Below are 144,179 nucleotides of genomic sequence, written 5' to 3'. Positions count from 1 at the left end.
AGTCCACAATGTCCTCACTTCCAGTGGAATGCTGAAGCATCCTGCTGGTTCCACCTTGCCGCCAGGTCATATCCTCGTGTCCAGCGGTGGCCAGTTGATCATGGCTAGCACTGGATCGGGTATCAATGGCGTGATGGCTCCACCTCCGCCGAAGATCATTTCCAACTCGAGCTCCATGCCGCCGTTGTCGGTCTCGCCGATGGTCACCAGTGTGACTGGTGCCGTCAGCCAGGTTATTCCAGCGGTGGGCGTGGCTCAGCAGGTGATTGGGCAGCCCACGGTCTTGGTGAACACCATTCAGACTCCTGTACTTATCCAGCCGGGCGTGATGACGATGGACAGCATAGGCCAGAACGTGCAGATCCCTCATCTGACGGTTGCGACCGGCAACGTGATCCAGAACGCGCAATCGATCATCGACGCTAATCAGGACGTCGCGAGGAACGTGAACGCGAACCAGGGAATGGTGAATCGGCAGCCAGCGCTGCTGTCTCCGGAATCGATGAGCAAGAAGAAGGCGTACAAGAAGCGAAAGACGAACCCGCAAACGGTGGCCTCCATGCTGCACATCGCCTCGTCCCAGCAGAACGCCGGCATGCTGATGCAGTCGCAGTCGAATTTCGCCCAGCAGAACTTCCAGACACAGAGCATAGGAGGTCCCATGCTGCAAGCGCTGACCATCGTCCCGGGGAAAGGCGGGGCGCCCGCGCAGCTGGTCATGAACGGCCAGGCTGGCACGACGTCGGCGCAGTTCAACGCCCAGCAGATCATCACGAATCCCCAACCGGCCCAGCAAATCAATCTTCTCCAGCCAGTGAACTTGTTGAACGGAGCGGCCGGCATGGTGCAGAACTTCCCCACCATACAGCAGTTCATCGTTCCCGGCATCGGCAGCATGGTCATGTCCGCTGACGGGACTGCGACTCTTCTGCAGGACACTGGCAACATTGGCATGCAGTTGCAGATACAGAACGTGAACGGCCAGAACGTGTTGACTCCGGTGCAGAGTCACGGCGGAATCTTCAATCCGAGTCAGAGCATCTTGGCAGCGGGCCCTGCCGGGATGGTGATCCGCGCACCGCAGGCGACAGGTGGCAAAATTATCCAGCAGCACAGTCCAGGCGCACAATTTCTCTCGCCCAACAGCGGCCAGTTCCTGGTCAACGGCACCACATCGTTTGGGAACCAGCTGAGCCCGATCGTAGCGAACGTCAGCCCGAATCAGCAGGTGACATTCAACGCCTCGCAAGTCAGGCCGTCGAACATGCAAGGCCAACAGGAGTTCATACAGATGAACGGGCAGACCTTGATGGTGCCATGCGGCACCGCGCAGAACATTGCCGTTTCCTCAGCCTCGAACCAACAGAACACTACGTTCGTTCAGCAGAACACCACGATAGTGCAACAGCAAACCACCATGGTGTCCAACAATCAGATACCGAACTTTCAATCTGCAGCTTCTAACGGGACGACCGTTGACCCTTCTATGAACATCGACCACAACCAGTCGTACATACTGAGCTCCGGTATGATTCAGGGGAAGGCGCCCACCTCGCCGAAGAGCAGCGTGAACTCGCCGTCAGCGGAACAGAATGTTGAACAGCAACAGTATGTTCTTGCCACCAGCAGCACGACCGTTGTCGAGAAGACTGCGCAACAGAGCGATCAACATAGTCCGCTGATGGCGAGACATTCTGTGTCTACGCAAACGGCTGGGAACCAAGCGAACATGGCGCAGTCAGCGATGATGAGGCAAGGATCGCCTCCGGACACCACGACGCACAGTCCAGGGAACAGCCAGAGGTCCAACAGCCCTGCCGTGGACACGACGACGCACGGAGCGGCTTCGCCAGCACCGCCGATCACTGCTAGACATCATTCGTCATCTACGGTAATGCTTTGAATTGGTTTTGAAAGATCTGTATCTTGGTATTCGATCTATTAGAACCTAAGAATCTTGAACTATCCTTAACAGCTGATGTTGGGCTGCACTTTGAAGGTGCTTCTTTGTAACGAAGGGATCTTGTAATATTACTTTGAGCATTGATGTCTGTTTGCAGCCGATGGTTCATTGCGTGTCGAGCAGCGAACCGGACTCGGGGGACGTGCCGGTGGCGTCTGAAGACTGGAGGATTCAGGGTATCACTACGAAGGAAATAACGCTTAGCCAACCGGGTCTCCACGGGAAGACATACGTGGAGTCGACGGTGACTACTGGGATCCAGGTTGGTACCCATGTAGAACAGGTCAACCGTCATCTAACTCTAACAGACATGCACCAGCCAGCCGATACGACACACCCTGAAAACACATACGCTGACTCACAGGAGCATATGGACACATCATCACCAAATCATTCCATATATTCAGACACAATGGAGCACTCCCCCGTGGTGGAAGATCAGCTGACCGTCAGTCAGAAAGACGTGACGGATGTCTCTTACACAGAGATGGACGTCAGCGCGTTGCCGGTTGTAGGTCACGGCCACTATCAGCCGATCCTTTATCATAGCCAGCAATACGTTCCCAACGCGAACGTTTATCGACAGCAAACTTTAGTGCCAGACCACGCGCATTATACCATGCTACCTCAGACGAAATTCGACGACAAGCGTTGCGTCGACCCGGGCCAAATTGACTCGCAGGTCGTACAGCATATCGTAGACCAAGACGTCAACAACGCGCACACTTCGGAAGATAAGTCGCTGGACGAGCAAACCGTCGGCGTCTCTTACTGTCCCGAGAACGATAACTATCAAAAATTTGTAAGCGTCGGCATCGCCACGCCACCCGGCCTCTATCCACACTTGTACAATTATAGGTCTGATCCTAATGGCATTGCTGTCGTTAATTACTCGCCCAGTAAACAGGCCTATATAAACCCATACATTTACAATCCGTTCGTGTATGCGCAAGAGGTCGACGACGGCGAGGAGACCGACTCGTCGTCGGATGATTAGACGTAATATCTCTCTTTTTTCGTTACGGGTTCGATTTAATTGATTCGTTCATCTTGTACATTTTAAATTTCTCGACTTTTGAGTGGCATTACAAAGGCCCGCCGTGGGCAAATCACATACGCAACGCGTTTTTAATCGAATATACAAATATTATTAAGTTTGTAATTAGTTTGTATTTAACGTTATCGACTCTTTCGCTTGCTGAACAAGTTTTGTGGGGGTCTCGCGGTACTCCTTCTAGCGTTATTATTTAAAATGTACATTGCAATAATGTAACATGTATGCTCGTCCGTGTGTTGAAAACGAGATGCTAACGAAGAAACGAAAAGAACAAAAAAAGAAAAAAAAACAAAAAACATAATCGTATAGAAAAATCATCATGATTCTTTATAATATGGCAAACAGAGGACTAAATAAATTTTTGCTAAGCAATATATCTTTCTGTTTGAAAGTCGTCTGGTATTACATTATTCCTAAACGATTGGCAAAAGAATACCTTGAGATGAGCATGCGTAATCAGAGTTTGGATTTCGTCTATCTTGGTACCACTTCTCGTTTTGCATGCCGCGAAGAATGACGATTTGATCGTGAACAATGTCGGCTCGACTATCGGTTGCGTGAGGAACATCGGCTTTGTGGTACTGCCTCGAACAATGATCATTATCTTTATATAGGCTTGATGGAACTATCAGGCTTTATAACGGTCAGTCAGAGGAAAGTCTACATACACCTTGTTAGTTTCCAATTTTTTTAATTGGTAGAGTAGCACAAGATTTCTCTTCCATTCAATTATTGCAGATTATTTATAGATTATTTATTTACATATATATATATATATATATATATATATATATATATATTATATATATAATTTATATATATATATATATAATATTTTATATTACATATATTATATATTTATATAATTATCTATTTCAGTAGAGATTGTTAAAAAAGCTATACATCATAGAAAATTATTATTGCATATCTTCTGTTTCTATTGCAGGAAATATCCTGGTTAACAAAATGAATTTTTTCTCAGTTTCAATCTTCAAACAACATGCTATTGAAAGTTAAATGTGCATATCATTTCCTAGGATCTCTTTTCTTTGACTTGAAATTGAAATTTGAAGTAGGAAAACATTCAAGATCATTGTCATTAATAAACTGCAGATCTCTATGCATTTATGGCATGTACAGTTTTTTTAAATGCTAGAAAATTTGTAAATTAATAACTGACTGCTTTCTGATGTTTTTCTGTTGAATGATAAAAATGCTTTTAAAGGAAATTTTTAGATTCGCTTCTTTATTCGAGCATATGTTACAATAGAAATTGTACGAAGTTTAAATAAATTCAGTATTGTCATTATCATAAATAGACCGCGGATTTTTTACGTCAACAATGGATCAGTGAAATACAGTTTAACTGTCATGCTTAAATCATTGCCATTGCCAAATGGTTGCAATTGAGATGTTGTCATTACTAAGTTCTTGCGAAGGTGCATGTAGATTCGATTGACCGTACATAAACACTGTAACGGAGCTCAAATTGTAATTCAGTGAAAGAACACATTATATCGTCTCAAACAAATCCAAATTAGTTTCGCACGTAAAATTGTTTCAAACAGATAGAGTTAGTTCTACACGTAAAATTTTACAAACAAATTGTTTTAAAGTTGAGCCAAAATTTCTATGAACAGAAAATTTCGAAGTTGTATAAATTTAATTATGTTTGGGGCACCGATTGCTCGAGTGTCCTCACGCAGGGTCGAAAGAACGATGAGGATCTCGTTGGAGGAAAAGAGAGAGGGGTTTTTGTAAATCGACGGAGAAACGATTTGGCGGTCGTATTAGATTGAATTGAATATTAGCATGCGACTGGTAGGCTTGTGCCTGAGTTGATCGAGTTGTATTTGACAGATCTATACGACAGAGACGTTGAAGCAGACGGAAGGTGTGGTGAGCACAGTGAGGTGCGAGGGCAGGGAACATGCCCTCGGCCGCGGAATCAAACGAAAACTGGACTCCATCCATTCCATGCATTCTACCCTGCATGAAGACCAAGATGGTCAGTATTGTATGGTATTCTTAGACGTTTAACGTGCATTAGTCGCATAAGTAGCTCTAGACGTCAAACGACAGAAACGAATACTACCGAACAAAATTCACAGAATCGCTTACTATAGATAAACCAATCACTATTCGAACTATTTGGGAACTGCATCCAATTCAAATTGTCGTGTTAATGTATCTCGGACCAAAAGCAATGCGAGACAGAAAGAAAAAGCACATCAGCTTTCATACCAGAGAATTCACGAAAAATCTCGCATTGCTGCTGGTCACCGTTTGGTACGTATGGAATGTCGTCATTAAGAGTGCTTCTGGCTCTAGCACAGATCGTTAGAATAGCAATACTCGAGGGAAACACGTTGCTATTCACTAATTCCCCTATTGTTTCCGTAAATTGTCGAAGCATGTACGTCAGCTCGTTAATTTAAGTTCGCGTGCGTCTGCATGGTTATTCTTTGTTTTCATTTGCTGCATGTACAGAAAACTGGCACACGGTTGCGTATTATACTGCTTGCTGCATGCCGATTGCTTTGGTTTATGCTTTTTACATGACGCGGAGTTACGTAAAACCGAGGATTTCTGCGCGTACGTTCAGTTTCGAAACACTTTCGGATGGTACAATGTGCCCAGAGATTGAAAGAGTAGAACGTACGTTTGAAAAGCAACTCTCGAGTGTCTAGAATGAGTCGCCAAGATACTTTTACATTCAGCTCTTTCATTGTCACTTTACATAAGGGAGTAGTCAATTAATATTCAGACTGCATTAAGTTCACGTGGTCCAACGTTTTTGATATTTTATTAGACAGGAAAATAATTTGTTTCTTTTTATATGCTGTATTAGATTAATACAGACTGTAATAAATCAATGCAGGCTGTATTAGATTAAGACAGATCGTATTCAATTAATACAAACTGTATCAAATTAAGACAGAGTGTAGTGAATTAAGATATACTGTAATCAATTAATACAGTCTAAAGTTTGTAATATTTCAGTGCACAGGAAAATCGTTCAGAAACATTTAAAAAATTTACCGTTGAAATGCCAAGGAAAGCAGTCTTACGATTAAAATGGATTTATACGAAAAGTTAAAAAAAAACGACTCAGTTATAACCATTAAAGGTTTATCGGTTAATGTTACATTGATATTTGCAATGTCGCTAAATTGTTTCTCAATCTGTAAATTATAAAATGCTACTCCTTTATCTAAGATTATCCTGGAAAATCTGAATGTACAAATGCCTCTGATCCGCTGTATCTCACATTCTCAAAGAGTTCCTCTTTCTCGGCAACCAAAAGAACTCTCGACTGAATCAGAGAATAGTCGTACGATCGCTATGATTGCTCTCGCGCTAGAAACGAAAAGAAAAAGAAAAGAAAAAAAAACGAGACACCGTGTCGAAGACCTATTACTAGCTATTTTCGACGAGGTGCTCGAGGCAGGTAAGTGATGTCAGTAACCATTCTAAACGTTTTCCGTTGAGTGAACCAAAAGAGGAGACTCGATGCTTGTTACGCAGCAGTAACGGCGCCGTTAACGACACACATAATCGCAAATGGCAAATAATTCCCAGGGAGGATTTGTTGCGTTTTTGTTTTTTTTTTCTACTAATTGGCTGTCAGGTTTGTTAATCTCATCGTCCACACACACGCAGTTGTCATTGAGAGAACGAGTGCGAGAGTGAGAGAGGGGGCTTCGCAAAGTCATCATCCGATCATTTTCGGCGCGGGTGTGGCTCACCGGTTTATTTAACGGGGGAGCCTCCAGTAAACCGTCAAAATAAGTATAATTTTCGGCGATTTTTTTTTGGATCGTGAAACATTGATGAAATAACCTTTCGTAACATAATCTTTTCATACATATTCTTTGGCATTTCGAGATATATAGATTTTGTTTACGTTACATTTTATCGACGTTTACTGAAATAATCAATCTTGTTCTTCCGGTCGATGCTGTTGATCGACGTGCAGTCTAGCATTTTTTTCCTTCGATCTAGAGCAAAGTATAAAACGGAGTCTTTTTCAATGTAGAACTAAGCAGGAACGTCATATTAATTATTGAAACTACGTTTACCGCATAATTAAAATAAAAATGTTACGCAAAAATCGCTCCTTCATTTTCAGAGCCGCGTATCGGCATACTTCTTTAATTTTTCTGAATAGGATTTAGGTTCACGAGATGCGTAATTTTATTATGAAAAGAACTCAGTCTTTTATTTTGTTTTGGATCAAAGAAAAAAGATGCTGGACTGCACCAGATCAACAAAGGATTCGTGGAGAACGAGATTTATTAATCCAGTAAACGCCGATAAAAAACATAACGAAAGAAAAACATACGTATCTTGAAATGTCAAAGAACGTTTGTCGGAAATGTCGAAAATTTTCATCGATGTATTACGTACTAAAAAAAAGAATTGTCGAAAACAAGGATAATTTTCACGGTTTACTCGCGAGCTCCTCCCTTAACGCGGCATTTCTTGTACATATGATCACCCTCACACGTTTTTCCCCCCCTCACCGTGTCGCATGTGCATAATCTTGGGGAGGGATCGTTGTTCCTCTCGTCCTGGGTGCGGCGAACCCGGCACGACTCGAGTCGCGCGATAATTTGTCGCGTAAATCTGCGACTTTATTGCCGTCCCGTAATTTCGCGGTTCGAAACGAGTGTCCGGAATTTACGTCCCTCGCGGTTACCACGCGAATCCGTCGAAGCGACGTGAAATTATGATCCCCGTCGTTTACGACCGTGTTCTACGTGTGTATATTTATATCGCCGGGAAACCGACGGAAATCGAATTTATTTATTTCGCGCGATCGCGCCGCGAGAAATCGACGGGGCTCGAAAAAAAGAAAGAAAGAAAGAAACAACCGGAGGCATTGCATGTGCTCGACTCATCCGATATTTCATTTTGCCACTGATCTCGCCTACCACCATTTGAATGATGCTACTAATCATTTATTTAACGAGCACACGCGCGAGCAAGAAGCACAGTTGGAGAACGTACGGTGTTCGGTCACAAGGTGACGAGACCCTGCTGCTAAGTGTTCGATCGAAACTTCTCGAAGAGACGTGTCGTGGTAAAAGGTTGCACAAGATTTGCAACCACTGAACAGAAGAGCAAGATCCAGAACATAGAACGTTCTTTTTGGAATATTTTTGTATGCTGTAACGCGCGCCATTTTTTAACAGTCGCGTTAAGAAAGCTTCGCTTGAGTACACTATGTTCTTCAGGTCTGATTCATTATCTGTCGAAATTTTGGATAGTAATATTTGTTTTGTGACATTCTGTGTGTCGAACAAATTAGAGAATTGTTTAACGATGAAGTCTTCTTTTGTTTTTATCGAATATCTAACAATTGCGGATTTTATGCAATTTGTATAAAAACGATTATGTCAGAAACGACATTGTAAAGTCATCGGAAATTTCTTGCAATTATTAACACGTTCCGTGCCGAGCTTTTTTTACTCGAATCTTCACACTTTGATATTTTACTAAAACTTGATGTATTACGTGCAATTATTAATTCTCGTACACATAACAAAGTAACAAAAACTTATCAACGCCCATTCTTGCGGTGGAAATTGATTCTTCGGTTCTAAATTTCTTGTAAACAATTTGTTCAGTTCACTAAGTAAACATGCAAGCGTGTACCATCGATGGTACACGTGGCGCGGAACGTGTTAATAAAAAAAGAGGCAAGATATTTTTATCTGACTTAAGTCTCTTACAATCAATTTAGATCATATTTTGCATGAAATTCCGCAATGTAATAATAACGTACGATACTCTAATGTGAAATATTTTTGAGAATTGTGATTAAGAATTGCGGCATTTTTAGTTCAATCTTGAATGAAGAAAGACGCAACGAGAAATTTTGTCGAGGAACTGATTCGATTTGGAATCAATATTGTTATAGTTGTCTGTCTAATTGCTTAATTTATTCGATCGAATACTTATTGCGAGGGGAAGTAGTTAAACCATGAATAGAACTGTTTTAAGGACCGTTCCATTCGTAAAGCACGCACCAACAGCATACAGCATTTCGTTGTTATGCGTTGCACCTATTGGCCAAAGTTAACACACAATTTCATAGCTGGCGGAGACTCGTGGGATCGTGTCGTAAATGAATGCACAATTAAATCTTTCTGATTAAAATCGAGTTGCCTGACACAATTGTTATAGCGATTCAAAAGGAAAGTGACACTTTCTGTCATCAAGTTCAACAGATCTTGCAAATTGACTGAAATTTCTGATTGCAAAGTTTAAATGTCAAACTTAAATACAGAGAGAATATTAAATTAAACGATTTTATAGTTAATCTAGTTTATATGTCGGAGAAGAAACATACTTGCAATGTTACTACTGGTACTAATTGACTATGAGTTGTGCATTAAGCTCACATTGGTCTATTTTGTATTATAAAAGAAGAATTTAGTAAAACCTTTTCTTTACTGCTGCAATAATTGTCAAACAATAAATATGAAATCTATTATTTGACTAAGAATGGTAAGTTCAGCGACGAAAAGATCTCAATGTAACATATGTGATCCAAAAAACAGTGTACCATTATAGAACATAATTGTGCCATTACGAAAAATTGTAGGTAGACTGTGAATTTTATGCATTTACAATAAAAGTAGTTACTTGAAATACAGAAACAATAGAAACATTTTACAGATACTGTCGCATCATTTTCAGATTATTAAAACTATTAACAGAAGTAATATATTTCCATTCAAGCTCTTGTTTTTCACAATTATTGCAGACAATTTTGCACATACGCTTACCGACAAAAGTTAAGAGACTTTACATATCGTTTACATTTGAAATTTTAATAAATATTCGTCAAATTAAAAGTACATATTATAGCAAAGCTAAATACATGCTGCAAAACTAAATAACACGTTCTTTATGTTGCAATACTGTTTTACTTAGTGCATTCGGCAAATGAAAAAATAATGAAACTTAGGAGAATACAAAAATAAAATGAAAATACAAACATAAAATAAAGGTAGAAAATAAAGAAATGAAATAAAAATAAAATGAAAAGAAAAAATACAAAAATGAAAATGAAAAGAGAAAATACGAAAATGAAAATAAAATTGAGAAATTAAAAACTCATAAGAATATGAAATTAACATTTTCGTTGACACAATACAACTTCTTGTGCTACGTTAAGAAGGTTCATTACACCCAGTAATATGCGTCTGTGTTTCTTAACTTTTGTCGATAATAGTAAATCCGCAGTCAAATTATAAAACACAGTCGAAGAGAACATTGTACCATTGCAAGCACGACATCATCGCGTAACGAACACAAAATTCGTAAGACAGATAAGATTCGAGTTCGACAGCACGATCTCGCGAGCCCGTTCGAGTTCACGCTGAGCAAAGCCACGTTTCGGGCCTTAGTAAACGAGTTCGATGAAATCGAAAGAAAATCTGGTGTGTTGTTTGGACCGTTTAGTAACCAAGGCGAAATCAGAGGAGAAGAGCCAGAGGAAACTGGAAGTGGGTGAGCTAGTGTGGGGCGCCGCAAGAGGAAGTCCGGCGTGGCCGGGCAAGGTCGAGTCTTTAGGCCCCCCGGGGTCTATGACAGTCTGTGTCCGTTGGTACGGGGGCGGGGGCGGTCGGAGCCAGGTCGAGGTCAAGGCTCTCAAGTCCCTCTCCGAAGGCCTCGAAGCGCACCACCGTGCGCGAAAAAAGTTTAGGAAGTGAGTCGCACCACCTCGATTCCCGGATTAACCTGACGAACACGAGTTCTCGATGCCGCGCAGTGCGGTGAAACAACGAAGATCTGTCAAAATCGAAGAACTTCTCATAGAAATCGGATAAAGCGATGCTGGTTTATTTTTTAACGTTAAAGCTGCGATGTTGCGAAATAAGGGAAAAATAGAGAGAATGTAATATGGACATTTTTTAACCTTGATAATTTAAGTTGAACTTGAAATGTTCTAAATTGTGATTTATCCAGCAGCGTGTACAATTAGACTTTTTTGTGGCATATTATATTTATACATCATTATATTATATACATTATATTATATTATATATATTATAATTATACATTATATTATATTATATATATTATAATTATACATTATATTATATTATATACATCATTTCCCGTAAATTTTCACACATTGATTTCGAATCCGGTCGCAAAATTGATCTACCACTTCAGGATTTTGAAAAAAAAAACAGATTCAAGTAAAAAAACGAAATCGTGATTTTCTCGTTGAAATGATTTGATAACCCACTGTGTTTTTTTTCTTTTTGAAATCCTGAACCGGTAGATAAATTTTGCGACGGCATTTGCAATCAGCGTGTCAAAATCTACGGAAAACGATGTACAATATAACACGTCCTAAAAAGTCTAACTTTACATGGTGAAAATCACGGTTTAGGATATTTCAAGTTTAACTTTAATGTTCAAGGTTAAAAAATGTTCACACTACATCGTCTGTATTTTTCCCTTATTCGACATTTCGGCTTTAAAACCATCGCTCTATCTCATTCCTATCAAAAGTTCTTTGATTTTGACACAACTTCGTCATTTCACCCCACTGTGTGCCACCTAGGGGTGATACGCACTTTGGGACAAGCGATAGTAATTAGCAGCTAATTACGAACATCTGAATTTGGTGTGGTAGACCTTGACAGTTGACCCTTTCGCTATATGTATATTAGGCAGAACTGGACACATTTGAAATGACGTTATTTGAAATATCATTTCGAGCAACGTGTTATTTTATCTCATAGTACATTCATGCCTTTGATCCTATCTGAAATAACATTATCTGAAACATTATTTCAAATAACATGTTATTTTATTTCATAATTATTTGAAATAATCATTTGGTTACTATATTTACAAGTTTTCAGTGTCTACTAAGAATGCATAAATATTTGCAATTTTCTGATAACTAGACTATTTACGCATCGATTAGATCAGTTTAATAAAAAAGTATGCGTCTGCTTCTGATTGAATTTGTTATTAGAGAAAAATAAATTTATTTATTATTAAATTTAACACACACACATCACTAGTTTGCATAGACTTCGATTCAATTATAGAAGAGAATTAAAAACATTGATGTAAAAATTACGTGAACAGTCTAATTGTATTGCATAAATTATAGTCACAGCGAAAGGGTTGTAATTGAAAGTAATAAAAAAAAAACAGATTTAAGTTCATAAGGTCATAGCGATTAAGCTAGACACGTGAATGCGTGATACACTATTAAAAATATGAATTTATTTCGCATTTTACTGTCGCTTGTCCACCGGCCGTAAGTTTTTCCAAAAACTCGAGAAAACTGAAATTGATAAATGTTTTACAAAAATTTGATTCAGGATGATCAAATCAGTTCTCTTCGTATGAATCAGTTTTGTACAGCATTTGGTAACAAACCAGCAGCCAATGATATCGAGTCTCTGTTACATTTAAGAAACGCCTCGCGTAGCTGCGATTTTGTCGATCCTGCGAGCAATTTCGACTTTTCCAACAATGCTTTTTTCCAAACAATTCTTCCGGAAGCCTTTTATTGAAAGACGCTTTTATCCTAATTCTATAATCGCAGTTGCGCGTCTCGGGCGCGTTTTAATCTTACACTCTATATTAGATATGCGCAATTCTTTTATTCTGCTTAGTATTGCTGTTTTTATATAGAGCTATTATTCTGTCTTTAGTAACATATATATGTTCTTCGTAGTATAATATTCGTAGAAAGTATTACAACATGGAATTTCATGGGCATCGGCTAAATAATCGTTCGATGCGGATCAATGTACACAAGTGTGGACCAAGAAATGATCAAAATTGTCCTTTTTTTATAGTCGACCGATTGAACAACAAATGCATTTGCTAATTATTCGTTCCATTATTTTAAAAATTATAATGCACCGAAATTGATAAGGATAAATAATCAATAAATAATCAATTTCCATATTAGTTCTACGCGACTATTATTGGAATGAATTGGTGTTTTCCCTGAAAAATAAGATTTTCAAAGATTAATCAATGACAAAAATGAGAATTTTATGCTGTACATTGGAACTTCCGGTTGTGTGCAATCGATCAAGGAACGTTTAAGAGATTCGACAATGACTCAATGCAGATTACCTACAATGACTGCACATTGTTATGCAAGTATACATTTTTTTTGCAATAACTCATGCAATATCGAAAAATCGGGACACGTATCTCCTGTATTATTTCCAACAAATTCAAAATGAAACCGTAACCTTATTAATCCTCGTCTGTTCTCTTTTTTTAAATCAAAATATTACTGAAAAGAAAGAAATTTCAATTGAATGAATTCCTTCTTCAGGAGTGAAAAATTGTGTTAGTTTGGGGTTTAAAGGGACTTGTTTAAATTAGCTTAATTGCAATATTAATATACTAGCTAATAAATATTAATACTAGATAATAAATAACTAAATTATAAATGCTATTGATTTATACAGTTTTATAACAACGACAAGATTTATATAAACTTGGAACGATTTTTATTTATAATACAGTTTTTGCACTAAATATTGTTCTTTTGTAAATCGTGTTCTCCTTTTTACACTTTAAATTAGTTCTTGCGTAAATGATATTCAGATTTTTGCAAACCAAATGGCCACGTTTGCAGGTTTCATTTATACTTTCGCAAATTTAATTATCCCTTTCTCAGTTTTATTCGAACTTTGCATATCAAATTAATCCTAAGACTCGGTATAAAATCATGTAAAAACATTAGACATTATTAATTTTCATTAACTTTCATTAATCTTCATTGATCTTCAATGATTTTTTATAAAACTTCATTCAATTTTGCAATGCGATATGAATTTTATTACAAGTAATTGCGAATTTGTGAATTTAATTTGTAAGAGGATGAATTTCATTTGCAAAAGGATGAATTTTATTTGCGAGAAGACATATTTTCGATAATCAGTAACACTTTATAAATAATTGTTGAAGATTAATGAAGATGAATTATTTTGTAGCAACTGTACAAATTCATATTTTTAAAAATTGTATATAAAAAACGATCAATTTTGACTTAATTCTTTGGAATGGATTAATTCTATTCACAAAAAAGATGAATACGATCTATAAAAGAATCAATAAAGTGCAAAAAGGTGATTATAATCTACAGAAAGATTAATTTGAAGTGCACAATCTGCGCATACATTAATAAAAAAAATTTTCAAGAAATCTCTCTCAAAAAGATTGTTATCATATCAAAAACTGTAAAAGAAAAAACCAGGAGATTCCGACTAATTCGGTACTTCCAGTGTTAAACTCCGATCAAGCAGAGACAGATGACGATTAAAACCCCATCAATCTCACTACCACAGCCTAACCAAATACAGTAATTCCTCCCTAATTCGCGTTCAGATTGCGCACAAAAACGGACAATTTGGAAAGAGGAGACATGATTATTCGAGTCTCGCGTCTCATTTTTATAGTTGTTGACAATCGGTAACTATAAAAACGAGCCACAAGGCTCTCTTCCGAAATTGTCCATTTTTGTGCGCAATTAGGGAGAAATTACCGCAATCCACTCAACAACTGAACAGTCCAGAAACGTTTCCGTGTCTCCCGAAAACGGCGGGATTCTCGAACAAGCACAAAACCGATTCAGTGCCGACGTTCCTTGACCCTAACTGGTTAGCCAAGTAGTTGCGTATCGCATCCTAGATGTATCACAGCTTCGCCGTAACCCGCTAAGACCGTTTCCCCCCTCTGGATCTTCCTGTCGACTAACGCCACGATTTTCTCGTGTCCCCGGTTTCTTCTTCTAGAAGTCGTAAATTGAATATGCAGCTGGAAAATGCCATACAGGAGGCAATGACCGAGCTGGACAAGGTGCCAGAGTCGAGCAAGGACAAGAAGACCGGCGGCAGCAAGTCCTGCAGGATGCTGAAGGGTCCCGACAGCGGCGGCGGTTCGAGGTCCGAGGGCAAGAAGTCGTCGAAGAAGCCCGCGGGGACCTTGAACCCTGTCACCACGGAGCAGAAGCAGTGTCGATGACCCCGAAGCCTGTCTACCTAGGCGACGTCCAACCTTGCGATCGACGCGCGTCGAGAACAGGTGTCGGAGCCGCGGCTCCGCGGACGAACACCTTGCGTTCGTAGCATCTGTGATCCGAGATCGAACGGTCGTTCCGCCTTCTTTTCGCTACCGACCGATCGCCGCGCGTCTTACCCGACGTGAACTCGCGGGAATTTTTATAAAAATTAGCTGTGTCAGGGGCGCGCGTCAGGTGCGAGAAGCGGCGCAGAAACGAGGCTCTGCTCGCCGCGAGAGCCAACCAAAAAGGCACTTCCAGTATTAGACGTAGCGGAACGATTATTTCGGAGACGATTGTTAGAGCGATGGCGAGTTTATTCTATCGAACGGTTCGTGTACATTCATTTCTCCTGTACATAAAAGTCAACGAAAATTAACCAGCGTGAAAAGCAGATTTTCGTAGCGGTAGACGGTCTCGATCGGCGGAGGATGAGAGAGAGACGTTAAATCGGGAGGAGGATTTTCGATTCGCGGAAAGAAGACATTCCTCGGTGTACGATAAACACATTAATTACTCCAATTCATCTGCTACGTAGCCTGTACAGTTAGAGCGGAAACCATTTTTCCTATTCGGTGTTCGAGACAGAGCTCGACTCCCCCGCTGAATTTAATCATCCACTGGTAAGCGTATTTAACGGTCGAGAGGCAGGCGGAGTTCGAGTCGGTTAGATTCTTCATTTGTTGAGAAGATTTTGAAAATGTTTACTTGACGCGTTTCTGAAACGAAATTGTTGCATTGTCGTTGCGTGCAGGACACCGGTGCACGAAAATTGCGCTTGCTTTGGGGGACGAGAGGGGAGAAGCTTCTTAGAGGTCCGATCTAGAGATCCCCGTGGTAAATTACACGGGACGATTGCGCGCAGGAGTTATCGTTATTTGTTCTCCGATGAAACTGCTTCGACGTTGGAAATCGTCGCGAGTTGATCGAGATCCCAGATCGTTGAAGTTGCCGGTCATTTCTTTGGACAGTGAAGATTATCGAGCAAACAGTGCCTTCAAAAATTCAACGAATTTTGGTTAATTCATTTCAAATGCAAAAAGGTTACTTCCTGAAGAAGCAGAGGAAAGTTGAAGATCGTGATTCAATGAACGATTGTCAAAGTGGTAGATCATTTCTTTCGACAGTGAAGATTATTAGGCAAACAGTACCTTCAAAAATTTATCGAATTTTGGCTAATTAATTTCAAATGCAAAAAGGTTACTTCCTGAAGAAGCAGAGGAAAGTTGAAGATCGTGATTCAATGAACGATTGTCAAAGTGGTAGATCATTTCTTTCGACAGTGAAGATTATTAGGCAAACAGTACCTTCAAAAATTTACCGAATTTTGGCTAATTAATTTCAAATGCAAAATATTACTTTCTGAAGAAGTAGAGGAAAATTGAAGATCGTGATTCAATGAACGATTGTCAAAGTGGTAGAGCATTTCTTTGGGCACTGAAGATTATTCACCAGAAAGTACCGTCGAAAGTTCATCAAGTTTGGTTTTTGTCTGAAGAGATAGAAGGAACTCTAAACCGTGATCACAGAGATAATTGTCAAAATGATCTTTATACATCGATGATTATTAACCAAAAAAGATACGATTGTTAACTGAAAATGAAATGTTTTGGTCCGAAGAAAGAGGGAGAACTCGTAGATCGTGATCCCAGAAAAGATCGTCAAAATCGGCGATCGTTTTACGTTTACTGAAGAGATTATTAACTAAACAATATCTCTAAAAAAAAACGGGGTGTTTTTGTCAATTAATTTCAGAAGTTTAGCTTTTCTCCCTAAAAAGATAGAGGAAAAATGTAGCTCGTGATCTAAGAAACAATTGCGAAAGTGATCGATTATTTCTGCGCGCACTATAGATGATTAACAGAACAATATCTTCAAAAATTAAGGGAATTATGTTTCGTTAATTTCAAATGCGGCACGTGTTTCGTAGGAAGAAAATTTGCCGATAGCGATGCGAGCAACGATTGTCAAAGTGGCCAGTCATTTTGAAAACTGCAGATTACGGGTCATTATCCTAAAAAATTCGCCGAATTAATTAATGTCACACCTCGCGCTGAGTATGGCAATCTCCGACAGTTTCCTCGAGGGCAAATAACTATTCTCCTGCGCAAAGGACAAAGATCAAGGGAAGTTTCTTCTCCTCGAGAAAGAAGGGAGCGTAGAAGTGTCTGTTAACGAGTTTCTGTTGAGCGTAGTTATAGCGAACGAAGGCGTACTTACATCGCGAGACCGTGCGAGGCGTCTCGAGTGTTGCATGAACGTTCACGGCGCCGAGAGCCGTGTAAGAAAAGAAGACGCCGGGGCGTTTGTATCTCGAGGAATATCAAATAAGGCGTCCCATTATCGAAAACACAGTTTCCACGCGCGCGACCATGAGTTTCCGTTCGAAATCGACGCAGTTTAATCATCACGAGGATATAGTATCCGCCACGGGGAAGAAAAGAGTGAAGCAGAAGAGAGAGAGAGAGAAAGAGAGAGAGAGAGAGAGAGAGAGAGAGAGAAACCGACCGAGCGCAGGTAGTTTTTAAAAACGATATTTTTGCGAACGAATCAACGTCACTGTACCTACACAGAGAAATACTATTCTCAATCAATCATTTTTTAGATGGCTATACAGAAATATACAAGGTGTAATTCTTTTACCGGGACGTCATCGTGTTGGATCGCGAATATTAAATAGTCTCGACACGTTGGGAGATCCTTTTTAAACACGGCCGGCGTTTTTTGAACCCGCGTTCAACCGACTTTTGTAAAACGTTATTCCTTAGACGATAAAAAAAGATTTAAAAAAAGGAAGAAGACGAAGAAGAAAAGTAATAACTAAATAACGATATAGCGTATCGATGCCGCGGACGCGAATCCGAGGGAATTTTGTACATAAAGACAGGCCAGATTGATTCAGAATTGGAAGTCTCTGCGAGGTGTCTTGTCCGGGTTTCGATCGACACACGTTGGATCCACTTTCAACGAGATATGGGGCTTTCGGGTAGCTTCAAGTAACTTTTCTTTAGAAAAACGATCAGAAAACCGCGAAAAAAAAATAAGTAGACCAGGCGTGGGCGACGGCAACGTAATCAAGGCAAACGATGGAGAAGCGAAGAAAACTACAGTAACGCTCGGATAACAATCAGAAATTTCGATATTCGCCGGTAGAAAAGCGACGAGTCTGCTGTAACAAGAATCGCAAGAGTTATCTGAGAATCGATGTATTTGTAGCGACCGCTCGATAAGCGTCCGAGGTCGGGGCTCTGGCGTCCCGAAGCCTCGCCTCTCCGCTGGACGACCAATCGCGCGCGCCCTCCCCACCCCGCCGTGACTCCAAGAGAGCGGCAAGCGCGTGCGTGCGAGCGAGAGGCGGCCCCCGATCGTCCCGCAGAGCCCGGAATCTTATCGAACGATCGTCGCGTGGCAAGCGAAATAGCACGATTCCGATCGCACCAGTGCCCCATGCCTGGGTATAGACCGTCGAAGGAGATCCGCGAGAGATCGAGAATGCAGCTCCGCCTTGTTCAGGTGATCTCGCTACGATCAGGAGAGAGGAGTAGCTCATCCTTATTTTTTTATCGAAGGAAAAACATTCAAAACGACACAACACCATCGTCGCACAACTTTAGCCCCAAGAGACACGAGAAAATGTTCCTTTGCATGCACCACGCATAAAAACATGTACAAAATGAAAAACTTACAGAGTAAATCTTTAAAAGTTAGTAGTATGTAACGAACACGCGCTGGGTGATCGCTGGTGATCCCGGGGAAAGCTTTCTCAATCGATACGTTGCTTTTATCATCGATCGTCGTTTGCGTTTTCACACCGGACAAATCGCTCACTGTTCCCCGCGGGTCCGAACCGGGGCCTCGGGAAGCAATGTATTCAACGACGAAGCTTTTCAGTAGGTCCGAAACACACCACACACTCTAGACAGACAATAAAAGAACTTGCAAGTATCAAAAGTAAATAAATTCTCGAGGAGGATCGCGCGAATCCATTCGTTGTGTAGCGTTGCTCGCTCGGGGAGGGGGGGAGAAGCGGTCCGAGCTGTATTCGTCAATTTACGCGCCGCCGGGCTGCCCGTTGCTGCGCGGAACACGCTTCCGGAGATCTCCCGAATAAAAAGAGTCATTCATAATACCCCGCGTCGAATATCAAAAGAGCACAGTGGACCAACGTCACTTTCGGTGCACCGCCGTTTCGCCAAGACGGGAGAGCCCGCGAAATCCTCGGTTCTGTCTATAATTAGCTTTGTTACTTAATTAAGTCACCCGTCGGGGATCTCCGCGACAGTTTCGAATAATCCCGGGAGGGGCGCAGAGTCCGACGGAACAACATAGCCATTCGGATGATCGAACGTGAAATTCTAAATGCAAGGACCACTATACTATTTACGGTTTCATTCGCAGCAACGCGCGAAACCCGGCGACGGTGACTCGCATAAACCGTGGCTTTCCGGGACGCTTTCAGTTCCGCGATTCACGCGCCTCTCATTCAACGACTCCACACATCAAAGCAAATCAAAAGAGCTCGGGAGAAGAACGGACGTGTCGACGGGTCTCTCCTCGTACACTTTATAGGCGAAAAATTTCCAAAATGGTCTTTTGCTGCTGCTGCTGCTGCTGCTGCAAAGAAAGAAAAAGAAAAAAAAGAAACGAGCAACGCCCGTTGTTTAGATTCCGTAGATTTCCGTTTCAAATCAGTGTGGCGAAAGAGACATATCACCATGTGCACGGCGATTTCCGAACCGAGCCATTTCGGTGTCGAACAGAACAACAGAAACGAGATGAACACACACGATTTTCGAAGATTCTAGGTGTCGAGGCTCGTGCGAAAACGGCTGGCATCGCTGTATACAAAATGGGACCGTTTAAAGATAAGACAATTAATTTTATCGCTCGATTCCTTCGCGGGGGCGACTCTACCGGTCGTCCGAGTTTCGCGTGTGATCCATGGATCCGTGGATCGATCACGCGGCGGGAGGGAAAAGCTTTTTTTCTCCTTTCTCCGCGGCGCGTCGATGCGTCGAGAGATGATGATGATTCGTGAAACAGTAAAGACTTACCTCAGTAATCTAATGTACGCAAGAATCAAACGAGAGTACGTATATATACATGTAGCGCTGACGTCCTTTGTATATTTTCCGTATTGTACATAACTATAAATACGCCTTAACGATAATTATTGCTGTACGATAACCGTCGACGTGCGCGTTATTTAATATTTATGCGAATATCTTTGGGCCGAGGCACGCCGCCTGACCACAACAACAACAAAAAAACAAGAAGAAAAGAAAAGAACCGGCCGCGAATTCGCGGAAAAGCGACGCCTGTCGAACTATAATCCTTAATCCTAATCTTATCGATTCCCTGTTTACTTTTAATCGCGGGAGGAGACTCGCCGCGAACGCCGACGTTTTAAAACAACGCGTCGCCTCCCGCGTTCTCGCGCGCGCGCATTATAAACCGTGCGCAGATTTTCAAACTATTTATTCGTATCGGTCTCTTTTTAACGGCGTGGCGGGTTTGCGTTCGAATAAATCAATTGTTCGATTCCGGAATATATATATATATATATATATATATATACATCGTGGTTGTCCGTCGACGAGCGTTGCTTTTTTGCAGGATTACGGGTCGACGAGTTTCACGGAGAATTGCGTGCACGATAATATTGTCTGCTATCTCGAACCGTAAAGAGGCCTATGTTAAGTCGGCATGTTTGTGCGCATCGTTTGTTCAATTTCCTTTGCGACGGAGAGCACGGCGGATTTTAGCAGCAACGAGACGACGATGATGACGATGATGATATGAATAGTTGACGCGTTTGGCCGAGGGCTGCGATTAGTAATCACGGGGGATAAAAGAAATCTTTCTGGAGGGCTATTGTACCGATAGTTATTCGAGGTGTGTGACTGAGAAAGCACGAGTTTCTTCGGCAAATATTTATTACTATTATTATTTATCGAAATGGGAAAAATATGTAGTTATATTTAACGGAGCGTTTCGTTCGCTTGTTATGTTTTGAGAGAGATATAAATTGAAATTGTGCGCGAGGCGACTTTTGCTCTTTGTCGCGAGATGTACAGCGAGAGAGAGAGAGAGAGAGTACGAGAAAGAGAGAGAGAGTATGAGAAAGAGAGCGAGTATGCGAGAAAGAGAGTAAGAATGCGAATGCGAGAAAAAAAGAGTGCGAATGCAAGAAAGAGAGTAAGAATGCGAATGCGAGAAAGAGAGTAAGAATGCGAATGCGAGAAAGAGAGTAAGAGTGCGAGAAAGAAAGTGAGAGTGCGAGAGAGAGTGAGTTTAAGAGAGAGAGAGAGAGAGAGAGTGCACATGCATGTATGCGAATGAGAGAGCGCGAGAAAGCAGAAACAAGAGTGAGGGAGAACGAGAACCAGACGAGAGGGAAGAAAGATGCAAAAATATGAAAAAATGCAAATTCCGGCGGACGAACATAGTTTTTAAGAGGCACCAAAAATGAAAACTGATTAACTCCGTAAGAGACAAAACGATTCAACCGTGATCACTGTGAAGTACCGAGTCAAACAAATTTAGGAAACAGCGACCGAATATGCACTTTTTGGTGTGCGATATGGATATTTGATGCAGATAAAAATAGCTATACATAATTATTACATCAACTGTCAGTGGTATTACAATAAGAGATGATAATTTTATATTTACAAGATAGAGAGAATCGTTGAATCTAAATGAGTGTAATATACGTCTGTATTATGAAAAAAGAACCCACACATATACCATACGCATACTCTCACAGATACCACCCACCCCCCCACCGCCCATTTTTCTGTGTCCTACACCACCATTTTCTTCACCCGCCACCCTGTCCCCCCCCCCCATCACCCTCATGAAATTCCGAGTTAGAACGAAAAAAACTAGAAAAGCTAGCTTATTTAATATTTGGCATAATATTCGTGGTATATATATAATATATTATATTATATTATATTGTATTGATAGATATATAATATCATATATTATATATATCTAAACAACTATAAATATGATTATAAATATGAATATAAATAAAAAGTATAAATACAAGATATAAATATATATATAAATATAAATAAATATATCTATATATATATATATAGACACACGAACATAGACACACACACATATACAGAGACACGTACACACACGCACGCCCACACACACGTACACACGAGAGATAGAGCATAAAGTAAACAAAAAAAATGAAATAGGCTCGGACGGCAATATTTGCATGGCCGAGGAAAAGTATGAAGCTATGTGATCCACTACTACTAGTAGCTTTTAGCTGTAAAGACTTATACTTTATTTTGTAAATTTTGTTTATACAATGTTTGATCGTTCACGCATAATACTATTGTATGTGAAAATAAGTTAATAAATCATTAACATGTGAAGTTACTTGATGTGGTATCCCGTTTTTAACACCTTCTTTTATAACTGTGTGCTACGTATGTTTAAAAATGTTCAGATGACAATCTTACGCTGATGATAGATTAACTTCATTTCAAATTAAAAGCACTGTGTAGGAATGAAAAATTAATAATTCATGACTTCTTATTCAATTATTCTGCAGCAATAACAATTCCATTTGTAAATCTATGATATATCTTGTATTTCCTTGACATTATTAATGAATAGATAGTGATTAAGATTTTTGTACTAAAGCATTGTAATAGAACAACGCACATTGTAATTATTGATTTCTATTGTACAATAAGAACACGAAAATCGTGATTAACAATGTCTCTAATGATTCAATATTATTTATGTAAAAGTTGTGCAGAAATACTTTTTTAAAAATTGCATCTACTCTCTTGATAAAGTGGCGACATCTCTTGCTGAAGCGTGGTACTAAATACTCTATGGCCTTTCATGGTAATCTATAATTTTGCAAAATTCACCGTAACTGGTTTTGCATATGATATTATTCACGTAATCTTAAGTATCTCTCATCCAATACCATTGTCTACAATCTATACTGTTTGAAACAGAAGGAAATTAATATTTAGGCGATTAATAATAGAGGCGAATTTTTATGTACCCTAGTTCTATACCAAGTGTTTCTTCTTAAGTAATATAATTAAGTGTCAGACCCTCAGACAACAAATTAGCATTGCATGCAATGTCTGTACGAATCCTAAGTCTGTGGTATTAATAATAAGAAGATATTTATAAGAGTGACTGCAACTATTTATGCAAAATAAAAATTGTTCCAGTAAATTCTATGTTACAGAAATAAATCGAAAATGTAATTCTTTCTTTAACATTTTGAATTATGCTGATCATAATGTAATAATGTCTTTAAGCTTGTCTAATAGCTTTTCAGTTTCGTATTCCGCCTATCAATTTTTGTCACGAACGTATAAAATCCACAGTCTATATGAATAAAAGTAATATAAATGAATCTAATAGCAGACTATAGATGAAATGCTCTATTTCCTTGCAATTATAATTAATCCAATAACGAATATTGATAAATACAGGTAAATACGTTCACAATTTCAAACGTTACGAGCTTTGCCTCTTCAAGAACGCCCTGATGTATAAACTAAAGTGACATAGAGAGGAATGCCATTTTAAGTGCTATACCAGAGACAATTGTGTCCAAGTAGTGAACTATTATCCTGGACTACTTTGGCTAATGAACCAATGAGAGTTCGATCATGTGACAAGCGAAACCATTCCGATGTTGCAACGGAAACTATTCTTAACTTGAATGGCCGGCAAAGAGTTTTTATAAAGTTAAGAATCAATAGCAATCGAATTCAAAACTTTGTAACTGTCAAATGCTGAAAAAGGTAGAAATTACTTTTATGGAAATTTCAATAACATTTCTGTAATGTTGTGTAATCGTAGAGGCACGAAGATAGAAATAACTATGTATTGATTACAGAGTATGAGCTCAGAAATGGTATCTACATGTTCCATTGAAAATCAGCCGAGAGGCATAAGATAGGTACACGAGGAAGTTGTAGTGACCTTTCGTGTCCTTAAAACATCAGTTTCCTACTGACTGTGAAGTCGACGACGTGAGATTCTACTGATATTTCCGTAGCTTATAAAATTTTCTCCTGTTAAATCCGTGTTTGACTTTAACAACTGGAAAAAGGTAACGACAAACCTAAATTTCATACTTTCGATTACGAAATTACAAGCATTGCGATCTAATTGTTTGACACATAACTAACAACGTTTTAACAATTCAAATATCTCGATGACCGTTGTCTGACATGTATTGAAAATGTTTATTTCTATACGTGAATTATCGATTTCATACATGATCAGTTTGCACGTAATGTTGCCGTACGAAGTGGTAAACATTTATGTATGTGTACTTTCGTTAAAAACCTGTACACGTATGTAGGATATTTTATGAATTTGACCTTGAACAGAATACACTTGTGTAAGGAGCTGTCGCAGGCATAATGCCGTCTTCAGGATTGGTCTAAAATGTTTCATAATTTAATGAGACATATATTGTATTCTATATAAGATTTACGTTCAATATATTCTTCTTTCTTATTTGTTTAAATTAAGATTTTAAATATTGTGTTTTTTTGTTACTAGTACAATAATTTGTTGTCATCACGTTTACATAATTTTACCGTTTTGAGAAGTTTGAATTAATGAAACTGTTCTACTAAATTATTAGTTATTCTCTAGTTCTTCGATTGATTTTACGTATTTTATTTTTTAAGAACAGTCTATATTTTGGAGTAAAGGATATAACCTCTTTACACATGAAGATTTCCAAACTAAATTATGTTATAGGTAGTATCTTATATATTCTACATCATTAATCAGATATGCAATTACTTGCGAACTTTATTACTCCAAAATTTTGCATACAATAATATGTTGGGTATGAATTAATTAAAATAATCAAAGTGTGAAACACAATGAAACAATTGTTACTCTTACATATTGTGTCACTGTATTATTCTCATTTTTTCTTTATATATTTATCACAGTATTAGCGTAACAGCATTAAACTCTGTTTTATGTAGTGACTTATTTGCAATGAGAACAACTAGAGCAAGATAATTACCTATTTTGGATAATTCATTATTTTTGAAAACGACAGCATTTGTACTTATGATAAACAGGAAGATGCTCTGTTTATAATACTCAGAAACATGAAGAAAGTTTATTGGTATTATAAGATATATTGCCGTAAGAAGCAATGTATTTTATGTAGAGTTACCAGAAATATGACAATTAAGATACAAGGACAAGGACATAAATTGTCGTACAATAAAATTAGTAATATGGTACCACACGATAGTTGGTAATTAAAGCTTGCCGGAACATCTCTGACTTTTTAACACTTGCTAAATGTAATACATATATGACTTCTGAACTGCCGTATTGAAGCAAGACTTTGACGTCACTTCTAATTTATACGATTACATAATAGTTCATGTCAACGATCACTTTGTTTTCATATCTTCCATTTATCCTCATACTGCTCAATAAAATTGACTTAACATTAATGACATTAAGACAGCAGAGAAAAAAATCATCTGGATATCCGCGATAGAACGTAATCTTTATAATGCTGTTCTCGCATGGTGATCTTATCGCTATGCGGTATTTATAAAGTTATTAATAAATAATCCTTCAAATTATCTTTTCAACTCAGCTCAATTTTTATATTTTTATTTTTATTATACACGTATTTTATCGGTAAATTGTACACGCCTCTTTAGTATAAATAAAGTGCGGTATTCACCACCCATAATCGCTTTTTTTCGGTCGAATTAATTTTAGACGTTCTGCAAATACTTCAAAGTATCAGTTTCGTTAAAATAATGCTATCAAAAAATTTGAGATTTCATAGAAAATTTAGTTCAATTTAATTTATCAATAGTAAAATTGAATAAATCAAACGATGTTATTATAAAATTAAATTTACTTGTACCACAGAAGTAAAAATTAAAAGTTTTGTCATTCAGGACATGAAGAGACACAAAATGGTCACGATCGCCATCTTTTTCTTCCTAAGAAAGGAGACACTGATCAATAATGTAATAATGTAATCGAAATATCGTATCATTATCTCCATTGGTTGTTATACTTATTATAACTTTACGTAATTAGTTCTGTTATTTATTTCGTCTATATGTTCGGTAATGAAATATCTCGGATGTTAAGAATTTCATTGAGATGAATCGGATGAAGATTCATTTCTTAATAGATAATAATTTATATTATTTATAAAAAATGAACAAATGAAGAGAAGTCACGGGGAAATCTTAATTTTCTCGGATGAGTAACAAGAAATCTTCGATTTTTATGGACATTTTTCTAAGATCCAAGGCGAAAGTCAAATTTATATAATCCCCTATAAATTTATATATTCCCTTCTATTTTACGAATTTTCAAGTGCCATAAAAGCATGAAGATCCGCAATCGACCAATCACTATAAAAATGTCGTAAATTTATATACATAACGATCCGAGTTACGTTTATTTAGCGACAGAAATATCTAATTAGTGTAACATAAATAAAATTTTTAATTTCTAATGTTCACTTAGACTATTTTTGATAATTACCATAAATCCTTGTCTGAATCATTTTAGTCAAAGATTATGTTATGACGCAACGAACGTCGAATGGCGAACCTAAGTTCATTTGAATACCTTTCTGCTACTCATTCGACATACAATTATGACTTCAGTGACAAAATCTGAATAGTTCCCTTGGAACTCAATAGTGAAATATCCTAATCGTTCTAATAATCTCTTTTAAACGAATACCCAATCGAAATACATTGCATTTTTATTTGCACGCACCAAACAATTAATTTAACACTTTTACTGATACCGTTTCCTTGATTCTATTTTTATTTCTGATACTTATTGATCGTTTATTTTAAATACAGGCGACTCCCGCGTATCACGACACGTGACGGGGGAGGGGACGTTGCGATCAAGCAAGCATATTTGTTTTGTCGAAACGATGAATGGAAAGTTTATTAGAATGTCGAATCTGAAAGAAGATTATTGTCCTTGATTTGTAAGGTCTTTGAGATTTATTCACCCTTTATTTTACCTTTGCATCGATAAATCGAATTAATTCCCACGTGAACTAACTAGAACGTGGTTTTAATCGAGACACTCTTTTGATTAATGCGAATTTCTTTTCGTATTTTCATTTTATAAGGTGCAGAATACGAGAGAAAATATGCAAAGTACAAATGATTCAGATTATGTTTGTGAATTTTACTTTCCCAAAATGCTAATATTTAATGTAAAGAGTTTTAAATATTCCCCTTTCGACTATACACGTGTAAAACATGTATAAACTTCAGAGTATAATAGTATACATATAATGCATAAACATTATCTCTGTCGTTTAATATTTCTTTTACATGAGAATGTATTTTTAACACCAGAAAAACGTCCATATCATAAAATCTACGTTGCGGATCTTGCTCGAAATGAAATATGTTATAGTACAAGCAAAATTAGGGAGGGTTTAAGTCATCAAATTTCGTTCGTAAAATACGAAGCTTCGAATTTTGCAATAATCTTGCCTATCGCTCGTTAGGGACAGACTGAGCTTATGAATTTTTATCTCAGAAACTGCTTGTCTGATCGAGTTGATTCTTCTTTCCCTCTAATCTACAAGGATCGGCCTATTGTAATAACGTTTTTCTAATTGAAAAAAGATTATTCCATAGTCCCCGAAATTATAAACAAATTCTAATTTCCTGAACTTCCTTCTTTAGATTCAATACTTCTACTTTTTGGGACTCTGCCTATAAGATAAGCGCCCTGAAACAACATTTCTTTCAGATTGTAGATTATTAATTATAGATAATAGTTGATAATACCATATTAATACACGCGTGCATCACATGCGCGGCTTATCTGGGCCATAATTTAATGAGCAATTTACGAAATGATACCACGATCATGCTGGGAGTGTTCAGCATCGACTCTATCTAAATCTCTCCGACCCAGACCGATAGTGTCATTCTATCCGACGATTATTTCATTGTGAGTGCACGCCTGAATCAGCACTCCATAACATGCAGACCCCATACAATCGACCACCCACGCATCTCTCCTTGCAACGTTACTTTAAAACAATAGAAAATTATTAGTAGAACTGAATTGCATTTTCCCCAGTCTAAACTTCAAAAGACTCGCGCAACGTGTCTCACCTAATAAATACGCGAGTGTATAATATGATGTAGCAATTCGGTGTAGCAATTCCTCGAACCGGAAGTGACACAGGCGTTACTACGGGAGATTGTAGATTGTCGTTGGAAATACATCAGTGGTTTCGAAATCTTCCTGAGAAGATTACATTACATTTACTAGTTATGATATTATATCTCATATGTTATGCCATTATATATTATTGTTATTATATATTACATTATTAGATTGCAGATTTTATGCCCTTCTGATAAAAATGAGTAGAAGAAATTTGGATCAGTGGAAGGATTCGAAGGATTTAAAAATGATGCATTATTCACAATTTACGTAGAGATTGTTGAACAAAGGAAGAAATTTCAAGCTACTGCTTTTTACAATTGATATGGATCATTTTTATCTTGCATAAAAATCTGCAGTCTAGCAATTCTTGTCATTCGACTTTGCATACATAATATAAGGTGACTGGAACTTTGTTACTTGAACCGGGACCATTGCAACTATCGTATGCAGATGTGTAGAATGATAGTGATAGTCCAGATTACACCGCCGACTTCCGCAGGTCTTGTGGCGAGTCCTGAAAATATTTCTATGTCAAAATCTTGACGATTTTAACTTTAATTAGATACTAACAGCACGAAGTATTGTTGGAGCTCTGAATTGTAATTTCGATACAACCTGATGTGTATGAACTTGATTATTATAGATGAAATGATGGTAGAGGCTGGTGAAGTTGTTTTGTGATGTTTCTAACAGACAGCACAGATAGCGTTGAATTTTCTCAATTATTTACTGAAACACAAAATATGTCTAATTAGTATGTATGAATTGGTATGCTTCATTGTTTCAAAATTAAGAGAGGAGTTTAACACTAGAATTATTGGGTCCTAAACGCAAATAAATATATTGTTTTATGGCGATCACAAGATTTACTCTAATTTCATAGGGTCCTTTGTTGTAATAAATAAAAATAATAATAGAAGAGGTGTATGAAAAAAAATTTCTCAAAGAAACATTTTTTAAATTTCGATATCTGTAACAGAAAAAGTCAAAAACTATTTTGACTGGTTTGACAGTGTTTCAGATTTAAACAAAATATTATTACCGGATTATGGATATTATTCATTTGTGATAAAAAGTATAGATGCAACTTAAGGCAGTAGATCTGAAGAATATGAGAACAAATGTATTAGCTTCAATTTAACTTTATAAAAAATAAATTTCTATTTGGTTTCTTGCAATTGATGCGAACAGTGTATAATTTGCACAACTTAATTGTTACAATAAGTCAGATTCTCCAGGTCAAAAGAAGAAAAAAATCAACACAGTAGACCAAATAATTTCTGAAATAAAAACTCGCAAGCTCAGTCTTATAGGCATTATTTTCGACTGATAAATAAGTTAACCCTTTGTGATAAGTATTTCTTACTATTATAAGGATATCTGTTTTTCAAATTATGTATCGAAGACCCGAAATGGAGAGGACTATAGAGAGACTATAATATCCCGATCTTTTATTATGTACATATTTAAATGATGTTCGCAACTTCTGGAATAAAATTTTATACAGATTTTGCACTCTAAATTCATTCCTTTCGAAAATCATATTCACCTTTTTTCAAATTGTGTGTTCAATTTTTCCGAAATTATATTGAATTTTTTCCAGATTAAATTCACCTTTCCAGAAATCAAAATTGGTTGACCCTAATTTGATTTTTAAATTTAATATGCAAATTTAAAAATTGTTTTACATATGAATTTATATATCTACAAAATAATACAAATTCCATTGCAAATACTTAATCTTCGTTAATCTCTAATGATTATTCACAAAGCGTCGTTCAATTTTGTTCAATTTAATATGAATTTTACAACAAATAACTAGAAATAAGTAAATTTAATTTACAAAGAAGCGAATTTCATTTGCAAGTAAATGCATAAGATCTGCAAAAGATTTGATTCGATTTGCAAAACTGATATAAAAAAGGATTAATCCAGAGTGGAAAAATGTGAACATGATAATTTGGAGTTCAAAAAGGTGAATACGTGAACGAATACTGTGTCAATGAGAGGAATTTAAAAGTACGAGCGATTCAAACTGTGTTAAACACAGAACAATTTTAGCAGTGTTAAACACATTTCGGGCAGTAATACGCGAACGAAGGTAGGGATTGATGTTTGACCCTGATACGTCCGTTCTAGCGACACGGTGTTTTCGTACTTAATGAGAGCTTCGGAATAGAATGTGCCCGTACAAATTTTGGCAGACCTGCTGCACGCATTGGTATCACCATCATCGTCGTGTATCACGTCCATCGAACGTCTTCAATTCCCCTCTCTACTTCCGCACGTCGCGATACATCCGTTGCTTGTCCGATAAGCAGTATGCACTCGGTGTGCAGACGAATGCAGCCAGACGTAGCCGCGGTACCATCGAAACCGTATTGCCACTAATTCCTGTCTCCTATTTATTTGCGCAGCCCGCCAAAATGGTCTGGATTACCGCCGACGATAAGGTACTATCCTCACCATTCAGTTAGTAAGCGAGTTTTTAGTTTTGCAGTGATTAATGCTCTATCGATCTGTGTGTTAATTGCCACGTGTGTCCAGTGAACCAAGTTCCGTTCGACATTGTGACACCGCGGGCAACCCATGAGATCCTGACGCGCACCCTCGCGAACCATGGAAAACGATTGTCTCAGCTTGGACTCCGAAAGACAGTGAACGCAATGTTCTTCGTGGTCTCTTTGCGTACATAACTTGACAAACGTATAGCATCGTGAAACTCGGAATTGCGATAAGTTCGACGAGGTTTTTATCTTGTTTGGAACACAATGGAACTTTCGATACAGCGAACGAGCTTTTCAAGATTTCACCTTTTAGAAATCTGAGAAATTTGCATCGACTATTAACGTAACAAGATTATATTATAATTATATCTGTGCAAGAATACAGATCGCTTTTATTCAATGAAATACTCTCTTATCTCGCACCAAACGTGAAGTTTTCGCATCGATTGCAACGATCGGCAGTCACAATTCTACCGGCATTTCATTCAATTGTTAGCCGAAATGCTCTGTTGTTCAAGCGTGCAGCGAAACTGCATCAAAATGTGAGAAGAGTCTGCAAACGTTTTCCATGGCTAGTCCCATCGATCAGGATCGATCTCAAGTCACATTTCGCTTGCGTAGCTTATTTTACTAATCATTACATTTTCTTTTTATCGCACTTTAATTCGTGTTAATTGAACTGTGCCACAATCGGTAAGTAACGTTCGGTTCGCTCGAACCAGGATTGTACATATCACGGTGCAGATATTCCGGCTTATTTTTTTTAGTGTTCGCACAGTTGTTTTGTAGTTTCGATTTTTGAACCGTGTTCCATTTGATTTTCAACCGTCGAACGTTCTACGCTTCACTGTGACTTTTTTGTTGTTGTTGTGCAATGAGCTCCGCAGCAATAAAGTCGAGAAACGCAATTTTGTTTTTCACTCTGGGTGACCGGACATGGGAGTCGAACTACGCAGCGAAACAGCTGCATTAACTATGCATTTCGCACTCGTGTACGCAGAGTCGAAAGAGCGTAAATGTATTTGGTACGGTGTTGAGTTTCTTAGATTGTTTTCGAGGCACGCTTTTTGGGAATTTTTCTTTCTTTTTTGATACGTTCGAACGAGGCTTGTCAGATCTGTTTACACATGTTTAAATTGTATACACGATTCTTTTTTTATGCGTTACCGTCTTCGAAAACTATAGTTAATTGTATACCGACGTCAACGGAAATTAAAACGATTCAGAACTATTTTTATTTAACAGACTACGGTCGACTGTTGTACGATAAAAAAGCTAATTACAATGATTTCTGTACATGGCGTCCATCAGAAGTAGAAGTACCGATCTGTTACTAACATTACGACCTTCGTGACACGCTAACAATTCTAATTGATGCAATAATTTTCTGTGATTCAGAAGCTAAGCACGTGCGCGCTTACAAAAAATGTTAGAGCAATAATTTAGAAAGAAAATACAGAATCGAAATTTGAGAAAATAATCTGCGAAGAACTTTTTAACCGGTTTGATGATCCCTTAGCGAATAATTGTAATTACAATTAATAGAATCTTGATGATAGCAATGTACAAAAATTCGCAGATGCAGCTTAAATCTGTGCGAGCAAATCTGTGAAGTTTCACGAAGATCGTTGTGTCGTTGATCGAAGAAAAATTCCTGAAAGTATACCTAACAAAGTAGATCGAAAAATGGCTCGTAACTTCTCGAAGACAATAGATACGATTGCAGATTGCAAAAACGATCGCGATTGTCTGTGGAATATTTGTTGTCGATGGAAATTAATCTGTCTTACCAAAACTGTATATCTTCTTTTCGTTATCGTAATCCGTGACTTACAATTCAACGGAGCTGAATCATTTTATCGCGATGAATAATGTGTCGATTGGGAAATTCAGTTCCACGTTCACGATTCGATTCGATTCGATACCTAGCTCGGTAGCTATTCTTACTGCATTTTACGAAATTTAGTGTTAGAATGAGCAGCAAATGCGCTAAGCTATTCTTAGTGGGACAGCATGCTTGGGCATCGAGTGCTCTCGACGAGACAGGATGCAGAAAAATGTCACGCTAATCGTAATAATTATCGAATTGAATTTTATTTTCGTCGAGTGTCTTTATAGATTCTTAGACACTGATTTCGGATCTGGTAACACATTTTCGTTATCACGTTAAGAGCTTCATAGAGATAAACGATTCATGTGAATTAACGCTAATTGCAATTAAGACGTTCCTGACAACTTGTTCCTAATCAGAATTTGATATTACAGATAACGTTTGTAGGATTGATTTTATCGTATTTTGTAGCTAACAATTGCAAATTTCGATTACACTTTTATCAGTAGATCTGTGATCAATATACAATCTCGTAGAATATTTTAAATTTTAGATCATTTATATTTGTTTGTATATTTGCGGTTGTTTATTCGTTATTAACGCGTGGATCTTTGTGTATCTTGTAGCTTGTGTAAATTTATAAAATATAAACATAAATATCAACATTGATTATTAATAGTTTCATGTACGATTTTTGCTGTAAGAAATGTTTTTTATGAAACAGCTTATGAAAATGGTAATTTGCATAAAGATCCACGGTCTGTTTATGATATTTATTTAGTTTGCATGTATTTTAGTTAATGTAGAGTAGATAATAATAATTTGTAAGAGATAAGTGGTAATCTTAGGGGAAAAATTTATTAGAAATGTAGAATAAATTTTTTTTAAGTTAATTTATCTTCAGATAAAGAAAATTAACGTTTTGCCCTAAATGATCTTCACTAAACCAAGTCTATCAAAATATTAATTTAATTTGAAGTATCACTATTTGTATTTGTGTCTAAATATATTTCGCATATCCATATGTTACTCGACTGCTTTAAATGATCTACAACAATGTTACATGGTGCTTACAATAAATCCTGCTCTCTTAATCCTAGAAGGATTAAACATTTTATTACATCATTTTCCTTCGTTTTTGCACAGAAAGTTATCTCTTACTTCACATTATCCATAGAAAATTCTAATAACTTTGCTGAAATATCATCTAGTGTATTTTCTCAATTTCTCATTTGTTTTTTAAAATAGCTTATTTTGATTTGGAACCGTTTTTTTTATCGAGTGTTATAAATGTAGAATTTTGAATTGAAATGTGTGCATTACTTCGCTTTCATTTATTTAAGCTTCTTTTTTCGTCTGATTCTAATCGAAAAAGGCTTAGAAGTTAGTTCTGTCAAGGTCATAGTTTCTATTCATAACTGTATGAAAATAGTGCCGCGTTAGTCTACTACACTACACGAACAAAAATAAATAAATATACGAAACTCCCTAGTAAGCTAAAGATATGATAAGCCGTGACCTTGTCAAACGATTCACTTCGATTCGCTTTGAGAAGTATAGCAAATTTTCGTTAGAAGAGCTGTTTGATTATTATAAAATTATTCGTTTCCGTTCAATATTATTCCAAGCCAATTAACACTTTGTATACACAAAATAAATTGTGTTTGCTAAAAGTGTATTATTAGTTTATCATTTTTATTATTGTTAGCTGTTATATAGTGCACCAGCTGTGAAATGCTTTGTACTGTTCAATCTTTTATATCCTGAAACTGCCATTTTCATTTTAATGAACTAAAGTATCCCTAGATTTACATTTCAATTTTTAATTGACAGAAATATCCAATATTTATATATACTCGACAACAATAACATCCAACAAAATAACTCCAAATTGCCGACAAATTCAGCATACTTATACACATATGTACGTTTGTTGTTCATAGAAGCAATAGTAAAGTGTTACCATTTAACCCCGTGAAATAAAGAGAGCAGTAACCAAACACGGTTTTGAATTTTCTTTAAACATAAATTGTAAGAACGGCATAATTCAGGATATAAAGGGTTAATGGTTGTTTGAACTTGGACAACTGTCGTGCGAAAATAAATGTTATTTGATTGTTCCATATTGTTATAGATGGCTGGGAAGCCAAATACTCAAGCTTTGTATGCTCAAAGCCACTTGGACCACATGTGTGCCCTCGACATCGAAAGCGGGGGATCGTTTGTGCGCCTTTCTGGAATTATTTGCACAATTGGACCGGCCTCGAGATCCGTCGAAACCCTCGAGAAGATGATCGACACGGGTATGAACATCGCTCGAATGAACTTCTCCCATGGATCCCATGAATACCATGCCGAGACCATCCGTAACGTTCGAGAAGCCCAGAAGAAGTTCTCTGCCCGCAGCGGCATTAATACCCCTGTGGCAATTGCTCTTGACACCAAAGGTCCTGAGATTCGTACAGGGCTCCTGGAAGGCGTAAGCGAATCTTTAGTTTACGCCCATAATTGCCTCGGAGATTGTGCACGGTCCATTTCAGAATTTTCATTGAATTAAACATTTGAAAAATACTGTGGTATAGCGCCTTAGTGCAGTTTCCCTTTATTGACGAGAATGCTAAATAAGTATTATTCAGGCACTTACAGTATTTGAAAGCTTAGATGTATGGCGTATTTAGTTATCTCTTGATCTAAAAGCATTCTACAAGCACAGTATTATTCGTGAATTTGAACCGTGTCGATGCAAAAGATAGCAAATTTTGAAATGCACTTGTGTTACTACATTTTCAAGCGTTCTTTCTAATCGAAAGAAGTCCAGTTTTGTAAATATGGTAGGTTTTAAGCGAAACACTCTATGTATATACATTACTGTACAATGACATTATTATTATTATTATATAAACATATATGTATATTTTATTGTTCATTGTAGTATTTTTGTTTATTAGGGCGGGTCCGCTGAAGTGGAGTTAGTGAAGGGCCAGACTTTCAAACTGACCACTGATAAGTCATACGCCGAGAAGGGAAACAAAGATGTAGTGTACGTCGATTATGATAATATCACGAAGGTATTGAAGGTTGGAAATCGTGTTTTCGTTGATGACGGGTTGATTTCCCTGATCGTCGCTACCGTCAGTACGTAATATTCAATGGTTCTTACAAATAATATATTAAAAAGTAGAAGAAGAGATCTAATTTTCCTTCCTAAATGCTGACACATATTCAATATTTTTATTCTGTATTTCTGAAAAGAAGTATTTCCTAATTGAATAAACATACAGTTTAATTTAAAAGTAATTTTCTCGGTTAATTTAAAATTATACTTTCAAAGTCCGTGAATAAAATTAACAAGAGTCGTTTCTAATTTTAATTGAATAAAAATCCAATTTAATTTTAAAATAATTCTCTCAGCTCATTAAAAGTTATATAAAAGATAATAAATGGAAGGACTTGAATTTTTTTCCTTATAATATTTAATTTTCTGACTTTTATACTTATAAATAAACGATTTCCCTTATACACAGTTAAATAAACCTTCCATAATATTTAATTGAAAAATAATTTTATCAATCCGTTTAAATCTATAACAAAAATTAGATTTAAATACTCAAGAATTTATAAGACTAATTTCTGATGATACATTGTATATCATTATTTTCATTTAACAGATCCCGATAGCATTAGCACTACCGTGGAGAACGGTGGCATGCTAGGCTCCCGCAAAGGTGTCAACCTGCCAGGTGTACCAGTAGATTTACCAGCCGTCTCCGAAAAGGACAAGTCCGATTTGCAGTTCGGTGTTGAACAAGAGGTCGACATGATCTTCGCCTCGTTCATTAGAAATGCCGCAGCTTTAACAGAAATTCGTTCGATCCTTGGCGAGAAGGGAAAGAAGATTAAAATCATCTCGAAGATTGAGAATCAACAGGGCATGACGAACCTCGATGAGATCATCGAAGCCTCTGATGGCATTATGGTTGCTCGTGGTGATCTTGGTATTGAGATCCCGCCCGAGAAAGTGAACCAAGCTCAGAAATGCATGATCAGCAGGTGCAACAAAGTTGGCAAACCGGTGATCTGCGCTACTCAGATGCTTGAGTCTATGGTGAAGAAACCGCGTGCTACCAGAGCTGAAACATCTGATGTTGCAAATGCTATTCTTGATGGCGCTGATTGCGTCATGTTGTCAGGTAATATTAAGCTAAATGAGCTGTTGGCATGTGTCAAAAAATAATACACTCACCAATATCAATTCGATTAAAAAATTAAAAGGACGACTGCATTTTAAAAACGAATTTCGCTTTTGAAATATTCATGGATTTGTTAAATTAGAAATATGTTTTACACTAGACTACTTCCTTGATTCCATGAATGAAAATGACATTGTATTAAATTAAAATCATTTCTTTGAAATGATCTACATTGAAAAAAAAAATCATTTCCAAACAGATTGCGAATCTTTATACAAAATAGAACTGATCTGCATCTCTTACAAGATACAGAGATTTGATAAAAATGTATATTTTGTTATAAATGCATAAAAGCCAAAGTCTATTTATTAATTTCCAAAAGTTTTGAAAATATTTTCTCAAATGATATACTAAATAATTTATAGATTATTAAATTCGTAACTAATGAGTGAAATATTCTGTGTCACAGGTGAAACTGCCAAAGGTGACTATCCACTGGAATGTGTTCGCACAATGGCTAACATCTGCAAGGAAGCAGAAGCTACCATCTGGCAAACCCAGATATTTGGCGATCTCTTAAGCAAAGCCATACCCCCGATCGATGCAACTCATGCAGTTGCAATTGCTGCTGTCGAAGTATCTATGAAATGTTTATCCAGCGCTATCATAGTAATCACGACTACCGGTCGTTCTGCACATTTAATTTCGAAGTACAGACCACGTTGCCCAATTATCGCGGTGACCAGATTCGCTCAAGTAGCACGACAGGCTCACCTTCATCGTGGTATTCTGCCACTTTATTACGAAGGTAACATAAACATTCTACTATTACGAAAATAATCTTAAAACGATTCTGCCGGCTTGGAAAATTTGCGTTCATAGAACTCGCTGCCACATTTTTAATTTGATTGATTTTGCAATGAAACTTCTGCAGTCCATAGATCAAAGTATGCAGTTTCGAATGTGCATAATAATTTTTCCACAAAAATATTTGGTTCGTCTTGAAAAAACTAAAATAATTTCCAGATCTGTGAAATTCTTTAGTGACTTCAGGCAAAAAATTTGTATTAATCCACTAATCAATTTTTTTCAGAGGCACCGTTGTCTGATTGGATAAAGGATGTAGATGTACGTGTTCAGTGCGGTTTGAACTTCGGCAAGAGCCGCGGTTTTATTAAAACCGGAGATTCAGTTGTCGTGGTCACTGGGTGGAAGCAAGGCTCAGGCTTCACGAATACACTTCGTGTCGTGTACGTAGATATTGAAATTCCTCGTGATGATGACGAATGTACTGTTCGAAGTGTAACAGATTCCTATGAAGACATGATGTAATTGCATGCTTAATATATTAACGTACATTAATATTTCCTTTTCATGCAGTGTAGCCTAATACAACTTGTTCCAATAAATTAAAATGAAATACTCTGTGTGTTTGTGTTTCTAGGTGAAATTGAACCAAATTCCAAAGCCAGAGTGTATTAAATCATGTTTCAAACTTCAAATTAAAATAAAATCTAAATTGGACTTAACATCAGTCGAAGAAAACGTCGAAGAACGAATTCATTTTTACAATATGAAATGAAATGGTATTTTTGAAAAAGTAATGGATTCTGACTTTGGTGTTCACACGTGTTTCAGCTTGTTGTGTAATCATGAAATGCTTGCTCACAATTGTTACAATGGTAACAAAATAATTGTGCTATTGAAATCGTCAGTAATGTAAGCATTTTTGTTCACTTTTAGGAACGTTGATTAAGTACAACTACTACTAGCTGATTCGTAAGGAGAAACCTGGATACAGTGATTGTAGATGTTGAAAATTCAGTATGTATGTAACTTATATGTATGATGAACTTAGTATATTCTTTAAACGTTTTAAAATTTGAAAAAATGCCAGTAGCTACAGTATTATTTACTTGGCCTTAAGAAGGTCTGCAGTAATACAGTACGAAGGAGACATACGTTTACGTATATATAAATAAGTATACTGTTACACGTATGCATACACGTTACATTAACGAATAGTTACAATGAGATAATCATTTGAAGCAAACTATTGAAACTTGGCTTATTAACAGTTTGAAGGACATACGTTGGATTCTCTAATTTCTGTATGAAGATGAATAAAAAGAAAATTTATTTTACTTTATTACACTATTTTCATTACACACCCCAAGTGTGCATTTGTCCTCAAGTGCATTAATTGCAATATTCAGACTGTACATTATAAACACCAACCCGTACATCACACGAACCACATCAACAGCAAAATGGATAAATAATTCCTAATGGTACTTCTGTAATAATTAATTTCCCTCCCCCTCCAAACTCATCAAATTCACAGGTGTATTATCCTAACCACAAGCCATACACTATGATATGCTCCAATGAAGTTGCAGCACCAACCAAAAAGAAACTCAATCAGAGAGTACCATGGGTATTTAAATTTTTTTTATTTATATAACATTAGGTACACAAAAATAGTATAAAAGCGATACTGATATAAAATATAATATATACTGCTGATAATATATAATTATACTACTGATTTTATGCCTTCATTGTAATCTCGATAGTATACAAATAAAATTTAATATATTTCAATAGTGATTTGACTTTATTTAGACTCTGCTATAATTCTGTAAAGTATCTCAATGTGTTAATATAATATTTGACATTCAGCTGACAGATTTTGAAGACGATACTTTATGCAATGGCCAAGCAGAAGCTACTTGTCGAAAGTCAGGTCTTGAACACAGTACACAGCTAGATATAAATTCTAATCCGAAAATATCAAGACTCACCAAGATCATGGTTACTTTGGGTGAGTTCATTAGGACTCATACCTATAAATTATGACACTTAAACGATCTAAGTTGCGGTACAATTTTCTTTAATAATATTCTATAAAGTAATATGATAAAAAAATGATAACGATGCAAAATTGATAATTAAATACTTCTATCTATATGTTTGCTAGTAGAAAGAGAGTGGCATTGGTCAGGCAAGTTAAGTAATTACTCCCAGATGATCAGTGAAATTTTTTAATTAATGAAGCTTTACTTGACATGGAATAAATATAAAATTAACTTTAACATTGAAGAAGTAAAAAACTAAAATGGGGATAATCAATAAAATATAAAAAAAATATACAGTTTCAATTTATGATTGATTCATTATTACATTGCATTATTATATTCTCCCTTTGCACCACGCACTTCATGACATTTCGCGTAATTGAAGTAACAGAATAATGAAGAAATGTTCATCATCAAGGTTGTCCGAACCCTGTAGACGTAGACAATGTCTGTGTTTTCTTACCGTTTGATCTAGGTGTCGCGAACTCTGATCCTGGAGCTATCGTCAATATGATGATGGTCGGTGCAAACATAGTTCGTTTGAACATGTCTCATCAAGTGGACAAATGGCATGCAATCACTGTACAGTCTATCAGACAGGCTGGGGATAGAATGTATGAGTTCACCGGTGAGATTTATCCTCTAGGGGTTGCGACGAGCCTTCGGGGTCCTGAAATAAGAACTGGCATATTTAGAGGGGATGCATCGAGCATAGTACGATTCTCCTTTTATATTTTGTATTACTATCTTTTTTATACAATTTAATTTTCCATATTCGGTTTTCTATGTTTTATACCTTTTGAATTTTTATATTTCATACCATACAATTTCCTTCATTTTATATTATTTGGATTCCTGAATCTTACACTATTTAGTTTTCTTCATTTTATATCTTTTCTTTTTTTATATTTCGAACTATACAGTTTCTTTCTCACATTATATTATTTATTTTTCTATATTATAGTTCTCCAGACTTTATATTCTTTGGTTTCGTATATTTTATAGCATTTAATTTTCTATATTTTATATTCATTTTTTAATGATGTTCTCAAAATCTAATATTCTATAAGCATACTATTCTTTAGATTTTTTACTATTTAGACCTCAATATTCTACACTATTTATTTTTGCAGTATATTTTATACTATTTAATTTCCTATATTATATGTATTATATGCATCAATTTTTCTCGAAACATTAGAATTGTATACGTTAAATCTAACCATTGATTATTGCAAATAAAAAAAAAAAGTTCACATTGGAACGCAGATTTCTTGACACACCGTCCTACGAATTTCAATTATTTATCTCTGCAGGGATACGCCGATTTAAAAGAGGGAAACGTGGTAAAATTATTAACGAATGATGTTGCAAAACGTGCCGGATGTGTCAATTGCTTTTGGGTGTCTTATCCCGAATTGCCACGAGTGTGTCGGCCTGGTGACAAAATTCTCATCGGTCGAGGCGTAGCATTGTTGCAAGTCTGTTGCGTCCGTTAGTTACAAGATCTTCGTTTATTTAATCTTCCGTACATTAATTCTACTAATTATACGTCAATTCCAATGATACACACTTCTCTAGAATTTTATTTTCGTTGAAAAATTTTTAATCAACGATAAAACTGCTATGGTTTTACAAAATTCATTTCTCTCCTGGGAAATACCATAGAAGCTGAGAATGTATTATTTTTATATTTTTAATTATTTAGTATAAAACTGTAATTTGTATTTATTTTCCTGTACCTTGCAGCTCGGTTTCCCAACGTGGGCGATCTCGCCTACAGGTATATATCATATATAAATATTCAAGAGATTTAGGGGGCGTTAAAGTTTCAGCGTTGAATCATATTATTTTCCTTGCGAATATCGAAAATTTTAATTACGAAGATAATTTATTGAAAAGAGACTGTGGACAGAAAAACTTTGAATGAGAAATATTGAGCCCAAAAACGTTGGGAAACTGTGCTTTATATTATTTAGTTTCATATCTTGTACTATTTATTTATTTTCTATGTTTTATTCACGGTTTTTATTATTCACTTTTCTTTATTTTATGCTAATTAGCTGTCTATACAATTTTATACTGTTCAGTTTGCTATATAATGAAACCATTTCATTCTGTATATTTGACTATTTAATTGTTACTATTTAATTTATTATTAATTAAAAGTAGTTATTTTGCTATATTTTGGAGTGTTTAATTATTTCAACTTTGCTCTATTTATTTTGATATATTTTGGATTATTTAATTCTCTGCATATTGATACATTTTAAAATATTCAAATCTCTATATTTTCCTTTCTATTGTATTATTTTCTTCTTTATATTTTATTCTATTTTAAATTGTATTATTTAATTCTTCATACTCTGCACTATTTATTTTTCTATAGAGTGTATTATTTAATTCTTTAAACTTTGCACTATTTGTTTTGATATATCTTGCATTATTTAATTCTCTGAATATTGCTACGTTTTAAAATATTTGAATCTCTATATTTTCCGTTGTATTGTAGTATTCTCTTCTCTATATTTTATTCTATTTCTCTTAAATTGTATTATTTAATTCTTCATGCTCTGCACTATTTATTTTTCCATAGCACTATTTATTATTCTATGCAAAAGGCAATTTGTTCTCTCTCCAGGTGAAGCAGACGTTGTTTGTAAAGTATTAAAAGGAGGCATCGTTCGCGACGAGGCGCTCGTGCAATTATTAGACAGCATAGTCGAACTGCCCCAATTGTCAAAGACAGACGAAGAACAGATTGAATTAACTTCGTTCCTAGAATGCGATTTTTGCATAGTGAATCACACGCGGAACGAGAAGATGGTAGAAGTTGTTAAAACTGGTTTTGATCAAATGAGTAAATTACAAACTAATTCAATTGTGCTGCAACGCGTCCTACGAACTTGTTTCTGGCGTCTGTAATCTTGATTAATCGTTCCTAAAGGTACCATTAAAATTTGTGTTATCGCAAAGATCTCCTCGCAACAAGGTTTAGACTGCTTGGACGAGATTTTACTAGCAGCCGACGGTATTCTGCTCGACAGAGCCAGCGTCGAAATCGAAGTTGGCCCTGAACGACTGTTCCTCGTCGAAAAAGTTGTCGTTGCCAAGTGTTTAAAGGTAAATTAAATCGTTATCGAACGCTTGTTGGTGTGAAATTTGAGCAATGTAGACTTAAACGAAGATCTAATCATTTCTCGTGAAAGAATCTTTATGTCAACAGCTTTAATGTCGAGAAAATAAATAAAAGTTTATGTAGCTCTTGTACTTCGAAGCTAAAACAGAGGGATTTTTATTTTGTATACTTCATTAGAATCCTGCGAACCTAATTGTTTTCATTCTAATACTCTTAAAAATTCTAAATTCTAAATTTTCTCCGCGTCGATCAGAACATTGTAATTTTTAAATTTTAGAATTTCAAAGCATATACCTCATAATTGTAATAAAGTTTAATAATAAATAATAAAGTTTTGTATGTTAATAATATAAGAAAGATTGTTCAACAGTAAATTGTATAATAAACAACGATTATTTTCTACGTTTCTTCAATTCAGGCAGGAAAGCCCGTTATACTAAGTTTTCATGTATCCAAGAAGAACGCATCGAAACTCGACGTGAACCTAATTGCAAACGCTGTTCTAAGCGGGGTTGACGTTATTTTTCTTAAAACCGGCGAGTTGAATGGAAAGGAAACCAGCGAGTTAATAAAGAAAGTGGACGTGGTCTGCAGACAGGCAGAAAGTGCGCGATACCAGAGAGAGATCTTTGACGAATTGGCTTGCAAGGTATGTGATACACAATCCGTATAAATCACTATACAGGGTGGACAAAATAATTTGGCGATTTTGAACATTTTAATTGTTTTCGAATGTATGTGAAAACGTGTCGAAGTGAAACATTGTTTGCTGTGAAGATGCAAATGTTATAACGAGACTGTGGATTTTCGTGCGAAATAAAATCTGTCTAAATAAATTGATTAAGTAAATTAAGAATATATATATATATATATATATATATATATATATATATATATATATTTTTCCATAACTGTAATAAGTCCGAAATAGCGTAACAATATTCTGACATCTTTCTATCTTCACAATTTTGTAATTCACGTAGTCATTTTTTTATAAACTTATAAAATTCGCAGTCCGGTTATAATAAAAGTATATTTTTTCTCAAGTATATATAGTATATATGTATAGTCGTACTTATACATATATGTATTCGTAATAACATCAAAAATTTAGCATGAAAGTATAGATTGAAATAAAATTATTATTGCTTATTGCAATATGCAAAAGTTAATATTTTAGGACACGTCTAAAATTTATATTATTTCAAGATTATATTTATATTATTTATTTATATAAACAAAACTAGTCCACAGTCGAGCTACACATTGTTATTTTATTTTGTTTCATTTCTTTCTGACATTTTATTCTAATTCAAAATGACGCAATTAAATAATGTAGAAGAAAAATATTTCTGTAAATCAACTGAAATAAAAATTCTTAATGGACGAAGTTAATATCGTAGTATTTCTTCTGCCATATAAATAGATGCTGGTACCTCCCGATCCTATGTACGCAGTAACTGTAGGTGCAATCCAAACGTCCTTAAACTTAAATGCTGCTGCAATTATTGTCGCAACGACGTCTGGTCGAAGCGCTGCTTTATTGTCAGTATATCGTCCTCATTGTCCAATCCTTGCAGTCACGCGTTGCGGAGATGTTGCAAGATGGCTGCAACTATACCACGGGCTCCATCCGATTCATTACAGACGTAAACCCGCCAGATTTTTATTTATAACAGTTCTTGTAGCTTGCAATATTAATCTAAATAGTCCGAATGTTCGTCAATTTATAACAGTTTTTGAATATCCCAATTGATTCAAAGTGTTTTCGTCAACTGCATTGCTCGAGCATTAGTGCAACAAAGCGTCGAACGTTGTTTACACGTTTTGAAAATTTCTTTTTGAACTGTATTCACCGTGTAGCGTAGCTATCGACTGCATAAAGGATTAAAATTCGAGATATATATTTATTATATTTTTTCTTTAATTCTCCATACCTTGCACTACTTGTTTTGTTACGTTTTAGACTACCAAGTTCTTCGTATTGTACACTATTTATTTCCCTATAATTAATTAATAATATTATATTATATATATATTAATTAATATATTATATTACATATTAATTTATATATTAATGAAAATAAATAGTGTACAATACGAAGAACTGGGTAGTTCAAAATGTAGCAAAACAAGTAGTGCAATGTATGGGGAATTAAATATTAATTAAATAATAATTAAATAATTCAATATACAAAAATAAATAGTGCAAAGTATGGAGAGTTAAATGGTACAACTCGTAGAAAAACAAATAGTGCAAGTATATATTATATATGAAGAATTAAATAATACAATTTAAAATAAATAGAATAAAATGTTGAGAAGTAAATAATACAAAACAAAGAAAGATATACAATTGCGTGCGCAGTCTGAAATGAATAAATAAAAGGAAGACAGAACGCACGTCTATAATTAAGGAGACGACAAAGTATTTGTCACGAGCTTTAAGTTTGGTATAATTACAAACACAGAGCAACCTCTGCCTGATTGGAACGACGAGTTGAATTCACGGATACAGAGCGGCGTCGATTCTCTTCGAAGGAGAAGATACATCAAAGTCGGAGATGCAGTCGTTATAGTTACCGGATGCCGGGAAGGATCAGGATTTACGAATTCCATACGAGTGGCTTATGTATCACCAGGACAAGTGGGAAACGAAGCAACCAACCTTGAGCCTTGTTGGTGAAACACTATACTATTTGTACATAACAATATCAACGTAACAAGTTCACGTACTAAGCTCAAAAAAAGATAATGTAATATTAAAAAACGTAATTTGATTTCAATTGTTTCATTTCAATCGTGAAGTGAACTGTGAATTTAAGTGGTAAAAACCGTTGATAACGCGGAGCAGTAAAAATAAGAAAAGGATTTAAGAACATTGTTGTATTATTTTCAATTTAATATAACCATTACGGCGAGCAATATGCAGTAAATTTTCTCCAATTTTTCTTCAGCTTGCAAACAAAAATGGAGAATTTTGGAAGTGGAGATAGGATAATTCGAGCCTCGTGGCTCATTTCTGTTGTTGCCGATTGTCAACGATTATAAAAATGAGCAGAAAGTCTCGAATATTTTTGTTTACAAGCTGAAGGAAAATTAGGGAGAATTTATTGTATTTTTCTTTCAATCCTGATCTTACAGTTACAAAATTTCAATGTGTTCCACGAAAATTTAATGCTCTTTTAAAAATCGAAGATCAACAATTGAGGCATTTCTGGTTGAACATTTTTAGCAGAAAAATTAATTAACCAACGTTTCGATAAAATCAAGAGCGACTAACATCCTTTCGATCGAATATTAATTATTAACACTTTATTATTCAACGCTTGAAATTGCAACGATAAGGGGTAATTAATTCGATGTCCTGTCTGTGGATACTTCATATTTGTTCAAGCATTTTTCAAATTCGCCCACTTTTTTTTACGGGCGATTTTGATTAATTTATGATAATGTTAATCTTTGATACACCACATCTGTTCCGTGTATCTTCAAACAACGAATTATCGATTGCGCTTTCTCACGTACGCCGTCATTTATGAAACTTTTCATTGGTAATTCAATATTATTCTGAACCACGCAAATTCTCTGTTCCAAACGCCATCGAAGTGCACTTCAAAAACGTGAGTAACGCAATTACTCTTGTAATCGCCTTTTTATGTTCGAAAAATTCACGAGAAATTACTTTCCTATATTACAATCGCTAAACATTTTTCAGAGAATCTCGTTTGCACGAACGTAATTGTAAATCGTTATTTTAGTAACAATAATGAGAAATAACGTGATATTGAGGAATCCGTAGTTTAATATTCGTCTTTCCATTTGCGTGATCATATTTTAATTTCACAGGGAATAAACATTAATTATCAGCACAGAGGAATGAGAGTGCTACGTTCATTTAGATTAAATCAATTCTACTAACAGAGGATGCTTTTAAAGTAGGTACAGAACACTGTCGGATTAAAAATATCGTTCTGCTTCTTTTCCAAGCTTTTCACGTCCGGAACGCCGTAATGAAAGGATTTTCCGAAATGAAAAGAAATGATGAAATTATAATAATAAGAATGAATGTGTGCCGCATGAGATAAATGACAACATCGAATATGAATTTTGTTAATTGTTCATTTATCTCCGATGTAAACGTTATTTCATATAAAATGATTCTCATTCGTTTATCTTAATTCGTTTGTGGATATTTAATGTTCCTCCCTTTCTCAAAATTATTGTGAAATTCTAACATTGGATATAGTTCGTTTCTGTATAAATTGACATAAAAATTATTCATCCGCTAAACTCAAAATTTCTGCATGTTGCTTTTCATAAAATTATCTACAATGTTGCATACGATTTTGTTTATCTTAATGTGAATATTTAAATTACCTTCTCTATATGTGAATATTTAAATTCCCTTCTCTATATGTGAATATTCAAATTTCCTTCCTTTTCCAAAATTACTGAAAAATTGTACATTGAAAGTAATCGATCCATTTCCGTATAAATTGGCAATAAAATTCTGCACGCATTTAACCTCAACATGTTACCATTTACAAAGTTATCTGCAATGTTGCCTATGATTTTTTCAAATATCGCAGTTCGTTAAATTTTTACAATCGTTGAAAGACTCGGCGTTTTTCAAAAACTCCGGAAAAATTCTACATTAAAAATGCTTCATTTCGGTTCAAAATTTGCCAAAAATTCTTCTTCGTTATATAGAAATTTCTCTGACCTATAACTGATTGACTATTCTCTGCAATACGACGTTAAACAACGGCACAAAACTCTACGATTTCATAATATTAAACATACAACAAAATTATGAAAATGCAGTTTGGAAGCATCTTGACAAATCGCTATACAAATCTGAATTTTTTTACCAGCTTGTAATAATTAGATCCACGAAGGTCGCCCCATGAATCTGCGACATTCGTCGCGAGCATTCTTGCGCGTTCTAAGTTTTCTACTAACCGAACGGATTTCTCGGCAACAATCTCGCACAGATTGAATATCCATAGAAATTCGTATTATTTACCATGGTTATTAGATTCGGCGCGGTATCTGTTCGCGTATCGGTTAATGATTAGGCATTACGGGCACCGCATACGGCGAAGTTACCACGGTGCTCGATAAAATACGGGTGTCCTGTTTGCATTCGATTGGAACACAGTAGTCGCGTTATCGCGCCGTGAAAGCATCTTTCTTGACCCGCGATCAATTCAAACGTTCGTCGAGAAGAAAGAATGGAAAATGAAAGGTCGTCCTCGGTAAATAGAAATGTTTCAACGTATTTGTTGCACTTGCTACTGTTTGAAAAATTGTAACGTAGGACATGGACGTCTTGGAGGAAAAATAAAAGGTTTTTATTTCGTTTTCAATTTCTTGCATAACTTCGTACCAACAGAAAACGAGATTATTCACATTTTTATTACACAATGCGATGCAAATATGTTTCGCATTACGATTAAATCCAAGTCTGGTTGCAAACAGATTTTTAATGCATTCGCGGCACGTTGAATCTTACGAAATTTCGCTGCAGGGAATTATTAAGGGGAGACTTGTTTAAAAGTTTCGCTTCTTTGTGAAACCTGATAAGCGAAATCTGATAAGCAAATTTTGTTTAAATTCTACTTTGCATTCAGTTGGCTTATAACTGTAATTATATTAATTATTTGCAGAATTGGTTATATTACTCGCATGAAGATCGGCAGTACATTTGTAAGTGTTTCTCATTGTCATTTTTATCGATGTTATTTTTAAAATTTCAAGGAAACATTATTTCGAATTTGTTTTTATACTTTCATTCTACCGTAACGAGACAAAATATTTTATTTAATCTGCCCTGCCATGTTCTTCGTGTTCAAGGAGCCGAAATATTTATCAATTTTATTTATAAAATAGAAGTACACTGCGAATTATATTATTTACAACGTTTGAAACTGCTTTTAAAAGAACTAAAAAGTTACGAATATTATTTGTTAATAAAATGTAACAAAATGCACCTAATAGAATACAATATTGCTATTCGTATTTGCAATCCGATAAATCACGTCTGACAATCGACGAACATCGAATTCCACGTAGAATCTCGTAAATCAAATTTGGGAAGTACGAATACGTGTTTTGCAGAATGATTACCGGCCGTTTGTCAGAAATGATTTATATCATGAGACTTTGTGTGATTCTGCGTAGAATGGATTGCAAACACATTAGAAATCGTGTTCCCTTGAATTTTCGTCACCGACGCGAGCCGCGAGCTTTACGGAACGCCAATTAATGTGTCGATCATCGCAGGTGGACGTGTTTATTGAGACATTAACAGCCAAGATGTTCAAGTGAGCATTAACAGGAATGTCAGAACGGAATACTATACACCCTTGAAACTTCTATGTACACACGTATCGGTGTCAATTATCGATTCTTAGCCTGTGTGCCGGTTTGTCCTCGTGTATGAGAGAAGCACGATATGCCCTTTATTTCAAACATTTGCACGTAATGTAGACATTTGGGCTTACTAAACGCGATTCGATTCAATCATTTGCCGTGGGGACGGACGGGGAGGGGGACGCGATAAGAAACTGAACAGAAGGTTCTCGAAGAAAAGTGAAAGATAATTAACGTTCCAACTACCCGGAGCTAATCAACAGGCTTATTAACGACTCTGTTATGTCAGAAACGAGCTTAATAACTTCCTTTTAAATAATAGGCTGAAGAGAAATATAATTGGATTCTATTTGATCGAGTAATTTGACGATCTACGAATAAAATCGTTCGTTTGATTGAAGTAACAAATTCCATATTGTGTGTGTAAGTGTTAAATTTTTACATTGGACATACTCTTCTCAAGAAGATGTTATGTTTGTATGTGATATTATTATATATTATTATTGTATGTTTGTATTATGATATTTGTTTATAAGAATGAGGCACCATTATAGAGTTATCTTTATTCCAAATTAAAAATCAATATTTGAAGAATATTGCCTTTTAAGTTATTATCTATAATTTTTACTCCCAAAGGAATCATTCGTTGCGGATGCACATGTGATCTGTTTTCGTATGCATTTTATGTTTAATATATTCATTGTTGTGCACAGAAGCCGCTTCTGAAAAATTAAATGTTCTCATGAGTTTTCCCAATTGTTGCTTTTTGTCATTTTTACGCTCGCAGTTCGTTTCACGAATATATATGGTAATCATTGCTAGCACACGAATAACCAAATTTTAGTTTTCTCAAATGAGCATCCGTAACTTAATGTTCAAAAGGCTCAAATAACATTGCAGTCATAAATCTGGAAAATAATAATTTTCCCAGGAATATATCGATTATTTTCCAATACCTTTCATTTAGTATAATATTAGCGTTTAAGAAAATATTTATGAAATTATTTTATAAAAGCTAGGAAGAGAACTAAACAATTTTTACGGTAAAAATGGAATAGAAAATTATTGTTAATTAATACAACGTGGCGCATAGCGAAAATTTAATGAAGATCTCCGGTCTAGTGATCTCGATGATCACAAGTGGAAGCGATCGATCATAATCAGCCGTGCCAGTAGTATAAGTCAGCCAAATTGTCGAAGATGATTTTCTTGCAACTTGAGCTACGCAAGCAGAACTCGTGTTTTACGTTTTTTTTCGATCTTTCTGGAGCATTTACCTCTGCGAAATATCGCACTCTGTAAAAAGGATTTTAAACTCGTGGTTTTCTCGTGACGCTGACAAATTCACCGACCAACTACCCTTCAGCTTACACCTGGAAAACGGCGGACCGTGAACTGATAATTACACTGCGGATTTTTGCGCAAAATAACAATTGTCTGCACTAATTACAAGACACAGAAGCTACGTAGACGTTAATTTCGTTCCTTAATCATTTTAATGATCTGGTAACAATGCAACTGTATTTTTAAAATTCTTCTGCACTCGACTTGTTAATTTTTGTCATAAATGCATAAAATCTCCAGTGCAGTAATGATTAAAGAAAATTAATTTATCAATCACAGTACGCGCATGAAATATAAATATCAGTTGTCATAACTACATACAATTCTAAGTAAACTCTAACTAAGTAAACTTCTAACTAGACTCACACAAATCAGCCAAGCCTAACAAATTCTTTCACTTTTTGCTGCCAGCCAGTTGCAGTTTTTTACAAAAATTTCTTTACACATTTCCTAACAAACTAGTCCTTCTAACATCTTATAGAAAGTTCAGGTCATTTGAACCAATTTGGAGAAAGATATTCTGCTTCAAAAGACTGCCAGAAAATTACATTTTTCTGATTGATCCCAGAACGAGGCACGTTTTCTATTTAGTTGTTTAATAAAATTCAGTGTGGATTGCTCCAGGAAAAAGTCAACAGCTCCCTCATGCCTATTTCACGTCCAGCTCTTTTCTCTAATGGTATTCCGTCTTTCCGTCGTCTGCCCACACGAAGAACCTAAGAGGTAACAAGCCTGGAAATCGATTTGGCCGTGATACCTATTCACTGTCCCATTACCACATACTGTTCAAATTTGTGTTCCGCCGTAGGAAAAACAAGCATTGATGATAAGACGCGATTTCTGCGGTAATAAACATAATGGGGGTCGTTTCTATTGCGGTCCATTGTCCGCAAATCAGAGACAACCCCTTATAATTATTATATGTAAATATAATATAAATATATATTATATTATATATAAATTAATTATAATTATATTATGTAGTATTATAGTATTATATTATGTATAAATTAAATATATGAGCCGTTTATTTTGAAAGTGGTATAAGTCACTTTGTTTTTAAGTCGATATATTTAAGGGTTTGCGTTTTAACATGTTTAAAAATATGAATGCTAACTTTCGAGAAGATTTACTTGTATTTGTTATCTCAGGATACTGATATTTTTCTCAGTATAAATAATTTCGTATAAACATTAAAAAATCACCACTTTTCATTACGGTAAAGTGACTTATGTCACTTTCAAAAAATAAACGGCTCATATATTATGTTCTACACCAGACGTAAAAAAACTGTGCTTTCTATTTATCTGTTTCTCCTAATAATTTATTGAAATATTGACATTGAATGTTTCTTAATCTTTTAAATTTCTGGCAATAAAACATTGATACCTTCTGATATCATTTGATAAATTTGAATTCAAGTTGAGTATTTCTTGACCACTCTGTATTCGAGATTCATTAAAATACTGCTTCAGATAAAGAACGCTTAGGTACTTTATTCTCTAATTTAATTAAACCTTTATCCAGTCCTCACTTTCCCAACTTAATTTCTTCCTTGGTGTTAAATTTACACCCCAGCCAAGAATCAATATCGTAGCGAGGTAAATAGTTAACTTTGTAAAATACTTCATTAAAAATGGGAAACCGTGATAAGATGGCGAGAAATTAATTCAGTGAAATTATTTTAAATATAAGAAAGCATGTGCATTACAAATACGTATAAGAGACCACGTGTGTTACCAAATAGTTACACGTGTACACCATTTTTACTAGAAAGAATTTCCTACTTGTTCTAAAAGTGAAAAATAAGTGTGACATGATTCAAGTTCCAGATATCGAATATTAAAAACAATTTACTTCTCTGCCACATTTCATTTTAAGAACCATTTGTTTTCGTGTATGTCTTCAACATTGTTTTTGAACTAAAATATCTATTTCTTCTAGAATGGGTAAGGTATTTTTATACTATTTTCTCAGTAATAATTAGATACAAAACAGCCATGCTTTTTAGCAAAAATTACAGGCAAAAACTAAATATAAACATTTACAGACCAATTGGTACACAGTATACTCAAACAACTTGATCCTCTAGAAAATTCGTTGATCCCCAAGCAATTACGTAACTTCAAATTAATACAAGAAATATACACACAATGAATAATCTGAATTGCGCTAATGATTCCAGAAATCATGATCGCAAACCTTCAAATACAAAAGCTTGTTCATTTACAGAAGAATTGGTACAAAATTTACTTTGACAACTTGTTGCTCTAGAAAATCAATCACCAAAGAATCACATAAATTTTAAAGTAACGCAAGATCCACATAGAACTCCTCAGCACTGAATCTATCATTCAAACGGGACATAGTACATACCCCGAAGACCTTTCTCGGGAAGCGAAAGGTGTTCTATCTTGGAGCCTTTCTGAAGCTTCAAAGGGAAAAATTAAATAGATATGTTATGTAAACAGCTACTCGAATCAACATTTATCTAGAAAGTATCTAGTGGCTACGGAGATAGAGTTGTTGGAAGATTTTCTGTCGAAGAGATCACAGCGGGTAGGAATCCGTGTAGGAGAATTTCGAACAACGAATGAGAAGGACGCGTGCGCTCGAGATCGCTGGTGGTTGCTTTCCTAGTGGTCATCGGTGTCGGCGCCCACATTCCCCTTCTCCAGAAAAACAGCACATCCCCCGCATCCGTATATATACGAAGACACCCCCGACGCTGTCTCACTTGGTACCGTTACCGTCGTGTCGCGCGAATCGTTCAATTCCAAAGATCGCACCCTAACGTACAAGAGAAATTCTCTACTGGCCAGGATCTCCTTGATCTCTTTACATTTTACAGTGTGAGTTCGCTTCGCTTCTCTGCATCGCTGCTGCTCAATTTTAGTTGCTGGTTCTTCTTTCAAACGTGAGTCCGCAAGGTATTTACTATCCGTCTTGGATTTTCTTCAACTTAATAGCTGGTGCTTTTTTAAATGTTGGTCCACAAGGTATGTGTATTCGCTATTTTTGTTCATTGCTGTTCCTTTCTTTAAATGTTGATCCGCAAGGTAGTTACCATTTTAGTTGGATTTTCTTCAATGTAATTGCTGCTGCTTTTTTCAATGTTGGTCCACAAGGCATTTACTATTTCCCTTGGCATTTCTTTAAATTAATTGCTGCTATTTTTTTAAACGTTGGTCCACGGGGTAGTTACTATTTTACTTGGATTTCCTCAATGTAATTGCTGCTACTTTTTCAAATATTAATCCACAAGGTAATTATAGTTTTCTTTGGTTTTTCTTTAAATCAATTGCTGGTCCTTCTTTAAATGTGACTTCATAAGCTATTTATAAGTTTCTTTGATTTTTCTTCAAAGTACTGTACCATAAGGTATTTGTTATTTTCCTTGTTTCTTTTTTTTTTTAATTTAATTACAGTTGCTTTTGTAAATATTGGTCCATAAGATATTTACCATTTCGCTTGACTTTTCTTTAAATTAATTGCTGTTCCTTTTTTACACATTGGAAAACAAGGTATTTCCTATTTTAAATTGTTCCTTTTTAAATCGTTAGTCCACGATATATTTTCCATGGTTTTTGTTACAATTCAATATTCTTTGACACTAGTTAATTAGTACATAGTACATAGTAATTAGACTGTGAATCTTTGTGTAAAATGAAGATTTTCTATGTCAATTGTAAATAGTAGCAGTTAAATGAAAAACTATTTCTCCTTTATATTATTTTCATATGTCATAAGTAATGTAACATACTCCAAATTGATTTAATGTCTTTATAATCTTGTATGTCATTTTTTATATAAAGTAAAATCGATTTCTTCATTTGACAGTTTACAGTTTAATAGTTTAGTTACTTATTTGTTTTTATCTGCAGCCAACTCTAAATGAAAATCGATTTCTTCATTAAATAGTTTCGATAAGTTAGAAATAATATAATAATACTCTTGAGTTCATTTAATGTTTTCACAGTTTCCTATATTTCACTTATTCTTTTTTATTTGCAGTCCACTGTAAATGAAAATCGGTTTCTTCATTAAATAGTTTTGATGAGTCATGAACAACGTAACGATACCCTTAAGTTCATGCAATATTTTTGCATTCCTGTCTTCACTATTCTTTTTATTTGCAGCCTGAAATTGGTAAAACCCTCAATAAGTGCAATTTTTGTTATTTTTGTAAAGTGATATAAAATAGCCACTCTTAGTGCAGTTGTGAATTATGTGCGAAAAGTTTCCAGTCTAATTGCAAGATCTATCCTAGTGCTATATTCCTGCAGCAATTACAATTACAATTTGGATTCTGAAACAAAACATCACATCGATTAATTTAATTTGTCCTCTTCTGCAATTATTATTTAAAAGACAACTAGTAGGTGTTAATCTGATCTTTGCATTTTCTAAAATTTAAAAATTTGCCAGCTTTCTTCAAATCTTCTGGAACTGTTTGAATTTTTTCAACAATTCTTGCTTTCAATCAGATTAATAATTCTCACAGATTTTCCCTTTCTAATTTCACGACAAATTTTAGATGGATGAGTTTAATCCATATTTCCCTTAATTGCATTCGATATCAATCTTTGCTTGCAATTACGATAACAATAATTTGAAATGCTGTTCCCGTTCCAATTTCATATACGCACGATGTGTTCTGCATTTTCTTTGCTCATTAAGCTGATTTGTTCATTTGCATAAAATTTCAACGAATCAGTTTTTCTCATCTGGCTTTTAACTGCACGCCCGAGAGTGAGGGATATTTAATATTTTTCTTGCTTTTATAAAACGATTAGCATAAAATGATTTTGCATAAATCTTTAGACAGACTTGAAGATTATGCGGAACTGTTACTCTCATATTTTTTCTGAATTAGTCGAGATCATTTTCAATTTCTGCTTTCAATTACGTTCATTACACTGTGAAAACAGTGAAGTGTTCGTTGAAAATACTCGAAACAAATTCGACAAATTTTACATTTTCTGTAAACATCATAAAGTGAAAAGTGTACCGTAAATATCGTTCATTGCTTCCCGCGAATACTTTATTTTAAAAACGAATCGAAAATATATATTCCTTTGAAATCAAAGACTTCGCCCATTTCCTTTTGAGACGCCGCAAAACGTTTGATTACTTTCTGCTTGTGCTGTGACATTCGCTTCTCTAAAATCTGATATGATAGAAGAAGCATGACTTATCGACTTAAATCAAATACCAAGAATGAGTGAGAATCTTTCTGTTAATTAACTTCGGTGCAACTACATCGTAGCAGAGAGCAATTCGACTAAATTGAAATACTGCTAATAAATTGAGCTTAAATCTAAAACAATGAATTGCTGGCGAGTAATCGAGCAAGATTTATGCGTACAGAAGGCATTGTCTGCTTCAGGATTATCGGCGACATTAGCCGAAATCTCGTTGGTGAAAACTGTCTTTCGGAAATTTAATTATTCCACTCCGTTTCGATTCGGCCACTCCGGCGACTGATTTACGTTTCAATGCGCGTTTTACGAGAGTGAAATTCCGTATCACTTGACTTGCGTTGTGATACGAACAAGACCCTTTGACTAAAGGTTTATTGTTTTAATGAAACAATGATCGAGTTTTATAAAGGGGCAGAATCAATTGTGTAACCGTGTGCCCACTAGTGATACCGTGAAACGTTACATTATCGTGATCGTCGAAATTTGCTCCCATGGAAAGTCACGAAACCGAGGTAGCTGACGCGAATTTCGCACGATGCTGTTTTCATTACAGAACAGCCTAAGATGATGTCCTCTCAATTATACGCGAGATCTCTTTTGCTGCTCGTTATCGTGGGATTCGTCTCTGCAACGGAAAACTACATGGAGTACGCAGGTAATTCAACGGGAAATTCAACTTAGAATTATGATAATAGCGAGCGGAAAAGCCGGTGATCGATAACATACTGATATAATCGAACTATAATACGACTTTAATAAGAGATAAGCTGTTCTAGTTGTGTATTCGCCACGTGAATAATAGATATGTGCTCGAGTTTTATAACTACAACTGACAGTGTTTCAGTGATTTCCATGATATTTCCGCGACATATAATTAATGTCGACACTCGACTGCCGAGGGAGAGTAACTTTATAGAATTTTGCGAATTAATGGTGATTCGATTAAATTCGCTACTAAAACGTGGACGTTTTTAAATCAGGATTTATATTCCTGAAATGGTACAATCATTCGGCAGAGAAAACATTTTCTGCGTCAATTACAATTTACGATATTAAAGTATTTTAATCTAAATGCAAAATGAAAAAGTTCTGTGTCCGTTAAAGTATATTAGTCTCTTTGCGTAAAATATAAATCAATTACAATTAATATTTTCAAATTATTTCAATCAATGCAATATACGCAATATACCAATGTAATACTTAATGCAAAATAAAAATTTTCTGTATCAATTGCAATTAATTCTAATAATATATAAAATAATAAATAATAATATCTTTATGCAAAATACAATTTTTCTATATCAATTACAATGTATATTGTTGCATTATCTTAATCTTTCTGCTGTCTTGAAATTCATTTATTTATTTTTCCCTTAAATATGGTCTCTTCGTTAGTCGCAAATTGTCGCTTAAAAATGGTTTTTTAAACAAAAATGTGGAAAGTTTTCAATGACAAAACGATGTTAATACGAAAGATTAGGTTCGTCAGAATGCATCTGAACGGGCGAAGGTTAATTGTTACGAATGAAATAGTGTTGTTTTTAATCGTATGTTTTTCTTCTAGGTTTATTAGATGAAATACCGGATAAATCACCTGCAGCAAACATACGCGAGCTTTACAGGCTTGTATTGCAACGCAATGCATTCGAGGATGCTGGGCTCGGTGATATTCCTTTGGAGCATTTGATGATCCGCAAGTCGCAGCGATCGCCATCTTTGCGGCTACGATTTGGACGTTCGGAAAATCGATTGCCTGTAAGCCCTGCATTGCCATAGTCACTTTTTCAATCTTTATCAAGCGAACAATCTTTCATAACGAAGAACAACTGATTAAAAAACAGCTAAATGTACTTCTAACTAACTTAAAAATGCTGCAAACTGTTACTTAAGCTTTCAAAAAGTTATATTTAGAACGTGGAGCCATGGAACTCTTTTAAAAAGCGTTTTTACAAGTTTCGATGCCAACAAATAAATAAATGTTAAAAATAAAATAATAAATTTATAAAATGTAAAAAACAAAGTTGCACGAATTAAGTACAATAAAAAGGTCATAATGAAATTCTGTATTTTTTGAAGTTCATTAAAAGTGAACCAGTAATTCTTACACGTTATTAGCTCTGAATTTTTTAAACGAATTTTTATAAAATTCATTATACAATATACTGAAGATGATATTTGTATAAAATAGATTTTATAAATTTATATAAATTAGCTTTCGTCACAGACAATTTTAGGAAAATCAATTTTCTATGATTTCTCTGTGTTGCAGATTGGAGCACTGTCAAAGGCCATGAACAATATTGTATCGTCGAGGTTCAATGATTGATGGAAATCAGCCAGTTTTCTTTCTTTTCCATTATTGCTGCCACCCTTGAGCAAACTATAGAGCTTCTAACAATGATTTTCGTATGGCATACCATTTTTAGTGGCTTTTATCAGTCTATTTCTACATTCGGTTAAGCGATAGAGGGGAACAAATGGATATATTAATTAAACCGAAATCTGATCATCATCTTTTAATTGCAAAGAATGAAGAAAAACAAGAACACTGTGAATGTATAATAACGAAGAATGGAATAAAAATTTTACTGACGCAACTAATTCATCATTTATCCAATTTGTTAATAAAAAGAATTGAATCTACTTTTTATGGTTAGCACTTTCGATAGAATTTATTGACAAACAAGTTTTCAGTTCTTGTTATATGTATATTAATAATATATAGAATTATAGAAAATATAGAACAATAAGATAATAAAAAATGTAAGATACCCCCAGTTTTTTTTAACATAATCATTTATTTATAATTATTGAATGCTATCAGTATAATTGTTTTTATATCATTTTTAAGTGATAAATTACGTAGACAAATTATAATTTATTTTTAAATAAGATACTTGTTTCAAACATGTCTATCGATTTTCTTAAATAATTATTACTTAAAATGTGCCGTTTTTACTGTAGAACACAGCTTTTTAATTGAATGCATAGCCTCTCGATCTTCATATGATAATTCACTTGCGTTTTTGAATTCCGGACGCATTAAGATTTGATTTCGCACGCGTTTCACTGTTATAGAAAGAGGCATAGTTAAAGCTTTCCTCCAATTAGTCTTTTCATACTCGATGAGAAACTGTAAGAAACATAATCATATAAGAATGTACATCTTAATAGTTATTATGATCGAGTACTGTACTAGTTACTGTGTCACTAACACGTTGATCATCGTCTCACAAGGAGATAATATTTTGTAATATTAATTATTCTTTCAATTTACTTGCATTTCGCAGATCTGCCAAACCAATATTAATTCCTACATGTCAATTAGATTGCGGATTTTTATACAGAATAAAAATTGTCACCATGAAGTGCAAAATGCAAGAGAATTATACAAATTTATTCCCCTTTTTTTACTCACTTTAATGAGTTGACAGTAATACAATAATATTTTCAAATCGTTTAAATATTTCTGGGATTTTGCATTTGATTTACTCATACTTGCCATAAATGCATAATGTCTGTCCACTGATAACTTTATCATAGTGCAGGGAGTTCATTTTAAAACAAAAAATTTTGCAATTCAAATAATTGCATAATAATTCGTGATGGCAACCAACGTGTTTAGACAACTCCAGATGCTGACCTGGTCAAACGTGGTATCTTCGATATGAAACATTATATAAGTCAACGGTTTGATAAGCGGATCAACCTCCGGTATAGTCGTACAATTATTTTGAATGTCATTCTGTCGCAGATTGTTTAATAATATTTCTGCCGCGCAGACTAAACATTTGTGTACTACCTGAATCATCGAAAAATTAAAATTTCACTTTGCAAAATTATATTTGCACTTTGCAAGATTATATTTGCGCTTCACAAAATTATATTCATACTTTGCGAAATCATATTTGTGCTTTCGTTGAGATTGTTGTATTTAGTTTTTTTATTTGCTGATTACAGAAGGGATCTTCTTGTACTTACTTTTAATGCTTGCCGCCCAGATTCGGTAAACAATAGTTCGTCAGTGCATGTTTCTATGATGGAAGCCATGCCAGCTACATCCTTATCGCGAGGATGCGCGTTCATTCTTTGAATACTGAAAACCGTATGTTTTGTGTAAATGTATTTAATGGAATTATGTGTGACCGCATTTGTAGCAAATAGAGTAAAATTGAATGGTAAACACGTTTCTATTTAGACGAATTTCTTCTCTAACTTCGATCGTTTTGTCTCAGAAATAAATTTAATAGAACATGCATCTGCTGTTTGTATAAAAAGATTATACAAGTATAGAAATTGTTTAACAACGGAAATTTAATTAAGAAATTTGAAAAAATCGTATCGAATTTGGAATTTCTCAAACAAATTTGAAAAAATCATAATTTATGCAATTTTACCTGGTTTTAACACTATTTCAAGGTGTAAAATGTTTCCATCAGTGTAATTATCTAAGACTTCGTCTAAGAGTGTACATTTTTCTACATTTTCTACATCTTCTTACTACATGATGTTCTAAAATTTCAATGCCTAAGAGAATTATTTAACTTCATCTCGAAAAGTGTGACTGCACTAAGAAATTAAAATATGAACTTCAGGATGTCCAAAAAACCAGAACAGATGTTGCTATAAAATAGGGTCATGGAAACTAATAAAAAAATCATCATTCAGAACTCGAAGCAAATTCCTCTGAACTAACTCCAAATACATTTGAAATTAGATCTCATAGATTACTGACACAAAGATCGATTTAACGAAACGAAATTAAAAAGAGGCTTTAAAATATCTTACTTCTGATTCACTAGCTGGTAGAAGTCATCGATCTGAGACGTGTGTTTATTGTCCTCGTCGATGCTACAGATTGCTTCAGCCAAGATAGTGGCTATCGTCGAATCATCGTTGGATTCGAACAAGCTCAATTCGTGGATCGTTCCTTTGGGTGGTGAGTCGACGTCCGTTTCTAGCTTGCAGCTTCCCGAGAACTCGAAGAGAGCGGAATAAAGGGACGTGCACAAAATATGGAAAAGAACGTTCCCGCCGATCGGGTGGCAATGAGCCGGGACATTGTCATTTAACGCGAGAGCGATCTTCAAAATGGTGGTTGGTAATGTTATATATAATTCGGCGAAGCAGCCGATTACTAGCGACATCGCCTGATACATGCTGGCCCCTGTCTGCAATTTTTAGTATCTCTTTTTGCAACTCGAATCACATCGGATTTGAAGATTGAAGTATCCCCTTTATGGTCATCGGATAAAGCTCGGTGTACGATATTTTATTGACGTTTTATTGCATTTTTAATGCCAAGCGCGCCAACATGTAGAATGGCCAACGTACTACGGCCCGATGAAATTGGTCACTTCTCATTAAAAATTCAATAAAACGACAACAATAAATCGTACATCAAATTTTAAGGACTCGATGTAAAGGGCAGACTTCAATCGTCGAATCCAATATAGTTGGAATTGCGGAAGAAGATTGTTTCAACTGAACTAAACTGAAGCAAAACAAAAGAAATGAAGCTAAAGAAATTCACAAATATTTTTTTATTTCTTCTTCTCAAAATCGCAGTTTTCGCCTGGAATTTAGTAACCGTTTAATTGTTATTAATACAACTAACGACTCACTTTTGCTGCTTCAAGTAACAATTCAATGATCGGTGGCATCATGTTCTTCAACGGTTTTAAAATTGCATTCAACCAAGGGGGCCTGCATTGATTCCATACCTAGGCAAGTGTAAAACAAATTGCATTTTTAATATAATTAATAAACTGTGTGGATTTTTATGCGAAACAAAAATTGTCTGGATTAACTGTAATAAGTTACATTTTTTTTTAATTTAATATCTGATTGATTTAATACCTGTTGCCGATTGAGGTAATTGGACCAGTTATGATTCTGTTTCAAGCATGGCACGATAACACGGTCAGGTTCCTGCACTATGTAACTCAAAACATGCATTAGACTATACAGGTTTAAGGGTGACGTTGATTTTATAAAATGATTGCACAATGCAGTGTTACAAAGGAAACCTCCACAGTTTTTCACATCTTTTTCGAAAGTCTTCGAAGCGTAGTAATTGTCCTCGGACGTGTAATCACCGCAATCGTGAATTAAAATGTCCAATAAGATCTTGGATACGGCGTAGTCGTCCATAGAAATTACCTATGGAAATTGTAATTACTGATTTGATTTTTCAACACGGTACCAATCCTTGAATATTGTAAAAATATTAGTATGTTAACTGATTAATATTGAACCACCGATTTAAACAGTAGTAAACAGTAGAAACATGGGAAGGATTTAAGAGTATGATCATATTATTAATTTGTTCAAATTATTAAGAAGACAAATAAGATCTGCAATCCAGTTATTCACCTTTATTATTTGAGGCCAATTTGGTTGTGGTTGGTGTCTAAGTATATTCAATTCTAGAATTACTGCTCTGTCTTCAGGCAGACTTGTGATGTAGACGTTAGAATCGATTGATCCTGATAAATTGGGCGCGCATATTAGCAGCCAGGGTGCAGGTCCGAGACGCGGTTGTGAAATTTTTAAATTGTCGAAGCCTCCACGGAAAGCCTGAAAAATATATAAAATCACCATACAAAACAAACAAAAAATGTAGAACTTCTCTTGTACTGCACGAAGTTGTATTTACCATAATCACATAAAGATATACAGTTTATTTACAATTCCAATTGTACCTGATACAATTCTTGAAGTGGTGTGCCCCTCAGTAATAAGCAAATAAACAATTCGTTACATTTAGCATGAATATCTCTAATGGCGACGGGTAATTTATTTAATTTCATTCCAATCATTTCGCTGACGCTGAGGCAGGCGTTCAAAGCAAGATATCCGGTGCAACAAAGTACATTAAAGGCATCCGTCCAAAATTGTTCGGCTCGTGCCAAACTTGGTCGAGCCTAATGCAATAAAAAATATTGTACCTTTTACTACTTGCTAATATGCTCAAAAGGAAGATCAATTGTCACTGAATTGAGTTCATTATTACAGATATACATAAAAAGTTATTTCTTTTTTTTATGAAGAAATATAATCAGCAATTGTTTTGCAATTAAAATTTTAAGTGTTGTCTAGATGTTCATAATATGACTTACATAAATGAATCGTGTCACAATAATGGACAACGATTCGTTCAGCATCCCGGTGAAAATACGCTGCGCCATTTTCGGCGAAACAGTGTCCCACAAGTCAGTTTTTGTTCCTAACAATTAGGAATGATTTATTATATTGAAGACTATCCTATAATTATACTTCAAAAAGGATCATGAATTATGCTACCTTGCATATACAGCCACCACATTTGTATCACAAAGGAGCAGCGTTCGCGTTCGAAAAACGATTTTGTGTCGTGCCAATTAAGAGAGTCTGCCTCATTGAGGATGTACAATGAAATTAAGCGGCAATGTAAGTCGAGTAATCTTTCTGCTACAGCTTCAGCCATCTCATGATACGATTTATACGACTTGTTTATCTTTTCGCTGTTAATAATTGGAAGATACATTCATTTCTTTCAGATATAGATCAACCCATAAATGGTATAATGATTTGCATAAAAATGACTGTTATACATTAACATGTGTTAATCTAATTATAGATAAATACACCATTGGTAATTTATTCTTAACCAATATATAAAATAATACAAACATGGAAATTACACTTCTGAACTGAAAATTACACTTCTGTTGCAAAATTAAATAGCAATAAAATGTTGGGGTCACTCATAACTTCATCAGTATACCAATTAAGGGTTAAAGACATTTCATAAATTTTTGTTATTGTATAACAATAAATAAATGTACCCCGTCTGTGCAGAAACTGTGCTTTTAGACTGTTGACTATAACACCATAAACAATTTCTGACCAATGCTGCTGCACCCAATGTGGCTGTTAATACTGTTAAGTCTGCATGATCCAATGACTCTTGAATGAGCAAATGCAAGTGTTCTGAAATTTGTATATTAGCTGTTTATGCTGTCGTACTGATAATCTAATGTACTATTTCTAGCAAGTAGTATTAGATAAAAATATTTTCTAATAAAATCGTAAATACGATCGTTAAAAGAATTATGAGTATTGATTAAACATTCTTTCCGAGATATGTTTGGGATATTCATGAAGGCAATACCTAATAATTGATCAGCAGTATCAACTACTGTTAATACAAATTCGGATGGCAGAATTTGTTTAATGACCTTGTCTTCGGTTCCTGCACTATCAGCAGCTTCAAAACTTGTTAACCCAGAATGGCGTTTGAAAGTTGCTTGGAAGTCTAATTCCCACCATGTGACAATTTTAATGGCAGCGAAAGAAGCGTGCCTTGGAAAGTCAAGTTTTCCACCGCATATTCGCGTGCACAGTGGCTCTTTTAACACCGTCTGCATCTCCTACATCATTACAGCATGTCGCGCTAGTTTATAATCTTTTTCATTAATTTTCTAAGAACGAATAGTATCGAAATTCTCCCCTATGATTTTTATAAAACTTACATAGACTATAAAGCCCCCCCCCCCCAAATATGACCATTTTGAAATAATAGCATTGTTAGATTAGAGGGTGTAATTACCTGATAATATTGCATGTCGCGTTGCAACAAAATTCTAACGCGATCTACTAAGTTGCCATCTTCCATAATCTCCATGATTGTTGTTCGTTTCTTAAAAATTGATATTAGAAATTACTTAATTTCCTAATTAAATAACATTTAGTAACAATGATTAACTACTTTAATATTTCTTTATTTATTTGTATAAAAATTCTATAAACAATGAATAAGTATGATCATATTATGTACAACAATGTACAAAGTAAGTTTTAGAAAGAAATTTATTATTGAAAAGTTCAGTTCTGTCCATGAGAAGTTCTTTAATGATTGTGTAACAAAAAAATGTGAACTTATTGCAAAAATATAAATACTCACATGTTTCTTTCACAAAATACTATATTATAATTTATATACAATAATTGAAATTTTAATGATCAACGTGGGACAGATGTATACACAAGACTCAGTGGTTTTCAGGTAAATCGGCCATTACAGCGTCTTTTTCTCTACCACTAAAGGAACATTTTTCGAAACATGTTGGATTCATTATGATTGCTGGAATTTCATCATTAAGTAAGTCATGTAAGGTCATTCCATCATGTTTGTAGATCCATTTCCCATTCACAAAATCATATCTCTTTGGACCAGACTTTGGAGATGAGAGCCAAATTTGTTTATTTGGGGTTTGTCGATTTATTACATAGGTACCATAGGTTTTACCAAATTTAACAGTCAATACACCATCCTGCAATATCAATGTATATTAAATTAATGTATATCTTAATAAAAGATATAATCAAAGGAAATATTAAAATACATACCCCGTACGATACATCTGCTTCTGTTAAATGTGCTGAATTTTCAATTAATTCATCGAAGTATTCTGTTAATGAGTCCAGAGTTTCATTTGTCACTTTTTCAAATAGTACAGGTGTGAGTTCTCTGTGACAAAAAAAAACATTTGTTAACATCTTAGACAGTTCAATTAATTAGTAATATTTTAAGTAGAAATAAAGTACGTTCCAAAATATTAAATCTTAGATGACTGTCTAGTATATGAAATTAATTAGATAATATAACAGAAAGTATTGTTATAATCATGAATAAATGAAACGTTCCTTTCTGTTGATTATTATTTCTCAATATTTTTGGCTATCTTATCTTTATTAGGATATAAAACATCCACAGATATAAAAGTTGCTTGAATTTTGTATAAGTTTGACTTATGACTTATTTATGAATTTGAAATAATTTTCGAACAAACTCACGTGTCAGTTGAATATCCCTGGCCACTATGTGCAGTAGATGAAAAATGTGCAATTAATTTATGATTTGTTGCTTTCAAACCACTTTTATTACCCCAATATTCTTCAGGTTGTAACACAGGATAACCTACAATGTTTCGTTTATGTTGCACCCTTATTCCTTTAGTTAAAGACTTGTTAATAATATTTGTTACAGTGTCACAGGAAGTAATTCTGCAGCAACCATACTTGGTTACGTTCCTTGTCAGCAACATTGTAAATTTTCTATATTTTCCTTATTGATCAAACAGACTTTTTAAAAATCGCCTTCAACCGTGCCTTCCGACATGTTTCATTGCGTTCATTTAAATTTGACGTCACAGTAACGCGACAAATCAAATAAATTTTGAAAAATAAGCTCAATCGGCATTCCTAATTCAAATTTAAACATTCGAGTGTCATCCCAACTATTCACATAAAAGCTGCGTAATCGAACGAAGCATCTAAAGCTAGAAATTTAATATAAATAGTAATCTAAACATGTAATATATGTATAATTATTAACATTTTTATTCAAACATAATATTTTTTAGAATACTTTATACACTCAATAATGCCTTATATAATTATTAAAATCTTAGAAACAATATCTATTAAGTGATCAATATTTTTAGTTTATGACATGCAGTTTTTATTTTTTCGAAAATGTCAACTATTTTATTGGATTCTACAACGAAATTTGAACAAATATATATTAGTAAATTGCAAAAATTTTTAGTGTATTTCGAGCAAACATTTTAATTTTCTATTTCGAAATTATAATCATAAGTACACAGCACATTTTTATGCTATATAAAAATTGTCGACATTAATTGTAAGACACAACGCATACATAAACATTTATTTGATTCCTTAATAATGTTAATTAGTTGAAAATAATAGTACTTTTAAATTCTTTAAATAATTTCAATAAGCTGAAAATAATAGGATAGTGTTTGTTAATTCTCTATATAATTTTTGCTAAACTGAAAATAATAAAATAGCATTTTTAACTAATATTATACAATGTAAGTGGACAGAATTTGCTGTTTAGTGTATATAAATTCAGGAAAAGCCATACTCTAACAATAAAAAATCTGGTTCCCCTTGCTGATTTCATTTTGCTTACGTCTCGCTAAACAAAACACAATTTCCCATTCAAAGTTTTTTTATTTCGCAATTCGGGATGCCCCGCAAGAAGCGATAACGAGACAGCCGTGAAGAAGACTGGTTCGATGATGAATAAAAGTTATCAGAACCGCATGCCGAAGCCAGTACTGTACCAGACCACAGCATTTACAAGTTGTATAGAGTTCTTTCACTTTGCTGAGCGAGTTGTGTTAATGTTTTGCTGCTGGAATTTGTCAAAGCAAAATGTTGAGTCGCGGCAGCTTTATAGTAATGTTTTTAGTTATTTTCTTGAAGTTCGAACAATTTGTTGCTCAAGAAAATTCGAACGTTCTAACGAGACCATCATTTACGATTTTGTCACCGAATCAGATTCGAGTTACAATCCCAGGTAAGTGAATAATAGCAATCGTTCGACGAATGTAAAAGAATCTGTGAATTTGTATTGTTGTATTCTTTTGATTAACAAGATAGCAAGTAATTGAGTGTGCGAAGAATAATTTTCATAGATGTGTTTACGCGTAAATTCTTATGTTGCCTCAGTGATTTAATGGATATATTAAGCGCACCGTTTAGTGGGGTTTCCCAACGCGTGTGTGTGTGTGTAACGGTATGTGATTCATAACTAAAACTCCGTATCTTTATGCAAAAAAATTGCCAAAATCTCAACTGCATTTAATTCAAATAAAATAAATCTTTGCAGTTTTGTGATCTTTCCACTGTTCTTGTGTGAAACGTTAAATAACAGTTTGAACAATTGAAACTGCAATATATAATTTTCTTATTATTATTATATGTATAAAACCCAGAATGAAAGATTTTAATTTTATTTCGTCAATTAAAAGTATAGTAGAAGTCAATTAAAAATTTAATTCATACTTCTGACCGTTATAAATAAATAACGATCCGCAGTTTATTTACAACATTATTCTGTTGCATGTGTTCGTGTTATTCAGATAATCGTTATCGGTTACATGCGTTCAAAACTTAATAACAAAGATTATTCAGAATTACCACGTAGAGTATTAATTGGAAATGATGTGGCACTTGCGTTTACATATTCCTTCAAGAATTCTCGATCTCAACTGTCTACATACTTTTAAAATATGTGACAGCGTTTGCGCGATCTAGAAGTATTCTCAAAATATTTAGCAAAAATGTATAAAACATACTTTCTCGGTTATATTTTTAGATAGAGGTGGATTGCGTTTTTTCGCTTTCAATGGTAACATAAATAGAAGGATCACGATAAATGGAGTAGGAGACATATCAGGCGAAGCTTTTAGGCCGACGGATGGAAAATGGACAATTGAAATGAATCATCATAACTTGCAAAATGGAAATATTATATATTATTGGATCCAGGGCCAAATTAATGAAAACGTATATACCCTACTCGATCAATGGACAATTACAAGTACATGGTTTCTAATTATTACGAATTTCATAATTCGATATCTCAATAAATATCTGAAAATCTAAAAGCCAAGATTCTTAGATGATTAAAAAAATATTAACTATACAATAAATATCTGAAACCCAAAACTAAGATAGAGAGATTCTAAAATAACTAATATGCAATAAATATCTAAAATCCCTAAAACTAAAATCCTAAAATAATTAAAAATTATACAAATCTCGTGTCAATTATTGTCTTAATAAACATCTGAAAGCTTGAGATTTTTACGCAAAGATCAAGATTCTAAAATAATTAAGGAAATATCATTATAGACGAAGTGGAAAGTAATGGAGGACCACCAAAGACAATATTGTTCGAAGAAAATTTTGATACCTTGGATTCAACAATTTGGGAACGTGATTTCAGGATACCGTTAGGCCCAGTAAGTTATTAGAAATGAGATTGTGATTCATATCGCAGCTTCCAACGGTTGACAATAGCAATTGAGATATTTGAGTACAAATTGTAATTAACGGTTACATTTTGTGTGTAATCTACATCGAGTAAAGTAATCATCTCATTGCACTGTCCAACAAATTTTAAATTGTTAATTTTATAGATTGCACTGAGAAGTAAGCGAAAAATAACTTCAAAAATGTTTCGTGCTCTAATTGTAAAAGATATATGAGTCAATTTCACGTAGAATGATTCTGTTGACTCTCATAAATAGAACGGTATAGTTGTTTATAACATAATGAACATTTAAATATGTTTAAACGAAAAGCAAACAGTTAATGACGAACGATTAACGTTTGTAATCAGTGAATCCTATCTACGATCAACTGTGCTTCATAACTTTCGGATTTTATGATACAAATAAATCAGCTATAATTGAAGAAACCAGATAAATCGAAACGTAAGAAATTTCAAATTACATGCGACAAGTGTAGGCAACTTTTGTTTTGCGTAAAAATCTGCAGTCTATTTGTAACAATTGAATGTTGTGTTCAGCTTTCATACAATCGAATTGCTTTGTACTAATAAAAAACTACACTTAGAATTTGAAACGAATTCTACTACAATCATGTAATTTTCTGTTTCAGGATTACGAATTCTGTGTGTTCCATAATGAACACCATGATACTTTGTTACAAATTGTCAGTGGCAAGGTTGTATTCAAGCCGCTCATTTTGGAGGATGTTTACGGCGATCATGCCACCGCGTATGGAAGAATGATGCTTAGCAAGTGAGCGCACTATAATATAGTAAACAATTGAACGACATTGTACTTCGCTAAGATTAACAATATTTTGAAAATTCATAAAATCTATTTTTTTTTGTTTATAACAGGTGTACGAGCAACTATGAAGATGAATGTTCGCGAAACGCGACGTCCTTCAGCATTTTACCACCTATTATATCAAGTAGATTGACCACAAAGAAAAGATTCAACTTCCGATATGGCAAAATCGAAATCAGAGCCAAGTTTCCTTATGGCGACTGGCTATATCCAGGTATTTAAAGATTTGATATCAACCCTCGCACGACGGACCATTTTCACAACGATGCAATTGGTAATGCACATGACTCAACTCTGTTCACCCAATTTTTAAAACATATTTTTGAAGATACTTTTTATAGATTTATTAGCTTTATTGTTGCTCCTAATGTAATAGCAATTTAATTTAATTATCAAAGATTGAGCAATTTGGTGATGATTTAAATACTCTGGGTCAAAAATGGCCCAATTATCAGTCTGTAAATTATTGTAATTATTATACTTGGTATTACAATTTGAAATAATCCCGAATATTAATTTGATTTTCTTTACTTGAAATATACAAAATCATTGATAACGGGAACATGATAATAACTTAAATGGAATTGGGAGAAGATTAATATGATCTTCATTGCAACAGAAATGTACCTGGAACCAGTGAACATTGCTTATGGCTATAGCCACAATGGTCGCATCATTCTTGGCCTTGCCAGAGGAAACGATAATTTAATCGACCGCAATAATAGTCAGATTTTTGACTCAAGAAAAGTGGATTTCGGATTCAGGATAAGCACAGGCGGGCACGTCGATGATTACAAGGTTTCCAGAGTGAAAGAATTAGGTCCCAGGTGGACCCAAGACTTCCATAACTATACAACGATATGGGACGAAAATGGATTTTCGTTCTCTGTCGATGGTGAAGAAATTGGAAGAATGAGTCCTGGGCCAGACGGATTGCTGCGTAATAAGAATTACCATAAAATAGCACCGTTCGATCAACAAGTAATTATTACAGTATCCGAGTTATCATGATTATATTGCATGATATTTATTTTGATTTATTTGTTGACAGTTTTATATTTCTATCGGCCTCGGAGTCGGTGGTGTTCGCGTTTTTCCAGATGAAACGATGAGTTTACACCATAAGAAGCCATGGCGGAATGTTGGGGCAAAAGTGAGAATATTTGTTATAGTAATTGTAAGGGGTTTTGCATCTTTACTGTGAACGTTTCGGCAAATTTATATCTTACTAAGCAGATTTAAAGGAACTGGAATTAGAGGAAATTCTATCTTGTTAAAGAAACGAAGTAAATAAAAAATTACTTTGATGTAACTTCATTAAGGTCTATAGTTTGCAAATGTCTAATGACTTTTGTGTATTATAAATGCATTCTCTGCAATGAAACGATGTTGACTTATGTATCTTTCGAATGCCTCAAAGAAAATAATTAATAATTGTTATTTATAATCATTAAACATTTTCTCTGAGGCACACAAAAATACCCGAAAGATACATCAGCCAGCATCTCCTAAAATGCAAATATATTGCAGAAAATGCATTTATAATACACAAAAGTCATTAGAAAATTACAGGCTATAGATTTTAATTAAATTCATCACAATTTTCTATTTATTACTGTTTCATGATACAAATAAGGAATTAAGAAAGTAAATAGTTGACAAGCGTATTCATTTGGTCATTACTATATCCATTATTTCGTAGTAATTGCAAGGTGCTGTATCAGTAGATACATGTAAAATTTGCAATTCAATCTAAGAACCACTTAATCCAATTTATGTAGCTAGTATATACTATACTAATGACTGAAAAAGAAATAGGATTAAAAAAATTAATAATTTCAATTTATATTTTCCTGAAGCCTTCACAGTTAATATTTCATCTATACATTTTTATCATAAATGCATGAAATCCTTTGTCTACTAACGACCACCAAATAAAATAAACTGATGCATTCTAGGCAATGTTGAATTTTTGGCAAGCAAAGAACGACTGGTTTCCAACTTGGAGAAAAGATGATAGATTGACGACTTTTGAGATTGATTACATTCGAGTATCATCGATTTGATTAAATAAAAGATGACTGAAATGCTTCTAAAGAAGAATGCACAAGTATTAAAATCGTGTAACTATAGCGTCATGATTTATCTATTTATTACTGTTTTATAATACGAATAAAAAATTAATAAAGTAAATAATTGACAAACGTGTGTACATTCCTTTGTAATTACTAATTTTAAATTGCACAATTTGAAAATTGTATTTTGTTCACTAATGTAATCAACGAATAAAAAATGTAATTTAATAACTAAGGCATTGTTTTCTCTAATAAAGTACGAAATTTCCAAAAGACTACTGATCTTCTCCAGATAAGTAAAGATTTTACTCTTATAAAGCAAATTTCATTGGGTGGAAATTTGTGGTCGAAATTCTGTGGAGCGAAAAACAGCTGGTTACACTTTGGAAGCATCTAAATTAATATGAATACTGTCAAAAAAGAACATACAACTTTAGAGTAATAGAATTAGTGTCATTATTTTAATATTGATTTTTTAATAATATGACTAGAAGAGTAACAAAGTAAATACTCAACGAAGTTGCACAGTTTATTCAATTAAAACTACAATAAACATAATGATGTTCCCATCTATTATTCTTCTGTACATGACGCTTGTTTAACTGATTCAGGTAAGGTTTGCAATTCAACCTATAAAACACACATTTTATTGAGTCTTTGGATATTATAAAACAGTACTGCAAGAAATAATCAATAGTTGACACGCTCCAATTTTTATTTATGCACTTACAATGTGTAAACTATAAAAGCTATTGAAGGAATATGCTACTCTCAATCTTATTAGAAATTTTGATACTTATAGGTTAAAAATTGAAAAGTGTCATCTATGAATGCCCCTTTGCCAAAAATAACCAATTGAAATTGTACCTTTGTAGCTTTCATTGCTACTCCTTCTGGAAGATTCCTTTGGATATATTCTAGAAAAGTGTCCGCTGTTGAACCAGTTAAACGAAAAAAGTCAAGATATCTAAAGTATGTCCTCGTTTCATATTGAACACGATGTTTTTTGTAAACATGAACGGACTTTAGTAGAGTGTATCTTTTATGGATAGCTTTCAGTGGCTTCACACTATTAATGTAAAAATTATGTGATTATATGCTACGTCACGGTATTATTTGATAAATTTTCTAGCAGAGTTTATCTTGATAAAAATCTTTATAGTTTTAATTTGTTATTAAGTACAATATGTGTTTAAAAACTTACTTTCTACCAACAGTAATATTTAAATGTGTCGCTGCCATAACAGCAAACTTTCCATAACTTTCTAAAACCACAGGATCATGTCCTCTGACTTCAATTTCGAGTTTTTTGTACAATTTATCAGGAACAGACTGAAATAAGTAATAAATTTTAAGGGAGAAAATGATTAATAAATTAGTTTAAACAAAATTTGATTTCCATCAATACCTCATCAATATTTGAAGAATCGACATGTGAAAGTTCCGTTGAAAATAACGAGCATGGTAAGAAATTATTATGTCCCTTTTGATATAAGCTGTTATTTGCTATGTTTCGTAAAAATGTGGATATCTGAAAATGAGTATAGTGATTAATCTTAACCTCTTCTAAGTTGATATAATAAATATCAAAATAGCATACCTTTGAATGAAACATTTGTTATTCTGATTTACATAAATATAAAGAAGGCCTAAATTTGATTATTTTTAATCTAAATGAGATTTATCATTTGTGTTCGATGAAACATAAACACATTACGGAGAAGATTCACAATACAATATACATAACGTGCAACGCATGGAGTATAGACTAGCGTCTACGTGCGCCTAGTCTAAACTACCAACTTTATAGCAGCCGATAGCTAGCAGCAGGAGCAGGAAACAGGAGCATGGCAACTCGATCTAATCATACACATATGTATACAATACATACACGCATATCTATATTTTAATTTAAAGCATTTTATATGTATGTAAATATATTAAATATACTTAATATTGAACTAAATGTAATAAATAGAAACAAATGAACATGACATCAAACAAATCATGTATTTTTTTATAATTATTCAAGTATTAAATTTTGTAATGATAATATATCAACTTGAAATTAAATTTTATTAACGTTAATGTACTATGTATTTCAATTTTAATATTTCGTGTTTTGATACGAAGTATCTTACTATGTGTTTAGAAAATATATACACATTCATTTTTTATCTTCTTTTTATTATAAACACTATATTAAAATATTATAATCACTTGACAGGCAAGTGTTAAATGTAAGGTTCATGAAGTGATGTTTCAAGTGAACAGAAATTTTACTGTTTTATGTAAATGCAGATTTATTTAAAAAGTACAATTGAACTTACTTTTTACACTATCTCGTAGGAGATTTATGTAAATACCATTTCCTAAGTTTTATAACTTTAAATTGTAGGTTCTATATTTATAGTGAAGTTACGTTCTCAATTAATACTATTGATGCTTTATTTAACTTAATACTTATAAATAACAGAAATCACTTTGAAAATGAAATGTTTCATTCTTATGAATTTGTAGAACGTGCAGTAAAATATTATAAAGCCTCGGTTGTAGACATCTTGTAGTTGATTCAATCATTTAATTTACTGTCCGTTCTTGATCCAAATAACGCGACGATAAGAATTCATTAACAAATCAAATTGTGAATGGCTAATGTTAGCGTTAAAGTAGGAAACGTAAATCTTAATGAAAACCTTTAAACTGGCTAGTAGAAAAGGAACGATGAGGTTGGAAATTTGTATTTTGTGTTTGCCACGAGCCTACGTTCTTTCCACTCTGCCAAGTGGACGAAGGTGTTTTCTGATTATTATCGTTTTGTGAGGTCGAACATAATTCTCCCATATTTTTAATGCCATTGTTTTGCCACTGCGATTTCTGTGCGAAAGATGAATCCTTATTCTGCCAATTATCTTGATGTGTCAACCACATGTTCCCTGGTTTATCATTTTCCCTCTTCCACGTGGACGATGATGATGACGAAGCGGTGTTTTCTGATTTGAGCCACCTCTCCTTTAACCCTAAATTATTACCATCATCGCCCCAAGGATCTCTCGCATCTTCCGGCAAATCATTCAAGTCATCTTTGTCGTTCTGCTTCCAGGAGTCCTGAGCATTATACGTTTCCCATCTATTCTTCTTTGTGTTGTCCATCCAGGGCTCTTTGCGGGCATTGAAACTCTCTTTTCCTCGGATGTTCCAATTATCGTTGCTGTTTTCAGGCATTTTGGATGTAGTCCACCATTTATTCTCCGGATTGGGCTGCCAAGTCTCTTTAGCTATTGGTTTCTGACACGGCTGCTTAGGGTTCCAAGAGCTCCCCGCACCGATGTTCCATGTGTCATCGCGATTGGAATCCTTGATGCCCCACTTCTTCATACAGAAGACCTTACGACGGCTATCGTTGGTCGAATTTTGGTCCCAGTTGTTGGTAGAAGTCGAAGGCTTATCATTTCTCCAGACATTCTGGGCTGGTAGCTTCTCAGGGGGCCGTTGCCAAATGTTTTGCTCGACAGCTCCTCTGCTAGGTATGTCCCAGTCATCCGCGAATCTCTGTTGTGGTGACATTTGTCGTCTCGGTGGTGATGGCTGCCTCCTCGGGGGCGATGTAGGTCGCATAAACATGTACCTCTGCGGCGATTCTGCGCGTCTCATCGGCGACATTTGTTGCTTTTCATGTAGTACAATCTGTCGTCTAGAGAGCATCATTTCTTGTGTATTTGGAGACATCATTCGGTTGGGAGAAGGATCTTGTCTTCGCGGCGTAGATGTATCCGGCCTTGTAGGAGACATTTGCCTCCTAGTGGGTGACACAATGATCATTAACGGCGATACTTGTCGTCGCAAAACCGAGGGATCCTGTCTTAGTGGCGACATTGGTCGATTCATAGTCATTTCTGGTCGTCGAGGTGGTGATGGACGTCTCGGTGATTGAGGTCGTCTTTGTGGCGATGCGCGCCTAAGTGGAGACATAGGACGCCTTAACGGTGATGGTAATGCACCTCTCATGGGTGAAGAACGTTGTCTATATAATGGCGATGATGGACGTTGCATGGGTGAGAAGTGTCTTCTAGGAGGAGAGCTTGGACGTCTAGGTGGAGACAATAGTGGACGTTTAGGCGAGAATCTTTTTGGAGGACTCAAACGATGCTTCATCGGGGAATTTTGTCTCCTGAGAGGCGAATTTGGTTTTCTCATATTACCCATTTCATTCCACCGGTTCCGTTCGAATGATTTATTATCTCGATTCCAGTTATCTTGAGTTAACTGATCGCGCATGTTCGTATCGTGATACCGATCAGGCGATATGCGGAATGGATTTGATCTGCTGTGACTAGTTGGTGGTCCTACCGGTTCTATCGTGTTTGGTTCCAAGGGCGGTATGTTGTTGTACTTTTTGTAGTATGGTTTTGGGTCACTCATCTCGTTATTTGAAAATTTATTTGCTGTGGTGATTAAAATATCTTGGCCGTTCCTGTCATGCACATATCGACTTTGCGACAGAGATTCTTCTTCTTTACTGTCTCGCTGTGCGGCAACGTTATCTGCGGGAGCTATACGATCCCAAACAGAGCGTGGAAGCTGACTCTGCAGTTTGTTCGTTTGCTCTAGAACCATGTTTAACATGCTTTGCAATTGTTTCGCGGTATTTATATCTACGGTCGGTGTTGGTCCACTCAGCTTCTCCTTTGCTATCTTCAAGAGTGACTGATGCTCTTTTACCCTTTGAGCGATGTCCGTGTCAAGCCGATTATTAGACAATCTTTCCCTTAAATCTGCTTGCTCTGTGTGCTGCTCTCGCAGCTTCTTTTCGTATAGAGGATTGATTAGAATGTGTGGGTTCTCTGTGTTCCATTCCTTCTTCTTTTTAGCTGCCACATCTAATGTTTAATTAAAAAAGTTTTATTTCTCTATACTGTTTGTATCTAAACGAAGACATGTTAAAATAAGAGTTAATACATCAACTTACCTGGCTGCCATGGTTTAGTATTAAATTTGCTAAATTTTTTCATTACTTTTTTCGGCGGAGCTTCACCCATATCCGGTGAATGAGGACGTTTACCCTTGAATTTACCTTTAACATGTGCAGCCTCGATATTTTTGGGGTGAATAACTCTTTTCATCGGCGGTTTCGTTTTCTTTGTCGGGAATTTTGTTAATAGTTTATTTAAAGACTTTCTTGCTTCAGCTTCTTTGACTGCTACCTTTTTTTCTGTTCCGTTCGTCTTTTGCTTGTACGTCTTCTTTTGCTCGGGCTTACCACCAGTTTCTTTACTCAATCCTTGGACAGACTTTTGGAATGGTGGCGCATTTAGTTTATGCACCGCTCGTCGCTCCAGTAAGATTACAACTTCGACAAGTGGACCAACTGGCAAAGTGTCGACGACACATGCTACAGTAGGAACAAATGGTGCTCCATGTGCCGCAATCTCCAGGGGCCGAGCTAATTCTAATATTGCGCGAACCGACTGTTTTGTTAATGTAGTTATCATCACGATTCGCTTGATAGATGCAATTTTTCTGAGGCATGTCATCACTTCAATTGCTGTAAGATATAGGAAAACATATATTTAATATCAAAGACTTTAAATTTACATAAGTATAGTCGTAAATGTTTAATTAACGAACCCCGGCCGATATTAGTATTTGCATTAATTATTGCGCAAGGTTTGCTTTTTTTCGCTGCTATTACTATTTTGCTTGTTACTTCAGATGCGGTTCCCATAATGAAGGAAGCATTTTTTATGTTATTTAATTCACACGTCATTTCAGCTTCCTCCACTTCGGATGGCAGATCTACTCCCACAACGTGATGACATTTCTATAATGTAATAACAAAATGTGATTATGTTGGTGTTTAAAGTGAAAACTGTTCCCAATATAGCAGTATGTACTTACTGAAGCCATCATTAAGCCAATGAGACCAATGCCACAACCTATTTCAATTACAGTTGTTTTTGGAGTAAGCGCTAATAAATCCATCACTGCATTTGCAACATTCTCAGCTCCTGCAGTGTTTGACCAAAAGTTTGTTTTGGGCGCAAGTTGCACTTTCAATCCTCCAACAATTTCATCCAATGCTTCCGATCCTACCAAGAACGTTGTGTTCGTTACGGTAATGTCATGAACTCTGTAATTAAAAAATAGGTCAGCCATTTATCTTTTATTATGATGTATTATTTGATGTCGTGGAACTTTTCTTACTTATTTGTAGATTTGCAATACAATGATTTAACATTACAATCTTTGCCTAATCCAGATTCAAAAGTTTGTTTGAAACGATCCATTGTGGTGCGATTAATATTTCTTCCCGTTGCGAATAGCATAAGCTCATCCATGCTGTTACAACGCACCACTAATGATATCCATTCCTGTTTACACTCGTTACCTGATTCTTTTTTTGACTCTAATTCTATAAAATCAGGTGTATATTCAGTTTCACCATTCTGATCATTCGGTCGTTCGGTTGTTTGAAGAAATTCTTCAAATATCTACGAAATTTAAACATAAAATAATGATAATTATTCTATATTCATGCTTAAGCATACACAAACATTATGTTATGAATTATGGTTTCAGTATATTCGAAAATTGCATACCTTTACAGCACGGAACACAAAAGGTGGAAATTCAAGTTCATTATTCATGTTAATACCCCATGCTCCACTTGGTTCTAGTTTCCAAACCGTTTCCGCATTTTTGGTAAATAATCTAAAAGTATCATCATTGCTTTCCTCTTTGATGTCTTGAACTTTCTTCCTGCTACCTGAATAAATCACATTAAAATATTTCAACATGATATCAGAGTCCACAAGTTTTCATTTTGAAATCATTGAAGCTTGAAATTTAAAAACTAGATTAACCACTTATGCTTACAAACGAATTTCCAACGATTAGTGTATGGCTTCTTCAAGGAACAACGACGAGCTGGTTTCAGCTTGCATAGAGATCCATTTGCTTTTACTTCCTTCTCCAACCACTTCTCATAACATGGATACGAAATTCCAAAAATTCTAGCCATTTTCGTTAATCGCTCTTTTATAATTGCTTCTTTTTCAGCTATCTGTATGAAATAATAAATTCAATGTTATGGACTTTATACAGTATTTTAATATTATTTTTTGATTTAGTTATATATCTCTTTATATACCTTTTTCTCATACCATTCGACCTTTACAGGATTTATTACTTCAACTACTTCTACTTCTATGTCTGTATTTTTAATATCATTAGCAGATGTAGTCTGTTCGATATCTTTATCTGCTTCATTCGAGTCCTTAGACTTTTGTTCTTCCATATTAGTTGCAATTTCCTCTGTCACCATTTTACTGTTATCATCTTGCATTTCAAAAACAGATGAAGTGAATACCATGTTTTCAATTTCATCTAAATTTTGTAAAACATCTTCATCTGTCACATTGTTTTGTTCACTTAATTGATCCAAACTAATATCAGCAGTGAAATCAATTAATTCTCCATTCGATGGTTTGGTACATTCATTCGTCTCACTATTTTGATCATTATTATTAATGTTCAAATCATCTGATTGTACTCCATCAGTTAGATCTACAAGTTCTACTATTTCTTTCACTTTAGTTAAGTCCTCTTTTTTCTCCATAAATAAATTCTGCTCATCATTTTTCTTTTCTGTTAAATCCTGTTCTTTCAAGTCGCTTTTCTTCTGTTCTGTCAAAGTCTCCTTTTTCAAGTTGTCTTCTTTCTTTTTTATTTCAATAATATTTAAAATTGTAACATCTAGACTTTCTTCATCTGCTTTCTTTTCATCCATATTCTGCGCATTTGCATTTTGTTCATTTATATTCTGTTCGTTTACAGGTCGTTTCTCTATATTTATAGAACTCTCTGTAATCTTAGTTTTTGTATTATTAGATGCAACTTCTTCTTCGTTACATTCATCTACTACTTTATAGTTTTCACCCTTTACTGTAACTGCTTCTGAGTTATCTGTAACAAGCATATTATTGCCCACAATTTCTATAGTGAAAATATGCAAAAATACAATTATTATTTTTATCTATAAAAAACGATTAGCTTTCTTGGTTGTGTTTAATTTTGTTGCAGATAAATGCTTGAAAAACATTATTGAAATGAAGAAAAACTGATTGATTTATTTTTCACAAGTAACTCTACATATTGTCATATGTATAACCGAAATATAATAATATGTATAACTTATACATAGGTGCAGAAAAGATATAGACATAAGTGTTAACTACTTTGTAATAATATCATGTTTCGAATAGATTCCGACCCAAAATCCGTACAAACTTTTACGAAATTTCGTTGTTTCATACAATTCGAAAGCGGCTGATATTTATAGCAAAATTTAAGAGAAGCTTATCGATAAAATGATGAAATTGGAACGAAAATTTACCCATTTTCTTGTTGACCTTTATGTGATTTTCGAAGCTTGCGATCCGAGAGATAAATGACACTTACAATTAAGAAAAACTGTTACTGACGTTGCACTTAATTTTGATAACAGTCTTTGTGACGTAATTGACGCATACAAGGAATCGATGAATTAGTGGAATGAAACCGAATCATTTATCAAATAGTTTAGTATTGTTGTACATCTCTGGTTCATCATGAACATTTTACTTATATTATGGCGGTCGTAAAAATAAATCTTCTACGGTATATTAAATATGTATACAATATATGTATACGTATGTGTATGTACCACTGTGTAATACGACACTTATTCTTGAATATCTTTAATTACAGATACAACTCGCGAATTAAAACAGATTTATATAATCTGCGCTTTATTTCATTTGTACTGCTTTATGCCAAAGAAAGCTTAATCGCCCGATGAGCAACGAAGAAAAATGGCGTTCAAAAAGCAATCGATTATGTGGTGGTTTGTTCTCGAGACTATGTTATTTCAACAATGAAAACTTCCACTACAATCACACGATGAAAATGTCATTAATGAGTTATGTATTAATTAAATAATAAAACTGTTGTCTTCGCTTGTTGCATTTTTCTTCCACGATTGAAATTTAATGCTGACATGCTTCGGAAATATATCGGCAGAGGGATTCCACAGAAGAATTTCTTTGGTTTAGTTAGTTTGCGGTGATTATGGTCATAGACTATGCTAGTACGTCTTTTTCCGATTCTGAAGACCGATTACAGCGCCTCTAGTAGAATGGTTCGAACTATAAAACAAGAGAAGGAAATCTGAAGTTTGCTAACGAATAATGATGTGTTACAGATTTGGAACAATATTATAGTACTATTACTGTTGTCATAATTTTAAGTATAACCTACTATCAAAAATTATGCTTCCAATTTAACCAAAAATGTATTATGTATTGCCCGTTATGATAGAGCAACGAATCAATTTTTTAAATTATTTGTAAGAATGTATTTAAGAACCTGAGAAGATGTCCTAATATTGACAAGAACAAATTTACATTTTGGTAAGAATAATATAAATAATAATAATAAATATAATAATAAATAATAATATAAATAACTGAAAATAATACAAGAAAAGACGTTTTGAAAATCCTATACTCATTTTAAAATTAAATTACGGAGAATAATAATAACAATCGAGAAAATTGATGCGTTAAGAATGTCTCTATAATAATAATGCAAATAATAATGTTATAAAGAATGCCTAAAGAACCGTTTTACATAAAATAAAAACATTCGAATAACTTCCGCAATTGATGTAGAACAAATTCTTAAATTTGAAAATATTTTCTTCAAAATTAATATTAAAGCTATCAACATCGATCAAATGATGAGTTTCACATTTTTAATGTTACAATGATTAAAATTATAGCAATACTGTATACGAAATGATTGAATCCATTTTTTTTACTCAAAGCACACAAATTCTGAAGAAACAAAATCAGTTTAGTCTTGTTAGCTTTAAAAGGCAAGACATGTCAGCATCAATTTACCGATGTCATTTGACGTTTGCTACAACTTTTTCCAATAGTACCCACTTCCTTATACATTCCCTACCCATTGTATTTGTTTACGTTGCAACGATACGACAAAATAATAATATATCTGTCGTATTTAAATCAGTTTGTAACAGGCAGCGGAAAGGTCAGTTCTAATAACACCCCGCGAGTAATTGCGCGGATCATCGTTATTGCACTAAAAATGACTTACACTGGAGGCTGTTGAGAAATAGTGTTTAATAACACGAAGAAGAAATATCAAATTTATTTATTCCTTTATTTCGTTTATTTTTGAATAAAAAAATATCTTATTCGATAAAGATAAAGTTAATTATCCCCGAAAATAAATCAAACGCACAGAAACTGGTCATCCCACAGTAATCTGTGCCGCTACCCTACTAGTCATAAGATTTTTGAGAATAAATTTCAAAACATGTTCCACACTCTGGTCGACTTAGTCCCTTAGACTTCCACGCTAGTCGACTTAGAAACCGGTTTTTAAATCTCCGACCAATTCAATATTCTAGTACGTGTACATTTCAATCAACTTTTTCTATGACTCGTCTGCTTTTGGTACTAACCGGTAGATTTGTTCGAAAGTACTTTCTCAAAGTAGAATAACCGTTGTTGTCCCAACTAGAACTCGATTAGGTATTGATAAGATTCGATTAGGCATTGATAAAATGAAATTACGAGAAGTTTTTGCTTCGATAGATGACCACGCTTCGTTCACAGCAGTCCGTAACTCGGAAACTGTTTGCAATTGCCATATATTTTTCTTGAAATTATTCCCCAAAGCTTTTCGATTGGATCAAATTAATTGGACAATTAATGGTCCAATTAATTGGACAATTAATGGTCCAATTAATTAGACAATGGCCCAATTAATTGGACAATATAATGAACAACCTGGCTGTGTCAAAATCTGCTTTGGATTGTGTTCGTGCATGAATTGCGGCGTAATCATGCTGAAAAACGAAATTGTCATTCTCAATTTCATTGATTGTGTATTGTGTCGAATTCGCTTCATGATTAATTTAACAGATTACCGTTTTTTATTGGCTCCAGATGCAGCCCAAATAATTAACGGCCCACTACCGAGGTTACGACTCATTGCGACGTCAGTTTCTTTTCTTAAATCAGTATATACTGGCACGATTTATATAAATGACGATTCATATGAATAATGATTTGTATAAATAACGATTTATATGAATAACGATTTATATAAAAACCGATTTATACGGACAAATTACTTTTCGTAATTTGATTTTATCAATAATTAATAAATCGTATACTCGACGTTAATCCGAAGAAATGTTAATTATGCTAACTATTGATTACTTAATATAGAAGAAATTTTTGTTAATTTACTCAAAAAAATCGCGCGGCTTTGTGAAAATTTCGCACCTGCATTTTGTTAAGATACATAAATCCGCGTTGTTTTTTTATGAATAAATATTATGTCTATGAACGTGATCACGTTATGGTTTCCTTCATTTTCATTGGTGCGGAACAATTATAAGATTTCGCAAGAAATAACAGGTGGCCTTACGGAAATACAATCGGGCACCATAGATTTTCGGGGTCCAGGGTCCCGGCAGGGTGCAAGGACCCCCGGTCGGGTCGCGTCAGGACACCTCCTCACGGCACAGAAAATCGCGATGCCGTGGAAAAGGCGTGAGCATGCGAATTCACCCCATCGTATCGCAGAAACGAGGGCGCAGACGCGGCCCATATAGATTTTCGCTGTGGTGCTTTCGTGCGCGGGTTCAGTACCGATAAAGTCGGGGGTGTCGGCGATGGGGCGAAGGGGGTGGCGTGCGTTCCACGGGGAAAGGAGTTGCGCACACCCGGTGCTGGTAGAATAGGAGAACGGACAAGGTGGCACAGAGGAAGAGGCGGAAAAAGAGGTGGAGTAGGAGTAGGATACAGCGAGAGAGAACAGAACCGACAGGCTAGGCCAGCCGTCTGCAACATGAACTGCCTGATCGGGAATAAATAAATTTCGTGCGTAGGTGGTGCCCGGCCGAACGTTTTGGACATGTGACCGAGGGCGGGTGCATCATCGGGGTGCATCTTCGTGGTGCACTGCTACTGATATTTCGCCGAAAAGAAAACACGTGGTGCCGTTCTTCAGTATGCTTCTCGAACAGTAAGTCTCTTGATTATTTCAATATTCTCTGTATCGTCGACGTCGATTCGCGATCGCCGCAGCTCCTCGATTGCTCGTTGCCCTCCGCGAATTGTTTCACTTATTTCGCTGGGAAGCTGTTCGAACTTTATCGTTTTGTCACAGCAATTTATTAATAGGGTTCGCGGAATCGTTGTCTCTGTCACTGCAAAGCTTATCGGTCAATGTCTCCGTTCGATATTCGGTCTCGGGCTTTGTTGTATTAATTACGAAACGATGTTGTCTCTTCTCTGCTTTGGATGTCGCCGAAACAAACGATGATCCGTGTTTGACCTGTGGGCGCGGTTTCGCAAATGCAGTCTGACTGATGCGGCTTCGAACGAGAGATTACGGATTTTTTTGATGAAAATCGATAGCCGCTACCTGGGGCAACGGTCGATCGAGTTTTCTCGGTATCGGTCTTTGTCGGTGCTATTGTCTCTGATAACGATGTTTCGTGCGGGCGGTTTCGAGGACGTTGCTTTCTTCGAGTTTTCAGGATATTCCTCCGACGTTTCAGTTAGTATTGTATAGTGTGTAAATTGCAGTATAGTATAGCCAAAATAATTTTTAGTACAGTGTTCTTTAGATTAGGGTATTTTTTAGATTGCTACGTTTTCAGTGCAACAAATGCGCGACAGTTGGGCGTCCGTTTCTTTAGTGGAATTTAAAATGATTTATTAAAATTATTTAAATGTGTGAACGAGAAATTTTTTTACGAACACTATTGGTGTCACAATAATTCTGCTTTATACACTGTTACTATTTTGTTACATTTTCGATGCAACATAGATTGCACGCGAAGCTGTTCCTTCGGTGCAATTTAAAATATATCGCGTTTTAAATGTGTGAACATGGAATATTAGAAACACTATTGTATCATAATAATTCATTTTTCCCTGTTACAATTTTGTTATATTTTCGACGAAACAAATATTATACGCAAAGCTGTTCCCTCAGTGCAATTTCGAATATATTGAGTTTTAAATGTGTGAACATGAAATATTAGAAATACTGTTGTATCATAGTAATTCAGTTTTCCCTATTACAATTTTGTTACATTTTCGATGCAACAAATACTATACGCAAAACTGTTTCATCATTGCAATTTCAAATATATCATGTTTTAAATATGTGAACATGAAATATTAGAAACGCTATTGTTTCATACTAATTCAGTTTTATTGCAATCTTAACTGCCGTAGAAGTTTATTTTTAAATAAGAGCACGTTACGATTTGAAAACTGCTGATCCTGCAGTTTGATAGATGAAGATTGCAGTGTGCGATTTACATGTTAGCTGCTTAATATGATAGATCCGAAATTATCGGATTACTGTTCGCCCGCGTCCTTTGTAATTGATACCCTGCAGAAGTTGTAACACAGTGAATACACGTTTGAGTATATACGCTATGGGAATATTTAACGGTTGCATTGTGTCCCATCGGATGATTTCGATACGAAACATTGGGGTTGCTGTTGAAAGTACGCGGGGGTGAATTGGGAAGTGGGCGTGAAAGTTGATTCATGCTGGTACATACACCGTTCTATAGTACAGTATCTGGGTATACTTTGATAATAAGACGCGATAGCGTCAGCGCCGCATTATAGCCGAATTTAGTATTGAATTTCTAAAAAAAGCACACGACCAAGGCCGTTAATTTTGTTTCGTTGAATACATTTCGTACAGTTCGCGTATCTGTCAGTTCCAACTAAAAATAATTCTCGTTATCGGTGCTCGAGTTTCTGTCGTCGCAGAATTACTATTAATTGACATTTAGATTTACGGAACACTAAAAACAACTATTTCACATCAATTGATAAAAACAGCAGAATATATTTATTCAGACTTTTAGCGATTGTTATCATAAGAAAGAAAGAAACTTTATTGAATTAATTCTCCATAAATGTATGTTTATAATCTTATTAAATATAAATTAAAAAAATAAAGCTAGTAATAGTAAACCTTAAGGTTCATCGAATTTTCAATTATTGTTGGAGCTAACGGTTACCATTTCATTTAATTGTTTTCATTGTTGTATTATCAGTTTATGTTCATCTTTGATTGAAGTTTTTGATTATTCGATTCAATACAAAGAATACAATGATGTTCTCTTCTTGAATCTTGTTTTGTAAAGAATTTTGGATCCGAGATTTTTGGGATCTATTAATATACACCTTTAAAAACAGGGTGTTTGTTTAAGGGTCATCATATACAGGACGAAAGGGTTAATTGATTCTGTAATACGCAAAAGTCCCTTCCAATTACTTGGCTTAACGAACGAAACGTCGCCAAAGTCTTAATTTGTCGACTAGTACACTATTTTTATCGGTCTTTGGATGTATCTATTTTTAGCAAATTAATTTCATAATGAATCGAGGAAAAGTTGAAAAGTCAATTGAGAAGAAGTGATTAAACTTAGAAAATAATATTGAATTTTAATTTTAAGAAGTGTCTTTGGCAAAATAGTGTCAAATTAAAATTTGTAAAGGTGTTAATTATATGATCTCGAACTAATTTCCAGAATTCATTTATGTAAATATCGATGTTACAAAACTAGTAAGCTTAATTGCATTATCCATATTAACCAATAATTCAGTGTCAGCAGAGATTACTATTGGAAAAATATTCAAAAATGAATTTCTTCCAATCGAATATTTTCAATAAATCATTTTTATTATTAGAAGTACTTAGAAGTAATAGTAGAATTATTGACAAAGGGAACCAACTTTTGTTCAACTTCCATCAAAGGAAAGTTAATTAAGAGTTCTTTCTGTGTAAAGCGTAGACTCTTGAAAACTTAAATAGCTACTGCTGAATGGTGTGCCAAGTAAAGAGATCATGGTTTAAAGAGCACATTCGAAGTAAAAGATTATGTATATTATAAAGATAAGATTTTTTAATTCTTCCAAAAATTACTTAATGCATTGAGTACACGCTGCGTACCATTTAGTGTTTATGATCCATAGTTATCTCTCTCTCTCTCACCAAAAGATAATATTACCTGTTCGGTCACCATGACTTATCTCGCAAATGATAAGGCATAATATACATATATACATCCGTTGGATTTTTTGAGAGAACGCAAAATCGTTTATGACAGCATCTGTTTATTCTATCAACAAATTAGACGCCTGCATTCGTTTCAAAGTGATCACACCAATTGGTAAAACATTTCTAGATACTCTCGATTAACACAAATTATTATTTTCATTCGAAAGCAATTATCATTTTCACTCGAAACGAAATATTATTTTCATCCGATACAAATTATCATTTTTATTTGAAACGAAATATTACTTTCATTCGTAACAAATATCTTGATATAAATAATAAAATGGATTATAGGCAAGATTTACACTATAGTAACAATCTTTATTAAATTGATAACATAAATGAGTAAATCTTTTTGTTTCTATATTTAGATTTTTTTGATACAGCAAACGATTAAATTGTTGGAGCCATAGTATGAAAAATCTATTATTTGTCCATTTGATTAATAATATTTCGTATAGTGTATATTTGTATATTTTCAATTTACAATAGTAAGAACTTCACCGAAAAAATTACACGACTCCTATATTTTCCTTTAAAAATTGTTAAATTTGAAATTGCATTGTTGAATTTTAAACTGAGTTGTTGAATTAAATATTGAGTCGTTGAATTTGGAATTGAATTGTTAAATTTAAAGTTGAGTTGTTCAATTTTAATGTAAAATCGCGCCAACTTGCACAAAGTAGCGCTAACATTTTAATCATCAAGTGTAACTTGTGTTTTTGGAAAATTAATGTAATTATTCAAAACATTCTAAAATATAAAATAATAGTAATGTTTACAGCATCCGCTATAGTACATTCACGTTTCTCTCTGACATTTCAGATTATTCAAAGTGTATGCAGTTATGTAGATCGAACTGCGCCGGTCAGTTGAAATGAAATTATCTGAGTGATGCAAACCATTTCCGTGTCAACATGTTTTTTGCCAAAGATATCAAGAGACAGCTCTGCAAATTCTCGTTTCAAATTATCCTCTAATTATGGCTACTATATACTACTACTATACCGATTATAAAATTAATTTCGTTTAAATTGCCGCATTTCTTTTTTATTTACAGTTTATTGTAATGTTATTTATTTTGTTCTAATTGCTACATACTTGTTCGCTAAAATAATGAATATTTACATTGCCGTATTTATTTTGTTAATCTATAGTTTATTTTAGTGTTCCTTATCTTATTTCAATATCATTTCGACTGTTATTATTCGTTCGGTAGGCCAATTCATGCCGTCCTGTTTTTTGTGAACGGACATTTCGCGACAAAAGGATCGATAAACAGTGACGAGAAGAATCGAAATCTATGCACACATACTAATCTATTTCCACTATGCAGTTAGGCATGGTCGCGTTCTCTCTCTCTCTCTCTCTTTCATTCTAGGGTGAACTCGGAATAGACCCCGGTTTCTAGAACGTCAATTGTATCGTAGAAATAAACCGGTGCACTCAAAATACGCTTACCTGTGACAATTATGCGGAATGTTGTTGGCTATACAACAAACGTGAGTAAACAATACCGTTCGTTTTCCATCGACTGCCATTTTGTTCAGTGAATCAATCGTTATCGGAGTTTATCGATTCAATTTGTTGTACTAGAATAATTCTCGTCACAAATACTTCATGTAATCGAATGATTACTACAAAAGTGTTGCGGATGGGAAATTTTACACATGAATTTTACTTGATCATGCTTTTAATTTGAATTCGATTTGTCCTTTTGAAAAATGATCTGTCAAAAGTGTTTTCTTATTACCAACATTCTCTTTTTTCTTAAAAAATTTCAATTTTCGTATTCGATTAATATATTGTTGGATGTACAGTGATTTAAATAAAAAATTGTAATAAAAAAAAGTATAAATTATGAAAAATTTATGACAAAAATGAACGATTGTAAGACAAAATAGTAAGAATTGTAGACAAATTTAAGACTGTGTTCTAATATTACTTTGAATTTATTAAAATACTAAGCAAATGAAAGATGTGTTTATTTAAAATTTAACTATTATTTGTTGCAATTGAAGTAAAGAATTTATGAAATAAATATCCGCTAAAAGTCTTGAAGTAATTTTTCATAAAACAGATTCTCGCAAAGTGTAGAAATGCAATTGCAATTAATGGAGCACGTTGTTCGACCTGTTAATTTTCGAAGCATTTTTCGGAACTGTTTGTAATAGACAAGTACATATTTCGACATGTTTGCTTATTGAATCGACAAACTCATAAGACTGATAAAAGTATTTACCAGTCTCGTCGTGGAACTCCGCAAAACCACAAGAACCGTCGTACCTTGCAATTAGGTTGCGTCGAACGAGGATCCTTTCATTCGTTCGCAATATTTAATTGCAAGACAATAATAGTACTGCCAACGGATGCTTAAATCGTACGCAAAAGTAAACTGAAAAACCTCCAGGATATCTATTAAAATTTTTAATACTATACTGTCCTATTCGACTGCAATATTAAACAATAACACATGGTTATAACACAATAAAAATATTGATACATATTCGTGAATGAAACTAAACTGCAGTCGATGTACAGTAGGTAAAAGATAGAAAATATGAATCAATGATAAACTAATTAATATCTGTCACCTTTATTGTGTATTTACTTCATCAGAAATATTTCATAATACTAATTAATTTTTGCAGTTGACATACGTAACGTTCGATACAATGTTTAGTAACAATGAATTAATACTGCATCCATAAACAAGAAATAGATTCGCGTATAAATAAATAAATGATCTGAATTGTGATTGTTACACGTACATAGATAATTCAGCAAGGATAAATAAAAAAAAAAATTAGCCCACGAAATTCTCTCAATTTCGTTAAATTGAGACTCACTGAAATATGAAAGTATCCCGCATAGTGATGTAAAACAGGTAAAACCTATCAGTTTCCTGTTACACGGTTCACCATTAACACACTGTGTCGTCACTTCCTGGAGCGCAGCAAACGGAAAAAATTCAATTCTCATCTTATTTAGGTTATCTCGATGCTACCGGAATGCACAACCTGATTATACTTTGTCAACTATGTCTATCAAAACTACTGTTGCGACGGCAACACCGAAGGTCGAACGTCCCTGGCCATCCCTTGAGCAATTAAGCGATACCTGCGAACAGTAAAAAATGCACCCGAACGAAAATACCCTTCGACCCGACGAACGGACAACACGACTCATAAATTCCATATTTCCCAAAACGGAAAATTAACAACCCGAACTTTCGAACAGTTTCCCACTCCTCATTTCAAGTTCCTTCCGACATACCCATTTCCAATCAAAAACGCTTCATTTCCTCCACCAAAACCCACCATACACCAATCAACAAAAAAACCGAGGTGACAAGCGGAAAGGCACCTAGAACGTTAGACAGAACTGTTAGAACTCCCAGAACTGTTAGAACACCTAGAATTGTTAGAACCACCAGAACTGTTAGAACTCCCGGAACTCGTAGAACTCTAAGAACGCAGATAACGCATCGCTAAGACCATAGCTGTACTATAATATTAAAGTGTACATAAAAGCAACCAGCGACTTCGTTCAACGTAATTCCATTTGGAAACAACGCGCACATACAACTACATCTATGCTAAAACAAAATTCTGTAGAAATGGAACGAAAAAGTTGGATCGTTTTGATCAGAGTTGAGCAGTGATCGTTTATTTCGTGATTATTTCCGCATTTAATTACGAAAACTAATCACGATAGTCGCAATTATTAATCAATTAATCGTTCCTGGAATGAATCGGTAATCATGATAATCATAATAATGAATAAATGAATCATTGTTTTAATTAATTTTAATAATCAATAGTCATGATAATCATAATCATTGATCAATTAATCGTTACTGAAAATAAGTCAGTAATCATAATTATATTTTAGTAATCTACAAGCATGCATCTCTTATAGCTGTTCCGAAACTGTTCCGAATTATCAAGACTATTAAATTTTAATTGTTCACTAATCATTCAGATAAAAACTTCTGATTAATCATTAATCGGATTACTTTCTGCCCAACTGTGGTTCGGATCTGTATTGTCTACTTTGCTTAACATTATTTATCTTCTTAAGTACCTTATCTCTGTTTCCTTTGTCTATCATCTTATCTTCTTTATGAACACATTCATCGTTACATAATAATTAGATTACAGATTTTCTGAATCAATTCTAAGACATAGAAGTTAGATGAAATGTATTCTTTCTATAAATAATTTCAATTAATTCGTGTAATAATATTTTAGAATTTTACTAATATGTTCGCAGTTTTATATTTTACGTAGTCATCTTCATTACAAATGCAATTAATTTATACAATCAATTTTAATGATTAAATTTTGATTTTCGTATTACGTTATTATCGTTACAAATGAGCAAATGTGTCACAATTAGCAGTATAGTAAGTATCTACCTATAAACCACGTGATAGAACTTCTTTATCGGAAGTTCGACTGACGTTCGCTGACCCTATTGTAATTGTAGCTGATAAAATGCTGATATACCTTGGCTGGATGGCACCGGGTAATAGTAATTCTCAGGTAGTGCGCGAAGTAACACTGACTTCCTACACCGTCGTCGCAGCTATAGCGTTTATCGAATAAACAAACATCCTCGCGGTTGAAAGTTTCGATTTGGAAGTACTAAATTAATTAAACTGCACGTAAAGTTCGAGATTGCTCTCGGTACTGTGAGCTTCCGTGTTGAAAATGTCGCATGTGCACAGTGATTATTCAGCAAAAGTTATTGTAAACGAATTGAACGGATAATAATGATAAATGAGTGCAGAAATGATTCGTCGAGTTATCTAACATCCACGTCAAAAATCGGAAATTAATTGCAATTTCATTCGTGTGCCGAGGAGTTATCTTGAGTATCATAACGTGAGTTCCTCTTTTTTCGAATTATTGAGCTTGTTTTAGATCTTACACAGTCATTTACAATTAAAATTACGAAGCAATAAAGGCGAATATTTCACATTAGTTTATAAAAATAGCAAGTCTGTGTTCATTTCGATATTGAACGATTTTTATCATAGTATGCATTTGAAGAAATGATTAATCTTCTTCTAGGCATAACATAATCATTTACGATTATAATCACGAAACAACAATACCGAATATTTCACACTGATTTATAAAAATAGCAAGTTTCTATTTATATAGACCTTGCGTGATTTTTATCATAGTATGCATCGAAATAAATACATTAATTGAATAAGACATTGCAATCTCGTCAAATGAAGAATTAAATAACTTAGAACCCGTTAAAATGGCGGCTAGTCATAGTGTTACAAAGCCTAGTAATAGGCTTCCGGTACTTAATGCGATAAAAGTCGTTGCTGCGGTCTCCCGTTGCTCTCGATTAGGTACTTACAATATGCATCGAAATGAACAATCTAATTAAAATCGCAAAAGCTGTCTTTTACATCGCTACCGTTGTCACGAAGCTGGACATTTTCTATCGAACTCCGACTGTTTCAATTTCAACCAAATCTTTTACTATTTTTTTTTTCTTAGAAATTTATCTTCTGATTGTAGGATTTGAGTTTAGCAAAAAGATCGATGTTTATGTAAACAGCTGATTGTTATTTTCGTTGGAAAACCTTTTACGGAAACCTGTTCTCGGGTTGCGAACCTTTTCCTCGCCATTACGCTAACATCCGCAGGATATTCAGCATGTGGGCGATAACACGAAAGTTTTCAATTGTATATCTAAGGTGTTATCGTCATTAAAATAGTTGTATAGTTTCTTGGTGATGAACAGTTAGAAGTAGGTAATTCAGTAAACTTATTTCTGCGATATCGTTGAAGCTTCCATAAAAGAAACGACGATTTATCGAATTAGGAAAGTATTAATCAAGTTTTATGGCGTGGAAGATCGTTACACAGAAAATATCATTTTTTAACGATATCTTTGAGTGCAAAATAATTGCCGCGTTCATTTGTAATCTTTCGTTTTTAATTAAAGGATTTAATTAAAGGAAGATGTAATTTGTTTAAATCATTTACGAGAAGTAAGAGTTGAATACAAGCATATTTCTTCTGTTAATAGTTATTAATTAATAGTTCTTTGAACGTTTTTACCGTTTTGTTTTCGATTTAATTATTTTGGTTAAAATGTGTGTATGAATCAGTTCCGTGAAAAAAGAAAAACAAAAAATCGCATCGTTATCAAACCGATTACAGAGTTTGATTATCGGTTTGTGAGTTAGAGTCATGTTACTATAAGCAAGAGACTTTCGTCGCGTGCAATGCTTTTTAACTGTTTTAAACTAAAAATAGTTTCAACATTCGCTGTGATCATTAGACTGCGGATTTTATGCATTTCTGACAAAATGCATATCAATTTTATGCATTTCTAAGCAAAGAGATAAGTATCGAAATTTCTCCAGCATTTTGCAATTAATACAACCAATTTTAATTTTGCACTTATGACAAAATTGAATAGATGTCATTTAAAACAAGAATCAGATTTAAGGAATTTAACTATATCTATAAATTATTTTGAACTTATTCAAATTATTAGAGATCGACAGCAGAGTTGGGCATTATTTGAATAAAATTGTGTTAAACAGCATTTCGAATGAAATTTAATTAGAATAATATATCGAATAAATTCGTCGAATAATGTATCGAATAAATTCTGTGAATAATGTATCAAATAAATTCTGTGAATAATATTTCGAATAAATTCTACGAATGAAATTCTATTCGTTATTCGAATAAAATACGTCCAACTTGACCCAGAATATTTGTATTTTGCATAACGATTCACACGTTGATCACTGAAGCATAGCATTTCGTTGTTCGATCGTCTATCGGGAAGTAGAGTATGTAAATAAAAATTCACGCGTGTCCTTGCAAACTATTAGATAGTTTATCACACATGAACGACGCATATCATTAATTACCGGTTTGTACTGTAACGACAATGATCGGAAAGAATTTCATACTGCATTCATAGCAAATGATGTTGCATGTGATACAGAACCACTCAATTGTAATCAACAGACTGCAGATCTCTACGTTAACTTCGATTGTTATGGATATTTCGCTACTTTCCTATGGATTTATCAATTTAAAAATTTCATGGAATCAAAATAAAATGAAAATATCATTCACTTAAATAGTGTTGTAAAAGTACTTATTAATATATACGTTTCTTCTATTTTACTTGTATGTAGCTTAAATGAATAATGAATTTCAGGTTTTAGTACAAATTGATATCTTTTCACAAGAAGTAAAAAAAAAGATTTGTACTTTCATTTGGTATAAATAATGCAGCGACAGTTTTTCAATACTCATTAAAGTCGAAGATCAACAAATTATTGGATTAATATAATGTAACAACTAAAGGATACATAATCTTAGAATAATTTATAATTTCCTTAAACAACGTTCAGTAAGAATTTAGAAACTAATAATAATAATAATATCCAACATATGTACACGTAACAATCCTATATTTGCACAATAAACCAAACGGTTTAAATCATTAATAAATAAATAATTAAATAAATAATTGACTGTAAACGTACCAGTGACGTAATATATTGACATTATCTCTTTTACTAAAGCGAACTTTACTCTTTATGTATGTAAAACTGCACGCGTTTTTATACACATCATTTGCATATAATTGCATAAAGAGACGCAGTTTAGTCGTAATAAACTTGTTAAAACACTTGAGCAAAGAAGACAGGGTCTACTCGAAGCCGACAAAATCGTCTGTTCTTATTTCCATATCCCAGACACTTGTGCAAATTAAATGTGATCGGACATTTTGTGCGACGCATCGATCGCGCGGATCACACATCAAGTGCTAAATGAAATTGTATGGCTGTAATTTTGTTCACTATATGCCAGTGTATAAAACTCGTAACACTGGCATATACAGAAAATTTTTACGGAATTGACTTTCCCAATTAGCAAAGCCACTGAAAGTTAACTTTGTGCGTTACGTACAACTTTGCTTGCCAAAGCATTTAGTTTGGATCAATAAAAATAGGTAGAGGTCAATGTTCCTGGTTTTGAAATTCTTCTAAGTTCTCTCGATTATTCATTTACAATTCATTACGCGTAATTTGCAACGTCTATTTCTGTTTGCGAACGTTCTATTTTAAAACACAATAAGTAAGAATGATAGTGTTCTTATGAGTGTGTTATTATGATATTTAGTTTTTGCCTCGCGATAGCAGCTTTTATTTAAGCAACAATTTCGAATTTTACTTTAATGCCTAATAAATAAATTATAATAACGCAATTATTATGGAGAGGACTTATCATTTTTCAGAATCTTCGTGTTTCAACTTAGTTTATGAAATGCTGGGGTCGCGAACAACGCTCTTTAGAGCTCGAGCAAAATCCAGTTTCTACTCTGGTTGTCACCTTCTTCCACTTTATTTACACCCCAAGGCTGCAAATTAAGCGGAAGAGAGCCTCGGCGGACTCGAGATCACCAAAAAAAAATTATCCGTTATGTTTTCGCAACGTTTGTTTCACTCTTTCTGCTTCTGGTTTCTCCTACGAACTGTTTGAAAGATAAATAATAATCAACGATCGAATGAAAAAGCTTCACACGTGTACAAGCATATGCAATAATTTAAAAAAATATATTATAATCTAAAAGAGATTAATTTTGAATACGAAAAGTGTTACTTGAAAATTGCATTGTAATTATAATAATTTCACTTCTAAAAGAATATTAGTAAAAACAAAAATGAAAATATTATTGCAATAAAATATTGCATATAATTGCCTGCATTAATTGCAAGATTCAGGAGTTGCATAGACATTTCTTTCATTCTTCAATTATTTCATTGAGTTGAAAATAACGCAATAGAATTTTTAAATTCTTTCAATGTTTCCATTGTTTTGTATTCGATCTACACATTTTTATCATAAATGCATAAAATCCGCAGTATAATTATCATTGCCAAGAAGATATTTTTAAAACTATTCATAATATAAAATTCAAGTATTTTATTTTGTACTTCAGTCTATCAAGATACAAATATTTTATTTATCGAAATTTAACTTGTTATTTCCGATACTATTTCATATAACCTGTAGAATAACGATTACTCTAAAATATTTTGAAATATTTTTCCTATTTTGCAGCTGATTATGATTCATATTTGAAGATTTCTTGCTAAATCTTTTAATAGCAGCAGCAATTTTAATTGTGGATCAATGAATCACTTATAGTGACGTAATGTAATCTTTTTGGAGAGATTATTATTTACAAGGTAACTTTTAAGCATCTCGTTATCATATCATATAATTATCGAACAATATAATTACAGGCTTAACATGTTGATAATGCAGTTCGTTGCGAAATGAGGATTTTCGTGGGCAATCTTTTTTTGAAAATTTTCGTGATCTCGTATTTTTGTGACCATATAAAATATGATTGTTGACCCTCGTGTTACCAAGCTAACGAAGCCCAAAATGAATAATTAAGTAGCGCCAATGAATATTTATAGCTTGTTCAATCCAACGCATAAACAAATTTCTGTACAGTATTTCTTACACCATGAGTGTGTGATGAGTTTAAAGAGTATTCCGATAGTGCCCGCATCATGTATATTTATAAGGAACTTGCAGAATTATTTCGTCAAATGCTTCTTCTTGGCCCTCGCTGAATTCACGAAGTTCCATAACAATTTTTGTAATTCCATTTATCAATTTCTCTCAACATATTTTTTAATGGTTTCTTGGATCGCATAGAATCTAACTAAAAATATACTTGTATGTTATTGAAAAATGCATTATAATACAATGTTTTTCAGGTTCTTAGATTTTAGATGAAAGAATAAAATAATTACTATGCTAATGCAAAAGAGAGTAAAAATGTATTAATTAAAAACATGTAAAATCAATAAATTTGACTTCGATGAGATAATAATTAAGCAAGACGGTAAATAAAAATTAACTATAATGAGGGACGAATTAAAGTTTTGTAAAATGCAATAACATAACAAATTTTTATTTTTATTTAATATAAATATTTTCTTTCACGTTCAATTCAATATAAATATTTCCTTTTATGTTAAATTTAATATGAACATTCTCTTTTATATTCAATTCAATTCTTATGTTCAAGCCACTCTCAAGTTTTAACTTAAAATGATAAAAAAAATCGAGTACAATGTTAAATTAAATTATACATTAAATCAACCGAAAAAAATTGACTTTCACCACTTTTGCTTTAAATAGCTGATTTCTACTCTGGGTCCGAATGGACCCGAGCTCCACTGACAAATGTTAAAATGCAGTGCAACGCAAACGCTTTTGTTATTAAAGATCTGTCGATGTTCGTTTTCCAGTGTAGTTGAATGGACGCTGTGAGTGGAGGGTCAATCGACGCATGGATTAATCAAGATTTCTGACAAGAAGGAAACGTGCGGCATGGGTCTGCCTCGTTTCTCTCTAAAGGGATCCTTTTTGTACGTGCTATGCTTGTCCGGACTGCTATTGGTCATCCTGAATTTGTTGCAAGACGAAATATGGCATCGTATGCGACCTCATCCTGGACAAACATTGTCGGCTCGCGTCTCCGACAACACAAAGGTACAGTAAATTGCCTAGTATCAAACCCACAACTTTATCACGATCCCACACATTGGCCTAAATCCACGTCCACTCGAGGACTTCGCACTATACACGAAACGCTTCTGATAACTATTAGCAATTCAAACAAGGAAAATTTAAACGAGTAGGGGAGCACTGCCATGAATGGGACACTTTTATTTCGGACAAGATAACAAAAACACTAAATGACATAACTAATTCTAGTTTTAAACATTCGAAAGATTAGTTCCTTTACTGTAACAATGCACAGTGTCAATGCGATTCTTCTATGTTCACTTGTTTTATTTTTATTTGTTTTTAACAGTACATTTTGATGCATTCATCAATTGGTTGCATTGAATGGAACAGATTAACAAAGTAAAGCAATATTGGTATTAATCTTACAAGTTTCATTGTAAGTACAGTAGAGCCTTTCTTATCTGAAGGTTATCTAAAAACTTCAATCAAGTTCTCTACTAGGTAACAATATATAAAAATAATATGATACTTCATACAACGTTGCAAGAGAAAAGGAAAAATATTAATTTCAAACATAAAAAAACGATTAGACAAATTTCAGAAAGTTCAGAAAAATTAGAAAATTATCGTATTAAAAAAAGATGAGATATTTTATTATAAAAAGAATTAAAATTTTTGCGATATTGAAAATGTCCCATTCATGGTAACTCACCCCTATTCTAGACGTGCAATTTTAGAGTGATATTTGGGAATTAATTCTTCAAAACGATCGAATACGATAAATTGAAATTTTTCGTGTGTGTTTGTACGTGTCTGAAGCAGTAGCACAAATTTTTCTGTAACATACTGTTCGAAATTGTGGGAGTTCTTAACAAAATACATACTCGGATCATATCCGATCGAAGAATTCAGCAAACTGTGACAGAGCAAACTTTCACTAGGTCTAAGAAACTTTAATATAATTTTTCAAAAATATCAGATTGAGGAAATTTTGTGCAATCAAAGCTTACATAACAAGTGAGATAGCATTCGGTGATTATCACATAAGCTTGATAAGAAGCATAGCGTTCTTCAACGGAACACTTTTACACTGTCTTACGGACATACACTTATTAACAATCTTATCACTATGATAAAGTAGAGGTCATATAAATATTGCTGAACGTTTGTGTAATTTTTGTGGTAATTTATGTATTTACGTAGTCTTTCACTATCATAAGCGTTGTTGCAGTTGTTGAAAACTAGCAATACCTAGCTTGAGGAAAATCATGATTTCCCAGCTTCTATTTCAGTAAATAAATGTCAAAACTTCGACGTAGTTTACTGAGCAGTATTTTCTTTTGTATTTTGTGCGTTAATAAAAAAAATATTCTATACTGTGTGATAGACTGTAGCCTGTATTTTTTGTGTGGTATTTTTCTACAGGTAATTTCAAAATAACTTAATCACCTCAGTTTTCTTTATGCTTCTAAGCCCACTAATTAGTGACACAGATTTTGCAGCTTTTATCAAATTGATAAAATACAGAAAACAATGTGTTTGATAACTCTTGAACGTTTTCGTTTACGCAATGGACGATTAAATTATCAATGACAAGTAGACTGCGGATCTTTATGCATTTATGCAAAATTATTAAAACGTAAAAAGCTGTAAAAATTGTCAGAAGATTTTGAATAATAAAACACGACGTATTATTGTCACATTTTAATTAATTATATTATTAGAGAATTTTCTTATGAAAAAATTAACAAGATCTAATAAAATTTTGATTTCAATTTTACAATAAAAGATCTTATAATTTTATAAAGTAACATATGAAAATGGGAATTTGCACATAGATCCACAGTCTAATTACAAGTCGTTGTAAGCAGACTATTTTTTGGTACATTAGAACAAGATATAATTATCATTTGATCGATATATTTTTTTTTTAATGCATACCTTTCTCTGAATGATAAGAATTGTTTAAGTGGTGCGTTATTAATAATGTTGATCTGTATTTCTCGCGAACAAGTCATTCACCAAACACAGAATTAAAGGGAGAAGAGAAAGCATTTGAGGACGCTATAAATGTCGAATTTTGATCGCAGATCAAACGAAATTGGCCTTCGAAATTGAAGAAGCCGACGATGCAGGTTCTGCAGACTCGGGAAAAAGGGAAGAAAAAGCTTCTGGTCGAGGTACAGTCATTAAGATGCAGTATCATTAGACGGCTGCAAGACAGTATCTGCGAAACATGCTCGAGACAACCTTTCCATCGTGTCATAAATTATTCCAGCTCTGTTTCTAATCACTTCTATTGATTTGCCTGTGATTAACACTATTTTTCAACGAACACATCAAAAGACAATCTAGAACATTTTAATTTAAAATTGTTTTCTAAGCAATTTTTCTGCAATTGACCTTTCAATTTTTCCTACAACATTTTCGAATGATATTAGATTATACGCAATCTAATTAAATCTAGATAAATCTAGATCAATCTAAATAAATTGTAGATAGAGATCATACAAATTAATTTGGTAAAAATTGATAAAGGGTGTACCAGAAGTCGCAAAGCGATATTAATGTTTAATAACTCTTTTATTTTCTATCTTAAATTATCGAAAATAAATTTTCAAAAAAGTTATTAAACATTAAAAAAGAAAATTATTAAATATTTCAACCCCTTCGTGACTTTCCATTTACCCTATGTATACAAGAAATCGGTAAAAATAGTGTTAAAAATACAATGACTATATTTGATAACATATACCAATAAAACATTGCTAAAGAAACATACAAAAAACTATTTCCATTTTTAAATAAAATTTTATCAGAAGATGCAAAAATTCAAATTTTTTATATAAATTATATTAATTAACTGTTATTGAGAAAGAATTATGTTGTATTTGGTGTGTTTAAAATTGTTCAATATCAAAGTTTCACGTGTTTACGTAGTTTTCCAAGTCCAAGGAACTAAAACCACGGATCATTAACATAAGATGCTAATTTGGTTGTCTCTGTTGTTTCTAAAATACAGCTGACGTTACATAGTTAGTTCTGGTTAGTGTAGTCTGGCTTGTTTCATGCGACACACAACGACTGCGTTGTAGGTACAGATACACGGCCTGTGATTCATTATCTCCCAAACGATTAGATATTAATTAATAATTCATCGTGTGTGTACGACTGCAGCGGATTGCATTCCGCGGTGAATCAATGATAAAATCGGACACGATTCTTAAATACAAGCGATTTGTCGATGTAGAACGATTAGTTTATGATGTAATAGTAATAATTCGCGATCTTTCACGTGCATAACTTTTAATTTAACAACATTCGAGATTTATTTCGAGGTAACAACGTTCGAGGGTTCCGGAATAAACCTTTTAACGGTGATTCGTTTATTCTGGAAAATTAATGAGCAGAGCTTATACTTTCGGGCTTTTTAATTAGAGAAGTTCGTTGTCTGTGAATGTTACGTGTTCGATTGAATCGAGTATCTTCGAGAATTAAAGATGTTTTAAATATTGATATATTTGAAATTTGTTAGAATCATTGATTTCTTGCAACTGGAAAATTTGTTTTTGCACAAATATGCACGCAGTCGATTCGTTAATAGTTAAATTTTCATTACTATCGATTATTTGTCACGAAACAGGGATGTAAAATATTTATCTTGCGTTTGCGATGAAATATCGATACTGTTACTGCTCACTGTTATCAAACTGAATTATCAGTTTCATAGATAGTTGTCGGCATTATTGATATTATATGTTGTTGGCATCACTGATATCATCTTTCTAACTTGTAAGCTCTTACAACCGTGTACTATAATTACATTACCTGTTAAAATTAAGTTGTAACAATTACTAAAAGAAAATATCGAACACATTCTTCAGATTCTTTTGGTAGATCTAGTCATCATTTAATTAGTTTTATTTCAGCTTTTACATGATGTTGCATTCGTATAATATCCACTTTTCGCTCATTTTTCAATAGTTGATAACAGATAAAAGTTGTTTATATGACACAATTTTTCAGCAATAAAGCGGACTTGAAATCTTTCTATTTATTTATCGACGATGGAAATGAATTCTTTCCGATTCGAATGATTAAAAATGAAATATGATTAAAAAATAAATGCAGGGGAGCTCGACTAGTGAAATTGTTATCAAACAACCTTAAATAGTTTTTATGGTAAATTCGGAATTTCAATGTTTGAATGTCAACAAAAGTGAATATTCTTTCAATTATTGAATAGCAATTGACATATATTTTCACTTAATATCTTATTGATCCTTATATGTTTTTTAGTTTAAAAATTCGTTAAAGAATTAAATAAATATAGTCAAACCTTTGCTTTCTTCCTGTTTATGTTACACATTTTATACTTTTAAACTGTACTAACTGTACTACAAATTGTACTAACAATATTTTTGCCAAAAGAGTCGAAAGATACTCGTTAAAATTAAATAAAATTATTTTCCAAGTGTTACTCACTCAATTGTTATGCAAATTCTCAGTTTCATACGTCATTTTATAAAAATTAGAATAAAACAAAGGTCTGTCTTGTCAACTAAAGATTACGTATTGCGATAAATAAAATTAATATGTTATTAGACCTTTCGCATTTTAAGACTAGATATATATAAAATATTGGTAAATATAGCATTGAAGTGCAAAGTTAAATTGACAGAAGTATTATTTTAGAATTTCCTGTGAACAATTGATCTGTCGTTTGCATTTTATTAGCTATTCAAAGGGTAAAAGGGCATTGCAATATCGCTATTCGAAACGCTGCATTTATCATAGGGAATTAATCGGAAAGAATGTACGTCTACACTTAATATTTCCGAACGAGTCACGCGACTGCGAACGCGTCAAGGATGCATACCATTGTGTATTTCAAAGTATTACATAAATACCGAAGTGTTACAGATACTTATCTGCAAAATTATTACCGATATTGTACTCGCAAATGCGGTCGACATTAGCTTCTCTATTGCTCTGTTCCCAGTGGTAAGCACTCGACGACAATCCCACTGTATCATCGAAGTAAGAGAACGATGAGTGTGTGATATCACGATTCTAAACATTCCGAATTCTTTACACGATTTTCTGTCCGCGGTGCAATAACAAATTATTATTCCAATACATTATTGCAAGAGAAAATTACGTGAATTGCATTAAGAATTAAATAAAATCGACTAGGAAACTCATTAAAATATCTGCCTGCCTGCTCTGAATATTAAACAGATCATTCTTAAATTGTTGCATTCTTCTCTTAATGAAAAATTATTTTACAATTAATTAGGTTTCGATAAAACTACATTATATGTATAGTCGACGAGATGAGCATCGGAGCATTCTTACTCATCAATTTTCTATTCCTGTTTTAAAGAAAAACACTTTTACGATTACTAGACTGTGGTTCGTTATGCAAAATAAAAATTATCTGTATTAATTGCAGATAGACATCGAATAAAGTTCTTTGTGTCTTTAATAATTTTTATACACTTACGGATAAAAATTAAAAGACTTTAACGTACCGTTAACATATGAGTAAAATGTGACATTTTAACAAATATAAATTTTATTCAATTACAAGTACATATTATTTAGTGCATACGACAAATAGAAGAAATAATAAAAATTAAAAAAAATAGAAAAGAATCAAGAAAGCAAAATTATATTATATAATTTCTTTATCATTATAAATAAAATAAAATTCATATTTTCGTTCAATGCAAATCTTTATACTATGTTAATAAGGTTTACTGCACCCAAGAATATGCATCCGTGTAACATGTTTCTTAACTTTTATCGTTAAGTGTATATTGACCCTAATACTCTGACTGTTTAACATTCGTTTGATCTTCCCACTATTTTAAATTTCGCCTACTTTATCTCATTACAAATGCATCAAATCCACAGTCCAAATTACTGAGCCTCGATAGATCCATCGTAATGCATAGAAACGACGAGGTGAGCATTAGGGTAGTCTTATTTATGCATTTTCTATTCTTGTTTTAAAGGAAAATAGTTTCACAATTACTAGACTGCGGATCATTGTGCAGAATAAAAGAGCCAAATGGAAAGTTGACTTTAATAGCTTTTATAGATTAAAAGTGCTATATTGGCAGTCTTAAATTCTATCCACCATTTTGAATTTCACCTGATCAATCTTGATACAAGTGCATAAGATCCACGGTCTAACGATTAATGAAGTCTCGATAAATCCACGATAACGAATAGAAACGACGAGGTGAGCATTAGAGCATTTTAATTTTATATTCTGCTTTTAAAGAAACATTCTTTTACAATTACCGAGTCTCGCTAAATCTACAATAGCGAATAGAAACGACGAGGTGAGCATTAGATCATTCAAGTTTTATATTCCGCTTTTAAAGGGACATTCTTTTACAATTACCGAGTCTCGATAAGTCCACGATAATGAGTAGAAGCGACCAGGTGAGCATTAAGTCGCAGCACAACCGCTTCTGGATCGTTAGCTGTACGTTGGAAGAAAGTATGGGTGGCTATTGATTGATGCGAGACGTGTGTAATAATACGATTCTGTTTGTTTAAAGGTTGCCAATCTGACCGGCATTGCAACGTTGTCGCGAAACACTGTGGACGCGTTAGATCCATCGCGGAGGCCTTGGTATATGAAAAAAGGAATCAGAAGACCTTTCCCCGCTCTAAAATCAAATCGCACTGGACGAAGACTGGCCCGACTGTGGCCCGAAGAAGATGCTTACGATGACCGTATCACGAATCAGGTGAGAATCGTACAAAAATAAGGGAAATCTAACTTAATCCCTTGCTCTACGATGTCTTACACTGCCGCGTTGAGTAGCACTCTTTTGTCGCTAATAATTTCGCTAATAAGACGAGACAGTTGTACAAAAAACAAAAATTGTCTGGACATACGAAAAATAAAATCTACGTTGAACTAGATTAGAGAACTTCGAGCTGAGGCAACGCATATGCAAATTGATAAAAATGTAATTTTTCACTGTAATTAAGTAACTCTGCTATTAGGCAAACATTCGTGTTACTTTAATTAGTCTGGATAATCGAGTATTTTCATTCTTAAATTTTGATAACAATCAAATTTTCCTCTGTGACGTAGAAGTTGGTTTAGAAGAATCTTCATTAAGTAAACTGTTAGGCTGTTGAAATCTTATTTAATTTTATGCTGATAATTAGGCTAAGTACATGTTGATGTAACTGTATGAAGATTAATATAAACTTTCATTGAATATCAAATGTGCTAATTTAATATACGTATAGTTTTATGACTATACGATCATATAAGTATAAACAGATATGACTACATATATAACTATATAATTATTATATAACTATTTATCTATATAAGCATATAATAATTTAACCATTTAATTATACAATTATTATAACTAGATAAACTATATAATTATATGTGTAACTACATAACAATATAAGTGTATACTTACACATATAATTATTCTAATGTTCTCTCCTATTAGTTTTCGTTTTTTAAAAATATCACTTCGATATCATTCGAGAATAATTCTAAACGCAATTACCTAATGTTTGTCGAGATGATCCACTGTTCCTACTTAAGGAATAAAGATATCTCGATTTTATCGATTTAAACGATGGTTATACACTTGATATCGTCATCCACGATTAACGCTATAAAATAAACTTTATGTTAAAATAAAAGGATCAGTCAAATCTCATTAGGTTTACTATCTAAAAGAACACTTGCTAAAAAATTCCACCGACAGTCTTTAATTAGCTAAAGCATGAAAATAATAGGATCAACGATGGGGTTAACTCGTGCTCTTCATTTCACTCTAAAAGAACGTGTCACACAATTTGGTCAGGCTTATGCACACATTTAGGCTGCCACGAGTAGTCGGCGAGTGAGAGGACACGGGCACACGGAAAGTTAGATGTTAATTTACCATGTCAAATGAATTGCATATGGAGTTACGACGCTGTCCTCGAGTGCACTAGACTGAAATAAGAACACGTCACGTCGCCCAGTAGCTTTCATTGAAATTCCGCGCACGCACACGTACACGGCACTGTTCACCCCTTTTGTTTACAACACTGCGGAATCTATTGTCCGCGTATTTGGCACATCGTTCTCAAAGAATTACGGAGGTGTAAGAAACATTTTTAAGCTGCTGTGATTCTTCCCCGGCTTTCCCGCCATTCCCGGGGGCTGTCGTTACCGCGGTCGCGAATTATTTTCCTATGAAAGACCGGATTCTGCATCGTGTACATTAATTACTTTTACCTGCGTTCTTGGTTCGGAATTGATGTTCAGCAGGAAACAAAAATGCTTCCTTGACAAAGAGAGAAAAGTATTCATTTATCAAGCTGTTCACGGCGAATAGAGTACGAGCATTCATCTCACTTTTACAATAGACTGCGGATATCTTATTAAAATTTCGATGTTCGAAAAGTTATACTGTGATAGAACACTGAATGCAGTTAACGAGGCTTTAATTTTATTCAAGTCTTAATGACATTCTTTCAAGTTGCTAGAAGATGTAGCTTTTTATTCAACTTCAGCTTCTGTTGACCCCTCGCGCTATAATAAAGAGTCATGCTCGTCGTAGAGATTTCATACATAATTATTCATTTCCTTTAAATCGAAATAAACTGATTCTTCAATTATCAGAATATAGGAATGAAAGTAGGTGAAACAAAAATTATTTATCAGAGAAATTATTAACCCCTTACATGAATTTTAAGTCGAAATAGAATTTAATTTATCATCTATTTATCAGTAGATTGTGGATCTTTATGCCAAATAAAAGCATTCTAAATCAGTTATACGAATCAGAATTGAAATAAAAATGTATTTTATCTTTTAATAATTTTAATAAATCGCAAATAGTACAACAATGTTCCCAAAGTCTAGTCTCTTCATGGTTTTGTATTTCATTTGCATATTTGTCCTACAAATGCATAAAATCCGCAGTCTAGTTATCGATACTTGATCATCAGAGTTAATGCAGACATGTAATAGATATAAATTTTCCGACTGTGAGAATTATATAAAGAACAAAGAAGCTGAAATTTAAACAGTTAATGTACAGTGTGCCGCATTTTTGCAGTTAATGTTCGTGCCAAACAATTACAATAAAACACTCACGGAGCATCAATTGAAGAAAATAATGGTACCGCATGGTATGTCTGAAGCCAAAGTTGGCCAGGATATATTTCTTCAGCATCATTGTCCAGTGAACACGTGTACAATTATTAGGGACGATCCCAGCGAAGCGGATTTGATCCTTTTCAAGGATTATGTGACGCACGTGGGCAGATCACCCAAACAGGTATGTAAAAATTTACATTCTGATCGATGAAACGGAAATATTCTTCGTAGCAAAGATTGTATTCGCATCACGTTAATTTTCGTTAATAAATTAACAATATGTTTTCTTTTATATTCGTTATAAAAAATTATTGGTTTAAAAATTATAGAACTCAGCGAATTTCCAACCCCCAATTATAATTATTGATCTCACCCTATAATTGTGAAGTATATGTGAGAAAACGGTGGTTAAATATTGCATGTTCAGAAGTGTGAACGTATTTAGACTATTTTGGACTATAGAATGGCTTTTAATTAATATGAAGATGTAGTTTGAAATGTAGTTATATACGTCGAATGAGACTGATGCGATTTTCAACAGGTGTGGATGCTGTATTTTTTAGAATGTCCTTATCACACACAAAACGTGAAGAACGCAATCATCAATTGGACGGCAACTTATCGGCGTGACAGCGACATAGTCGCGCCCTATGAAAGATGGCAGTATTACGACTCTAGCATTACGCAAATAGCGCAATCGTTTAACTATGCAGCTAACAAGACTAAAAAGGTAACAATCTATTGTTCCAAATTCATTTCCCAAAAACAATAATCGCTTGCAATATTCAACTGTTCTATCGAACACACAAATTTGTTTATAACATGTAAATTAATTGACGCTGTGCGTTCGCGAAATATGAAATGAATGTCTGTACTTTGTTAAAAATTAGGGGAAGATTGCATTTTGTAAGAAATATTGTATATACCTAAATTCGTAACTCGCAAATTCTGTATTTCTAAAGTAATCTTGATGGAAAAGCACTTAATTCTAAAGATTTTTAAGTATTTTTTAAGTATTTTTCAATACTTTATTATTTTTAACTATTTTAAGTTTTATTAGGATTCTTAATGATTATGCTATATTTGAAAGTAAAATGAAAAGAAAAGTTTAATATCATCTCTTATGATATTACGTTACTGAAGGTAACTTATTGGTTCGCGAACAGAATTGCTATTATTATCAAATAATTCATCAAGATGCATATTATTTTTAGCTTCTGTTATTAGTCTTCGATTTCAATTAGATTTGTTAATGTACTAACACTCTGGTTACCATTTTAGGTAGCCTGGTTTGTTTCCAATTGCCATCCCAGAAATCAGCGTATGCTTTACGCTAAGGAACTATCGAAGCACATTCAAGTGGACATTTATGGGACCTGCGGTACTCTAAGGTGTCCGCGTTCGCAAGCTCAAGCCTGTTTCGATATGCTTGACGATGATTACAAGTTCTACCTTGCCTTCGAGAACTCGAACTGCAAGGATTACATTACGGAAAAATTCTTCGTCAACGGCCTTGGGTATGTAACATTTTTTATATTCCTTTCTGTCTTAATCAAAGATGCTTAATAAAATTATATTGCAACGTCGAAACTATAATTTAAGGACAGGTTTATGCGCCTCTTTGTTCGCCATTTTGAAGAAGAAAACAATTCTATTCTTTTTTATTTTAATTAAATATAATAATAACCATTTTATCGAAGTTCTGTTTGAATATTTTTTGCAATACTTTTTGAAACATATGATCCACATGATCTAATCGAATCATATTAAAACTGCGGAACTATAATTTCAGAACAGTTTTAAGCGCATCGCCGACCGCCATTTTATCTCGTCGGAAATATCTAGTAGCTATTGCAGCAAATCAGTATTTCCAACGAGACATTATTTCTATGGGAAATATTTGAACGACTATAATCCACTGTCTACAGACAATTTGTTTAAAAATGAAGGAGTTCTGAGTCGTTTAAAGAATGTGACAGAATTTTGTTAGGTTGTTACTGTAATTACAGAAGTGTGCTTTCCACACAGCTGTTGTCACCCTTGTTTAGTGCACTTTCGTATATGTAGTGGTCCTTAAGATTCCCTCCTGTCCTACTTCGTTCGAGTGCTGTCATCACCGAGATTTCGGTACGAGGGTGAATGTTACCAGAAAGCAAAGTATCGTTAAACTTCACTAAGATATGTCCTACTTTCTGTTTTTTATTTCCATAAAAAACTCTTTTCATTTCGTTTTAATGAGACACGGAAGGAGAACCGAACATTTCTTCTTTCATTTCCATATATCCAGAAACGAAGAAGATGATAAATACTATTCATTTATTTAAGAATATTTTATAGAAAAATTAAATAGTTGCTACTAAATATAATAATATAATAATAGATTAATTATTTGTAATGCACGGGTAATTTATTTAACAGCATTAACTTACCTAATTTGCAATTCAATAAACCACACTTTAAATTGACCTAGTTGTGCTAATGTAACTTGATCAACTTAATTAAAAATGTGTATAATCTTCAATTAAATGTTTTCATGTTAATACTAAACAATTAAAGGCTGCAAGGTCGGATAGCAATTTTTAAAGCCATCAACAATCACGGACGAAGGAAGAGTCCAATTATTAAACAAAAATTACATTGAACATGAGATTCCTTAAAAATGAATTTTTATATCAATATCACGCATTTAGAAAATACCATATATTCAAGTGAAAACATTAATAATATTTTTCTTCCTATCTTCTTCGAATAGTAATCAGTCCTTTTAGTTTTATAAACACCCATTCAAAATTCCCGCGCTTTACGGGCTAGTCCCGAATACCGATTGACCAAATTTACAATTTCAAAATTCCCACGCTGTCTGTATATGTATTGGCTACATTTAAAAAGTACTATCAGAGACAATAGCATCGAGTTTATAAAAATCCTTATTTATCATTACCAAATTTGTAGCAATGTAACAATTAAATATGTCAAAATCTTTTATTATCCAAGATACTCTTGAATCTAATTAAAAAACATATTAAAAAACATGTGCAATATGAATAATCTTAGTAGTCTAAAAGTAGTCTAATACTGTTCATAATAATAATCCTTATTTATTATTACCAAATCCGAAACAACATAACGATTAAATATTTTAAAATTACCGTCTATCGAATCCACTCCGGACCTTCTCTCCTTACTTTAGAAAACAAAGACGAACCTTAACCTTAATTGATAAATTAAGAAGAAGATAGTGTAGTTCCACTTACAGTAACGATCCTTTTTGTTCTTTACCATATTAGCCACCTGTGCCTTGATTTTGGATGTGATATACATACACTTCAATTATCGTTCTTTTCCAGACACAACGTTCTGCCTATCGTGATGGGTGCACATCCAACGGATTACGCTCGCAGCGCGCCCTACCGGTCATATATTCACGTAGATGAGTTCGAGTCGCCGAAGGAGCTGGCAGAGTATCTTCATCGCCTGGACCGAGATGATGAGCTGTACAACTCTTATTTCCGTTGGAAGGGCACCGGCGAGTTCATCAATACTTATTTCTGGTGTCGGGTGTGCGCAATGTTACACGACGAACGGCCGCCGAAATCTTACAAAGACGTGAACGAATGGTGGCGGGGCGACGGCGTCTGCACGACTAGCTCATGGCGCGAACACGACTTGGCGCGCGCGGGAAATTTGAAAACCACCTGAGGACGTTCCGTGTGAGACCCGTGATTCGAATTCTGTGAAACGACGCGTTCTGATCGACCGTGATCTCGTCGTCCGGACTTCCAAAGGGAGTAAGTAGAAGACTTGTTGTTGACAGGGAGAACGATTAGATTATGCCGATCTTTGACCCACGGAGATTCTCTCGTGTTTTCACGCCGCGGGTGTGCGAGGAGGAACGTAGCCTGCATAGAAAAGACTGCCGACTGCGAATTCGATGGATAAACGATTCGACATACCGAAGAATTTGTACTTTTCGACGAACAACGTGGACTTTTACACATCAAGCTAGTATCTAACGCGAATGATGTGATAGGAATCTAATCGTACAATTATATTATTCGATTGTTTGGGTTTGATGCGTTCGACGAATTCGATGTTCCTGCGTTTGAATCTTTTAGTCGTTCAGGTTTCGTGGTAGCTCGTACAAATCACACTGGTGCTGATCCGTAAGATGTCCTAACAAGAGCGCACGATTTCTTCTTCGTACACATGATTGTTTCAAAAAATGCGGATATTTTTCTTTTAGTGTTAAATATTTACATTGTAATTAAATGTGGAGCAGAATATGATTCACTTTCGCTCATCTGACGGAGTTTCTGATTTAATTTTCGCATGATTGCGTTGATTCGATTTTGGCACTGGTGCGTCGAATCTCCGTTTTGAAATTGACGGGCCGGATCTCCGTTTGAAGATGGTGCGGAATTCAAGTCTTGCGCTCTTGATGGCAATTTTATACTTTAATTGTTGGTTGTCGAAGATGGTTACGCACAGAGCAATTTGTTTTAGTATATCGTTCGATATGAATTTTGTAGCGTTCCTTCAACGATTCTGTCTATTTGGATGAAATTTTACTTACGTTTGTTTGGTGAGTCAATGACCAATATTCAAGCTGAAAATTTGTATTTGGTTTCATAAAAGGTACCAAGGTAGTGTGACGGTTGTCACTGATATTACAAGTTGCTAAAAATTTTGATTTATATGAAGGAATCAATCGAATATATTCATCTACATATTTGAAATTGTAACAAAATTGTGCAACACGCACAATATGTCAATCTGAGAAGTACGCAATGAAGTTTTTATCAGAATTTCTTTCTATGTAATGTAATTACATCTTGTAAGAAATTAATCTTGTCAATCGTTACACACAAAACAATATTTTTTAATTCTGAAAGTAAATAGAAATCGATGATACTAAATAAGAGCATCAAATTTGAGCATATGAATGTTAATGTAGCTTTAAATGTTCCTGGAAATCCAAAGATGTAGACCTGTAAAGTTTATGTTTGTCCATCGTTTAGATATATATTCATTGCACGCATTACCAGCATGTTCAATGAATATTTATCAGTTTTTAGATAAACTGCTCATGTGGGTTCGAATCTTGAGGGCATTCGCTTTACACTTATTTAAATGTCAGTTATAGAAACTGCGTACGTATAGACTTGGAATCATAAACTACACTGTATAGGAGATAGTAATAATTTTTTCTACTCTTTCCATGACTTTTGATAAAAAGAAAAATGCAATGTTTACACGAAGAAGAAATATCTAACAATATTGCAACATACCATCCACCAGACATGTTTATTTTTAAAGAATGACGCTTTATTTTGATTAGATACTATTGGGTAGGCCACTCTTCTAATTCATTGTTTTGCAATGACACCAATTGAAAGGTCAGAATACATGGTAATATATAATTACGTCCTCTGTGTAACAATTTAATGGTACAATTATTTGTTCAATGGGAAGTCAATCTTCATTTGAATCCAATAACTTTTATATTGTTTAGTATGTTGCAAAGAGACAGTTATTGGCATAATGCACCACTGTTCCATATTAAACACACTTTACAACTGCAAGAAGAATTGTGTAGGTCGTTTGAAAGAATGGAAATATTTCAAGTGAACAAATTGATGTCTCATATAATATATTATATGTATATTTACGCAATATGGTATCAGGACAAGCTAAATGGAAGGAAAACTCGCAAAGTTAGGGAATTACAAGATTGTGTAACCATGTGATCAAATAGAATAATTAGTCCCCAACACAAATTTATCAAATGATTTACATAATTATGTAATATATTTTGCATTAATTTGTTAAGTATAAAAATCTCATTTTAAGGGTCATAGACAGAAATTATTTGAAAATTTCCATAATTATTTTCTCATAGTTTTGAATATGAAAAAAAGATCCAACTTTTAGTTGAACTTTCCTTTGGAGTCTTTTATTATTATAAAAGCATTTCATAATTCCGAGCTAGTTACCTCGAACAAACATTATCTACACACAGAGTTCCATAATTTTCTGAATTCCCCTAGCTTCCGTTGCGTATACTAAGACTCTCAGAATGTGATGTCTACTAATTAACGGTATATTGACGTCGATGTACAATGATAGGCTAATGATTTCTGTGAATATTCTTGAGCTTTAAGTGCAGCTACATAGTAATTCAAGTTCTAAGATTATTCATGATGAATGGAATTGATAAATGTACAAAACCTAACAAGATATTCGTGCATAAACGAGAATTGTTTATCGTTCGTATAGTACGAACCAATTAGAACTCACCCCCTTTCGGTTTGAACCTACACGCGCCAGTTTCTAGTAGTACGAGTCGGCGTTTGGTGATCACACCTTCCCAAATATTCTGGAAAACTAATAAATTCTCGCCTCGGTTATCTTCGAACTCTACGATCTCCGTACGTTCTGGAGTAAAATACTAAATTAAGTTTTCGAACGCAAGCGTTGTGAGTGAGTAAAAGTTTGGTCGGTCGCCGACCACTGCCACAGACAATGAATTTTCATGTTACATCGGTGTGTATTCGATACATTGTAAATGTACAGTTGTTGTTTGTAACATATGTCGTCACGTATGTGAGATTTTTATCGAGTCTAGTCGAATGTAACTTCGTCGAAGCTGTTCTTCGAGTTCTTTTTCATCGCTACACACACGGCGAGTACCTGTCCGAATGATTCCTAATTTATTTTCGGTGGTAATTAACTCGGCAGACCGAGTTCCCAATTTGGAAATTTAAATAATTATTAAACTCTCGATTAATCTATTTTTTACTGCTTAAATTCACTGTAATAATTGTCAATTTTAATTTGTAACTTCTTCTATTTGTTTAAATGATCGACAAATCTCTCACGATCTAAATCTAATTGAAGAAAATAATTTTTATCTGAAAATATCTTTTCTACTTATTAACAAATAAAATTGAAACATATATAAATTGTTTAATTTAATTTCTAAAATTGTTATGTTATGACCAAAGGTTTTATTATTTTTGAAATTTCTGAACTGGGAATCTACTTGTTGTTTATCCTTTAAGTTTGCACGGAATTGTTTAAGGGGTTTGCGAATAATTAGCGAATTTAGATTATTATAATAAAAGTCACCGATTTGAAAACCCTTTTTACATTTCGTTTAGTAGAATCGTACGTCAATTTTATGTTGATCGACTAGAATAATTTTAGTTTGTTGTGTCGAGGAAATGGTTACGTACGCTGCTACTATTTTATAATAATTATCATGTGTTCCAACCGAGTTTGTATTATTTCTGCACGAGCTGGTAGTGTCAGCGATACATTCACGAGGCGTTTACGTTAACAGTATCGTACAAAAGCTAGTATGTATAGCAATTGTGGAAAGACATTATATTTTAAGCAGTAATTTGTATAATAGCGTTCAGCTGTTTCATTAGGGCTGCAAAGGTATAATAATTATCGATATCGTCGATTGCAAATTTTTTCTATATCGAATGCAAGTGAAAGACAGTATGTGAGAAATTTTAGAGAATGTATAGCTTTAGTTCGGTACACTTGCACTATTAGTTAAAACAAACACAGCTGCAATCTTAGATGGTTGTTAATGAGGTTTAAACAAATTCCTTTTTGGAAATATGCGAATTTTATACCACGTTTCTAAAGATACTTTCAATCATTATATAGACATTTTTGCTGTATGTCCTTTCTCCAGTACATATATGTATCAATGAATGCGAATCGAACGCGTTACATAATGCATCTAACGCAGGTTCTGTAAAAAAAAAACGGAGGATAATTAACAATTAATTGATAATCGATCTCAATCTTTCTGTTCTAAATGCTAAATTACACATATCAGTCTAGCAATTGCAAATTGTGCTGGACTTAGACGTGAAAGTAAGAGTACAATTAGAGCTGGCTTTCTGGATAGCATAAATCACACCTTAATCCCTCGTCTCACGATATTTTCAATAATTATAGCTGATGAATTTGCTCCATCGTTATTAAGAAGTCGCATACATTCAGATTTATATCTGAAAATTTTATTTATAAGATTATATTTCATGGATTAATCGATTATATTTTTTGAAAGTATGTTTCGTAGTGTCTCCTGAAAATTTTGCTTGCATAAATTCTATTTATATCAATTTTATATTAATATTATTAATTGATTTAACTTATATTAACGTTATTTATTTATTTTATATAAATATTAATATTAACATGTAAATTCGTTTAAATAGCTATGCACACTTTAAAATTTTCATATAATTATCATTTATCGATCATGAATGTGTGTTGAGTTAATAAATAATTGCGATCAGTATTTCATATTTTGCAAAGTCGGATCCATTCGAATAAATGATCTGTATGTTCCCAAAATTTATACTGATTGTTAGAAATAATGATTTGATTTGTTATCGCAAGACGAGAGGTTAAAGACGCTTTCAGGTGACCTAATTCATAAATAGGCAATTAATCCAGACCGGAAGTAGCATAAAAATCTTGCACACGTGGAATGCACGCATGGAAACTATAATCGAGTTACTTCATTGTGGATATCTTGCCACGGCTTTCAATCGGTTCCTATTATGATGTCCATCGTTCGGAGTACGCACAAGCAAAGCTAGGTACTTAGATAATTCATTGACTGATTGATTATCTCGACATCAGGCATGCAATCAGGGAATATGCGGCAATTAAATCGATTTCTCCATATTTTCCTCGTGTACATACTATTCTATACGTACTCTCAGTTCCAAAAGTTTATATACTTATGTTATACTAAATTTACGACTTTTAAGAAATCAATATTTTATATGAATTCTAATTCATATAAAATTAATAAATCAATCAATTAAATTAATTAATTTTAAGACAAATTCTGAGAAAATTAAAATGTCGATTAATTATTTCAGACAAATTCTGAGAAACTTAAAATATTGATTAATTTTTCAAACTCTGAGAAAATTCAAACATTCGTCGATTGTAAGAACAGAAATTAAGTAAAAAATTGTTTAATTCGTTAATAATTTTAATAAATCGAAAAGTGTGTGTTGTTATCGTAATTAAATTGATTCTTCCAAAATCTTTGAAAGAATCAAAGATTCTTTACTCCTAATTTATAAAAAATTTTAGTTACTCAGTTTTCCAATAAATGCATAAAATCTGCATTTTAGTTATTGTTATTGTAATATTAATTTTTGTTATTTCAAAAATATTGTTATTTATTTTCTGGTTGTCTAATTTTAAGTAATAAATTAACAAATGTCAGCAATACATGAACCGTTTTATTACCTTCGTCAAGTATGTAGGCTTTTGAGACTGACGGTGATATCAAGTTTTCTGTTAACATAAGTCTAAGTAAGCAAAATGTTATGGCAAAGAACGATGTAACCTATATGTGGAAATTATGCGTGGAGGTGTATATGTAGCAGTGCAATTTCGCGAGATGTATATGTTTAAAATTTTCTTTTTGATCATTGACAATTTTATCTACCGGCAGCCGTTATAAATAATTGAAAATATCAGAATAAATTGTTCAATAATTACAGCAACTTGATCAACACGTTTTAGGATTGTTACTTGAAAGAAAATTATTAAACTTGAATTAGACATATCACTATTAATTCTGTGCCTCCGGTAGCGTAAATTGTTGAAAATTTCACATGCAACCGAATATTTCTCCGAATTACGTACGCTCGTTTTAAAATTAACAATTTAGCGATATTTACTTAATTTTTAGTTCTTCGATGTACAAGTGGAGACTGTCTACTGTTTCTTTGAACGTGATATCGCATCAAAAGAAATACATATTTCGAATCGACTGATTCATTAAGACATTAATTAACAGAATAATTAAATTCCACGGGATGAATGTTGCGATTTGAATAGTGGAAGCAGTAGCAGTGTTTATAGTTGGGTGCCGTAATGTGATCCGATTAGTTCGTTATTGATTGTTGGTGCTGATTGTACGAATTGGTGCTGTTCTACACTGTATAAATTGATCGTCAGGTAACATTGTTCGTTTCTAGCGGAGAACGTCCATCGATAATTGTATAAAAATAGCGTGCGAGCGTTAGTGTTCGAAAGAGGACTAAACGCGAAAGGTTTCCTGCTTCTTCGATTTCATTTCTAGCTATATTTTCATTCGCTGGTAATTATCGTGATAAAGTAGGATATTAGAAGCAGTGGAGCATATCGGTTATAATAACAAGAATATCGATGATATCGTAAGAATATCGATAATTAAATTTGCCATATTTAATAACATACAAGAAAAATAACTAGCGGAGAAAAGCTGGTAGAGTTTATTTTTATTAAATATAACTTCAGATGCAACGTGGTTTTGTAAATGTTAATGTATGTTAATGTACGCAATTTTGTTAATGTATGTTAATTCGTACCTAGTTTAACAACACTTGCATTAAATCGCACTTCCAAAGTCGCAGACATCAAATAGCAAGATTAAACACTTTCTTCCTTCGTACTGTTGCTATTCTGAACGTTTAATTATCGACATCTAACCGATATTATCGATAAATGGGTATTATCGTTAATGCAGATGCATTATCGATAGTAATCGATAACTATATGGCTGACAACACCTCCAACGAATCATGCAAAGCCAGCAAAATGTAGAATGCTCGAACTTCGAGTTCTACCAAATGTTACTCACGAACATTACATATACTTATCAGAAGTCATCGTCCAGACGCTGCGATTTCTTTAAATTTCATTTATTATCTTGCGAAAATATAATTCTTTTGATTTTATGAAATTATTTCGATCTTGAAGTCTTGATTTTTCGAAGCAAATTACAAATGATGCATTTGTGAAACGTTAAAAGAATTTCGGAATATGGATACGTCAGTTTGAATTTATTACAATATTGATTAAGTCGATGCAGAATGTAAGATGCAAATGTAGAATTACAAGTCACTGATTTATAATATCTTAGGAAAATTACATGAATTTAGTTGAAATATCTCAGAAAGATTACGAGAATTTATATTTATCTTATGAAGATCACAGAATTTATTTATTAATACATATACTATTATAATACACCTTATGTGTATACGAATAAATTAATTTCATAATTTCTCTCAGAACATGTCTAGTACATTGATTATTTTATCTCGTCTGGAGATTGTAATGGTTGAAAATTAAATTGAAGAATGATCGCCTCGATGAAAGCGATGTTTATATCCTTAGAAATATTTGGTAAAACTCTGTATAGTTCATTTGCAACAGTAGACGAGAGTGATAATGTGCTCGGGATATGAGAGAAATCATTATCCTCGTCGATGTTGGAGCATTAGATTAGGTATAACGAGGAATAATCTTATGACTATGGAAATAAATAAATTTCTGATTTTCCTTGCAGTGTACTGTGATGTCGCGATGTGTGTAGAAAGTTGAGGGTCCACTTCACTTTCCCCGCGTGACGGGATTTTGGAAAAGCTCAAAAGGAATGCAATAAAATCAGATGCATTTTTCAATTATTTCAACTTGATGTGATTTCTCCTTCTTTTCGGAATTCACCATTTGCGTTGCGACATTTGTTCCTTTCATATGATACACACCAAAGTTGGGCAAAAAGTAATCTAACTCTAATTAATGTAATCACTATGAAATCATCTTTGCGATTAATCATTACGATTATTGTGTAATCGAGTAATCTGATTAATTATTAACGATTATAACGAACGTGATATTATTATTATGATTATAACGACTATAACTAACGTGAAATCATGCTCACGATTAATGATTACGATGAGTACAATATTCCAGGAATCAGTATTAATGAAAAACTTACTGCCCAACTCTAAGATACGGTATCTCGCTTAAAGTATTTGTCGTTATTAGATTGCAGATTTTATATACTTATGGCACAAATCAGTGCTTATAAAATTATCCCAAATAAAATGGGCACATAATTAAACATAAAACAGTAAGTAGTTATATTGGTCTCATTAAAATTATTACAGAAAGAAATATATTTTTTTTAAACGCAAGCTTTATTTAATTAATGGCCATTGTTGTTTTGCATAATGATCTATGAAGTAACAATAACCCTGACATAACTCTAGCAATTTTTATTTCGTATGCAGATCATTTATTGACCTTATTGTACTATTGAAATTGTTTCGTTGCATTCTTAAGGGTGTTGCACTACTATTTAATTATTTTATTTTTAACGCATTGAATTTCTTTGATCTAATTCAACTCTAATTGCGTTCTCTGTGAATTTAGGTTTCTTAATGGCATCTCTTTAAATACTGTAGCATTCGAAGACTCCGGAGTTTTAGTTCGCTCCATAACCACGCAACCGGTTATTTTACTAGCTAATTTTTTTTAATAACAATTGAACTCGAAATATCGAGTAACTTTTGCACCATGAACGTTTTATTTTATATTGTCATTTTACAGTGATATACTTTCATACATTTCGAGAAGGAGAACTACTTTTACTATGAGAAAATTAGCTTCTATTTGAAACTCGCAAAAATCGACTTTTAGTTCTGCTTGAAACGATAAAGAAACATCTATTAAAGATGCCTATCAAGTCTGAAGCAAATCGAATAGCAATCTCGTGAAGTATCGAATTCACTAACTCGGAAAATATCGTCCATGAAAAGAACGCTTTTAAAGTTGCAAGCCCTTCAACGTCCTATATCGTTCAAATTCGTTTGTAATACTTCAGACTTATATTTTCCACATATAAGCCAGTAAAAACTGTCTACTTTTTCAAGCAGTTCAAGTAGGACATGCAAAATTCACTAACTTTGAAAACATTCCAATTTGATCACTCTCTGACATGAAACTCATGGAAAATCTATGGAAACTATTGCATTAAAAAATTACATCATTACTAGACAGCGGATTCTCATGCAAAATAAAAATCTACGTCAATTGTAAGAAAGAAACTAAATAAAAATTGTCTACGTCAATAGCAAAAAATAGAAACTAAATAAAAATTGTCTACGTCAACTACAAAAAATAGAAACTAAATAAAAATTGTTCTACATAACTAAATAAAAATTGTTCAATTGCAAAATAAAGAAACTAAATAGAGTTGATTCTTTTTTTAATAATTTTATTACATTGAAAATAATAATCATTTTTTAATTCTTTTAATCTCTCTACTATCTTAAATCGAAACTACTCATTTCTGCCATAAATGCATATAAAATTCGCAGTCTAAGCATGACAACTAATAATCGGATTGAACAATCGATTCAAAAAATTGAATCAGCATGACATTAGGAAATATTATAAAACTATAATATTGAACGCCAGTATGATATCAAAAAATATGGGAAAACTATAATATTCATGGTCAATATGGCATCAAGAAATACAAGACAACTATAATATGCGAGGAAGGATAAAAAGTTGAAAATCGTTGCTGTTAAAAACATAACAATATTGCATTATTAGACTGCCGCTTTTATGCATTTATGCGAAAATTGACTAGATGAAATACCAAAAGATGAAATAACAAAGTTATGATAGTTCTTATGTTTTCCTTAATTTATTACATTTATTGGAAGAAAAAATACACATTTTTATTCATCTCCATTCGTTAAAATTCATTAAGAAAATTTTTATTTTACCTAAAAATTTCTTTCATGAAAATTCTACAAATATGGAAATATCGCAATAAATAATTGTATAATATCTTTAAACTTGAATAATTTTAAACAGACAAACAATAAAGAGCGAAAAATTGCTGAAAACTGTAATGTATACCTGTCTAAAAAGTGTATAAACGATCCTAATAACCGAGCGATGTTTCAGGAACGGGCGAAGAGAAAAATGAGTACTACAAAAGCTATTACTTTCAACGCTACACGAGTAAACAAATAGCACAAATAATACTGGCACACTGTTGTTGATATATTCCAATAGCTTAGGGCTCAGACAACAAATATTTTTCACCTTACGCAAGAGTCGAAAAATCGTATTTTGTGCAGCTTTTTGGATCCAATTTTCCACTCCGCACCGCACAGTGAGCGGTGATATGGACATAACTGATAAATCCAAAGTATTCAAATCATACATATTTTACAGAGTTTATTATCCATCGTTTTTACCAAATGTATCCATATATTGTCGAAAATTAAACTAGTTTATTCCAAGCTTCCGTGCATTTCGTTGAATACTTGCCATTGCCATAATTTCTATGTGATAAATTTCACGATTTGTTTTAGTGTTGTAGTATATTCAAAGATGCTACATAGTTTTTTACAATATTTAATAATTTATACAATTTTTTATGTTTCTTTGTTTATCAACTTCGATGTGACTTTAAACAGAATCACCATCGTTCAGATTTTTTGTAAGCTATTTCAGAAAACTTTAAAGTTTTAACATCGATTTTAGATGTCCAAATTTTCCCGTAAACGAAGAAAATAATCAAAATCGTTATTGAAATGTTTATGACTGAAGTCTCTAGTCTTCCGGCTTCAATTTAGCGCCAATCACGAGTTCCTAGTAATAATATAATAATATAATAGTTTAATGCAGGTATTCTCGTAACTTAAAATGCTTTGTATGTTTCCTTATTTACTTAGTTTAAAAAAAATGCAATAATATATATTGCAAAAAAATTATTAACCTACTAAAAAATTCAGGCAACTTCAATCTTTTTAATATAATTGTGTATCTTTTGTATTAATCGGCGTATCGATGTATTTCTCTTAAAAAAGTGTTACAGGGTACTTATGTTGAAAATTCACTGGTTGTTCACTGGTCCAGACGTTATGGGTTTTGTCCCGAACACTCGTAAGGGCCGTACACTGTACGTTTAATATCATCAAACATCCGAAGATGGGTGTAGGCTGTCTTCGACAGCTGATTGAAGCGCTATAGCTCCATTTGGCTCATCTAATGAAAACCTCGAGCCGTCTAGGCAATTTTCGAGGAGTTCAATTGTGAGGCCCGCGGATCCGCGATCCCCTATAGATCAGCGACGTAATGAAGGCGTGGACTAGAAGAAACTCATGCAACTGGAGTTCTCTATTACCCCGCGGGTAATAATAAAGACGCCGCTACAAAGCCGTTGTTTCGTGACTATCGGGAATCGATAAAATAAAATAAATAAGACAGCCCGACCAGAAGTGCCGCATCTGCCCCGGGAACCTTCTCCGGGGTAGGGGCTAATGGATACAGCGGATAGAGAAGTAATAGAAACACAGCAAGAGAAGTCAAGGATATATACGGGGGAATCTTGAGCTTGCCGGGACTTTCAATGGGGAAAATATTTCCGGCGAACCTTCTGTCCCAGGAACTTGCGAATTTATTTCATATCGTTGCGCTCGGTTCGTTTGTCCGGTTCCCAGATGCTTGGGCAACTGTAGACGATCCTACTAAGGCTCTAGACTTTAATCCTCTCTTAATCCTTGCGAACTCCTCAAGAAATTCTCGCATCTACCATAGTCGCTGAAAGTTCCAAGACATTGTCTGCTAACATACGGTGGATCAAGAAAGTAGCTGAGTACATCCACGACTTCGAAATGGTGTAATTTAGCGAAATTTAGTCACATGATAATTAATCTGGGCTTATTTTGAAGCTTGGAGCTTCTATGTTTCTTTTTTCTTTCTTTTCTTCTAAGATATTTTCGCTTGACATAGAGAGTGGAGAACTGGATGTAACTAAAACTTGTTAACGTAGTGTGGCTCAAGAAAGTAGCCGAACACATTTACTACTTTAAAATGGTGTCATTTAGCGAGAAGGAATCATACGATAATTACTCTGGGCTCATTTTAAAGCTTAAAGCTTCTACTTTCGCACCCCATCGTTCGTTTCCCTGTAAGATACTTCTGCATGATATGGTAGTAGATAGGAAACTACGGGTGTCAACACTGAGTAGCTCAAGAAAGTATTTGAACACATTTCCGATTTTGAAATGGCGTAATTTAGCGAAAATGAATTGAACGATAATTAATGTGAGCACATTTTACAGTTTGAAGAGCATCGACTTTCGCAATCCATCATTTAATTTCTCGTAACATGTTACGTGATATAAGAGGCAGGATATTGAAGGCTTGTTAATAGACTGTGACTGAAGAAGCTGTTTAAATACATTTCTGGCTGATTTCGTATTTCACAATCATTGAAATTGTACAGTTACTTACTGTAATAAATTACTGAATCGATTTATTTATTAAGGTTCATATTTGATGCGCTGGTTGCTGAATTAATAAATAGAAATAATGGCTTCAAACTGTTTACTTCATAATTACTGGAATTATAAAGATGCTTTTAAATATAAATAAGGAACAAAATTAATGGAAATGAAATTTCTGCGAAATCTTGATCAATGCAGCTTTTGTTATATTTATAAAACAGTTCAAACTAATTACTTTTAACGCTTGTTAATACGGAAATAGTTTAAAGATTCTACTTTATTGGAATCAATTTATTTTACTCTTTTTCGCGCCATTTGTCATTTTGTTTTGTTTACATCTTTTTTTTTTACTTGTTTTCTTCGATTTGACTTTAATCCATTCATTCTTTCAGTTTCTCGGCATTTGTTCGTTCATTTTATCCCATTTGTTTTCTCCCATTTTGTAGCATTTATTTCGTTCTTTTGTAGACAATTAACTAACCGAGTGCATTGTACCAATTTTTTAAACATACAACAAACATACAAAATATGAAATAACGCTAAAATCAGACATTGTTACATTTAAAGCTCATTAGTTAACAAATATTGTAATACACACCCGCGGACGCCACAAAACTTTTGCTTTGTTCCATTATAATTTTGCTCATAACAGGAAAAAACATGGTTACGTATAATATGAAAACACTGCGTTCGGTTAACAATGGTACGTTATGTAAATAAAAATTATAGCTTTAATAATAGGACGTTTTATGAAAATAAAATTTATGCTATGAGCTGTAGTTACGTAATGTTACGTAAATAAAATGTATACTATTGTTAACTGGACACAATGCCTTCATATTATACGTCATCATGTTTAATTTAAATAAATATTAAAGTTACTGTAGTAAGAAGCACGCACTGTGTCGCGCAAAATTCCAAGTGCTCGCCTTTCTCAATCATCAATCCCAGCATCCGGATTCTGAACGAGGCGTGCTCTTAACACCCTCACTCTGCTCCAAGTTTCCCTCCCATCTGCTTTTCCTCCACACCTAACCAACAGCTGTTCCCACGTTACCTCCGGCTCACGAGCTATACGACCCTTATTTTCTTCCTCTGAAACGTAAGAACCCTGCCAAAAACAAAAAACGACACGAGGTTAACCTCAGAGTGGGGTATCCACGATTCTACTTGGAAAATACCTCGTTACCCGAATAATTATTCGATCCGGGGACAGGTCAGTTGTTTCGCGAACCTTCATTACAACGCGTTGCAACGTTTCGAGCAACGTGTAGAGTTTGTGTTTCAGTTGGTGGCCAGAATGAAACGAGTAGTGTTCAGAAAGTTTTGGTTGCTGTTTTAACTGTGTTAAACTGTGCGTGACATTTTGGAGAACTAGAGAAGAGTTTAATTCTGATAATTATCAAATTGGTACGATTTTATTATCCGTTTATATTTTTTCAGAATTAAATTAATTTACATGAAATATTATATATAAATTTAGGATATATGTTGTGTTTGTAATTTGTATATAATATGCATTTTATTTGAACGTCTTTGTTTGGAAGATCGTAATTTTACGCGAAGAACTATTCCAAATTCTTAATGAAATACTTGGCGTAAATATTTTTCCTGCTATCCATGGAATGTTGCACTTTCATATCTTAACTTTGCTTTAGAAATTTAACACACGTATAAGCGGTATTGCATTTCACACATCGCGTGGTCTGTATAGATAGTAATTGTTTTTCCGAGAATACTATAAATTTGCTAAGGAAATGTGCAACGTAAATATTATAAATTTTCTAAGAAAATGTGTCACGTAAATATTATAAAATTTCTAATATTTAAAATATATTAATAATATATAAAATATTAAAAAAAAAAACTTTTCTACATAAGCAGTGATCTATATTTATGAACTCTAACAACGAATTTCCCACACTTTTCAAAAGTACGATAGAAAATACATTTACCAAAATGTACAAACAACGCGAGTGGTACCAGGCTTCGTCGTTTACGTTTATGAAATCGATTGAATCGTTGGAATCGGTGTAAAACCGACGAATAAGCAATAATCGTTGTGAAGAAAAGTGGCGAAACAAAAAGACCAGCAAATATTTCCGTTCGCCGGGAAAAGAGGCGAGAGGATAATATTTTGAGTGAGTAGGAAAGGATAATATTTCGTGTGTTTCCACGTTCTTTAAATTGGAATTGTAGGAACAGTGGCAACGCGGTACCCTTTCTCCATTTTGCTTTTTCCCTTTACACTCAATAAACCTTGACGGGTTTCATCCTGTAGCTCAATCTGCACGGCTGATCGCCTTTCCAACTAGAGTTCACAAAGCATGTGACCTCTTTATTCCTTTGTTTTTCCCTTGCTCGAACTATGGCCTCTCTCCCACACTCTTTCTCGCTCCCTCTCACCCAAATCTCTCCATTTTTGCCGCTCTTTCTATTTCTCTCTCATTCTCTATTTCTCTCTATATTTCTCCTTCTTTATATTTCTTTCTTTATTTATTTCTCTCTCTCTCTCTCTCTCTCTCTCTCTCTATATATATATATATATATATATATATATATATATATATATATTTCTCTCTCTCTCTCTCTCTTTCTCTCTCTCTCTCTATTCCTCTCTATATACATATATTTCTGTCTCTCTATATTTCTCTCTCTCTCTCTCTCTTTCTCTCTATATACATATATTTCTGTCTCTCTATATTTCTCTCTTTCTCTATTTCTCTCTATCTCTATAGAGTGCGATGAAAATTCTATTTCTATATTTGTATATTTATAGTTAGCTGCTTTGGAAATAAGGACACTTCAATTTAATATTCTCTATATTTTACCAGTTTAATCCCTTAAGTGGAAATGGCGAGTATCGCCTTGAACATTTTCTGTGGCGAACTCGAATTTGTCGACCGACGCTCGCCGGATACTGAAATGTTTAAAGACCATATAAATTTCTCCCAATTGTTAAACAAAAATTATCATGACATTTAAAATTCTTGTTACGACAAAATTGTGTCATAGTTATAACGAATTATTCGAAAATGAACAATATTTAAAAGGAATTTCAATAGTTTGAAAATTTACAATAATCCCAATTATTTGTGGAATTGTTTAAATGATCTTTTAATTGGACAAAAAATGTAATCATCATTTGTAAGTGAAATATTAATTTAATTTGCAATTTGTTATTTATTATTTAAAGTAGAATTTGCCCAACTCTGATTATAACAATAATTGTAAGCCCCTCAGAAAATAGAAACGTACGTCAATAGTACGTGTAAGAAAACATAAAGAATTCGAGAAACAAAGTAGATTTGGACGCTGAACATTCGAAGAAAGATAGGAGCGTTTTTCATACAGGGACAGAATTTTCTCCGCAGCCTGTGTTCCAACCTCTCTCCTCTCCCACGTCTCTCTCTCTCTCTCTCTTTCTCTCTCTCTCTCTCTCTCTCTCTCTCTCTCTCTCTCTCTCTTTCACCTTCGCTTCCGCCCCTGTACAGAGACATTCTTCCCCCGTTTTCACGATGTCACACGGTACAATACGCGCTCGAAAACTTTATTTAATGAACCTCTCCCATTGTGTTCGCCGCTCTAAATATTTCAGGTGTAATGATTAACTTTCGGAAAGTCTGCTCGACACGCCCGGATCCTTTGATTCCAGTTCCTGCACGAATATATCTCGTAGCAGATTTCAACGCGTCGCGATCTTTCTTTTACAGCTTCACTGTCGACCCAGAAATCTCAACGTGTTCCGCGAAGTTAAAGGGATTTAATTAGTGAAGTGGAGATCGAGGGGTGTGACACGGTCACTGTCCAATGCATCACGTGGGATGCACAGTTTCTCGTGCATAGCTACAGTCAGCGTCGAGTCACTTTCATTTTAGTCTTCGTATTCTAGTTAGAACTAAACGCACTATAGTGACCGATTCTGCGGTAATATTTCATTCAATTTTGATTTATAATAATTGCATTGCGGATTCTATGGTAATAGATCAGTCAGTTTTGATTTATAATAGGTTGCATAGCAGATTCTCCAATAATATTTCATTGAACATTGATTTGTAAGCAGACTAAGAATCTTTATGCATTTCTGATAAAAAGATAACGTGAAACATAGAAACGTCAGAAGAATATAAGAACGTGGACATATTATTTTTAAATGATTAAAATGATTAATATCATATTAGCATGCAATTCCTGTTTCTTGAAATTAATGATGATGATTTTAATTTTGCACTAAGATCCATAGCATATTTGTAATAATTGCATAGCATGTTTGTAATAGATTCTAAGGTAATATATTTCACTCAATTTCGATTTGTAATAGTAGCATAAATGTTTCTACGATAACATTTCATTCAATTTTGAGTTACAATAGTTGCACAACTCGTTTTCGTGTAATATTTCATTCAATTTTGATTTATGATATTTACACAACACATTTTGCAGTCATATATCATTCAATTTTGCTTTATGATAGTTTCATAACAGGAACTGCGGTAATATTTCATTGAATGTTGATTTAGGCTTTAAACCAGCGAGTTCTTATTTAAGAACTCAATCGAAACGGACAAATGTGTTGAAACAGTAAGCGAATCAATCTTGATCATAAAGAACGTATGTGGATTGAAACATCTGCGAAACAAAATTGATGTATATGATCTAAAAGGAAACAGAACTGTAAGATTGATACTGCTTTCGAATCGTCAATGTAATCCAATCTATTTTTTTATTTTATTAAATCTTTCTGATAAAGATCTTTTAATAAATAGATAAATAAATACCTTTTTAATCAAATATAATATAGGATAGTCTACTAATAAATAGACTGAGGATCTTCATGCAAATTAAAAATTGTCATCAATCAGAAGTTAAATAGAAATGTATTTCTTCTTTTAATAGTCCCAAACAGTCGAAATTAAAATAACAATGTTGTTTACTTTCTCAAATGTCTTCACTGTTCTGTATTTTATTATATAAAATACAGAATGTCTTCACTATTCTGTTTAGTCGGTTTATTGATTAGTAACCGTGTAATAACTGTAAATTAAATTTCATTTATTTTAACTTGAACAACGGAATTGTGAAAATACAGTGGCATTTTTTAATTTTACTTTTTTATTTTACTTTACTTTTTTACTTTACTTTTTTATTCGTAGTACAATATTTCCAGCTTATTAAAATGATTAAGAAACAAAATAAATTTTTATGTATGTATCTCTAATTTCTTGTAATTCTTTAAATTAGTGAGTGATAATGTCACTGAAATGTTACAAATACAAATTCACAGTGGATGCCAGAGCCGAACATAAACGTGACGAACATCGTGAACAGGATGCAGACGTATTTCCATCTCTCATCGCTGTCATGATCTTCGTTATGTTCACGAATAATGCGAATGCATCCCGTTTCATCAAACTTGAGTCAGCATTAGACTAGCTATTTTGTGCATGTACTATAAATGTGCGACAAATAGTATTTCGTTATTCAATGTATCCTGTTTCACTTTTTATTTCACATTGGGACTGTCAAACCCTGCAAATAATAAATTCGTATTTTCCTACGAAAATAGGAACTGCATTCAATCAAACTTTAATATAAAGCGTTTTTTTAATAGTTTATTGATTTATTTTTCCCATACTTCTTTCTTCAAATGTTGCATTGGAATGTTTATTACTTTTGGGTAGATTGATCATTGAATAATTTTACAAATCTATGGGTAGTTGATCTCGAACTGATCCTGAATATATTTGTTTAAATAGATTCTTATAAAATTACGTAGAAACAAAAACAGTTAATATAATAATAATAATAATAACAACAACAATATATATAATATATAATAATAATTTATATCTATATAATAATATATAATAATCTTACAATTTATATTCGTATAACTTATTCGAATACAGAATAATTATGCGAATAATTTATAACGAATACAGAATAATTATGCGAATAATTTATAATTATATATATATATAAATTATTCGCGTGATTCTTTATTCGTTATAAATTATTCGCATAATTATTCTGTATTCGAATAAGTTATACGAATATAAATTGTAAGATTATTATATATTATTATATAGATATAAATTATTATTATATATTATATATATTGTTGTTGTTATTATTATTATTATTATATTAACTGTTTTTGATGATTATTCAATATTCGTTATATATATAACGAAAAAAAATAAAATATTCTAAATATATGACTATTTTAGGTTATTTATTCATTCGTATAATACTCAACTCTGCGTTATAGTGCAAAGATTCACCGAAGCTCTCTTCTACAGATAAATCTCAGTTCGTGTCTCGCAATCCTGAGAAATGTAAATCATAAACATCTACAGAGCACGGTTATTATGTTTCGAGTTTCAGAAGCGGACACGAATTGCTATCACATTCCGGTACTTGATTCTTCATGGGCACACATGTTTCGAAACATTAATCTTTTACGGCAGCGGCGCAGTGTCACGTAAATCAACCGAAGTTCTTTTATCTTACCTTCGAGCGTGAGAGCAATCTGGACCACCCCCGGTTTATTGGATTACTATTTGCAGCATTTACAGTGCATGAAACTAAATATTAGATTGAAAATTCGGTTCTCGAATTTATCTCCTTTTTTGTCATGTTTTATACGTTTCACTTGTTTTGCGAGATATTTCATCCGTGATAGGACGTATCTTTTATTTTATTGGACAAGATTCTCCTTTTTTTTTGCTATCACCGTACATTGCGCATTTCTTGAAGCGAAGTATCAATAAGGAAGTAAATTAGTATGATGACTAAGTGTAGATTTTATGAAATGTATACAGGGTGAGTCATTTAACTGTTTCACTTCAATTTTTCTTGGAACATTACATGTTCTATAAAAATATAAAATAAAAACAGTTTGTATAAAGACAATTAACTTTTGCTATTTTCCTTTTTTTATTAAAATTTAACCATGTCTTTAGAGAGATTGTTGGATATAGGGTAAAGAATTATGTATTATTTAATAATGAAATAAAATTATTTATTAAAAATCAACCTGAGAATATCTCGATAAACATCGATTTCTGAACACTTGCACCTTAATTATTTTTATTTTGTATTGAATAGACTTTCGAAAAGCGCGATTAAATGTTGCACATTGTAGTTAAAAAACTCAAAGTGATCCTCATGTTTTAATAAAAAAGGAGACTAACAAAAAATTAGTTGTTTGTATTCAAATTGTTTTTAATTCATTTTCTTGCACAACATGTAGTTTACCAGAAAAATTACGGTGAAAGAGTTAAATGACAGATACTGTGTTGTACATTTTTTGAAGTTGACTATCAATAAAGAAAGGCCGAACTTACGAAGTGACCTAATACTAATGAATTCGAAGAGTTGATGCAACGTAAAAACCAAATAATAAATGAATAACGCAAGAGGGTTGTTGCTACGTCAATATTTTTCTAATATCGAGTATCAAGTATGCAAAATCGTGTAACCATAAAGACAATCGAGGATAACAAGAAAGGATATTTCCGAGGCAATAAGGTTCTCGGATCCATCGGCTCAGCGGGTTATTTGGTTCTGTCTAGGAGTTCGCGGTCCTCCTTTCCATTGTATCCTGAGTGCGCTTTACCTCGAGAGGGAAGTGCGAGACAGGACCCCATTGTTTGGTGGCAGAGCCGAAAATTGGGTGTCGAACAGACTTTCTCTGCACGCGACCGCTTGACCTGGTCTCTCTGTGTCACTTGCCGGTGTGATCGGTTTGCTTAAAGGTGTGCCGGGGTGGCCGAGAGGCCATTTTCCACGCTCTGGAAAAAGGATCCTCTTTGTGTCCTCGCGCAACGATATATTGGATCAAACCAAAACTAATTTCCTATTTCCCGAATTCACGTCGCTAATAAACGATTAACACGTTAAGTTCAATAATCGTAAGTCAACGAATTTGCTGCACGCCATTTTGTTACACGTTCCGTAATTCTACTGTTAACGGAATTAAATCTTCGATGTTAAAATTGTTCATGGTATTTTAACATTAGATTTACGGGGAACCAAAATCAGCTGTTTCATATTAGTTTATAAAAGTAAGAATAAGACGTTCATTTTGATTTTTAACGAGTATTATTGTAATATTTGCTTCAAACAACACGTCTATTGAATAAATAACTCATCAATGCATCTTTACAATCTGAATAATCGTAAAATAATATAAAATAAAAAAGATATATTACAATAAAAATGTGTCTTGGAAGCTAATAAAAAGTTAGCCGTATTTGTCCGACGAAGTGCGAATGTTAGTTCATTTATTCTAAATTGAAACAAAATTTGATTATTCTGTTATGGTGACTCATAGGAAGCAAAAAATGTCTCGTTCTATCAGAGAAATAGATTAGATATTTTAAACTTTAGACATTTTATAAAAAACATCGACAAGGTTATTCTTAAAATTATACCTTGCACGTGGTAAAAAAGAAAGCAAATTAATAAATCCGTGAATGAAATAACAGTATTTATGCTCTCAGTGAAAATAACAGAAAATAATTGATTTTCTTTGTAAATACATTATTTGACAGGTTGTTAATTTCTTCGAGTTAGAGGATTTTCATTCTGGTTTTATGGGAATGCGTTTTATAGTATATTCGTAGGTAGGGAGTTTCACGAAAAAATTCGTGAAAATTCGGAAATTTCACAGAAGCTGGCTACGGTTAATTTCGGTGGAGCTGCGAGCAAAAAATTCACGATTCACCGTCAAGTGTAACGTCGAGCAGAGATAGACGCATTTCTAGCAGAATAAAAAATGTAATATACGAATAAATAGTGTTGAGCCGTGCGTTTGACCATAGCACGGAATTGCCAACGGTACGTCACGTCGGACGATTCTGTATTATGCTGTCTGTGTATATATTTTGACATACTCTTGCTGTGACACATTTTTCTTGCGTGTTCGAAATAATAAAATGAAATTGTGTGCGCAGGATAAGCGAGTAAGATGTTAAGCGAAAGTGGTTTCGAAATATGCTCGTTGATGCTTTGTTGCTCTTTCTTCTTCTAGAAATATGAGAAGTAATATTGTATGTATGATGAAGACGTCAAGAAAAAATCGTGTCTAAATAATTTATTTATCGACATTGTGTTTCTTTTCTTGTTACAATTATTAAAAATTCTGTAGGAGGAGAAAATTCAAGATAGGAGTGTTAAAAGAAAATAATTTTAAGATGTCGCGGCTGTGGACACTTCGTTCTTCCTATTTATAAAAGTGTTAATAATAATATTGAAAGAAGAAGTACAAGATGAGAATGTGAAGGGAAAGTTCCTTCTTATTTCTAAAAGTGCTATAAATAATATAGAAATCAGGATTGCAAGATGCGGATGTTAAGAGAAAATTATTTCAAGATATTATACTAATCGAAATTTATAAAAATAGGTTAGAAAGAAGAAGTGCACGATGAGGAACTTATGAGAAGATAATTTCAAAATATTTTAATTGTAAACACTTTGTTCTGTTTTGTAACCTGGTTTTAATTTGTTTTAATTTGTAACCTGGTTTTTCTCCCTCTGAAAATTGCAACAGAACTAGGCAAAATGTAATTTTAGAATATCGTACTTTTTGACGAAATAATTTATTCTATCGTTCGATGTCGCTAATAAATTCTACAATACTCCGCTTTTCTAAATTTAATTTTTCATTTGTAGAACAAATAGCTTCTTCTAGACCCCAAATGTTGTTTTCAAGAAGTATTATTTCTTGTATATCTGCAATTTTTTCCAAACAACGCAGTTGAGATACTCACTCACAATCAATAAAATGACTCTGGTAGCATCTCTCTTGCAGAATACACTGAATAAATACTTTAGATTAAGTAAAGAAATAAAAAAATTATGATCTTGGACATCAAGATGAGACTTTACATATAGGGCAAAGTAGGTAGAATTATTTTGCTCACGATCCCGGGTTCGTCCTCGATGTTATAAATAACTAATCTATTCTTCCGTAGACTCCAGGAACAAACGGTCATAGAAAATACATAGAGCACCGTCCCCGTCGTCCTTAGAAGAAACTTTGTTTCTTTTCTCATGAGGAATAGTTTCCTTTTGTTTTTTCTTTCACTCCGGTCGAGGTCCAGTTATTCTTTTTGCAGAAAACGTCGCGCCTTTCCATTCGAGCAATTAAGTATTTTTCTATGCATATTGTTTCAAATATCAAGATTAATTAAACGGCGTAGTTTCATTTATTTAGAAATCATCACGCTAAATTAATACTGGAATTACCAGACAAGGAATAATGATGGAATTTTTTTATTTTATTTTTATCAGGACATTTTAGTGAAAAATCGGCGAAATATCATTTACTGCCACTGCAATGAAAGTTGCATGGAATTTCATTACATGTATTTAATTTAAACGAGGATATACTTTTTCTATTCATAATTTTAATATAGATTCTATTAATTGGATTCTCTCTCTCTCTCTCTCTCTCTCTCTCTCTCTCTCTCTCTCTCTCTTTAAAGGTTTTTTATATTTTCTTTCCACATGAAATGGAAGTATATGAAATCGTTATATTCAAGTATATAATTTGTACAAATAATAACATTTTTATATGAATGTAAGGATTGACATCATTCTGTAGCGTCTTCTCTACTATTTATATTTACGCGTATGACAGTTATTTGGTATAATAGATCCATAATAGGCGTGAAATCATTGACTGAGCTAGGGGGATGCAATTGTTCCAGTAGATTGCCTCAATCAGAACTGTGTTACCAACTTGCTAGCGTGAGAATACTTAACCTATATTTCGTATAGCAAAATAATTATAGCTAAATGTCGATCCAGAACCTTGTAGAGTACTATATTTAACGATTTCATACATTGTGCTGTACAAAAGATATTCTTAACATCTGCGATACTCTCAATATTAACAACATTGCCAAATATCTCAGCATTCTCTCTTAAAGAATTTGCAAATACTGTTATATTTCTTTTAACTCTTTAAAATTGATGAGACAAGTGATTGTGCGAGCAGCATCTGTATCTTGCAATTAATGCAGACAGTTTCTATTTTGCACAAAAATCTGTTGTCTAATTATCAATAATCGCAATATTCTTTTCTCCGATATTATCTTCCTTAAACTTTCAATAACCTATGTCAATATGAAACTTCGTCATACCATCAATGTTTTCTTAATATTGAATACATTTTTACTTATTTAAAACTTTTAATATGTAAACAAATGATTTCTTCAATGATCAAATGTTCAGCTATTACGTTCTTAGTTACATGTAAAGATAAAAAAATTACGTAAAAATAAATTAAAGTAATTAAGCTAAAATAAATTGAAAATAAATTAAGCTGAAATAAATTAAAAATAAATTAAGTTAAAATTAATTAAAAATAAGTTAAGTTGAAATAAATTAGAAATAAATTAAGTTTTGTTAATAGTCTGAAGATGGTAGAGTTCTCTCTTCCTTTTAAAAAATTACATTTTTGGCACTTGCATTGTTTTTACAAAGCCCTTGAATTTATGCTAATAATCGACAATCAACACGAAGAATCAGTGGCAAATATTTCCAGCATGATTACTCGAATAGTCCGCGTACACGCGGTTTTTTAATGGTTTACGCAAACGTTGAAAGCTGCCTCTGTGCATGCAGAATATTTGCACAAGCTCGACCGATTGACAAGCACGTTTGATTATCTATTTCGGACTGCCACCGAGTTCGCGATGTTTCGTGTTGAAAAAATGTTTCGCTGTTGGAAAAACCGTGCCCGTTATTGCGCGACAAGGTAAGCATTGTTGAGCAGCAGTAATCAGAATCGATTCAACGCGTTTTCCAAAGCGTTAATCGATTCGGAGCGCGAAGCTTCAATGAAAGAAAAGTTTCTTTGTTAAAGAAAATCGCGGGGACGTTGTAACGGTGGACGATAGGCATTTTTCCCACGCAATATCGCGTTGGTCTCCAGTTGAAATTCCGTCTCGGTTGTTTCTTTTTTCAGCGGTTTTACTTGTCGAACGATAAACAAAGAAGTTCGAACATGGTTCGCCGCTGCATTTTAATAAAATGGAAGCTCGAGCGAAACACTAAAATGAGAACGCTTTCTGCATTGGTTTATTGTTTCCGAACAGGTGCTTGAATTCGCGGAAATTTCATTCTTCTTATTTTCGAGGAGGGAAACTGCGAACGCGTTCGTCGAAAGGTTACAGCTCGTTTCTCGAATTTGTTAGGTATAGAAATGTATCATTTCTCTCGGATGGAATTTTAAAAGCGATACGAAATTTTATTTGTTTTTAAGAGCTCAGATACTCAATTTACTTTCATGGATGAATTGTTTGAAAATATGTTTATTGTCTAGAAACTGTTTACACGTTTAGTTATATAAATATTTAGAGGACTGAAAGTCAGATATTTCCTACGTTAACATGTATTTGTAGGGTTACGTAAACTTTTAACGTTTCGCTTTGTTTTCGTCGGAAATAAATATTTAGAGCGTTTAAAATGGAATAATTTCTTTGTCAATTCGTAGTTTACTTATTACAATCTTAGCTAGTTGACGGTTTTTGGATCGTAAAACAAATTTTGGATTGGCGAATTTAATTTGTTGCAAATTAAATGTTTGAACTGAAAATGAGATATTATGCTTTCTATATTAATATGAAAATTGTATGATTATAATTATAATTTCGCAATATCAGCTTGTAATAATAAAAAATTATTAGAGATTTCTTTAGTTGATTTGTAATAAGTGATTAAATTTCAATCTCGTTATTAATTAATAAACACTCTTTTATTCGTGCGATTAAATGATACACATTATAATCGAAAGACTCAAGGTGGCCTTCATATTTGGATAAAAAAAGGGAACTACTGTTGTACGAATCACTTTTTTATACAACATATAGTTCACAAGAAAAAGAGTTGAATGACTCACCCCTTATTATTGACCAAATTCTTCCGACTTCGTGTGCTTTTTACGGACGTTTCAGAGAAGATTTGCTACCACGATTTTACCAATTCTTTTCTTCCTTTTCGTCTCAGTTCCGTCTCTCTAATCTAAAAGTCGCATTTTTCCCGACAATTTTGTTCGCGAAAGGGCATTCTGTCCTCTGTAGGAGAAGGTAGCACTGTGCGTCGTTGCAGGGTGAATGAAACCACGGCTGCAAGGTGCATCGATTACAGAAAGGTGACGCTCTAATGGGTACATTAACGCGGGTCTTGTCGGCGGACCGGTTTGTTAATTCATGCGAAGAAACACCGCATCTTTTATTCGCTTCACTCAGTAAATTGCTAAACGAATTACTTACGCCCCTGATGAAAGAGACTCGCGGCGTTCTCGATTAGTGCTCGGTCGAGCTTATCCGTGCTTCCCTTAGTAATCGGCGCGCAGCCCCGATTGAGGTGTCTTCGGCTTACACCCTATTTCTGGATCAGTCACGAATATACGCGCCTGTTTCACAGCGTTTTCTGTGAAACGAACCCTAGGAGCTAACGAGACTTTGCCGCACGCTCGGTTGTCCTTTTAGCCTCTTAAAATAACCTTCTCTCCCTCGCGGCACCCTTCCCGTCCACTTTGAACTTTTGTCTGTGCGGTTAACAATTATGCTCGGCTCGTTCTCCCTCTTTTGCACTCTCCTTCGTTTCTTTCTTTTTCTTTTTTGCGGACCGTTTGCACTGTTTATTAGTCGACGAGGTTCTTGCAATTTCATCCCCCACGTTTCTTGTTAGCGGATAGGATGCGCGTGACGTTTCCCTGCTAATTATCTAATTTCCACTGTTCCCGAGCACCTTTTATCGCGGATCAGGGTTACGACTACTCTCTAAGAAGAATTGGTAACTTTCCTAACCGTGAATTAGGGTTGCAGACTTCTTAGTGCTCCAGTGTCAACCCTTAGTACGTTGCTGAATTAATCATTATTTCTATTTCTACTGTACGATCATGAGTGATTATTATTACTTTATTTATTAAGAATTTTTATTTATTTTATTTTTATTTATCTTATTTTCTCTGTTCTCGAGTTCTTTTTCTTCATCTTCTACTGTATTTTTTCTTTTATTACATCATCTCTTTTCTTTTCTCTTCACTGTTTTTCGATGTGCTACTTGTGGATCTTTATGCAAAATAAAAATGTTCTGGCTTAATTGCAAGAAACAGGTGTCAGATATACATTAAATTCTTACATTAATAATTTTGATAAGTTGAAAATAGTACGTTCATGCTTTTCAATTATTTGATAATCCATAAAATACACAAAACAAATGAGATTTTCGATCTCACTATTTATTATTTTTTTCTACGCTATAGATTAACGAACTAAATATTTATAGTATTTTATTGTTATACACAATGTTCATATTGTTTTCTAGCTAATTTAATTCCCTAATAGAATACTAATGATTCAATACTTTACTAAGCAATTAATTTAATTTCATACATAATTTACTAAATATGAAATATGCTAAATACTAAATCGTTATCAATGTTACATTAATGAGGATCTTAGTTTAGAGATCTTATGTTCAATCGTTAAAAAAACTTCTTTGTTATCATTAGACTGCAGATATTTATGCAAAATAAAAATTCTCTGCCTCAATTGCAAGAAACAAAATTTAAATAACAAGTTCTTTTTTTTTAATAATTTTAATAAATTAACAATAATACATTGGCATTTATACGTTCTTTTAATTTTTCGATTATTTCAGATTGCAAGCATTCGGTTTTTACTATACATGCAGCTATTGGCATTAAATTGATTTGTGTATTTTTATCATGAAAGGTGCAGTTATGGTAAACTAACCTGATGGACAAGAGCTAAAGTTTGGTGACTCCAATCGTTAAACGCTGTGGCGACTCCGTAATGGTATGGCGTTATTTTAGTAATGAACAAGTGGGGAATTTAACTATTATTCGGAGCATACTAACTAGGACAAAGTATGTTGAAATATATTGCGGGGAAATTTGTTATCCTCGAGCCAATGATTAACTGGGACCAAACGGGGTGTATTTAGACGCTGAAAATAATTTCTGTGGGATAAACGATATTAATTTATTGTTAGAACTAGCTCGGACTCCAGATTTAGATTCTATTGAACATTTAGCATAAGAAGGATCGGTATATCACATTACCATGAAAACTACAATGGAAAATAGTTGAGGTCTTTTATACAGGATGTCCAAAAATTATAGTATTTCCGGGAAATGAGGGGTTCCTGAGGTAATTTAAAGTAACTTTTTCCTTAGCGAAAATGTAATCTGCAGCTTTGTTTATGAGTTATTAACAAAAAACGCTGACCAATAAGAGGCGAGCTCGCCTAGCACTAGGCGGCCGAGCCAATCAACTGAACTAGACTTCCACCGCTCATTGGCTCTGCCACATTGCGCCAGCAGAGCTCGCCTCTCATTGGTTACTGTTTTTCGTTAATAACTGGTAAACGAAGCCGCGGATTGCAATTTCGCCAAGGAAAAAGTTACTTCAAATGATCTCAGGAATTCCTCGTTTCCCGGAAGTACCATAATTTTGGGACAACCTGTATACGAAAATCGCAATACTTTACTGGCTGGTTATGAATAGATTAATTAAGCTTTCGACAACTGTAAATTTGGTGGTAAATTATGTAATGAACGTAATCATATGACCGTATAAATTTGCTGTACAAAATGCATTTACACAGTGGTGAAGTGGTACAATGTAATAAATATAAAAGCAGGAGAAACATTCACAATGTTGTACAATGCATTTAGGCCTTTTTAAAAATTCGTTTACCAGAAGCTTATCTCTGGATCGACAATTATGTCGATTTTTATGCGAATATAAAACGCTCTACATTATTTTATAAGGTAAAAAAATATTCGGAATTTTATTTCTTGTATTGACAATCTTGAAAAATTAAAAGCAGGTAAAAATCCCATTAAATTCGTATTCAAGTATTTCTTTCGTCATAAAAAAATGTATAAAATCCACAATGTACCATAAAATCTTTTTCCATCGAAGTATTTCTTTTGTTATTAAGGAATATATAAAATTCACAATTCAGCATATCTTTCAAAGTCAGATATTGGTATAAATATTGGACATTTATTAGTCAGAAATAATAAAAGTGATTATAATAAAAGTATTAATAATAATAAGTCTATGTAAAGTACATAAAGTATAAAAATAGAGGCGAAGTAAAAGGTCAAGAACTTTAATGTAAAAGTACGGATTTATGTAAAATGATTAACATAATAAAAGTAATCGTCAATCATTTGTTGCTTCTGCAGAAAATCCAGCTTCTTATATGCAGAATGAAATGCAGTAATACTTTTCTCAGATTAAAAGCAAAAAAGTCGGCAACTTCTGCGAAGATTTTCCCTCTTTCCGTGAACTGTTCCTTATCTATGTTCACTTCAACAAGGATACAGAGACTGTACTGTCTCGGTGGTAGTGAACATAGATGCGACACGAGTGTCTCAGGAGAACATGTTGAACGCCGTGGAAGCGATAAACTTTTAGATTTTGACCCGGAAGGTATTATTGCACTCAGCTGCACTGTATCTTAAAATATTGGAGTAGCCAGTGTTAAAACATTTATTTAAATGCCTCGAGTCGCTTCTGTCGTGCTATTATGACTTTGTGTACCATTGTGACCTGAAAGTTCATCGGCAATTCTTTTCACTTATTTTTCAATGGTTGCACTTTGATCTTGAAAATTGGTTTTATAATTCTCAGTTGGGATTTGGTGTTACCATTAGAAATTCTGAAATAATTTTGCTGTGTAACGAATCTCTAAAATTGATATTATAAGTTTTAGTTCATAATTGGTATCGCAGCTATAATAATCTCTGAAGTAAGTTTACTATGTAACTAATCTTCATTGTTGGTAATATAGTCTCACTTCAGAATTGGCGTTACAATTTAATGATGGTTTTTACAATTATGGTTTTTAATATAACTTTGCTATGAAACTAATTTTTGAATTTGATATTATAATTTTTATTTGAGAATTGGTATTATAATTTTTATTTAAGAGTTGGTATTACAATTTTTATTTGAAAATTGATAATTATAGTTTCTAAATTAATTTTGCTAAGAAACTGGTATTTAAAATTAATTTTGTGTAATTTTAGTTAATGATTAAAAATAATATCTAAAGTATCACATCATAAAAAGATCTAATCCTGAAATAAATTTAATTAATCCCCTATAAAATGGTTCAAGATAAAATACCATAAAATCAAATATCATAACCGTAGTGATAAATCGGAGCAATAATGGCAAGCGACACCCTTAAATAAATTTAGTTAATTAATTATAAAATCAACCACGACAAAATAATGTGGAATAAAATATCTCTAGTAGAAAGTTAAGTAACGTTTATATAAAACAAGGGGTGAACATTTATAAAAATTATATATCTGAGCAACGGTGACATATAAGGCTATACTATTTTATTCGTATTATTTTTTATTTATATTAACCCTTTGCACTAGGATGTCGTCGATACGGCAACACAATATATTTATGCTAAAGTGACATCTCTTTTTAATTATTACTTTCTTCATACTGTAAAGTAATCGCGTAAAATGCAAAAATAAAAAAACAAAATCTTTTATACATTAGTTCCTATAAAATTTCATAACGGTATAGTGATTTTTATTTCAATTCGATTCCGTACAGTAAAATCACAATTTTTGCCAAATTTGCTCCGGCTGCAAAGGTTTAAATAAATATTCCAAAGTTCATCACGTTACCTAGAAACGTTGATCTATCGAACAGTGGTACAAATATTTAACAATAACACTTTTCAGTTTTAATAAAATCTACGATAATGCCCTCTGAAAAGCGTTCCATAACAAGTACTTTTACCTTACCAGGTTCCGAAACTTTATCAAACTCCGTCAAACGGGTTCGGTATTTTTCGCTCAGGTTTGTTTTCACACACAACTCTTTCGGCCGGCACTAAAGGGTTTAAATTAATCTAATAAAAACAAAGTAAACTTTGACATTATCCGCGGACGCAGGGAGCATAAAAATATTTCTGTGACCCAAATCCACCCACCTAATCATCCGGATCGAGAAGTCCCAGGCTTATCGCGACCGCATCGCGGCACACGTATAAAATAAGGGTATCGCGGGCGCAACATCTATCAAAGTGTGAAACACTGAAACAACGAGTGGTGAACAGTGACAGAAAGAGAGCGAGAGAGAGAGAGGGTTGAGAGGGTTGAGAGGGCGGAGGGCGCGCGAGAGAAAAAATACAGCGGAACAACAAAGCGAGAAAACGGGGATAAAGGGTGCGAGGGCATGCAGCGTGCAGAAACGGTAGGATAGCGGGATGCACATGGCTGTTAACTATCCTTTGAGTCTCGTTCGTGGAACACCTCACCCGTGCAATGTCTCACTCGGACCATGGGGCTGTGACAGTGTATGGTTGAGCTACGATGGCGGATATGCTCGGCTGCCCCGTAAAAAGACATTTTCACAGCTCTACTAGCGCACAAAATAGTAGACACCCCGGCTCTTGGACCCGTGTAAGCATCGTGTAACGCTATACCTGATTACACACAGTGATCAGTGAGCCGAGCTTATCCACCGTATGCTTCGATAAGTTGTTAAGAACGCACCTCGTTGGGCTCCAACCACCGTGCTAACGGAATTGTCCAGTCTTCTGTGATTTATGTCCACGTATTATTAGTCTCGTCGAACGTAGCCGCTCGACGACAACGACTTAAAAGGCGACCCCATAAACGCTGTTTATTATTATAACACCAGCTCCCGATCGTACGTCGATCGCTCGCTAATCGGAAACCGGATCGATCGCAGCTTACGTGCGTCGCTTTCGCGTAGCTCGCTTCGACGTCCTGCTTAATTATTTGTTGCGATTGTTCCGCACACGATTCGCCAGGTGTTTCGGTTCTAGACTGGTCTTGATATCTGCTCACTGGGAATTTGAACAATGGAACTCTTCTGTACTTCTTCCTTTATCTGCTAACTATGATCGCAGAATTTTTGGCTAATGAGAAACAAGGAATTAGTTGTTTTTATTTCAGCAACTATGAATGGAGCGTTGTAGGTTAACTTCGTTATTTTTTCGTGAGGGATTTGCAAAAATTTTTAGTGTCAGATTTTGATTGAATTTTTTATTTATGTTATAAGAATGATTACAGATTTTTTTTGTAAAAGAAATATAAAATATTAGCTGTTTTTAATAATAATTATGGAGGGGGTAGTTTAGTTGAGGATATGGCATTGCAGTTTGCTTTGGCATCTTTGTTATGAGGAATTTATATAAAATTTTTACTGTGAATATTTATTTATGTCCCAAAAATGATTGCAGAATTTTTTGGCAATGGGGAAAATACAAAATTAGCTTTTTTAGTAACAATTATGACCGGTGTAGTTTAGTTGAAAAGAGGCTGTTACAAGTGAATTCTTTAGGAAACTTTTATTCTTGGACTTTTGTGCATATATTTATTTCTGTCTTAGCAATGATCCTACATTTTTTTTTTTTTAATAAATGAAAAAATACAGATTAGTTTTCTTAACAAGCAATTGAGAACGAGGTAGTTTATTTGAGAACGCTGCATTGTAGTTTAATTCTTCGTTTATTACACCATGAAACTCTGAAATTTTTTATCATAACATTTTTCTCGATGTTTTTATTTATGTTTTATCAATATATACATATATAAATTTTTGAACAAAGGAAGGATAAAAATTGAGCTTGTTAAAAGCGATTGTAACGGAAGCCATTGTAGTACGATATGTGGCATTGCATACTATAAAAATTGTTGATATTAAAACTGGTGTAACTTCGTTAAAAGGAACACACAACAATCCACGCGAGCACATTTTCAAATACAAAGCTTCAACTTTCGCAATTCTGATTTAAATTTTTCCGAAACAATTTGTACATCATGTGTTTGGCAAAAAAGGCGATGCTTTTTCTCTTTCATAAGCATGCAGTTTCACAGCATACTTTCCATTCAAATTTCTAAAAAATGTTTTCAGTACCATCAAGAGTCATTTGAATTTATACAGTATTGAAAAGAAAAATTATTTCTTTTCCCATCTGTAATTTAAAATAAAGACATTTTTAGGATAGCAAAAATTCAAGCTTCAATCTTCAAAATGAGCCTATGTGAATTTTCATACGTTTGCTTTAAATAAATTCTATTATATTGTAGTTAAGCTTGCAGCATCTTCTAAACTAAATTAATTTACTATTTTGCTAAATAAATACTGCTACATTGTAGTTTAAGCAATAGCATTTCTTATATTTAATTTGTGAAGCATTTTTAAACATAAATGCTATTACATTGTAGTTTATCGTAAAATATCTTTTATATTAAATTAGTATACCTACTATTTTAAAAATAAATACTATTATATTGTAGTTTATCCTACATTATCTTCTAAATTAAATCAGTGTACCATTGTTTAACGATGTTACAGCAGTTTAAATAACGTCTATCATTTGGTCCCAGTGGTCCAGTAATTTAACACGCCAATGTATTGTCTATTAATGGGGAGCGACTGCAATTAGTCATAAGCGGTCAGAGAACTTATAATAGAGATCATCGATGTACCAGATGAATTGCGAATTAGTTCTGTATCCAGCGTGTCCCCTCGATTTCGCCCCTAGTGACTTTCGTTTGTTTCCCGATTTGAAAAGACCCTTACGGGGGCAACTGAATGAGCTGCGGTCTGAATGAAGTAAAACAGCCTATTGCCAGAATGGCTTATAAAATCCCACTCCGCTTCTCTTGGCTTGAAAAAGGAGAGAAAAATAGCTCTCGGACGGGACAAAATGTTTAAATGTCGGAGGGGAACTCGCACGTTCTACAATCGTAGAAAAGTCCAAGTTTCATCAGACTGAACGTCTGAACACTTATCACTAGACTGCGTATTTTTATAGAATCATAGCATGTGCAGATCTCTAAAATGCGAGAAAGCGTATAAATTACGAAGGACTAATGGAATTTTTATTTGAAGTTTATGATCATTATTATTTACTATTTTAGCTATAATTTTGTTTTACTTATTTATCAGTATGTATGAATTTATTTCGGAATGCAGTTTTCACGTATGCATCAATTCTCTTATCGAATCCATACATTTATCTAAATCAATGTTATCAAATTAACTGGTAGACTACGATACAGTAGTATTTGTTTAAAAAATGGTTTATTGTTTTAATTTAACGAAATCCGTTGCCTAATCTAAAATATAATGTCATTTATTCAAAAACTGATACACTAATTTATTTCAGAAGATGCTAGAAGCCAAATCGCACTATAGTAACATTTATTAAAGAAGAAAAATGGTACATGGATGTAATTTAAATGCAGCAGTAGAATGCAGTAATATACAATTAAGAAATAACTTGACCATTATAACATTTGTTCAAGAAATGGTACTCTAATTTATTTTAAGAGATACTATACGTTAAATCACAGTGTTTTAGTATTTATTTAAAAAATGGTATATTGATGTAATTTGAAAGATGTTAATCAATGTTGAGGTATGATATGAGAGAGGATGTTATTTTACCGCGTAGAAAATATCGAAACGAAAGTTAAAATGTTTTCGGATAGAATTCATGTAATAAATTTCGACAGTTCAAAGTGTCCGCTATAAAAATTCGTTGAAGTGTGTCA

The 144,179-nt window shown here is 33.8% G+C and overlaps 10 protein-coding genes and 1 long non-coding RNA gene across 26 annotated transcripts in view; 7 read left to right on the top strand and 4 right to left on the bottom strand.

The window, feature by feature from the left end:
• Positions 1-22,500, top strand: part of LOC117220633 (uncharacterized) — a 550,762-nt gene extending 528,262 nt beyond the window's left edge. Inside the window, exons 5-9 of one of the 3 annotated variants that reach the window (XM_033470805.2) lie at positions 1-1,891; positions 2,061-2,225; positions 4,881-5,028; positions 10,497-10,743; positions 14,828-22,500. The exon at positions 1-1,891 is cut by the window's left edge and continues 3,035 nt beyond it. In XM_033470805.2, coding sequence (XP_033326696.2) covers positions 1-1,891; positions 2,061-2,225; positions 4,881-5,028; positions 10,497-10,743; positions 14,828-15,056 — 2,680 coding nt within the window. In that variant the 3' untranslated portion in view covers positions 15,057-22,500. Of the gene's footprint in view, positions 1,892-2,060; positions 3,395-4,880; positions 5,029-10,496; positions 10,744-14,827 lie in introns of those variants that run through there. The other 2 variants (XM_076518731.1, XM_033470804.2) reach the window with 2 other exon arrangements.
• Positions 22,501-24,051: 1,551 nt separating this feature from the next.
• On the top strand, positions 24,052-39,009 carry LOC117220501 (pyruvate kinase). 4 transcript variants are annotated; one of them, XM_033470509.2, is made up of 8 exons: positions 24,057-24,211; positions 30,750-30,785; positions 34,805-35,149; positions 35,619-35,805; positions 36,339-36,860; positions 37,330-37,668; positions 37,954-38,188; positions 38,604-39,009. In XM_033470509.2, the coding sequence occupies exons 2-8, from the start codon at positions 30,759-30,761 to the stop codon at positions 38,614-38,616; spliced, it is 1,668 nt and encodes a 555-aa protein (XP_033326400.1). In that variant the 5' UTR covers positions 24,057-24,211; positions 30,750-30,758; the 3' UTR covers positions 38,617-39,009. The 4 variants fall into 4 exon arrangements, with proteins under 4 accessions (XP_033326402.1, XP_033326400.1, XP_033326401.1 ...); XM_033470510.2 differs by lacking the exon at positions 38,604-39,009 and adding an exon at positions 38,305-38,389; XM_033470512.2 differs by having other exon boundaries at positions 24,058-24,211; positions 37,954-38,110.
• A 151-nt stretch (positions 39,010-39,160) lies between these two features.
• LOC117220500 (pyruvate kinase) lies at positions 39,161-45,637 on the top strand. Its single transcript, XM_076518723.1, has 8 exons — positions 39,161-39,684; positions 40,194-40,432; positions 41,035-41,212; positions 42,360-42,578; positions 42,666-42,841; positions 43,276-43,506; positions 44,284-44,506; positions 45,329-45,637. Exons 1-8 carry the CDS (start codon positions 39,672-39,674, stop codon positions 45,541-45,543), a joined length of 1,494 nt encoding a protein of 497 aa, XP_076374838.1. The 5' UTR covers positions 39,161-39,671; the 3' UTR covers positions 45,544-45,637.
• Positions 40,016-64,868, bottom strand: LOC117220499 (uncharacterized). 3 transcript variants are annotated; one of them, XM_033470505.2, is made up of 14 exons: positions 64,731-64,868; positions 64,377-64,466; positions 63,939-64,197; positions 63,613-63,757; positions 63,089-63,288; positions 62,905-63,011; positions 62,488-62,709; positions 62,159-62,362; positions 61,643-61,945; positions 61,408-61,506; positions 60,572-60,954; positions 59,765-59,879; positions 59,427-59,585; positions 58,562-58,916 (listed from the first exon to the last, which is right to left on the bottom strand). In XM_033470505.2, the coding sequence occupies exons 2-14, from the start codon at positions 64,449-64,451 to the stop codon at positions 58,719-58,721; spliced, it is 2,469 nt and encodes an 822-aa protein (XP_033326396.2). In that variant the 5' UTR covers positions 64,452-64,466; positions 64,731-64,868; the 3' UTR covers positions 58,562-58,718. The 3 variants fall into 3 exon arrangements, with proteins under 3 accessions (XP_076374837.1, XP_033326396.2, XP_033326397.2); XM_076518722.1 differs by lacking the exons at positions 58,562-58,916; positions 59,427-59,585 and adding an exon at positions 40,016-40,388 and having other exon boundaries at positions 64,731-64,779; XM_033470506.2 differs by lacking the exon at positions 59,427-59,585.
• LOC117220503 (short neuropeptide F) lies at positions 53,303-58,384 on the top strand. 3 transcript variants are annotated; one of them, XM_033470516.2, is made up of 4 exons: positions 53,303-53,431; positions 56,337-56,438; positions 57,348-57,538; positions 58,053-58,384. In XM_033470516.2, the coding sequence occupies exons 2-4, from the start codon at positions 56,348-56,350 to the stop codon at positions 58,107-58,109; spliced, it is 339 nt and encodes a 112-aa protein (XP_033326407.1). In that variant the 5' UTR covers positions 53,303-53,431; positions 56,337-56,347; the 3' UTR covers positions 58,110-58,384. The 3 variants fall into 3 exon arrangements, with proteins under 3 accessions (XP_033326407.1, XP_033326405.1, XP_033326406.1); XM_033470514.2 differs by having other exon boundaries at positions 53,303-53,496; XM_033470515.2 differs by having other exon boundaries at positions 53,303-53,509.
• Positions 64,734-65,980, bottom strand: fh (frataxin). The gene is made up of 3 exons (XM_033470513.2): positions 65,624-65,980; positions 65,177-65,297; positions 64,734-65,100 (listed from the first exon to the last, which is right to left on the bottom strand). The coding sequence occupies exons 1-3, from the start codon at positions 65,872-65,874 to the stop codon at positions 64,819-64,821; spliced, it is 654 nt and encodes a 217-aa protein (XP_033326404.2). The 5' UTR covers positions 65,875-65,980; the 3' UTR covers positions 64,734-64,818.
• Positions 65,981-66,778: 798 nt separating this feature from the next.
• Positions 66,779-71,669, top strand: LOC117220605 (beta-1,3-glucan-binding protein 1). Its single transcript, XM_033470724.2, has 8 exons — positions 66,779-67,157; positions 67,959-68,183; positions 68,498-68,607; positions 69,269-69,411; positions 69,516-69,679; positions 70,085-70,446; positions 70,517-70,618; positions 71,424-71,669. The coding sequence occupies exons 1-8, from the start codon at positions 67,013-67,015 to the stop codon at positions 71,529-71,531; spliced, it is 1,359 nt and encodes a 452-aa protein (XP_033326615.2). The 5' UTR covers positions 66,779-67,012; the 3' UTR covers positions 71,532-71,669.
• A 379-nt stretch (positions 71,670-72,048) lies between these two features.
• Positions 72,049-73,370, bottom strand: mRpS10 (mitochondrial ribosomal protein S10). The gene is made up of 5 exons (XM_033470725.2): positions 73,141-73,370; positions 72,949-73,071; positions 72,745-72,872; positions 72,408-72,609; positions 72,049-72,170 (listed from the first exon to the last, which is right to left on the bottom strand). Exons 1-5 carry the CDS (start codon positions 73,153-73,155, stop codon positions 72,114-72,116), a joined length of 525 nt encoding a protein of 174 aa, XP_033326616.2. The 5' UTR covers positions 73,156-73,370; the 3' UTR covers positions 72,049-72,113.
• A 447-nt stretch (positions 73,371-73,817) lies between these two features.
• LOC117220653 (uncharacterized) lies at positions 73,818-109,842 on the bottom strand. Of its 2 annotated transcripts, none has more exons than XM_033470836.2 (9): positions 109,676-109,842; positions 78,691-79,505; positions 78,417-78,603; positions 78,140-78,306; positions 77,745-78,031; positions 77,439-77,670; positions 77,169-77,361; positions 76,510-77,085; positions 73,818-76,420 (listed from the first exon to the last, which is right to left on the bottom strand). In XM_033470836.2, the coding sequence occupies exons 1-9, from the start codon at positions 109,740-109,742 to the stop codon at positions 74,226-74,228; spliced, it is 4,719 nt and encodes a 1,572-aa protein (XP_033326727.2). In that variant the 5' UTR covers positions 109,743-109,842; the 3' UTR covers positions 73,818-74,225. The 2 variants fall into 2 exon arrangements, with proteins under 2 accessions (XP_033326727.2, XP_033326729.2); XM_033470838.2 differs by lacking the exon at positions 109,676-109,842 and adding an exon at positions 79,936-80,079.
• On the top strand, positions 80,065-80,536 carry LOC143258812 (uncharacterized). The gene is made up of 2 exons (XR_013032694.1): positions 80,065-80,198; positions 80,289-80,536. It is a non-coding gene; the product is annotated as an uncharacterized LOC143258812 (long non-coding RNA).
• Positions 83,269-117,925, top strand: FucTA (glycoprotein 3-alpha-L-fucosyltransferase A). 6 transcript variants are annotated; one of them, XM_033470841.2, is made up of 9 exons: positions 83,269-83,400; positions 83,506-83,642; positions 97,051-97,294; positions 99,364-99,453; positions 103,849-104,040; positions 106,381-106,602; positions 106,963-107,151; positions 107,703-107,938; positions 109,769-117,925. In XM_033470841.2, the coding sequence occupies exons 3-9, from the start codon at positions 97,133-97,135 to the stop codon at positions 110,118-110,120; spliced, it is 1,443 nt and encodes a 480-aa protein (XP_033326732.1). In that variant the 5' UTR covers positions 83,269-83,400; positions 83,506-83,642; positions 97,051-97,132; the 3' UTR covers positions 110,121-117,925. The 6 variants fall into 6 exon arrangements, 4 of the variants coding, with proteins under 4 accessions (XP_033326732.1, XP_033326734.1, XP_076374839.1 ...); XR_013032692.1 differs by lacking the exon at positions 83,269-83,400 and having other exon boundaries at positions 83,413-83,642; positions 109,769-110,209; positions 117,808-117,925; XR_004490321.2 differs by lacking the exon at positions 83,269-83,400 and having other exon boundaries at positions 83,413-83,642; positions 109,769-111,003; positions 117,808-117,925.
• Positions 117,926-144,179: the final 26,254 nt, after the last annotated feature.

Source organism: Megalopta genalis, chromosome 2 (assembly GCF_051020955.1).
Source record: "Megalopta genalis isolate 19385.01 chromosome 2, iyMegGena1_principal, whole genome shotgun sequence".
NCBI lineage: Eukaryota > Metazoa > Arthropoda > Insecta > Hymenoptera > Halictidae > Megalopta > Megalopta genalis.
The sequence above is the reverse complement of the archived record's forward strand: the minus strand, read 5'-3'. Positions and strand labels throughout refer to the sequence as shown.

What these genes read in the sequence shown, in the direction of transcription:
- LOC117220501 (XM_033470509.2), top strand. Translation starts at nt 30,759, where the DNA reads ATGGTCTGGATTACCGCCGACGATAAG. An exon ending in GGATTACCGCCGACGATAAG is followed by an intron (nt 30,786 to 34,804) that starts GTACTATCCTCA and finishes ATATTGTTATAG; the next exon opens with ATGGCTGGGAAGCCAAATAC. An exon ending in GTACAGGGCTCCTGGAAGGC is followed by an intron (nt 35,150 to 35,618) that starts GTAAGCGAATCT and finishes TTTGTTTATTAG; the next exon opens with GGCGGGTCCGCTGAAGTGGA.
- LOC117220500 (XM_076518723.1), top strand. An exon ending in AACTGGTTTTGATCAAATGA is followed by an intron (nt 42,579 to 42,665) that starts GTAAATTACAAA and finishes TCGTTCCTAAAG; the next exon opens with GTACCATTAAAATTTGTGTT. An exon ending in CCATCCGATTCATTACAGAC is followed by an intron (nt 44,507 to 45,328) that starts GTAAACCCGCCA and finishes TTACAAACACAG; the next exon opens with AGCAACCTCTGCCTGATTGG.
- LOC117220503 (XM_033470516.2), top strand. Translation starts at nt 56,348, where the DNA reads ATGATGTCCTCTCAATTATACGCGAGATCTCTTTTGCTGCTCGTTATC. An exon ending in AAACTACATGGAGTACGCAG is followed by an intron (nt 56,439 to 57,347) that starts GTAATTCAACGG and finishes TTTTTCTTCTAG; the next exon opens with GTTTATTAGATGAAATACCG. An exon ending in GTTCGGAAAATCGATTGCCT is followed by an intron (nt 57,539 to 58,052) that starts GTAAGCCCTGCA and finishes TCTGTGTTGCAG; the next exon opens with ATTGGAGCACTGTCAAAGGC.
- LOC117220499 (XM_033470505.2), bottom strand. Translation starts at nt 64,451, where the DNA reads ATGGAGATTATGGAAGATGGCAACTTAGTAGATCGCGTTAGAATTTTG. An exon ending in ATTGGCCTCAAATAATAAAG is followed by an intron (nt 61,946 to 62,158) that starts GTGAATAACTGG and finishes CAATTTCCATAG; the next exon opens with GTAATTTCTATGGACGACTA. An exon ending in CTGGGCGGCAAGCATTAAAA is followed by an intron (nt 59,586 to 59,764) that starts GTAAGTACAAGA and finishes TCGATGATTCAG; the next exon opens with GTAGTACACAAATGTTTAGT.
- fh (XM_033470513.2), bottom strand. Translation starts at nt 65,874, where the DNA reads ATGTTGCTGACAAGGAACGTAACCAAGTATGGTTGCTGCAGAATTACT. An exon ending in CAGGGATATTCAACTGACAC is followed by an intron (nt 65,298 to 65,623) that starts GTGAGTTTGTTC and finishes TTTTTGTCACAG; the next exon opens with AGAACTCACACCTGTACTAT. An exon ending in AAGCAGATGTATCGTACGGG is followed by an intron (nt 65,101 to 65,176) that starts GTATGTATTTTA and finishes TTGATATTGCAG; the next exon opens with GATGGTGTATTGACTGTTAA.
- LOC117220605 (XM_033470724.2), top strand. Translation starts at nt 67,013, where the DNA reads ATGTTGAGTCGCGGCAGCTTTATAGTAATGTTTTTAGTTATTTTCTTG. An exon ending in GATTCGAGTTACAATCCCAG is followed by an intron (nt 67,158 to 67,958) that starts GTAAGTGAATAA and finishes TTATATTTTTAG; the next exon opens with ATAGAGGTGGATTGCGTTTT. An exon ending in GGCGGAATGTTGGGGCAAAA is followed by an intron (nt 70,619 to 71,423) that starts GTGAGAATATTT and finishes GATGCATTCTAG; the next exon opens with GCAATGTTGAATTTTTGGCA.
- mRpS10 (XM_033470725.2), bottom strand. An exon ending in ATTCTTCAAATATTGATGAG is followed by an intron (nt 72,873 to 72,948) that starts GTATTGATGGAA and finishes TACTTATTTCAG; the next exon opens with TCTGTTCCTGATAAATTGTA. An exon ending in AATATTACTGTTGGTAGAAA is followed by an intron (nt 72,610 to 72,744) that starts GTAAGTTTTTAA and finishes TTACATTAATAG; the next exon opens with TGTGAAGCCACTGAAAGCTA.
- FucTA (XM_033470841.2), top strand. Translation starts at nt 97,133, where the DNA reads ATGGGTCTGCCTCGTTTCTCTCTAAAGGGATCCTTTTTGTACGTGCTA. An exon ending in GCGTCTCCGACAACACAAAG is followed by an intron (nt 97,295 to 99,363) that starts GTACAGTAAATT and finishes TTTTGATCGCAG; the next exon opens with ATCAAACGAAATTGGCCTTC. An exon ending in CAGCTAACAAGACTAAAAAG is followed by an intron (nt 107,152 to 107,702) that starts GTAACAATCTAT and finishes TTACCATTTTAG; the next exon opens with GTAGCCTGGTTTGTTTCCAA.
- LOC117220653 (XM_033470836.2), bottom strand. Translation starts at nt 109,742, where the DNA reads ATGTATATCACATCCAAAATCAAGGCACAGGTGGCTAATATGGTAAAG. An exon ending in GAACAAAAAGGATCGTTACT is followed by an intron (nt 79,506 to 109,675) that starts GTAAGTGGAACT and finishes TGCTTGTTACAG; the next exon opens with ATAACTCAGAAGCAGTTACA. An exon ending in TTGTGTTCCGTGCTGTAAAG is followed by an intron (nt 78,032 to 78,139) that starts GTATGCAATTTT and finishes TAAATTTCGTAG; the next exon opens with ATATTTGAAGAATTTCTTCA.